The sequence below is a fragment of the Bufo gargarizans genome, chromosome 2 (genome assembly GCF_014858855.1).
Source record: "Bufo gargarizans isolate SCDJY-AF-19 chromosome 2, ASM1485885v1, whole genome shotgun sequence".
Lineage (NCBI taxonomy): Eukaryota > Metazoa > Chordata > Amphibia > Anura > Bufonidae > Bufo > Bufo gargarizans.
In genome coordinates this window covers 673,727,809-673,871,987 of record NC_058081.1, presented here as the reverse complement: position 1 = coordinate 673,871,987, position 144,179 = coordinate 673,727,809, and the positions used below count along the sequence as shown (strand labels likewise).

Here is a 144,179-nt window from a genome sequence, read left to right as displayed (position 1 = left end):
GAGGCTCCTGCCTGATGGTAGTTGTGGTGCACTTGATATCGTAGGTTTGGTGCAGGTACAAAGCAGGAGGTGTAGGGTGCAAAGGCGGGTATGGCATAGGAGTCAGAAAACCAGGCCAGAAGTAGAAGAATAAACTTCTCTCTTTGCTCAAGTGCCAAAATGGGTATTGTAGTACATCCAATTATAGGAGATCACCGTTCCAACTGTACACAGTGCAATTCTCTCCCAGATAGCAATGTATGGATTTAGGCAAGAATGTGTGTTATGGTCCTCTTTCCTCTCTATCTTACTAAAGTCTCCTCTAACAGAACCTATGGTGGGCAACAGTACTTGTGCAATAATGACTGTAATATCCACTGCGGGATACAGGCTTTTAAAGTCAAGGATGTATACAGGTGTAAAGGGTTTCTAAATGATGTCCCTCACAGCAGTAAAGTCTTAGCAGCTTTTGGTGGCAGGTTACCTTACTGACTCTAATATCTAGTCATGAAATTCTAAGTTCTCCACTTATGTTCTTTGTCTCCCTCTTTCTCGCCTTCTCTAGATGATGCAGAGATCGGTGAGTCTCTGTAGCTTTTTGGGCCTGAGAAGAGAGAGCACAAGGCCACAGCTTCCTCGCTCTCTCTCTCTAAACTCTCTCTCTAAACTCTCTACAACTATTCCCTAACTGAGCTGAGGGCAGATCCTACTTTCCCACCCAACCTTCTGCAAGGGCTGATCCAAGATTGTTAACCCTGGCTGTGCCATCCATAAATGGTTATTCTGGGAATAATACATAACAATGCAATACATGGCATAATATTAGGTAACATTAAATAGCAAACCATTTACAGATCCCCCCCTACTCTGTTCCAGATTTCTGAAACTTTTTTATTAAAATTAAATCTTAATTCTCCCTGAATTTCCTTGAAGTTAAAAAGGTTTTCCAAGATCTTCTGGATAGGAAATCAGTATCTGATTGGTAGGGGTCTGACACCTAGGACCCCCGCTGATCAGCAGTATGAGAAAGCACCGCCACTAGCAGTAGCGCTGCCTTCTCAAAGCTTTCCCGTTCACTTCAATGGAGCTGAGCTGGGTCCATGTTATGTGACCAATGAATGTGACGTCACATGACCTAGGCCCAGCTCAGCCCCATTGAAGTGAAAGGGCCTGAGCTGTGATACCAAGCACAGCCGCTATCAAATGGATGGAGCTGTGCTTGGTGAGCAGAGAGAAGGCCGCGGTGCTACTGCATCTGCATGTGCCTTCTCAAACTGCTTAGGGTAATGGTCCTGGACCCAGAGGATAGGTCACGAGTAAAAATATCTCAGAAAATACCTTTAAAAATGATCTTCTTTTATGAAGTAGGTTCTATGATTCAGACTACCCCTTTACAAATGCCGTATATGGATTCTCCACCCCAAAAAATCCAAATGCGGAATATGTGACAGGAGGGGCATACATCGAAATCGCTGGGCTCCATAGCAAGAATCTTGTGAGTGACTGATAGCACCCCTTATACTATGTGCACATCTACTGCAGAGGTTCCAGCAGAAGCATGCGACACAAATTTTGGCAAAAACAAAGGGCAAATTAGTGCTGCATGCTGGATCTTGACTGACCCCATTATTGTGAATGGGATTCAGCAGATGCCATCAGTGTTTGGTATATGCTGGATCCGGCGATTCTGGTATTCTGCTCCTATGCTGGAACAGAATACTGACATATCATTGCAATACCTAGCCTTACCTGGTAAATTGTGCCAGCTCCTGCTACTTTTTATATAGTGTGCCACCCTTCCACTATGAACTGTGCCTGCTGCTGCTTCACCTCCCCCAATGCTGACTTTTTGTGCTGCTGTAGCCAAGAGTCTGGACTGGTGACGCTGCTGAATCAGGCAGGTCCAGAATGGTGGGTCAGGTTACACACCTCAGCTGCTGCAGAACATCATAAAACACACCTCAGCTGCTGCAGAACATGATAATCTAATGCTAGAGAACATATAAGACTTTGATCACATCTGTGTTGGGGCTTCATTTGCAGATTAGGTCATAAACGCTGGATGCAATGTTACAGCCTGCCAGGCTGCCATGATCACCAGATTGTTATTATTGGATATTAGGGGGCAACACCAGAAGGAGTAAATATGGATAGCAGGTTCAGACTGGCATACAGGGGTACAGGTGAATGCCCCGACGGGCCCCTTGTCTCCCACCCCCTGCACAAGTGGCACATAACACAGTAGACTTACTACACTATATACATATATTCAATGTACAGCACCTCAACCAGTCTATGTTCATATAAAAAACTTGATAGATTATTAAAGAAACTCCCCAGTTTATTATTATAGACACGATCAGAGCTGAGATGACTTCTAGGTATAGAGGAAAGCTGCCAGTGTCCTCTTCTCCCCAGGACCTACCTTCTCAACTTTGCTGCAGGGACCCCCATATTCACTCATCTGGTAGCATCTTGCTGCTGTGTGAGCAGATAATATTTCAATGTATACGTATGGTGGGCCCCCAAAATATATTTTACTGGTGGGCCCTGGGCGCCCCAGTTCAACACTGGTGGAGAGAACTACAAATGCTAGCATATCCAGGCTATGTTATTATTGTATACAAGTGGATATTACATAGAGAGAGGATGAGGCTGGGTTCACATCACCATTTATTTTTCCATTCTCCTGATCCGTCAGCAAAATAAAGAAAAAAATGGATCCTATATTTTAAGCATGTTATGCTCAGTTATGCACATTTTGCACCCGCTTTAGCCATTTCCGTCTGAGATCTGTTATTTTAGACAGAAAAAACACTGATGCCAAATGTGCATAACTGAGCATTAGTGATGGACAAACATCGGCCGGGACTTTTCGCGAACACGCGTTTGCGATCAAATGTTCGCGAACCGCGGGTTTGTGGCGGGGCCCATTCACTTTAATGGCAGGAGAACCTGAATAAACTTCAGGTCATATTTGCAGCCACTAAATACTAGAAGTGCACAAATTGTCCCACAACATGGACAGTGACATACCAGAGGAGGATCAATGGCAAAAATTCCCACAAAAAATATGCATTTTAATCAGGGGCCATTTTCATGCGTCTTAAAGGGAAACTCTAAAAAATGTGCCCTGCTGTAGCCTAGAAAAATTGTATTTTAGGCAGCGGGAGTACAGGCCCCAAAAATTAGGCATTCACCTGACAGAAAAGAACAAGTGATTATGTGACTGGAGGCAGGGGCATAGCTAAAGGCTCATGGGCCCTGGTGCAAGGGTTCAACTTGGGCCCCCATTCCCTCAGTGCTTTGTGGCCAGGGCCCGGGAAGCACATAGCCCTCCTGCAGCCTGAGGCAAAAACTGAAACGGCCCACCCCCCATGCCAAATTCTTGACCAAACCCCTTCCCTAAAGCCAGAGGTGGAACTTGAAGATTCTGGGCTCCAGTGCAAAATCTATAACAGAGCCAGCCCATCTTCTATTATACCAGTGTCTTCTTATACAGCACAAGGGTCTTTGGGCCCCCTCAGCCTCCTGGGCCCGGTAGCGACTGCTACCTCTGCACCTCCTATAGCTACGACCCTAGCTGGAGGTATATTAGATAGTCAGTGGATAACAATTTTACTGTAGGCCAGTACAGGCCCCAAAAATTAGGCATTCACCTGACAGAAAAAAACAAGTGATTATGTGGCTGGAGGTACAATAGGCGGTCAGTGGATACAAATTTTACTGTAGGCCACTGGCGTGGAAAAAAATTAGGCATTCACCTGACTACCATTCCTTGTTCTGTGTGGTGGCAGATATGTGTGGGCTGGCATGAGGAAATTCAATTACACGTGGTTGTCACAGGCGTTGAATTCCTCTGAGATCCATGCCTCAATTATTTTTAGAAATGTGAGGTAGTCCACACTGTCGTGAGTTAGGCGAGTTTGGGAGTGATTGCCCCTCATCAGTGCAAAGTTTAAAGCACTGGCTTAACTGGGTGAGAGGCCTAAGTCGGGACTTGGGGGGGTACTATTTATCCTTGGGGAGAGAGCACCTTAATGAGCATGAGGAGGCTTATAGGCCATACATGCTCCTATGGAATCCTGGGAAGCGATGCAAATGATATAATATTGTGGGATTTTGGATAGTAAGGTGGTGATATCTGGACCGGAGAGGTAGATTTGTGTGTCGTCAGCATAAAAGTAATACTGAAGCCATGGGACTCTATGAGCTGTCCCAGGCTGAAAGTGTAGATAGAAAAGAGCAGGGGTCCTAGGACAGAGCCGTGCAGGACACCAACACAGAGGAAATGAGAAGAGGAGGTGGTGTGGGAGTGGGAGATGCTAAATGTCCACTCTGTAAGGTATGATATGATCCAGGAGAGGTCCAGGTCAGTGATGCCAAGATATGAGAGAGTTTTCAACAGAAAGGAGAGGTCGACAGTGTCAAAGGCAGAGGACAGGTCAAGGAGAAGGAGGACAAAGTAATGTGTTTTGGTTTTGGCTGTTAGTAGGTCATTGGTGACTTTGGTAAGGTCAGTCTCACTTGAGTGGTGGGGTCAGAAGCCACATTGTAGCCGGTCAAAAAGGGAGAAGGAGGAGAGGTGAGAGGACAGTTCAGAATGGATATGTTTCTCAAGTAGCTTTGAGGCATATGGAAGAAGTGATATGGGGCGATAACTGGACAATGAAAAGATGGGTCAAGTGAAGTCTTTTTGAGGATGGGTGTAATGGTAGCATTTTTAAAACCAGAGGGAAAGACACCAGAGGTTAGTGATTGGTTGAAGAGATTAGTTAGGGCTAGGATAAACACTGTGGTGAGGTTAGGGATAAGGTGGGATGGGATTGGGTCAAGTGCACAGGTGGTAAGATATGACCTGGAGAGTAGAGTGGAGTGTTTTTCTTCTGTAATGGTGGAGAAGCGGTTTGGGGAGATGAGGACTGAGCAGCTGTGTAGAGGGTCTGTGGAGACTGTGCACTGAAGCTTTCTCTGATGTTGACTATCTTTTGTTTGAAGTATGTGGCAAAGTCCTCAGCTGAGATGAGAGGAGAGGGTGGGGGCGCTGGGGGACGGAGAAGGGAGTTAAAAGTGTTAAAAAGTTGTTTAGGGCTGTGGGACAGGGAAGATATGAGAGAAGAGAAGTAGGCCTGTTTTGCATCAGCGAGTGAGGATTTGAAAATGAAGAGGGATTGCTTGTATGTGGTGATGTGACCCTTAGAATTGGATTTCTTCCACCGCTCAGAAACCCTGGAAGCTTGTCTGAGTTTTTTGGTCAGGTTGGTTTGCCAGGGTTGTATGTTGATTTTTCGGGTTTTGTTGTGTGTGAGGGGAGCAACAATGTCCAGAGCTGTACTTACTGTGGTGTTATACAGGGTGGTGGCAATATCTGTGTCTTGGAAGGAACAAATTGTAGAGAGTGGCAGAAGAGAGTCAGAAAGCAAGCCAAAGATGTTTAAGGTTCCTGCGGGGGTATGTTAGTGTGTGGACCGATGGAGCAGCAGAAGAGACGAGTGAAGAGAAGGTGAGTAGGTTGTGGTCGGATAGGGGGAGAGGAGAATTAGATAGGTTAGATAGGGAGCAGAGGAGGGTAAAGATAAGATCCAGAGTGTGACCATCCCTGCGGGTGGGAGCTGAAGACCATTGTGAGAGGCTGAAGGAGTAAGAGAGTGATAGGAGTTTAGAGGCTGGCTGAGTGTCAGGTGTCAATAAGGATGTTAAAGTCACCCATGATCATAGTGGGGATGTCGGCAGAAAGAAAGTGTAGGAGCCAGGTGTTAAAGTGGTCAAGAAAGATGGTGGCTGGGCCTGGGGGGTGGTAAATGACAGCTACTTGGAGGTTGGAGGGAGAGTAGATGCAAACAGAGTGTACCTCAAATGAAGTTAGTGTAATGGAGGGTGGCAGTGGAGTTGGGCTGTAGGAGCAGGTGTCTGATAGGAGAAGAGCAACTGCATGTTTGCAGCTGTGGTGGGGGGTGTGAGTGAAATGAAATCCGCTAGAGAAAGTGCAGCAGGGGAGGAGATGTCCAAGGGTGTCAGACATGTTTCTATGAGACTCAGAAAGGAAAGTTTTCGAGAGATGAAGAGGTCATGAATGTAGGACAGTTTGTTACAGACAGAGCGTGTATTCCATAATGGTCCTGCAAGAAGAACCAAAGGAGCAGGAGTCAGAGGAATGGTTATTAGGTTTAAGGGGTTGCAAAAATTTGTTGAAGGAGATTTGTAGTAGGAGGTAGAGGTGATAGTGGGGATTTGCTTTGGGGGCCTGGATTTGAAGAGATATTACCAGCAATAAGGAGAAGCAGAGAAAGTGTCAGTAGGTGAGAATAAGAGAGGCCATGAGGTATCTGTGTGTGTTTGGGAAGGAAGTGTTTTATGTTGCCAAACAGGTTTGTGCAAGCGGGCAGATGAGATGGTAAGATGGAGGGAGAGATGAATAGTTCCTTGCTGGGTGAATGGATGTGGGGGTATTTCAGAAAGTTTTGAAAAAGTGGGAAGAGTAAGATGAAAGATTGAAACAGTGTTTGCATTAACTATTTCTGTAATTACCTTTGGTCCCCTTCTGGTTCAATTCTGGTATAATTTGGTATGTGCACTTAAAGAGTTGCACTTGAAAGATGTTGCATTGAAAATACCCAGGTATGAAAGACCTAAGGACTTTGATTTATAACACTCAGTGTTCAATCAGGTGTGAACAAGAGGGGTGGGGGCTACATTTGGCCTAATCAAATGCCTATCTTCCATATCCTCTTTCCCCCCCATCCTGATCAACCCCCCCCCCAACAGACCTATCTATTACGATCAATGGCTGCACACTCTCCCTGGTCAACCAAGTCCACTGACTTGGAGTGACCTTGGATTCTGCCCTCCCCTTCCGACCACACATTCAGGCTCTTTCCACCACCTGCCGCCTCCAACTCAAATACATCTCCCGCATCCTTGCTTTCCTCAACTTTGAGTCTGCGAAATTAATTGTACATGCCATAATCATCTCCCGCCTAGACTACCACAACATTCTCCTTTGTGGCCTTCCATCTAGCACTCTCGCACCCCTCCATTCTATCCTCAACTCTGCTGCACGACTGATCCACCTCTCACCCTGTTACTCCTCTGCCAATCCCTTCACTGGCTCCCCATTGCCCAACAAATTTAGTTCACAATACTGACAAATACATACAAGGCTGTCCACAACCTGTCCCCTCCCTACATCTCTGAGCTACTTTCCCGATACATCCCCACACACAATCTCTGATCCTCATAAAACCTTCTTCTCTCCTATCCTCTTATCACCTCTTCCCACAATCACCTCCAAGATTTCTCCCGTGCATCCCTCACACTCTGAAACTCGCTACCACAACATATCAGACTCTCACCTACAGTTGAATCCGTCAAAAGAAACCTGAAAACCCACCTCTTCAGACAAGCTTACAACCAGTGACCCTGCTGCCTCTATACCGCCTATGACCAACTTAACCCACACCTACTGTGTCCTTCTCCCATACATGTAGATTGTAAGCCCTCACGGGCAGGGCCCTCTCTCCTTCTGTACCAGTTTGTAACTCGTCTTGTTCATGGTTAGTGCAACTGTCTGTATTATGTATGTGCACCCCTTATCATATGTACAGCGCTATGGAATAAATGGCGCTTTAATAATAAATAATAATAATACTAAATCGAGGGAGGACCAGATACAGGGGTGAAATACATAGTAACATAGTAACATAGTACATAAGGCCGAAAAAAGACATTTGTCCATCCAGTTCGGCCTGTTATCCCGCAAGTTGATCCAGAGGAAGGCAAAAAATAAATAAATAAAAAATAAAAAAAACCTGTGAGGTAGAAGCCAATTTTCTCCACTTTAGGGGACTATAAACTTCCTTCCTGACTCCAATCAGGCAATCAGAATAACTCCCTGGATCAACGACCCCTCTCTAGTAGCTATAGCCTGTAATATTATTAGGCTCCAGAAATACGTCCAGGGCCCTCTTGAATTCCTTTATTGTACTCACCATCACCACCTCCTCAGGCAGAGAGTTCCATAGTCTCAATAGTCAATGCAAACAAATACTCAATAAATCCAGCAGGGAAAGAGACATTAAAGTTCAATGCAGACATACCAGGGGATGAGAAGGAAAGATGAGAGGTGTGGACACATACTAATAAATGGAACTAGAGACTCCATGATGCATCAATATATCCTGTAAATAAAGTAATAAATGTACTGTAGTCTTCCCTCAAATGGCCGTTAGCACTGTCACTCTGATACTGGAATGATATGCCCATAGATAAGCAACAATAACAAAACCAGTGATATTAACCCTCCCATTAGAACAATGGGGAATTGTAGATGAATATACCCAACAAATAACATCGTCCAGTCCGATTGTACATCAAACAATAGACTAGAGCCAAAGTCTCAAATTTGCTTTGTTACTCATGCTGCTGTAGTGTGGACACCTCAATTAAAGTATAACTGTCATACTATTATTATTTTTTTGAGTATTGGATTGTGGTGATTATTATCTCCTTGGTGGATCTATTTCAACTTTTCCACTGTGTATTCAATTACCCCTTAATTCCACAGTTGTGTTCCCTGTACTGACTACTTTTACCTGTGCTTAAAATCAGGTTGCTAGGTATGGTCCATCTATGTGTTGAAGGACGGAGGACGCAGAAACACGCAGTGTGCAAGGTCAGATTACAGACAGCCAGGGACTGTAAGTAAATGATTAAAGCCAGGTCCTCCTCAGCAGCTGATAACAGTGCCTGGGCTATGTGCACTTCTCCCTGTCCCTGCGCTTGGCAGACGCTCCCTCACTCAGCAGAGCTGGAGAAGGCAGAGTGGAAGCAGTGCAGACCAGGGAAGGGAGATCTGCCTCTGCTCAGTGTGTAAATGAAAGCAACATGTGGTAGGAGGACCCCTTTGTGCTGCAGGAGATCAACCCTTTAGGGGGGGACTCTGGTTACTGACACTTTTGGGGGGCTATTGTTACTGGCTAGTGAGGGCAGGCGGGATTAGCCTCAGGGTGAGGGCAGTGGCGGCCATCTTAACTGAATAGTGAAATTTGAGTTTTATGCAGACTGGTTGCTAAGGGCTGAATCTTATTAAATATGGGGTAAGTCAGTCTAATAGTAACTGATTCTGGAATATCATGGTATTAGTAACTACATATATGGAAATTTAAATTAGGGTCTAAGTGTGACAGTTATCCTTTACCTTACCAGCGGTCTTCCCCTCTACTCTGGAAGACTGCAAAAACAGAACAAACTGTCCTCCAGAGGAACACAAACTTTAGTCAACAAACATAGTAAGTCTTTCAGGTCTGTGCGTGTTGATCCTTAAAGGGAACCTGTCATCAACTTTATGCTGACCTCACTGAGGACAGCATAAAGTAGTGACAGAAATGCTGATTTCATCGGTGTGTCACTCATGAGCTAAAGGTAAGTGGTTGTCGAGAACCAGCTTTATAATCATTACAGCCCAGGCCTTGATGATGACTGACCGTCTTCTACCTAGTTTTCTCCCTTCCTCTCTAGGAGAGAACGGTCAATCATCAGCAGATGGGTGAGAGAGCAGGAGATTATGAATAACCATGACTCTTCTGAAGTAGATTTGATTATTTTCAAGGCCTGTGCGGTAATGATTATAAAGCTGATTCTTGGCAACCACTTACCTTTAGCTCATGAGTGACACACCGCTGAAATCTGCATTTCTGCCACTACTTTCTGCTGTCCTCAGTGAGGTCAGCATAAAGTTGATGACAGGTTCCCTATAAGCTGGATTTCATTTTGTTCAACACTGCATCGCCAATTCTTAATTTTCAAAGAAATGTGTAGACCCTAGGGCCACCGCTCTCAGCCTAGCTGGAAACATCATGGAGTTGTCACGAGGGTGTCAAGAGCCACGCCTGACTCCGTTATACCCGGGGTCAGGAAGTCGCAGCGGGTGGCTGCGCGCTCTATGTCTAAAGATCACGGTGTTTCTTAGTGTTTGTTTTTCTGTGTTTGCCTTGCTCTCCTTTTTGTCTCACTCAGGGATCCGTAGCTTCTCCTCCTCAGCTGTTTCTTGTCTGCCACTCCCAAACTCCTTATATTCTCCTCTCACACTTCTCTTGTTGCCAGTTATAGAGCTTCCTGCCTGGACATCTATGCTGACCCACTGGAGCTGAGAATCTGGTTGTTGTTCCAGAGTGCTACCCTCCGGATTCCCTGTTGGGCTTTTGTTGTCTCCTGTTGTTGCCCACCTGGGATTATATGTTTAGTTTGTATTGTCTGTCCTCCCCTTGGTGTTTTCCTTTAGAGCTAGTGGTGCGGACTAGTGTTCCCACCGCCCTGTTCACTATCTAGGGCTCATCCTAGGGAAAGCCAGGGTTTTAGGCACGTGATCGGCGTACGGGTGAGGAACCCGTCTAGGGACGACAGGGCAGCCAGGCGCCAGCCGCAAGGTGAGTCAGGGGTCACCACCTTCCCTCTCACTAGGGCAGGGCCTCCCTCTTTTCCTCCCTCCGTGTCACATATGTGACAGTTACGCCGATCGTGATATTATAACTGGCCCTTATTTTTTTTGTGAGAAAAAAAAATAAAATAATATATAATATATATTTTTTTTTCTCTACTTAGAATCCAATATGGATCCTATTGCTGCTTTGGCAAAACAGCTTCAAGGCCTGTCTTTGGAGGTGGCAGGATTGAAGGCGTCTGTCCTCCAATAGCAGCAGCAAATGCAGCAGACCGTAAGCCCAGCGGTTGCTATGGGTAACCAGGTTGTTACAGAACCCAAGGTTGTTCTTCCTGACAGATTCTCTGGGGGAAGGGACAAATTTGTGTTGTTCCGTGAGGCCTGCAAATTATATTTTAAGCTGCGACCTTACTCCTCAGGTAATGAAGAACAGCGGGTGGGGATTGTTATTTCCCTGCTTCAGGGGGACCCGCAATCCTGGGCGTTCTCGTTACCCCCTGGTTCCCAGGCTCTCCGGTCAGTGGAGGGATTTTTTGGGGCTTTGGGTCTCATATATGATGACCCTGACCGTGTCGCCCTGGCTGAGTCGAAGTTACGGAGACTCCTACAGGGAGATCGGCCAGCAGAGGAATATTGCTCAGAGTTCCGCAGGTGGGCTACGGATACTCAGTGGAACGACCCGGCTCTCAGGAGTCAGTTCTGCTCTGGGTTATCTGAAAGGGTTAAGGATGCACTGGCGCTGTATAAGACCCCCCTTTCCCTTGATGCTGTTATGTCCCTCTCTATCAGGATAGATAGACGTCTTAGGGAGAGATCGAAAATTCCTGAGCAATCGGTAACCTCTCCCAAGCAGCAGTTAGTCTGTACTGACTTGGATGAGCCTATGCAGCTAGGAGGAACTTCTCGTCAGGTCCGTCCTCCTGAGGTTCGCCGTAGGTGGGGGGCTTGTTTTTTCTGTGGGGGGGGAAGGGTCATTTCATTAATGTCTGTCCCTCCTTTCCCAAAAACAAAAGACAGTCGGAAAACTACTAACCCCAGGCTGTGCGGAGGATGTCAGCCGGGGGGTATACGTTTCCTCCATACGAACATCTCAATTTGTGTTGCCAGCGGTTATTGTTTTTGGTGTTAAGACGGAGTCTATTTCTTTTTTTCTAGACAGTGGGGCAGGGGTAAATTTGATAGATGCCCATTTTGCCCGCACTATGGGTTTGTCTCTCTGTACGCTGCAGAGACCCATTCCCATATTCGCTATTGACTCTGCTCCTCTGTCTCAGAGAAACCTCACTCACGTTGTCCATAACTTACATCTTCGGGTAGGGGACCACCATAAGGAGCGTCTTTCATGTTACGTTCTGGAGGGCCTTCCCTCTCCTGTGGTATTGGGTCTTCCCTGGTTGGTAGCGCACAATCCAGTGGTGGATTGGCAGGCCAGGGAGATATTGGAGTGGAGTGAGCATTGCAGAGAGAATTGCTTAAATAACAATTGCTTAATCGCCTCCATAGCTTCCCTACCTACTTTTATTTCGGACTTTGAGGACGTTTTTTCTGAAAAGGGTTGTCAGAAGCTACCACCTCATCGTCCTTATGATTGCCCGGTTAACCTGATTCCCGGTGCAAAATTACCCAAGTCCAGGTTGTATAATCTTTCGGGTCCCGAGAGACAAGCCATGAAAGATTATATCTCCGAGAGTCTGGCCAAGGGACACATCAGACCCTCTTCTTCACCCGTGGCTGCAGGGTTTTTCTTTGTTAAAAAGAAAGATGGGGGCCTGCGTCCTTGCCTAGATTTCCGTGAGCTAAACCGGATAACCGTCCGAGACCCATACCCTCTTCCTCTCATTCCTGACCTTTTTAATCAGATTGCGGGTGCTAGGTGGTTCTCCAAACTTGATCTTAGGGGGGCCTACAATCTGATTCGTATCAAGGAAGGGGATGAGTGGAAGACAGCTTTTAACACCCCTGAGGGGCATTACGAAAATTTAGTCATGCCTTTCGGTCTGACCAATGCCCCTGCTGTCTTCCAACATTTCGTTAATGATATTTTTAGTCATCTCATCGGCAGGTTTGTAGTCATATACCTAGATGATATCTTAATTTATTCGGCTGATCTGAAAACACATGAAGTACATGTCAGGCAAGTACTGCAGGTCCTACGGACGAATAAATTATATGCGAAAATTGAAAAATGTGTCTTCGCCGTTCAGGAAATACAATTCCTGGGATATCTATTATCTGCTTCAGGTTTCCGTATGGATCCTGGGAAGGTCCAGGCAATTTTAGATTGGGATCTTCCTGAGAACCTTAAAGCTCTACAACGGTTTTTGGGTTTCGCAAATTTCTACAGAAAGTTTATTAAAAATTATTCAGTGATCGTTAAACCCCTTACTGACATGACTAGGAAGGGGACTGATTTTTCTAAATGGTCTGACGTCGCTAAAATTGCATTTTCCTCTCTAAAAGAGAGATTTACCTCGGCACCTGTCCTAATTCAACCTGATGTCTCCCAGCCTTTTATTGTTGAAGTTGATGCGTCGGAGGTGGGAGTGGGGGCTGTATTGTCTCAGGGTCCGTCTCCTGGCAAATGGCGTCCTTGCGCTTTCTTTTCCAAAAAATTATCTGCAAGCTAACTTGAAAAATATGAGTGGTAAATACAAATGCATGGCCGATAAGAAACGGTCGCCAGGTCCGGACCTAGGAGTGAATGACTATGTGTGGTTGTCTACTAGGAATATTAAGTTGAAGGTTCCCTCTTGGAAACTGGGTCCGAGGTTCATTGGTCCTTATAAAATTGTAGCCGTCATTAACCCTGTGACTTTTCGCCTGGAGCTACCTCAGACTTTTAAGATCCATAACGTCTTCCATAAGTCGTTGCTCAAGAAGTATGTTCCACCTCTAGAACCATCACCGCTGCCACCTCCTCCTGTTGTTGTGGATGGTAATCTGGAGTTTCAAATATCCAGAATTGTTGATTCTCGTCGGGTCCGCCGCTCTCTTCAGTATCTGGTGCATTGGAGGGGTTACGGTCCCGAGGAAAGAATGTGGGTTCCAGCGTCAGAGGTAAACGCCAACAGGTTGATTCAGGCTTTCCATGTCTCTCATCCGGAGAGACCTGGTCCTGAGTGTCCGGAGGCCCCTCGTGAAAGGGGGGGTACTGTCACGAGGGTGTCAAGAGCCACGCCTGACTCCGTTATACCCGGGGTCAGGAAGTCGCAGCGGGTGGCTGCGCGCTCTATGTCTAAAGATCACAGTGTTTCTTAGTGTTTGTTTTTCTGTGTTTGCCTTGCTATCCTTTTTGTCTCACTCAGGGATCCGTAGCTTCTCCTCCTCAGCTGTTTCTTGTCTGCCACTCCCAAACTCCTTATATTCTCCTCTCACACTTCTCTTGTTGCCAGTTATAGAGCTTCCTGCCTGGACATCTATGCTGACCCACTAGAGCTGAGAATCTGGTTGTTGTTCCAGAGTGCTACCCTCCGGATCCCTGTTGGGCTTTTGTTGTCTCCTGTTGTTGCCCACCTGGGATTATATGTTTAGTTTGTATTGTCTGTCCTCCCCTTGGTGTTTTCCTTTAGAGCTAGTGGTGCGGACTAGTGTTCCCACCGCCCTGTTCACTATCTAGGGCTCATCCTAGGGAAAGCCAGGGTTTTAGGCACGTGATCGGCGTACGGGTGAGGAACCCGTCTAGGGACGACAGGGCAGCCAGGCGCCAGCCGCAAGGTGAGTCAGGGGTCACCACCTTCCCTCTCACTAGGGCAGGGCCTCCCTCTTTTCCTCCCTCCGTGTCACGTATGTGACAGTTACGCCGATCGTGATAGGAGTATTGCACCTGTAAATCTCAAAGACGTCTCTTAATATCCAGAAACCGGGCCCTTCTTTTCTGTACCTCAGTCAAGTAGTCCGGGAATATCGTAATTCCATTAACTGTGAGCTCTTCATGGTCTCAGGCTTGTCTTAATATACCATCTCTATCTTTATAATGCAGGATTTGGGCTATCAGTCTCGGGGGGCGACCTAGCAGCAGAGTTTTAGTGGGCACCCGATGCTCTCTTTCAACAGCATATAATGACGATAGACCCTGGTCTTGAAACTTTTGAGCAAGCCATTTTTCAATAAAGACAGTAGTGTTTGTACCTTCCACTTTTTCCGAAATTCCCACAATTCTGAAATTATTTTGGTGAGACCTGTTTTCAAGGTCGTCTGTTGTAGCAGCAGTGCAGCGGTGTTTCACACTGCAACTTTAGCCGCCATCTTGAGAAGCCTAACCTCATCTTCCAGCCCTGATACACTGTGTTCCACCTCTGTGGTGTGTTCTGCCAACTTATGTAGCTCATTACATATCATAGATAGATCGTTCTTCAGGCTACCTACTTGTATATTCAAAATCTTGAGCGTGGAGTAGCAGCTTGCAACGGCCGCCATCACATCCTTCACGGTAGGCTTCTTTTCAGTAGTTCTGGGGAAATGTGCATGGAGCTGCTTGGAACACTGTGGTAGGGAGGGGTGAGACCCGTGGAATCGGATCTTTTTGCTCCTCTTCTGAGGAGATTCTTAGGTCGAGTAGGCAGCATCCGACCCCCCCCCCCCCCATCAGCTCTTAAATTAACATAGAAAATAACAAATACTTATATATTCATTTATATAGCACTAACATATTCTGTACAGATTGTCATTGGTATCTGTCACCATACAGGCTCAACAGTGTATCAGTGTAAAAACATCTTCAAACAAAGGGAGAACATACAAAAACTTTATACTGATGGTTGGATTTGAACTCAGGACCCCAGCGCTGCAACACAGAAGTGCTGTACACTGGGACTTTGTGCTGTCCAGAGATGTCAGGCTTTCCAGGGTTACAGATAAGGGCCCTGACACGAACCCAAAGGTGTTAACTCCAGGATCTACAACCAACAGATGGAATATAATTGACGACAGTCGTTATTGTAGGAATAGACCTAATATTAGAGGACTGTCCGCTTTTTAGAATGCCTTTTTAAAAAGGTTCTGGTTGTCCTACTGCTGGGACTCCCAGAGAAACCTGGAATCAAGTATTCAGTATAGCAGCGTGGATTTGGATCTGGATTCACTTGAACAGATCTGACATGGGGCTACGCCTAAGGACATTATGTAAGTGGCTCCACAGGTCTCAAGCCTTTAACCACTGTACAGAGATCTAGACTTTGCTGCAGGGAAACTACCTGTAACTGCTGACTCATAGGGGTCAATACACACCAGTGTCGAGCACTGAGGAATCAGGCAAAACCATAGTCAGGGACAGGCCGTGGTCAAGGCAGGCAGAGTATGTATAATCCGAAGTCAGGGAGTGCAACTCAGGGTCAGAATGGAGATCAGGCAAGGGTCAGGTCAATAACAGAAATCAGGCAGAAGTCAGTACACAGAACGGGCAATTGAATAAATAGCAAACCTTTGCAGGAAACTAGCGAACTGGAGCCTATCGGTCAAGGTAACCAGCCACTGGCTGGGGAAGATCAAGATGCACACCCTTTAAGAGCCCTTTAGGCAGAGAGAGGAAGGGCCGGCAAGGAGAAGGCCTCAGTCTGAAAAGAAGGTGCATCATTACTCAAGAGAGGAAGACACCAGTGGGGTCAGACCGCTGGAGCCCTGGAGTGAGTGAACAAGATGGTGGTTGTGCCCACTGACACTCCTCTCCTGCTTGTGGGAACGAAGACCGACTTGCTCACTCACTCCATAGCTCCAGCGGTCTGGTCTTCCTCTCTTGGCCTGGCGGTCCTGGCTGCCAGAGTAATGGTGCACCTCCTTCACAGGCTGAGGCCATCATAACCTTCAGTTGACCTACAGCAGCTCTACGGGGAAACTTAAAGGGTTGTGCAGTGTCAGAAGATTGATGATCTACTGTATGCTCAGGATAGGTCATCAATATCAGATAAGAGGAACCCCTACTGATCAGCTGTTTAAAGAGTTTCCTATGCTGAGCATTGCCTCCTCTTCTGTGTTTACTTGCACGCTGTCTATAGCGGCAGAGCAGTGTAATTACAGCTGTTCATCCCAATCATGTGAAGTGGATGAGCTGATGTAATTACACTGCACTGCTGCTACAATTTAGACAGTGTGCTTTAAACAGTGAAGGGGGTCGCACTGCTGGCAGAAGCATCACAACCCCTTCAAACAGCTGATAAGCGGTGTTTCAGGAGCTGGACCCTGGCCAATCTGATATTGATGATCTATCTTGAGGATGTCATCAATAGTACTGGCTAGTGGCGTAGAGAAGTAAGGGCCCCATAACAAGGATCAAACCAGGCCCCCCACACAGGACATGAGGGTTTCTGCCTAAACCCTTTTTAATGATCCTTGGGCTATTTTTACACTGCCTCATTTGCTAAAAGTTGTTCCTTTAGAGGGTAGAGTCCTGCACAAGTTTTCACCTCCAGTAGAAGAGATAATCGCCACTAAGACTGAGCCCATCTTGCCCTGGGCCCATAGCAGTTGCATGATCTGCCGCTATGGTAGCTACGCCCCTGGTACTGGCTGCACAACCCCTTTGGTTGCAGACTTTATGCATTGTCTGTAAGCTCATATCTCGCTGCACCCCCTGCAGTGATGGAGCTGGTACTTTACTGTCTGGTGTAACAGATGTCTCAGCACAAATGCTTCCAGTTGTATGGGTGTCAGCCCCCTCTACCAGTACCCTATAGTGGCCCGCGTACCTTCACTGACCACCTGTCCTGTCTGATCAGTGTCTTAAGAGTGTTTGCCCTGGTAGTCTGCCTTCTCAAGAGTATACAGAATTCCCTCAAGATACAATGGCCTCAGGATACAATGTGTTCAACATAAAATGGTCTTTTCTGACCCATCGTAAGTTGAAACTAGACTCCTCATACAATGTCTCAGACTCAGATCCAACCAATCATGGCCACGTCTCTGGTAAAATAGTTGTATTAGTTGCTAGTTATAAGTTATTCCTGAGTGTTATATGTAAGGACATGTTTTATCTGTCTTAGTTATCTGTTTACTTTTCTTAAATCTTCATTTTCTCATATCTTGGATGACATTTTTGGGGGTTTGGAACTAAAAGATTATTTTAGTCATCTAGTATTTTATCGATTATTTTTTACGATGAATCGAGTATTCTAATAAGAAAAAATGAATTAATAGACTGTTTTCCTTTATAAAATATCATCAGACCCCCTGCTATCAGTCCCCAACACCCTTCGTTCCCCCGGTGTGATCAGCCCAAGTGCTTCAGTTCCCCACAGTGCCATCGGCTCCACTATCCGCCAAGGCCATCAGCTCCGTTCCCCCAGTGCCTTCAGCTCTCCCCCACCCCAGAGCCATCAGCTCTCTCCCTTGTGCCAGCAGCTCTCCCCCCCCCCTTGTGCCAGCAGCTCTTCCCCCCTTGTGCCAGCAGCTCTTCCCCCTTGTGCCAGCAGCTCCCCCCCTTGTGCCAGCAGCTCTTCCCCCCTTGGGCCATCATCTCACCCCTTTGTGCCTTCCTGCTCCTCCTGACACCGGGAGTGCACAGCATCATTGGTTTCTATGACACTGTGCACTCCGGGCGCCCGGCATTAGTCACACCAACTTACCTTTCCAGCCGGGGCGCGGCCGACAGTACATCGTTCCGCGCTGCTCTGCGTCTGATGTCACACAGCGCGTCATGTCACGGCGTGCGTACGTCAGTGCAGTGCAGGACCATGGATGCGCTGTGGAGTGTCCGGAGGCACCCTGCTGGAAAGGTGAGTATTGCGGGCCAGCGGGAGACCACGGAGTGGGAGTAATAGCAAGCGCTTCTCTCCCGCTCCGTGGTCACGTGACACAAACGAATCTTCGATGCTAAAAATTTGCATTAAGGATTTTTTGTGTCGAATTACTCGATTCAATCAAGTAATCATTTCAGACCAATTTGGAACCAATTAGTCAACTTACAACGGTTTCAACACACAATGGTCGTCTCGTCCTGGAACCAATTAATATTGTAACTCGAGGGACCACTGTATAAGGATTGGTCGGACTAATTCTTGTTGGTATCAAAATTGGGGAAAGCTGATTAAAGGGCTTCTGTCACCCCACTAAAGTCATTATATTTTTTGGGGTTACTTAAATTCCTTATACTGCGATATATCAATATATAATTGTCACGGACGGTGTACAGGAAACAAGACAATGCAACATGCATATATGACTGTCACGGACGGTGTACAGGAAACAAGACAATGCAACATGCATATATGACTCACTGGATCCAAAGCTAAGGAACCCTTTCCCTGGCTGCTCAGCCTATGCAAAAATCCCAAAGGTGGATGGTTGCATATCCACGTACCTCAATTATATAACACCTGAACACCCTACAATAGTGAGGGGACACGACCACCGGCTGTCCTGGGACTGAGTATGACAGGAAGGAGATATCTCTCCTCTCTCTCTAAGACGCCTGTCAATACGAACGGCCTGAGACATAGCACAGTCCAAGAAGATAGGCCTCTCATGAAAGGCAAATGCATCTTTCAATCCCTCTGAAAGACCATGGCAAAATTGACTTCGGAGTGCAGCATCATTCCAACCAGTATCAGCTGCCCATCTCCGAAATTCTGAGCAGTATATCTCTGCGGATTGTTTACCCTGGCATAATAGACGTAGTCTAGACTCAGCCAGAGCAATACGATCCGGATCATCATATATCTGACCCCGGGCTAAAAAGAATTCATCCACTGAACGGAGAGGCCGTGCCCCCTCCGGCAGCGAAAAGGCCCAGGACTGAGCGTTACCCCTGAGCAGCGATATAATGATCCCCACCCTCCGTTCCTCATGACCAGAGGAATGGGGAAGAAGGCGAAAATGAAGTTTGCAAGCCTCTCTAAAACGCACAAAATTCTCACTACCCCCGGAGAATGTATCCGGGAGCGAGATCTTAGGCTCAGAACAAACTCCATGAACGCAAGCTGAACCGGTCACTTGAAGCTGAGAAAAAGTCTTACGGAGATCAGCTACCTCCAATGAAAGACCCTGGAAGCGTTCAGCCAAAAGTGAAACCGGATCCATGCTTGAGACGGTTTTGGCGGCTTATAATGTCACAGGACGGTGTACAGGAAACAAGACAATGCAACATGCATATATGACTGTCACGGATGGTGTACAGGAAACAAGACAATGCAACATGCATATACAACTCACTGGATCCAAAGCTAAGGAACCAAAAGGGAGACCCCTGCACAAGACCTGGCACTTTCCCTGGCTGCTCAGCCTATGCAAAAATCCCAAAGTTGGATGGTTGCATATCCACGTACCACGACTATATAACACCTGAACACCCTACAATAGTGAGGGGACACGACCACCGGCTCCCTACACCAGACACGGAGGGAGTCAGGGTCACCTGGGATCCAGCAAACAGAAAATAACAGATAAATGTACAGCACTTAACTTAGTAGCAGACTGGGAAATAGGATCAGCATGCACACACACTCCAAGAAGAAGTATAAGCCGCCCAGTAATGCATTATGGGGAGGAATTTAAAAGGGATGCAATCAGTCCAACTACATGACAGCTGAGAGAGGCTAACGAGATGAGGAACTGAACACACAACAAAGAAAACTCAAGGAGGAGGTTCTGAAAGGCTTCTGTCAGAGCTTCTCAGCTGTCTGGTTGTGACAGTACCCCTCCCTCTACGAGTGGACTCCGGACACTCAGAGCCCACCTTTTCAGGATGGGACCTATGGAAAGCCCTGATGAGACGAGAGGCCTTAATGTCCGTCACTGGGACCCACATCCTCTCCTCAGGACCATAACCCTCCCAATGAACAAGGTACTGGAGAGAACCGCGGACAAGACGAGAATCCACAATCCTAGAGACCTGAAATTCAAGATTCCCATCAACCATAATCAGAGGAGGAGGCAAAGGCGAGGGTACAATGGGTTGAACATAAGGTTTCAATAAGGACTTATGAAAAACATTATGGATCTTCCAAGTCTGAGGAAGATCAAGACGGTAGGCAACAGGATTGATGACAGACAGGATTTTGTAAGGCCCAATAAACCTAGGACCCAACTTCCAGGAGGGAACCTTCAATTTGATATTCTTGGTAGACAACCACACCAGATCACCAACATTCAGGTCCGGACCAAGCACACGTCTCTTATCTGCCACACGCTTGTATCTCTCACTCATGCTTTTTAGATTATCCTGAATCTTTTGCCAAATAGATGACAAAGACGAGGAGAATCTTTCCTCATCAGGTAAACCAGAAGACCCCTCTCCCGAGAAAGTCCCAAACTGCGGATGAAACCCATATGCACCAAAAAATGGTGACTTATCAGAGGACTCCTGACGACGGTTATTTAAAGCAAACTCAGCAAGGGACAAAAAAGAACACCAATCCTCCTGATTCTCCGCCACAAAACAGCGCAGATATGTCTCCAGATTCTGATTGACGCGCTCTGTCTGGCCATTCGACTGTGGGTGGAAAGCAGAAGAGAATGACAACCGAACCCCCAAGCGAGAACAGAAAGCCTTCCAGAATCTGGAAACAAACTGCGTGCCCCTATCAGAGACTATGTCTGAAGGAATACTGTGCAATTTGACAATGTGATCAATAAATGCCTGTGCATTGGGCAATCCAGGAAAAGGGATGAAATGCACCATTTTGCTAAAACAGTCCACCACCACCAGAATCACAGTCTTCCCCGAGGAACGAGGCAGATCCGTTATAAAGTCCATGGACAGATGTGTCCAAGGACGGGAAGGAATGGGTAAGGGAAGGAGAGGACCTGATGGCCGTGAATGAGGGACTTTGGCACGAGCGCAAGTCTCGCAGGCTGCCACAAAACCCTCAACCGACTTACGAAGCGCAGGCCACCCGAATCTCCGAGCGATGAGATCCAGTGTGGCTCTTGCCCCCGGGTGCCTAGCAAGGACCGTATCGTGGTGTTCTTTAAAAATCTTGTGTCTTAAAGCGAGAGGCACAAACAACCTCCCAGGAGGACAAAGATCAGGAGCCTCTGACTGGGCTGCCTGCACCTCTGCCTCCAATTCAGAAAAAAGAGCAGAGACCACCACACCTACAGCCAAAATGGGACCCGGGTCTTAAAAATTCCCGCCTCCCGGAAAACAACGTGACAGGGCATCTGCCTTCACATTCTTAACCCCAGGGCGGAACGTGACAACAAAATTAAACCTAGAAAAGAACAAAGACCATCTGGCCTGTCTCGGGTTCAGACGCTTGGCTGACTCCAAGTAGGCCAGATTTTTATGGTCAGTAAATACGGTAATAGGGTGTCTGGCTCCCTCTAGCCAATGGCGCCATTCCTCAAAAGCCAACTTGATGGCCAACAATTCCCTATCTCCCACATCGTAATTTCTCTCTGCGGAGGAGAGTTTCTTTCGAGAAAAAGGCACACGGTCGCCATTTGGCAGGAGAGGAACCCTGAGACAAGACCGCCCCCACACCCACCTCAGAAGCATCAACCTCAACTATGAAGGGTAAAGAAATATCAGGTTGCACCAAAATGGGAGCGGAAGCAAAACTCTCCTTGATATTAGAAAAAGCCTTACGCGCCTCTACTGACCAAGAAGAAAAATCTACCCCCTTTCTGGTCATATCAGTGAGTGGTTTAACAATAGAGGAATAATTCAAAATAAACTTCCTGTAATAATTGGCAAAGCCCAAAAAACGCATCCGCGCCTTCTGATTCTCAGGAAGCTCCCACTCAAGCACAGCGCGGACCTTCTCGGGGTCCATGCGAAAACCAGAAGCGGAGAGAAGAAACCCCAGAAATTGAATTTCTGGAACCACAAACACACATTTTTCCAGTTTCGCATATAATTTATTCTCCCACAGGATGAGCAAGACCTGACGTAAATGTTCCTTATGAGTTTTGAAATCAGGAGAAAAAATCAAAATGTCATCCAAATACACTAATACAAATTTTCCCATCAAATGATAAAAAATGCTGTTCACGAAATGCTGAAAAACGGCTGGGGCATTCATCAAACCAAAAGGCATAACCAAATTCTCAAAATGGCCCTCAGGGGTATTGAAGGCAGTCTTCCATTCGTCTCCTTCTCTGACCCTGACCAGGTTGTATGCCCCTCTTAGATCTAATTTGCAAAAGACTTTAGCCCCAACAACCTGGTTAAACAGGTCCGGGATCAGAGGAAGCGGATAAGGGTCACGAATAGTGATACTGTTCAGCTCCCTGAAATCCAGACAAGGTCTTAAAGAACCATCTTTTTTCTTAACAAAGAAAAAACCAGCGGCAACAGGTGACTTCGAGGGTCGTATGTGTCCTTTTCTCAGACTCTCAGAGATATAAGCACGCATAGAGATCCTTTCAGGTTGGGAAAGGTTGTATAAACGAGATTTAGGCAGCTTGGCGCCTGGGATGAGATTAATAGGGCAATCGTACTCCCTGTGCGGGGGCAAATCCTGAACTCCACTCTCAGAGAAGACATCCGAAAATTCAGAGAGAAAAGATACAGTCTTAGTAGAAACCTCAGAAACAGATGTCGTAAGGCAATTCTCTCTGCAAAAGTCACTCCAACCATTTATTTGCCTTGCTTTCCAATCAATGGTGGGGTTATGTTTAGTGAGCCAGGGTAACCCCAACACTAGAGGAGTAGGCAAACCGCTAAGGACGAAACATGACACATCCTCAACATGAGCATCACTCACAATTAAACGGATATTGTGAACTATGCCCTTTAATGATTTCTGAGAAAGTGGAGCGGAATCAATAGCAAAAACAGGTATATCCTTTCCCAAAGTGCATACCTGGAAACCATGAGTTATTGCAAATTGATTATCAATGAGATTGACAGCTGCTCCACTATCCACAAAAATCTCACAAAAAATGCTCTTGCTCTCTAGCGCCACCCTGGCAGGCAGGACAAAACGGGAACTACAAGCAAACGGAAAACCTTCAATTTCCGCCTCAACCCTGCCAATAGTAACAGACGGAACATGTTTAAAAGATTTTTTCCTCTTTGTTTCTTTATTACTCCCAGAAAACTGCCTGAATCTCCTAGAGGGACAAACATTTGCCAAATGATTTATACCTCCACAACAAAAACAAACCCTCCCATGCGGGCTGAATCTTCTATTGTCAGAAGCAATCAACCCCAGCTGCATGGGCTCCTGCACAGAAGGGGCTGACAGCGACTGAGACCCCTGCGCACAGAATGGGACCGCTGCACTGTCCTGGGAGTGAGTATGACAGGAAGGAGAGATCTCTCCTCTCTCTCTAAGACGCCTGTCAATACGAACGGCCTGAGACATAGCACAGTCCAAGGAGATAGGCCTCTCATGAAAGGCAAATGCATCTTTCAATCCCTCTGAAAGACCATGGCAAAATTGACTTCGGAGTGCAGCATCATTCCAACCAGTATCAGCTGCCCAGCTCCGAAATTCTGAGCAGTATATCTCTGCGGATTGTTTACCCTGGCATAATAGACGTAGTCTAGACTCAGCCAGAGCAATACGATCCGGATCATCATATATCTGACCCAGGGCTAAAAAGAATTCATCCACTGAACGGAGAGGCCGTGCCCCCTCCGGCAGCGAAAAGGCCCAGGACTGAGCGTTACCCCTGAGCAGCGATATAATGATCCCCACCCTCCGTTCCTCATCACCAGAGGAATGGGGAAGAAGGCGAAAATGGAGTTTGCAAGCCTCTCTAAAACGCACAAAATTCTCACTACCCCCGGAGAACGTACACTTCCTCTGCCAGTCAGGGGAATGCCAGCACCGGTAAGCAGGGGACCAGCAGAGCAGGGCAGGTCAGACAGGTGCTGGTAGTGGGAGACTCAATTATTAGGGGAACAGATAGGGAAATCTGTCACAAAGACCGTGATTGCCGAACAGTGTGCTGTCTTCCTGGCGCTAGAGTTCAACACATCGCGGATCGGGTTAACAGATTACTGGGAGGGGCTGGAGAAGATCCAGCGGTCATGGTCCATATTGGAACCAATGACAAAGTTAGGGGTAGGTGGAAACATAGAAACATAGAAACATAGAATGTGTCGGCAGATAAGAACCATTTGGCCCATCTAGTCTGCCCAATATATCTGAATCCTATGAATAGTCCCTGGCCCTATCTTATATGAAGGATAGCCTTATGTCTATCCCATGCATGCTTAAACTCCTTCACTGTATTTGCCGCTACCACTTCTGCAGGAAGGCTATTCCATGCATCCACTACTCTCTCAGTAAAGTAATACTTCCTTATATTACTTTTAAACCTTTGCCCCTCTAATTTAAAACTGTGTCCTCTTGTGGTAGTTTTTCTTCTTTTAAATATGCTCTCCTCTTTTACCGAGTTGATTCCCTTTATGTATTTAAAAGTTTCTATCATATCCCCTCGGTCTCTTCTTTCTTCCAAGCTATACATATTAAGGTCTTTTAACCTTTCCTGGTAAGTTTTATCCTGCAATCCATGGACCAGTTTAGTAGCTCTTCTCTGAACTCTCTCTAGAGTATCTATAGCCTTCTGGAGATATGGCCTCCAGTACTGCGCACAATACTCCAAGTGAGGTCTCACCAGTGTTCTGTACAGCGGCATAAGCACTTCACTCTTTCTACTGCTTATACCTCTCCCTATACATCCAAGCATTCTGCTGGCATTTCGTGCTGCTTTATTACATTGTCTTCCCACCTTTAAGTCTTCTGAAATAATTACTCCTAAATCCCTTTCCTCAGATACTGAGGTCAGGACTGTGTCAAATATTCTATATTCTGCCCTTGGGTTTTTACGCCCCAGGTGCATTATCTTGCACTTATCCACATTAAATTTCAGTTGCCAGAGTTCTGACCATTCTTCTAGTTTTCCTAAATCCTTTTCCATTTGGCGTTTCCCTCCAGGAACATCAACCCTGTTACATATCTTTGTGTCATCAGCAAAAAGACAAACCTTACCATCGAGGCCTTTTGCAATATCACTTATGAAGATATTAAACAAAATTGGTCCCAGTACAGATCCCTGTGGAATCCCACTGGTAACATGACCTTGTTTTGAATGTTCTCCATTGACTACAACCCTCTGTTGTCTGTCACTCAGCCACTGCCTAATCCACTCAACAATATGGGAGTCCATGCTCAATGACTGCAGTTTATTGATAAGTCTTCTATGTGGGACAGTGTCAAAAGCCTTACTAAAATCTAGATATGCGATGTCTACTGCACCTCCACCGTCTATTATTTTAGTCACCCAGTCAAAAAAATCTATAAGATTTGTTTGACATGATCTCCCTGAAGTAAACCCATGCTGTTTTTCATCTTGCAATCCATGGGATTTTAGATGTTCCACAATCCTATCCTTTAATAGGGTTTCCATTAATTTGCCTACTATTGATGTCAGACTCACTGGTCTATAGTTGCTCGATTCCTCCTTACTACCTTTCTTGTGAATGGGCACGACATTTGCCAATTTCCAATCTTCCGGGACGACTCCTGTTACTAATGATTGGTTAAATAGGTGGAGAGTTACTAATGATTGGTTAAATAGGTGGAGAGTCCTTAAAAATGATTTCAGGGATTTAGGTCAAAAGCTGAGGGCAAGGACCTCAAAGGTAGTATTTTCCGAAATACTACCTGTACCACGGACCACACAAGAGAGGCAGCGGGAGATTAGGGAAATTAACAAGTGGCTCAAGAACTGGTGTAGGAAGGAGGGGTTTGGGTTCCTGGAGAACTGGGCCGACTTCTCTATCGGCTACAGGCTCTATCGTAGGGACGGGCTGCACCTCAATGGGGAAGGGGCAGCTGTGTTGGGGAAGAAGATGGCTAGAAGGTTGGAGGAGTGTTTAAACTAGGGACTGGGGGGGAGGGTAATTATGTTATAGAATGGGAAGATAGTGCAGATAGAGACCGGGTGCAAGGTAGTGAGACTGGGGGAGGAACGGAAGGAGGGACTAGAACAGTTCAGAAGGAAAGGTGTAGAGTAAAAAATATACATAAACCTCTCAAATGTATGTATACTAATGTCAGAAGCCTGACTAATAAAACTGGTGAACTGGAATTAGTGATGTGTGAGGAGGATTATGACACAGTGGGAATAACTGAGACATGGCTGGATGATAGCTATGACTGGGCAGTTAATGTACAGGGTTACAGCCTGTTTAGAAAAGATTGTCAAAACCGGAGAGGGGGAGGGGTCTGCCTTTATGTAAAGTCTGGTCTAAAGCCCACACTCCGGGAAGATATAAGTGAGGGACATGAACATGTGGAGTCACTGTGGGTAGAGATACATGGCGCTAAAAACAATAATAAATTACTAATAGGAGTTTACTATAAACCACCTAATATACCAGAGTCCACAGAAAATCTACTACTAAACGAGATAGACGAGGCGGCAAATCATAATGAGGTGGTTATTATGGGGGACTTAAACTACCCAGATATAGACTGGGAAACTGAAACTTGTATATCTCATAAAGGAAACAGGTTCTTGGCAATAACCAAAGACAATTACCTCTCCCAACTGGTTCAGGACCCGACTAGAGGGACAGCCATACTGGACTTAGTATTAACCAATAGGCCTGACAGAACAACAGACATGCAGGTTGGGGGACACCTGGGAAATAGTGACCACAAAGTAATAACCTTCCAATTATCATTCAAAAGAGCGTTTCTACAGGGAGGAACAAAAAGACCAAACTTCAAAAAAGCTAAATTTAGCCAACTAAGAGAGGCCATAGGCCTAACTAAATGGGATAAAGTCCTCACAAATAAAAATACAGCCACAAAATGGGATATCTTTAAAAGCATCCTAAAATCTAATTGTGAGAGGTACATACCGTATGGGAATAAAAGGTTAAGGAACAAAAAGAAACCAATGTGGATAAACAGAACTGTAAAGAAAGCAATAAATGACAAAAAGAAAGCATATAAAACACTAAAACAGGAAGGTAGCACGGAAGCACTGAAAAACTATAAGGAAAAAAATAGAACATGTAAAAAACAAATAAAAGCGGCCAAACTAGAGACCGAGAGATTAATTGCCAAAGAGAGTAAAACTAACCCTAAAATGTTCTTCAATTATATAAATGTTAAAAAGTATAAATCTGAAGGTGTCGGCCCGTTAAAGAGTAATGAGGGGGGAGTCGCAGAGAGCGACGAGGAGAAAGCAAAGCTGTTAAATATTTTTTTCTCCAATGTATTCACTGAGGAAAATAAACTGTCAGATGACATGCCAAATGTTGAAATAAATTCCCCATTAAAAGTGTCCTGTCTGACCCAGGAAGAAGTACAACAGCGACTTAAAAAGATTAAAATAGACAAATCGCCAGGACCGGATGGCATACACCCCCGTATCCTAAGGGAATTACGTAATGTCATAGCCAGACCCTTATATCTGATATTTGCAGATTCTATATTGACAGGGAATGTCCCACAGGATTGGCGCATTGCAAATGTGGTGCCAATATTCAAAAAGGGTCCAAAAACAGAGCCTGGAAACTATAGGCCGGTAAGTTTAACATCTGTTGTGGGTAAACTGTTTGAAGGTTTTCTGAGAGATGCTATGTTAGAGCATCTTAACGGAAATAAGCAAATAACGCCATATCAGCATGGCTTCGTGAGGGATCGGTCATGCCAAACTAATTCAATCAGTTTCTATGAGGAGGTAAGTTCTAGACTTGACAGCGGCGAATCAATGGATGTCGTGTATCTGGACTTCTCCAAAGCATTTGACACTGTACCACATAAAAGGTTAGTATATAAAATGAGAATGCTCGGACTGGGAGAAAACATCTGTAAGTGGGTAAGTAACTGGCTCAATGATAGAAAACAGAGGGTGGTTATTAATGGTAAATACTCAGATTGGGTCACTGTCACTAGTGGAGTACCTCAGGGGTCAGTATTGGGCCCTATTCTCTTCAATATATGTATTAATGATCTTGTAGAAGGCTTGCATAGCAAAATATCAATTTACGCAGATGACACTAAACTGTGTGAAAGTAATTAACACTGATGAGGACAGTATACTACTACAGAGGGATCTGGATAGATTGGAGGCTTGGGCAGATAAGTGGCAGATGAGGTTTAACACTGACAAATGTAAAGTTATGCACATGGGAAGGAATAATGCAAGTCACCCGTACATACTAAATGGTAAAACACTCGGTAACACTGACATGGAAAAAGATCTAGGAATTTTAATAAACAGCAAACTAAGCTGCAAAAAACTGTGTCAGGCAGCTGCTGCCAAGGCCAATAAGATAATGGGTTGCATCAAAAGGGGCATAGATGCCCGTGATGAGAACATAGTCCAACCACTTTACAAATCATTAGTCAGACCACACATGGAGTACTGTGTACAGTTCTGGGCTCCTGTAAACAAGGCAGACATAGCAGAGCTGGAGAGGGTCCAGAGGAGGGCAACTAAAGTAATAACTGGAATGGGGCAACTACAGTACCCTGAAAGATTATCAAAATTAGGGTTATTCACTTTAGAAAAAAGACGACTGAGAGGAGATCTAATTAATATGTATAAATATATCAGGGGTCAGTACAGAGATCTATCCCATCATCTATTCATTCCCAGGACGGTGACTGTGACAAGGGGACATCCTCTGCATCTGGAGGAAAGAAGGTTTGTACACAAACATAGAAGAGGATTCTTTACGGTAAGAGCAGTGAGACTATGGAACTCTCTGCCTGAGGAGGTGGTGATGGTGAGTACAATAAAGGAATTCAAGAGGGGCCTGGATGTATTTCTGGAGCGTAATAATATTACAGGCTATAGCTACTAGAGAGAGATCGTTGATCCAGGGATTTATTCTGATTGCCTGATTGGAGTCGGGAAGGAATTTTTATTCCCCTAAAGTGAGGAAAATTGGCTTCTACCTCTCAGGGTTTTTTTGCCTTCCTCTGGATCAACTTGCAGGATGACAGGCCGAACTGGATGGACAAATGTCTTTTTTCGGCCTTATGTACTATGTTACTATGTTACAGTAATGCATTATGGGGAGGAATTTAAAAGGGATGCAATCAGTCCAACTACATGACAGCTGAGAGAGGCTAACGAGATGAGGAACTGAACACACAACAAAGAAAACTCAAGGAGGAGGTTCTGAAAGGCATCTGTCAGAGCTTCTCAGCTGTCTGGTTGTGACAATAATGTTCTTACTCATTTTCCTTCAGCAGTTTCTTAAAAAAACTGACTTTTATAATATGAAAATGACCTCTCTACCAGCAAGTAGAGCGGCTACTTGCTGGTAGCAGCTGCATCCTCCTTTCATAAAGACGCCCCCTCCTCCTGTTGATTGACAGGGCCAGCGAACGCACTCGTCTTCTGGCTGGCCCTGTCTGTGTTCAAAATCTAGCGCCTGCGCCGTACCTGTCTTCAGTCGGCGCAGGCGCACTGAGAGGAGGACGCTCGCTCGGCCGCTCCATCCTCAATGCGCCTGCGCCGATGATGTCACATCTACACCCGGCGCAGGCGCACTGAGGAAGGAGCGGCCGAGCGAGCGTCCGCCTCTCAGTGCGCCTGCGCCAACTGAAGACAGGTACGGCGCAGGCGCCAGATTTTGAACGCAGACAGGGCCAGCCAGAAGACAATCGCGTTCGCTGGCCCTGTCAATCAACAGGAGGAGGGGGCGTCTTTATGAAAGGAGGATGCAGCTGCTACCAGCAAGTAGCCGCCCTACTTGCTGGTAGAGAGGTAATTTACATATTATAAAAGTCTGTTTTTTGAAGAAACTGCTGAAGGAAAATGAGTAAGAACATTATATATTGATATATCGCAGTATAAGGAATTTAAGTAGCCCAAAAAAAAAATATGACTTTAGTGGGGTGACAGAAGCCCTTTAAATATCTAAGGCTAGTTTCACACTAGCTTTGGTAATTGAGATCTGCACACCTTCTTGAAGGCGGGTGCTCACAGAGGGTTAAGTAGATATCGGAGAGAAATTCTATGGCGCACCAATTTTGACTAATATTACAGTGTAGTTTTATTAATTCTTTTTGAACACTTGCATGTGATTATGTACAGTCGTCCCAACGTTTCGGTCACTAATGACCTTTATCAGGGGATCTGTGTACACATCCCTTTCCTCCTGGGCGCATGGATTACAGATCCCCTGATAAAGGTCATTAGTGACCGAAACGTTGGGACGACTGTACATAATCACATGCAAGTGTTCAAAAAGAATGAATAAAACTACACTGTAATATCAGTCAAAATTGGTGTGCCATAGAATTTCTCTCAGTTTCACACTAGCGGCAGGGGAGTCCGGCAGGCTGTTCCGGCGGGTGAACAGACTGTCAGATCCGTCCTGCATGCAGTACTTTTAGTCCGGTTGCCTCTAGCCGTGCTCTGCTGTGCTGCCGCTGGAACTCCACCCCCGCCCCCATTATAGTTAAGCAGTCCTGGGGCACACGTGAACTAGCGGCAGGATGGATCCGACAGGCTGTTTACCTGCCGGGACAGCCTGCCGGACTCCCCTGCCGCTAGTGTAAGGCCTCTTTCACACGGGCGTTGCGGGAAAATGTGCGGGTGCGTTGCGGGAACACGCGTGATTTTTCCGCGCGAGTGCAAAACATTGTAATGCATTTTGCACTTGCGTGAGAAAAATTGCGCATGTTTGGTACCCAAACCCGAACTTCTTCACAGAAGTTCGGGCTTGGAATCGGTGTTCTGTAGATTGTATTATTTTCCCTTATAACATGGTTATAAGGGAAAATAATAGCATTCTGAATACAGAATGCATAGTACAATAGTGCTGGAAGGGTTAAAAAAATAATAATAATAATTAAACTCACCTTAGTCCACTTGATCGCGAAGCCGGCATCTCCTTCTGTCTTCATCTTAGCTGTGTGGAGGAACAGGACCTGTGGTGACGTCGCTTCGGTCATCACATGATCCATCACATGATCCATCACATGATCCATCACATGATCTTTTACCATGGTGATGGATCATGTGATGACCGGAGTGACGTCACCACAGGTCCTGTTCCTCCACACAGCACAGAAGACAGACAGAAGAGAAGCCGGGCTGCGCGATCAAGTGAATTAAGGTGAGTTCAATTATTTTTAATTTTTTTTTAACCCCTCCAGCGCTATTTTACTATGCATTCTATATTCAGAATACTATTATTTTCCCTTATAACCATGTTATAAGGGAAAATAATAACGATCAGGTCCCCATCCCGATCGTCTCCTAGCAACTGTGCGTGAAAATCGCACCGCATCCACACTTGCTTGCGGATGCTTGCGATTTTCACGCAACCCCATTAATTTCTATGGGGCCTGCGTTACGTGAAAAACGCACAAAATAGAGCATGCTGCGATTTTCACGCAACGCACAAGTGATGTGTGAAAATCACCGCTCATGTGAACAGCCCCATAGAAATGAATGGGTCAGGATTCAGTGCGGGTGCAATGCGTTCAACTCACGCATCGCATCCGCGCGGAAATCTCGCCCGTGTAAAAGGGGCCTAAAAGTACTCAAAATTATTTTTAGATGTTATTTGCAAAGTTTATGCAAAAACTACTGCATGTTTTTCTACTTTTTTCAGTTTTTGACTGCTGTCTGGACATATATTTGCCTGTCTGGAGATATTGCATGTCTATATCGGGTAAAACGCCAGTAATGCGTATGTCATAAATACATCCTTCGAATATTCATGTGATGCTGATAAATATTTCCATCATTTGGTGGTTACTGTGGGAAACCGGAGCATATGGCCATTAGGTGGAGGAGACGCGGCATAGATAATCAGGTACATGTAATGATGTATTCTTCGTCAGCTCGTTACAAGTGTTACAAAATAAATCTGTTCCACGGAAACAATTTCTCCCCATGAGAAAAGCGATGGAAATACTGTAACTCAGAACGCCATGCACTAAACGTTCCAGGAGACGAGCCCCATTCAGCTTTTCCCTCATTGCATGTTCTTATCCTCCCCCGACAATTCAATATTCAGAAAAGTAATACAAATGGATAACTGAATGGAATATGTGGTTCTGTGATGTTCCGTAGTTTGTGCGCGCTGTTCACATCGCTGTTGTAGAGGTTTGTGTACTGCAGAACTGAAGCAGGTTTAGAAGCCGCTATCCAATCAGATGAAGTCTTGCTGAATTATTGGAAGAGAAGAAGGTGAAACGACCAGTGCTGCCACCATCCAGGACCAGTCACCAGACCCTCTCAGGACAGGTCTCGTATGCTTAGTGTAAAGGACCTGAGCAATGTCTGACCAGAGGTATTACACAAAGAAAAAATATCTGGAGCATTGCAAACCAGCATTTTTAAATTCTGATGTCCGGTTAAATTTTTTAGCTTTTTTTCTCTTTTTTTGCTCACATTTAAAGCTTAGAAAGCAGTCCCTCACACGCAGTACCAGTTCTGGTAAGGCTACTTTCACACTAGCGTTCATGGGTCCGTTCGTGAGCTCCGTTTGAAGGAGCTCACGAGCGGACCCAGACGCCTCCGTCCAGCCCTGATGCAGTCTGAATGGAGCGGATCCGCTCAGACTGCATCAGTCTGGCGGCGTTCAGCCTCCGCTCCGCTCGCCTCCGCACGGACAGGCGGACAGCTGAACGCTGCTTGCAGCGTTCAGCTGTCCGCCTGGCCATGCGGAGGCGAGCGGATCCGTTCAGACTTACAATGTAAGTCAATGGGAACGGATCCGCTTGAAGATGAGCCCATATGGCTCAATCTTCAAGCGGATCCGTCCCCCATTGACTTTACATTGAAAGTCTGAACGGATCCGCTCAGGCTACTTGCGCACTTGCGAAATTTTTCTAAGTTATTAATGCAGACGGATCCGTACTGAACGGAGCCTCCGTCTGCATTAATATGATCGGATCTGTTCAGAACGGATCCGATCAAGCGCAAGTGTGAAAGTAGCCTAATAATGCTTTAAAGACTATGTCCACCTGCGGAGGCAATTTTTTTAATGAATGCATTTTATTGTGCTTTTACCCTAAAAATCTGTAACCTGTAGCCAGGAAGACATGGACAGTGAGCCCTAACTGGATCCCACCCACTTTACCTCCCTACTTGTGCAATGTCCCAGAGTGGCATTACCACCTTTGCACCCCGCTACTGTCTTTACTGGTTAACCTCATGTCATCATGTGTATTTACACTGTGCATTTCCTATTTTGCAACTGTTATGTTCAAGCGTAATGTGCCTGGTTCACCAGCAGGTGGCAGTGTAAATGGCAGTGCTACAGTTAAAGAGAATGGAGCTTTCCATTCCATTCTAACCTGCCCTCTGTGGAGGAGTGGGCGAGTCCCACTTCCTGACGGAAGGGTGGGGACTTGTTACTAGAGCCGTCTAGCTTACCCCCTGCTAGGGGAAGGAATCAAGTGCTGGGCACGTCGCTGCTGGACGTGCCCATGCCCAAGCCACGCCAGCTAGAGCACCTTTAGCTCTGCTGGATATGGAGGCCAAAACTTAGAGCCTCAGGAGCCAGGAGGAAAAGTTCCCTGGTATAATCTAGAGTCAGACTACAGAGAGAAGTTGCAGCACAGAGAAGAAGCAAAGATTCTATTTAAGCCTGTCAGTACAGCAGAGTCAGAGAGCAACCAATGTAGCAGGGACTAGTTTGCCTGCCAGAGTTTTAATGCCAAAGCCTGCTGGAACCAAGATAAAGCCTGTAAACCGTTTGGAGAAACATTTCTGCATAGTAAAGCTGCTTTTCAAATTCATCACAAGGTCTGGACTCAATTTATTCTTCATCCCCAAGTTAACTTTTCCACTTTTTCTGGGTCCAGTCGTATCCGGGTAGGAGCACCGTGATACCACATTACTTAAAGGGACATTGTAGGCCACCCTATACTACTCAGCCATTCCTACACCTGGGTACCAACCACCATTGCCTTGAAAAGAGGGCCCTGGGTCGCGGAGAACGCTGCAACTGGTGTCATGAGACTCTGTACAATCTCAAATAGGGCCCCAGGGTGGCAAGTCCGCAACTGGTCAACGTTCCCTACGCTGCAACTGTGCAAGACAGAGACGTTTTCATATGGGAATGGGTCAGAACCGGGAAAACAAATCAGTACACCATACCAAGACAGGTGGAAGACTCAAAGCCAGGACAAAGTCAGAACCAGACTGGAAACGCAGTAACAAAACACGAGACAGAGAGTGGTCAGAGGCAAGCAGAGGTCAGTAACAATAATAGCAATCCCCATGCACACAGAACCAGGAGCACAGCTAGGGAGTCTGAAACTATCACTGCCAAAGGTGTATTGTCAGCAGGGGATTTAAATAGGGAGCTGCATCCCTGGATCAGAACCTGACAGGTCCATGGACTCGGCACCCCATTGAACTAGAACTCAAGTTGCACATATATAGTATGGCTAAGCTGTCACTCAGCCTGAAGCAGAACCAGGCAGACCTAAACATAATAGCTACTATTTCTCTCCACATACGCAGTGGGGGGTGCGGCCAGACAGCGCTTCACGGGGGGTGCAGCCCGGAAGCACGTCTTACGTGGAGCGGCTGCGCTGATCCTAAGACTGCAGCGCTGGAGCCCGGACAGGTAAGTTGGGGACAAAATCATTTTTTCAATTGGGCTTTATTAAAAATATTGAGCCGTTCTATCATAAAAAGTGAATTGTTTGTCTATCTGTGTGAATACTGCTCTTTAACTTTCACTTTGTGCTGATCATCTAATAAACCTTATCTCTAATTTACTAAGAAACGAAGAGAAACAGCCGACACTCCACTATTCATGCGCAGTGCACGAGTCAGGGTCGGCGTCCCGCAAATACACAAAGGAAAAGACCGGCACTCGCGGCAATAAAAAAGAAAGAAGCATTGCATCTATTTCAGCGAGTGCCGGTCTTTTCCTTTGTGTAATTTACTAAGAAGTCATAAATACTTATTTAGGACACAATCTTATCAGTAAACATTGAGCTATACAGAGTGTTTATAATGTCAGAGAGCAGTGATAAGGAGCCCGTCAGGTGAGCTGGCTGACGGAGCAGAAAGAAAATTTAGACCCTGCTACTAGAGCATGTCTCAGCCCTTTTTTCTTCCAGATTTAGGCCCCTTTCACACGGGTGAGAATTCTGCACGGGTGGAATGCGTGAGGTGAACGCATTGCACCCGCACTAAATCCGAACCCATTCATTTCTATAGGGCTGTGCACATGAGCGGTGATTTTCACACATCACTTTTGCGTTGGGTGAAAATCGCAGCATGCTCTATACTGTGCATTTTTCATGCAACGCAGGCCCCATAGAAGTGAATGAAGCTTAGTGAAAATTGCAAGTATTCGCAAGCAAGTGCAGATGCGGTGCAATTTTCATGCATGGTTGCTAGGTGACGATCGGTATGGGGACCTGATCGTTATTATTTTCCCTTATAACATGGTTATAAGGGAAAATAATAGCATTCTTAATACAGAATGCTAAGTAAATTAGGGATGGAGGGGTTAAAAATTTTTTTTAAATTAAACTCACCTTATCCACTTGTTCGCCAATCCCAGCTCGCCTTCTTTCTTCTTCTTTGAGGATCTGGGAGGAAAAGGACCTTCGGTGATGTCACTGCACTCATCACATGGTCTATCATCATGGTCCATCACCATGTAATGGACCATGTGATGAGAGCAGTGACGTCACCAAAGGTCCTTTTCCTCCCAGATCCTCAAAGAAGAAGAAAGAAGGCGATCTGGGATTGGCGAACAAGTGGATAAGGTGAGTTCAATAAAAAAAAAAAAATGTAACCCCTCCATCCCTAATTTACTTAGCATTCTGTATTCAGAATGCTATTATTTTCCCTTATAACCATGTTATAAGGAAAAATAATAAAATCTACACAACACCGAACCCAAACCTGAACTTCTGTGAAGAAGTTCGGGTCTGGGTACCAAGCATGCAGATTTTTCTCACGCATGTGCAAAACGCATTAAAACGCTTTGCACTCGCGCGGAAAGATTGCACGTTTTCCCAGCCTTAAAGGGTTTCTGCCATGAGAAATTACGTTATGTAGCTGACTGACATTAGCGATGTGCTGATGTCAGCAGTACATAACAGTGGGCTTTATAACTCCCTGCCTGCCGCCGCTCTCTTAAAATAAAGACTTTAAAAGATGCTAATGAGCCTCTAGGTGCTATGAGGCTCGGTCTACTCACCCTTTGGCACGCCCAGGTCCTGTTGATTGACTGTCGAGTTCTCCTCATAATCACGTAAGTCCCGCGTCTGCGCCGTCACGTTTAGAATTCGCGCAGGCGCAGTGAGTGAAGGACGCGCTCTTGCTGCCGGCTTCCTCACTGCGCCTGCAGGACCTTAATAGTCCTGATGGTTTCCAACATTACTGGCATGACAAGCAGATCCCACCTGAGATGTTTTCTAAGCGCCACAGTGGAGCGGGCGCCATAATGGTCTGGGGTGCTTTTTCCTTCAGTGGAACAATGGAGCTTCAGGAAGTGCAGGGGCGTCAAACGGCCGCTGGCTATGTCCAGATGTTGCAGAGAGCATTCCTCATGACTGAGGGCCCTCGTCTGTGTGGTAACGACTGGGTTTTTCAACAGGACAACGCTACAGTACACAATGCCCGCAGGACAAGGGACTTCTTCCAGGAGAATAACATCACTCTTTTGGCCCATCCTGCGTGTTCCCCTGATCTAAATCCAATTGAGAACCTTTGGGAATGTATGGCAAGGGAAGTTTACAAAAATGGACAACAGTTCCAGACAGTAGATGGCCTTCGTGCGGCCGTCTTCACCACTTGGAGAAATGTTCCCACTCACCTCATGGAAAACGCTTGCATCAAGCATGCTGAAACAAATTTTGGAAGTGATCAACAATAACGGCGGAGCTACTCATTACTGAGTTCATGTTTGGAAGTTGGATTTCTGTTTTGGGGGGGTTTAGTTTTTTTTTGGAGGTCCGGTCCTAAACTTTTGATCAGCTGAAAAACAACCTGTTTCAGTTTATTTGTTGTTTTCATTAAATTGATTGCTCAAAAAATGTTTCTCTCACTCCCATTTCTTCTTGTTGCATGTTGAAGCTCTACTTGGAACCTTGTTAAGATCCAGCCATGCTAAATATGATTGTTTGCCATTTTTCAAGTGGTCTAAACTTTTGATCAGGACTGTATATATATATATATATATATATATATATATGTATATATATATATATATATATATATATACAAACCGGATTCCAAAAAAGTTGGGACACTATACAAATCGTGAATAAAAACTGAATGCAATGATGTGGAGGTGCCAACTTCTAATATTTTATTCAGAATAGAACATAAATCACGGAACAAAAGTTTAAACTGAGAAAATGTACCATTTTAAAGGGAAAAATATGTTGAATCAGAATTTCATGGTGTCAACAAATCCCCAAAAAGTTGGGACAAGGCCATTTTCACAACTGTGTGGCATCTCCCCTTCTTCTTACAACACTCAACAGACGTCTGGGGACCGAGGAGACCAGTTTCTCAAGTTTAGAAATAGGAATGCTCTCCCATTCTGGTCTAATACAGGCCTCTAACTGTTCAATCGTCTTGGGCCTTCTTTGTTGCACCTTCCTCTTTATGATGCGCCAAATGTTCTCTATAGGTGAAAGATCTGGACTGCAGACTGGCCATTTCAGTACCCGGATCCTTCTCCTACGCAGCCATGATGTTGTGATTGATGCAGAATGTGGTCTAGCTTTATCTTGTTGAAAAATGCAGGGTCTTCCCTGAAAGAGATGACGTCTGGATGGGAGCATATGTTGTTCTAGAACCTGAATATATTTTTCTGCATTGATGGTGCCTTTCCAGACATGCAAGCTGCCCATGCCACACGCACTCATGCAACCCCATACCATCAGAGATGCAGGCTTCTGAACTGAGCGTTGATAACAACTTGGGTTGTCCTTGTCCTCTTTGGTCCGGATGACATGGCGTCCCAGATTTCCAAAAAGAACTTCGAATCGTGACTCGTCTGACCACAGAACAGTCTTCCATTTTGCCACACTCCATTTTAAATGATCCCTGGCCCAGTGAAAACGCCTGAGCTTGTGGATCTTGCTTAGAAATGGCTTCTTCTTTGCACTGTAGAGTTTCAGCTGGCAACGGCGGATGGCACGGTGGATTGTGTTCACTGACAATGGTTTCTGGAAGTATTCCTGAGCCCATTCTGTGATTTCCTTTACAGTAGCATTCCTGTTTGTGGTGCAGTGTCGTTTAAGGGCCCGGAGATCACGGGCATCCAGTATGGTTTTACGGCCTTGACCCTTACGCACAGAGATTGTTCCAGATTCTCTGAATCTTCGGATGATGTTATGCACAGTTGATGATGATAGATGCAAAGTCTTTGCAATTTTTCGCTGGGTAACACCTTTCTGATATTGCTCCACTATCTTTCTGCGCAACATTGTGGGAATTGGTGATCCTCTACCCATCTTGGCTTCTGAGAGACACTGCCACTCTGAGAAGCTCTTTTTATACCCAATCATGTTGCCAATTGACCTAATTAGTGTTAATTGGTCTTCCAGCTCTTCGTTATGCTCAAATTTACTTTTTCCAGCCTCTTATTGCTACTTGTCCCAACTTTTTGGGTATTTGTTGACACCGTGAAATTTTGAATCAACGTATTTTTCCTTTAAAATGATACATTTACTCGGATTAAACGTTTGATCTGTCATCTACGTTCTATTACAAATAAAATATTGACATTTGCCATCTCCACATCATTGCATTCAGTTTTTATTCACAATTTGTTTAGTGTCCCAACTTTTGGGGAATCCGGTTTGTATATATAAAATGCCTCTGCTTTGCTCAGATGCCCCCTGATCATTGTAGACACTGTACTGGTCCCATGACGCGGTGTTGCGGTGGGCTGGGTCCCTTCTGGTGGGTCTTCTCCTCTAGAGCATCTCAGGTGGTGCGAGGACGTCATCACACCGCCTACGTCAAAGGAAAGCGGCGGAATCTCTGGGCAAGGGAACCATTCTCCTGCTCTTCCGCTGGCGCTGCCGTTGCTGTAGTCACACACAGTTGAGTTCGGGGGTCTCCGGTGCACTGGGGGGCCGGGAGCAGTTGCTCTGTGTGCACCACTGTTTATCCTCTGGCTATAAAGGATTTACAGCGTGATGTGGGCGCCACCAAGCACAAGGGGTCCATGTTTAGCGGCTCCTGGGCCAAGCGGTTCCTGCTGCCCAAGCCGGTGTCTACGAAAATAGGGCAGTGGGCAACACGCAAAGCGACCTCCACGTTGGTTTGTCCTGGGGATTCTGTGTATTGTAAATAGCTGATGGCAGCTAATATTCCCAAATCCACAAAGCACGGACATTTCTATATAGAGTCCTGGAACATGGCCTCTGCCCTTACTAATGTATTGTGATGTTCATATTGCTTCCTTTGCTGGCTGGATTCAGTTTTCTATCCCTTTATATACTGCTCGTATACAGCCACCGCCTCAGCGCAGATGGGAGGAGGCCGGGGACTGCTGGGCATGTGTGTGTATAATGAGGCAGGAAAACTAACCAAACCAGCAAAGGAGACAATCTGGAGAATCACAACACATTAGTAAGTGCCTTTCTCTCCATGATAAATGCCACTTGCTGGAGTGAGACAACCCTGTAACGGCGGCATGCTCGGTGACAGTAGATGTACAGCAATCTCTCTGGACACAGGACACAGCACACACAGGTGACGTCACTTTCAGGAGTTCCCCTCAGGGCAGCTCGCGGCCGGACCTCATGACGTCGCAAATCTATTGGAAGGCGGGGTCGCACGAGCTGGTGGGCGGGGTTCTGTGCCGGGGGCGTGCCTGTCCGGCGAGAGCCCGGGAGATGTCAGTGAAGACGGGGACACGCGGTGTCGCGGGAGTGATAATGACCGGTAATAACGGGACCGCGGAGCGGCAGCCGGACGAGGAAGAGGAGGAAGAAGAAGAGGAGGAAGAGGAAGGGGAGAGCCGCTGTCCTGGCTGCACGGTGAGGGAGGGCAGGGGCCGCGGCCGCACGTGTGACCGGCGCCCTATAACCGCTACAGCGTGTCTGCGGACTACGACTCCCAGCGTGCACTGACTGAGCTGCTGTATGAGTCTAAGCCGGGCCTGGACTATAGTGTGAACATGTGCGCTAGTAACAGTGCGGAGCCGTGCTGTGTGCGGCAGCAACGTACACAATGTATAAACAACCGGCGGCAGCAACGTACACAATGTGTATACAACCAGCTTCAACAACTACACAATCAGCGGCAGCAACGTACACAATGTATAAACAACCGGCGGCAGTAACGTACACAATGTGTATACAACCAGCTTCAACAACGTACACAATTAGCGGCAACAACGTAGCAACCGGCTGCAGCAACGTACACAATGTATACACAACCGGCGGCAGCAACGTACACAACCAGCGGCAGTAACGTACACAATGTGTATACAACCAGCTTCAACAACGTACACAATGTGTATACAACCAGCTTCAACAACGTACACAATGTGTATACAACCAGCGGCAGTAACGTACACAATGTGTATACAACCAGCTTCAACAACTACACAATCAGCGGCAGCAACGTACACAATGTATAAACAACCGGCGGCAGCAACGTACACAACCAGCGGCAGTAACGTACACAATGTGTATACAACCAGCGGCAGTAACGTACACAATGTGTATACAACCAGCGGCAGCAACGTACACAATGTGTATACAACCAGCGGCAGTAACGTACACAATGTGTATACAACCAGCGGCAGTAACGTACACAATGTGTATACAACCAGCGGCAGCAACGTACACAATGTGTATACAACCAGCGGCAGCAACGTACACAATGTGTATACAACCAGCGGCAGTAACGTACACAATGTGTATACAACCAGCGGCAGTAACGTACACAATGTGTATACAACCAGCGGCAGTAACGTACACAATGTGTATACAACCAGCGGCAGTAACGTACACAATGTGTATACAACCAGCGGCAGTAACGTACACAATGTGTATACAACCAGCGGCAGTAACGTACACAATGTGTATACAACCAGCGGCAGTAACGTACACAATGTGTATACAACCAGCGGCAGTAACGTACACAATGTGTATACAACCAGCGGCAGTAACGTACACAATGTGTATACAACCAGCTTCAACAACGTACACAATGTGTATACAACCAGCGGCAGTAACGTACACAATGTGTATACAACCAGCGGCAGTAACGTACACAATGTGTATACAACCAGCGGCAGCAACGTACACAATGTGTATACAACCAGCGGCAGTAACGTACACAATGTGTATACAACCAGCGGCAGTAACGTACACAATGTGTATACAACCAGCGGCAGTAACGTACACAATGTGTATACAACCAGCGGCAGTAACGTACACAATGTGTATACAACCAGCGGCAGTAACGTACACAATGTGTATACAACCAGCGGCAGTAACGTACACAATGTGTATACAACCAGCGGCAGTAACGTACACAATGTGTATACAACCAGCGGCAGTAACGTACACAATGTGTATACAACCAGCGGCAGTATCGTACACAATGTGTATACAACCAGCGGCAGTAACGTAGCAACCGGCTGCAGCGACGTACACAATGTGTATACAACCGGCGGCAGGGACAACGTACACAACCAGCTTCAACAACGTACACAACCGGCGGCAGCAACAACTTACACAATATATATACAACCGGCAGCAACAACGTACACAACCGGCGGCAGCAACAACGTACATAATGTATATACAACCAGCTTCAACAACGTACACAACCGGCGGCAGGAACAACGTACACAATGTGTATACAACCAGCTTCAACAACGTACACAACCGGCGGCAACAACGTACACAATGTGTATACAACCAGCTTCAACAACGTACACAATGTGTATACAACCAGCGGCAACAACGTACACAGTGTGTATACAACCAGCGGTAGCAATGTACACAACCGGCGGTAACAATGTACACAATGTGTATACAACCAGCGGCAACAACGTACACAGTGTGTATACAACCAGCGGTAGCAATGTACACAACCGGCGGTAACAATGTACACAGCCGGTGGTGGGGCAGTAACAGGACACACTCAATGGTAACAATTAGAGAGGAGCGAATTTCAAGTTCTGAAATTCGTTTGGTGGTAGAAGGTGATAGAGAAGTCTATGGGCTGCAGAACCGATCCGTTCGCTTTCCGATATACATTCCGTGATTTCCGTCATAGAATTGCGTTATGGTCCGTGGTAACTGAATCCATAACGCAATTCTGCTTTTACCATCAAACCAAGTGTGAACGAATTTCATAATGAGAAATTTGCTCATCCCTAGTAACAATGTAAAAGCCCGTGGCAACAAAGTACACACAGCGGCAACAATGTAACGCTTTATAGATTTGTTTAGAAAGTTAAAAAAATACTTTGAAAACCCGCAGCCTCCTGCTATTTCCTTTGAGCGGTACACGTGATTGTGAGCCAACCAGGAGCGGAACCTCCACAGAGATGAGGGAGAGATCTGCGCCTGTTCTGTGTTTCTGACCTGCACCTGGTTTCGGCTCACAATCACGGATGGTGAATAAGGCCGGACTCTGACAACCTAGTTTCTACTTGTTAACAGCTGATCGTTGGAGATGCCAGGTGTCAGACCCCCACCAGTCTCCTTGATTACCTGTTCTGTGGGTAGATCATTGATATGTAAGTCCTGGAAGCCCCCTATATGGAGTGTTGGATGTCAGTGCGTCACATATTGTCTTAGTGTACATCTTACACAGTGACAGGTGCTGCGGGTCTGCCATAGAAATGAATGGGGTCACAGTGCGACTCGCGTTTTCTCTGACCGCGACACAGTGTTGGGTTTTTGTGTGTGTGGCGGTTACACTGTGACCCCATTCATTCCTATGGCTGCCCTGCTACAGATGCGCTCAACACGAGTCATGCCCGAAATTGCCTTGTAGACATACCCCTAATGCTCTAACCCAGGTGTCGGCAACCTCCAGCTGTTGTGAAACTACAACTCCCAGCATGCTCCGTACATTTCTATGAGAGTTCCTAGAACAGCGAAGGCATGCATGCTGGGAGTTGTAGTTTCACAACAGCTGGACTGCTGAAGGTTGCTGACCCCTGCTCTAGGTGCTGCCAGAAGAGGAAATATCCAGTAGCACGCTGAACACCTCCGCGCCCCCTGCATCGGGGGTCCACCATCCTCTGCTCAATACACAGTCCTTTAGCAGCCATGTAGGTCCCCGAAATAAAGCTCGGCGGGGATCTAATGGGCAAGGCTTCTCCACAGACAGCGCACGTATCCATTGACTTTAATGTGCTTGTTCACACACCCTTGTTTGTCCTCTAACCATGGGCGAGCGGAAAAACGACGGAGACGTGCACAAGCCCTTTATCTGCCCGTTGACTGGTAATTTGAGTTGATACAGTGAGCTGGTTTCAGTGTTTTTACTTCAGATTTTACACTGAACATTAAAGGGTTATTCTGGGTAAATGAAGTCATCTCCCTATCCACAGGAACTCCCATAGAAATGCATGGCCGACTGGCTGCTCCATTCGTTTCAGGGATCTGCAGGGGTACGGGACCCCAGTTCTTGTGATCAGTGGGGGTCTCAGCATCCCTGTGTGCCATGGTGTGTGGAGCTCGTTCCCAAACAGTCCAAAATAGTTTGATGCCGTTGATTCCCTCTAGCAAAAAAATGTGCTTTAGGCATCCTGCACACGACCGTATGGCCTTTTCAGTGTTTTGCGGTCTGTTTTTCATGGATCCGTTGTTCCGTTTTTTGTTTGTTTTTCCGTTCTGTATTTCCTTATGCCATATACAGTATACAGTAATTACATAGAAAAAATTTGGCTGGGCATAACATTTTCAATAGATGGTTCAGCAAAAACGGAACGGATACGGAAGACATACGGATGTATTTCCGTATGTGTTCCATATTTTTTATTTTCTTTGCTGACCTATTGACTTGAATGGAGCCACGAAACGTGATTTGCGGGCAATAAACAGAACATGTCCTATCTTTCAACGGAACAGAAAAACGGAAATACGGAAACAGAATGCATACGGAGTACATTCCGTTTTTTTGTTTTTTTCTGACCTATTTTATACGGAACGCAAAAAAACTGCCCGTAAATGGGAAAAAGAGGCCTGTGTAAGAGGCCTTACCGTAATTTCCTGACCTATTCCTCGTTCCAGTTTGGAGGGTGCGAGGGATCGCGTGGATCGCCCTTGTGTGCCACACAAATGGATAAGATGCAAACATTATGACCTTGTTGTGGTTTATTATTTATGTGCTATTTGCCGTGTGGACTATTTTATGAATGTCTTTGCTGATCCTTTAAAGGGAGTCAGCCAGTAGTTTTGACCATGCTAAACTGCTGACAGCACTGGGTATGGGCTGGGGAGAACAGTACCAGCATTCTATTTGTGAAGCTTTTTATTATCAGGAGTAGTGTAAATATGAATTTATATTCTGCCAGGTTCTGCTTCAGTCTTTTGCATCACCAAGTAGATGTCTTTTCCAGAAGTGCCGCTGCCTTTTTGGTTTCATTCCTCCGCTGTTTCTTTGTTTACTGCCCTCGTCAAGGATTTTGACCACCATTGTGATCCTGCAGCAGTGGTCACACTTGCGCAGTGTGCTTTGCTTGTTTTGAGCATGTGCAGCAGCTCTCTGCCTGTCTGCCTCTCTGCATTATCATAGTATTCAACGTGCAGTCGCCCTGGAGCTGGTCCATCCAGCGATGCAGAGCACAGGCCGATCCTGCTGATAAGCACTGGAAGCATGCTCGTACAGTCAAGCAGTGCGTTGATGTCATCATAGTGGCCCTTGCCTGTACTGTCAGTCACGTTGGAGAGTCCCTCCCACACAAGAAGTAGAGAGCCCTGGCACTGGAGAGAAGATGAGAAACCAAGTGCCCAGGAGGCAGCGCTTCAATGTGTTGTGTCTTCTCCATCGAGCTGCCAGGGGATCACTACAGCCGTCCCTTAGAGAACAGAGGTGGAGTTGTGAAGCAGCTCAGTGCAGGGAGCACTTCACAGTTAAGCTCCGCCTCCTGGACACTTGACACTTGAGTAGTATTTGGCAGAATAAATATTCATATCCTCACTGCACCTGATAATAATACATATGTTTTGTGTTTGTCCTAGTGCCGTCAACGGTCTAAACTGCTGATAGATTCACTTTAAAGGGGTTGTGTTAAGTTTGAAACGTATACCCTATCTTCGGGGTAGGGAATCAGTATCTGATCAGCGAGGGTCCTACAACTGGGACTCCCTCCTATCAGAACTGGTTCCTATGTCCTACCATCTCCAGCAGTCCCATAGAGACTTCAGTTATATGGGGACTAGAGGGTTGACCAAATACCACTGTGGGATTGTGGCTGGAAGGTTCGGACGTAGGTCTTGTGTTTTTATTAGTACATTTATTAGGTCTCATGCACACGACTATACGTATTTTGCGATCCACATAGGTCACTGGCCGCGTTTTCCTAAGGCTCCATTCACACGACTCTGGGGCCACAGTGCCTGTGTTGTGGACTGCTGCAATCAATGGGTCCGAGATTCGCAAGATGTGTCAAAGAAAGGACCCCTTCTGTCTTTTGCGGCACGGACCCGAAATCCTATGTCCATGCCTCTGTGCTGCAAAAGAAAGAACATGTCCCATCTTTCGCCGTATTTTGCCGATCTCGGACCCATTGAATGCAGCGGTCTGCACCACAATGCGGAGTGCCCACACGGCTGGTGCCTATGATTTGCAGACTCTGGATAGATCATCAGCATCTGATCGGCAGAGGTCCGAGACCCCTGACAATCAGCTGTTTGAGAAGGCAGCGGCGCTCCAGGAGCGCCGCGGCCTTCTCACTGTTTACCGCAGGCCCAGGGACGTCACGACTAGTATCACTGCCCTGGGCGCAGCTAAGCTCCATTTAAGTCAGGCATCCTCAAACTGCGGCCCTCCAGCTGTTGCAAAACTACAACTCCCAGCATGCCCGAGCAGCCTACAGGTATCAGCCTACAGCAGGGCATTGTGGGAGTTGTAGTTTTACAACATCTGGAGGGCCGCAGTTTGAGGATGCCTGATTTAAGTGAACAGAGCTTAGCCGCGCCCAGGCCAGTGATATTGGTCATGACGTCACTGGGCCTGAGAGAAACCGAGAGAAGGCCGCAGCGCTGCTGGAGTGCCGCTGCCTTCTCAAACAGCTGATCGGCAGGGGTCCCGGGTGTCGGATCCCTGCCAATCAGAGGCTGATGATCTATGTAGAGGATAGATCATCAGTTTAAAAGAACTGCAGAACCCCTTTAACGTCATTGTTTTAATGACTTTTCTGTAACTTTACTGAGTATCTACAGCCAAATCACAGTTCTAAAATAGTTGCGCGGCAGCACGTGGCAGACGAGTTGCACATATTATTGTCACGTGGCACTTTCCCATGTATCCGCACCCGAAATGTGAGCCAGGCCTAATTCTGCACCAAACGGCATGTAGTGTGCGGATTTCATTGTGGATTTTGGTGCAGAATTTTTAGGTTGTCATTTTTACCCTTACAGAACAGCTACATGGCGACACAAAAATGTGTGACAGCGGTCGTGTGCATGAGCCCTAATTGTGAGCCAAAATGTGAAAACAAGGAAGGATAAAGTCTGGGACAGATCTGATGTTTCATCTCTTCTTTTAGTCGTCTGTAATCAGGATTTCTATGGCCGCATTCAGACGTTATTCTTTAAAGTGCTTTTTCAAAATGTATACAGTTATTGCGTGTCTTCGAGACAGATCATCAACCCCGACACCCCCAACAGTCCCCCACCTGAGGATAGATCAACAGTATTTTATTCCTGGATCCCACAATACTAATGTATGGTGATTGTCCATATTGCCTCCTTTGCTGGCTGGATTAATTTTTCCATCACATTATACACTGCTTGTTTCCATGGTTACGACCATCCTTCAATCTATCAGCGGTGGCCGTGGTTCCTTACTATAGGAAAAAGCACAAAGCACTAGTCTATGTGCAGTACCACGGTCCCGGCCACCAGAGAGGCCGCTGCTTTTTCCTATAGTGTGCAAGCACGGCCACCGCTGATGGATTGTAGTCTGGTCGTAACCATGGAAACAAGCAGTGTATAATGTGATGGAGACAATATGGACGATCGCAATACATTAGTAACTTTCTCTACATGATAAATGCCATCTGCTGAAGTGAGACAACCCCTTAAGTTTCTTCCTCTGTAAGCCTCCATGTCTTCTCTTAGATTGTGTTTAGATGGTATATTTCATGTTTATATTCTTTCAGGGGGGTTTCTGTATTTTATCGCCTTTTTACATTGGGTTCCCATATTGCACAGTTCCACAAGCCTTCCAGGCCATCTATATAAGAACGAGCAGCAGGGGGGTGCAGCTGTCCACCCGGAAGACGACGGGTGACTTCTGCTCAATATCATTGGTGCGGCCTGGCTGATGAGAGGCTGGCACCTCATTGTGCAGGAGGAATGACAAACGCCAATGGCATGTGTAGCCCACCTCAAAATAGCTCCTCTGCATTCCCTCGCCTCCTTATATGTCCCAGTGCACGTAGCCACCAGATCCTCAAAAGCCATTCTGTCTGCTCAGAGCGCCCTGCTGGGGTGCTTGTCCAATACCAGTGCAATGTCATGCTGTCACCAGTACAAATACAACTCGTATTGTAACGAATGCCCCTCATGTCTTCAAAATAAAAAAATGTGGATCTGTAGATATAGCTAAGAATATAATCTCCTCTTCCTACCGCATCTGCTGGTTTGCAGATTTTATTTTTTATTATATAATGTTGACATTTTGTTTCTGTATACTTGAGCTCGCCGAGCCCTGCGACTACTACACTGACCTGTCGTTCTCCGTCTTCTCCAGGACACTCAGATGCTCATTAACCAACTAAAGGAGATCACAGGGATTCAGGACACAACCTTCCTGGCCGAAGCGCTGAAGGTATGTTTTTTTTATGGTTTTTTTTATGACAAATTCAGCAACATTGTCACTTCTACAGATCTTTTTTTGGTGCCATTTTTTTTTTTTATTATTTAGGACATTTAACACGCATTATTGAAATGCTATGGGAACATGGCTGACCACGGGCCCAGAAACGCAAGAAAACTGCCACAAGCCGAAAAGCATTGTGTGCAGCGCTTTTATATTTTGCTGTTGGCTTTTCTCTGGACCTACAGCAGAAAAAAATAAGTGTCAAAAAGTGTTACTTTTAACCCCGATTTACGTTAATTTAGCAGCCGGATGTACTGTATACAGGGGGTATGCTCGCTCCCTTTCTCTGTCTGTCTCTTGTTCACTCTCTGTCTGTCTCTTGTTCGCTCTCTGTCTGTCTCTTGTTCGCTCTCTGTCTGTCTCTTGTTCGCTCTCTGTCTGTCTCTTGTTCGCTCTCTGTCTGTCTCTTGTTCGCTCTCTGTCTGTCTCTTGTTCGCTCTCTGTCTGTCTCTTGTTCGCTCTCTGTCTGTCTCTTGTTCGCTCTCTGTCTGTCTCTTGTTCGCTCTCTGTCTGTCTCTTGTTCGCTCTCTGTCTGTCTCTTGTTCGCTCTCTGTCTCTTGTTCGCTCTCTGTCTGTCTCTTGTTCGCTCTCTGTCTGTCTCTTGTTCGCTCTCTGTCTGTCTCTTGTTCGCTCTCTGTCTGTCTCTTGTTCGCTCTCTGTCTGTCTCTTGTTTGCTCTCTGTCTGTCTCTTGTTCGCTCTCTGTCTGTCTCTTGTTCGCTCTCTGTCTGTCTCTTGTTCGCTCTCTGTCTGTCTCTTGTTCGCTCTCTGTCTGTCTCTTGTTCGCTCTCTGTCTGTCTCTTGTTCGCTCTCTGTCTGTCTCTTGTTCGCTCTCGGTCTGTCTCTTGTTCGCTCTCGGTCTGTCTCTTGTTCGCTCTCGGTCTGTCTCTTGTTCGCTCTCGGTCTGTCTCTTGTTCGCTCTCGGTCTGTCTCTTGTTCGCTCTCGGTCTGTCTCTTGTTCGCTCTCGGTCTGTCTCTTGTTCGCTTCGCTCTCGGTCTGTCTCTTGTTCGCTCTCGGTCTGTCTCTTGTTCGCTCTCTGTCTGTCTCTTGTTCGCTCTCTGTCTGTCTCTTGTTCGCTCTCTGTCTGTCTCTTGTTCGCTCTCTGTCTGTCTCTTGTTCGCTCTCTGTCTGTCTCTGTCTCTATTCCAGTCTCTATCTAACATTCTATCTCTCTCTGTACTGATCCTTCTTTAATGCAGGTTTACATTGAATATCATGCGACAAATTGCTTCCCTACTAAAACCACATTTTCCCCTTCTGTACGACAGGCCAGTAATAATGACATTACGCAAGCCGTCAGCCTTCTCACCGATGAGTGTGCCAAGGAGACAGACGGCAGCGTGCTAGCTACTGAGCCTTCTTCTTCTGAGGAAAGTGCTGCAGTTCTTCGAGAAACAAATGGTGTGTTCTTATGTTACCTCTGGCTGTATGCAATGTTGTATGAATTGTGGTGGTCACTACGAATCATCTTTCATTCTATGTGAGCGTTCACACATTAGGGAATTTCTGCAGCTGCATTGGGTTAATATATTGTGGAGTTGCTGGATTTTGATGACTTGTCATGGCACCGCAGAGCCACTAGCTATTGTACGTAGTTTTATAATGGCCTATGTCTGCAAGTCCATTGACAGACTATAGGCGGTATACATTCTGAGGCAAGCACGGAAACTTCCTATAGGCCTGCATAAAATAACTGTATTTCCTAATATTTTATTACGACACGCTCTAAAGATGGAGCCGTTGTGTTCTCTTATTTGTGGTTTGTGTTCCTGGAATAGTCTCGGTTTTGTTTTCCAGGTCTGGTTGACTCAATGCATGATAAAGATGACCTTCAGGCAGCCATTGCTCTCAGTTTACAAGAGGCCACAAATCATCAGCGGGAGGCCAGAGACTCCAGGTATGAAGATTCATTTTCTTACAGCAACCGACAAATTGTTTAATGCAAGTTTACTAGTTTTTTGGCTTCACGTAGCAATTTATTGAAAGCTTTTATGTCGTATTTATAAGGAGGGGAACATCTCCTGCTCCTCAGTTGAAAGGCAAAGCTGTAGGCATGTCCCAGTAATGCAAAGTAAACCGAGACTGATATGGCACAAGGTGATACCTGGCATTACATAGGTTCCTCACTGATAGCAGAGGTATGTCAGTCTTGTAGCACAGTGGATGCAATTTGTGTGTAAAGACGGGTTTTCACTGCGCAATGTTACAGCCGATTGTCAGGAAGGAAGCGTTCAGTGAAGGAAACTGCTGCTATTAGATGCAGTGATCTCCTCCACAGTATGAGGACGAGGGATCGTTCATCCCCATACAGCCGCATTGTTTCTGGGCAGTCGAACAGTGTTTATACCGTACAGAAGCGTCCGCCTGCACGAACGACAGGATCACCCGATAAACATTTCGCTCATTCATCGGGTGATCGGCGGCACATTTAGATGGGCAGATTGTTGTTCCCGATAATCTGCCCGATTTATCCGGCAGTGTAAATCCACCTTAACATTAGTCCCTCTGTGGACATTAGACCTTGTAAAGAGTTGCCCTTAGAAACCAATCTGGTCGCTGCTTTTATCTTCTAATCTGCGCTCAGAAATTAAGGCTAGGATGTGATTGGTTGCCGAAGATATCATCTTGTAGCATAAGGAAAGGTGGAATGTATCTAAAAAAAAATGGGGCAATCTAAAGGTCCGTTTACACGGGCCGATATCACAGCAGATTGTCTGCTGATCGCCAGTGGAGGAGACCACTGCATTTACATGCAGCGATCTCCTCCACAGTATGGAGAGGAGTGATCACTAATGCCATTGCTCTTCCCCATACTGGCTCATTGTTTCCCGGCAGTAGATAGTGTTTACACAGCATGATCTGCTGTGGGGGAAACAAGGATTTTTGTGTTCGCACAAATGATCGGATTACCCGAGGTAATCGGGTAATCAACATTACATTTACACTGCCTGATCATCGCTAACAAGCATTACCATGAATGTTTGTTAGCGATAATCTCTGCGATTCTCGGCCCATGTAAAGGGACTTTTAGATTACTGCCAACCTGAATATACATTCCATTTGCCAAACACTGTAGCTCAATATATCAGCATTTGACACCCCAAGCTAGAAGAGCGCTCTTTTGAGTTCATGTATAGACAAGCAGAGCCATAAGGAAGCCAGCGTATCTTTATGCTTGCCAATAAGGAGCAAGTGGACACCTTCAAGGGGTTTTCCAGGGAGAATTTTCCACTGGAAAGATCAGAAGGGATAAAAAAATAAAAATACATTTAAATCAATTCCGACCACTTTCTGATGCTGCTCTTGTCCTGGTTCAACATGCCAGAAATGCTAGGAAGGGACTGCTCAGCTCATCGCAGGCTGAGGCAGACCTAGGCTAAGGCCAGAGATTGACTGAGCTGTCCTTTCCTGGCATGATCAGCTGGAAGCAGAAGGTGAAGAGCAGCGAGGACCGATGCAGCAGTGGGGGATTGGGGGAGATTAGTAATGATTTATTTTTTTAAACCTCCTGACCCATTTTCTTGCAAAAACATTCTCCCTGGAAACCCCTTTAGCGTTGTATGAGCAACCACTTGGGAGATCAAAACAGGAGATTTCCACTTTGTATTTGTCTGTGGAGCTGTGTGAGGGTTTTCTGTTTTGGAGGCTGAGTGATGTTATCCTTGGTACCATTTTGGGATAGATACAGCTTACTGATTGCTTTTTGTTCTGCCTATTGAAAGGATGAATGACAGCAGAAATTCCAGCATTTTTTTCATATATATGACTGTGCAGTACGCAGCCCTGCAAGGTGAGCGATGGTGAGGCCGCAAGGGTAGTTACTAACAGAGGGTGTTTCTGGTACTCAGTTTTTATATACCCTGGGCAGGCGTACAGCAGTGATGGAGAGGCTGGCACATGGGTCCTCTGGGGCACTCTCTATGTATAGGGACCAGGCCAGGTGGTAGGTGAGGTGACCTGGGTGTTGCAGGTTTAATGTGCCAGTGGCAAGATCCCTTTAAGTTCGTGACGCCAGTGCTGGTAACGGTGGCACACCGATTTATTGTAGTAATAATTGAGAAACACAAGTTGCGGTGAACCAGAACTTCCTTTTACTGAACAGTTAAACTATTTACAGTCTTTAGTCAGTTCCTCATGTAAAAGATTGTAACAGGCAGGCTTTATATACACGGCAAGCAAAGTCCTTGCAAGATACTCAGAGGGAATAACACTTAAAGATCAGGCTGTATTTTCCTCAGTTCCTTCCTGGCTTTCTCCAAGGCCCGTATGCCCTATTGCTGGCTTTATCCTTGGGTAGAGAAACCTTCCTCTGGTATATGTCTCCTTGCTGTAAAATATCCTTCTGCGCTTCAGCTCTCTGTTTGGCTGTAATAAACTTGGCTCTGCACTGTACTTCTAAAGAACCTTCAGGAGGCAAACTCTTCCCCTGCATGCAAGCTAGGAACCTGGGCTATCTAGCCGCATGTTGGAACTGATCTTCGGCTCCTCTCTAGCTCAAGTGCTAGCTTCACTCCCTTCTAGACTGACCCTTTCCTGTCCTGAACCTGACAATATATACTAGGGGTTCCCTAGCTCCCTCTACTGTCTAGGAGGAGGAACTACCCCTCACAGGCCTGGTACAGGAGATAACAGGAAAAACACATAAAAACATCATATAAAATACAATGACCCTGTTCCACAAAAGGTGGGGAACAACGTGGCCCAATTGACCCTTGTGTAGTGCCCACATTTACCTAGTGGGGCACTACAACTGCAGGTTAATTTTAGAACCCCAATTCAAAAAAAGTTGGGACCCTGTAAAATGGAAATAAAAACTCAATTCAGTGATTTGCAAATCTCATGGAGCCTGATTTTATCCACTCTAGATCAAGGCTGCGACTCCAGCTGTTGCAAAAGTACAACTCTCAGCATGCTCTAATAGATGTAGGCTGTCCAGGCATACTGGGAGTTGTAGTTTTGCAAGAGCATCCCTGCTCTAGAGCATAGAACACAATTTGCAAACATCTTCATGGCAGCAACACATCTCAAAAAAGTTGGGACAGCGCCATGTCTACCATTGTGTGACGCCCCCTCTTCTTTTACCAGTGTGTAAACATCTGGGAATGGAGGAGACCAATTAATGGAGCTTTGGGAGAGGAATGTTGTATTCTCATCTTGCATTTTTCATTTCATGATGCACCAAATGTTTTCTGTTGGTGAAAGGTCTGGTCCACCGGCAGCCACTTCAGCACCTGGTCTCTTCTTAGAAGCCATGCTGGTGTGATGGATGCAGTATGTGGTTTAGCATTGTCTTGCTGCAATATGCAACGCCTTCCCTGAAAGAGACATTGTTTGTGTTCTTAAACCTCTCTATACTGTTCGGCATCGATAGCGTCTTTCCAGATGTGTAAGCTGCATAGGCACAACCTCATAGCATCAGAGATGCGTGCTTTTACACTGTGCTGTGATAGCAAGCTGGATGGTCCCTCTCCCCTTGAGTCCGCAGAACATGGCGTCTGTGGTTTCCAAAAAGAATTTTGATTCATCTGACCACAGAATAGTTTTCCATTTTGCCTCAATCCATTTGTAATGAGCTTTGGCGGCATTTCTGGATCGTGTTGACATGGTTTATCTTTGCATGATACAACGTTAACTTGCATTTGTGGATTGCACGGGCAAACTAAGATTTCTGGAAGTGTCCCTGAGCCCATGCAGTGATTATCAGTACAGCCTGTTTTTAAAGGGAACCTGTCACTATGAAAATGCAAAATCGTCTGAGCAGGACCTGAGCAGATTATATAGTTTTGTAAAGTTCCTAGTTATCCTATACTTCGAAGCCAATGAGGCGGTCCTATCGGTGATTGACAGCAATCTCTGTATACACAGTCATAGAGGGAAGGCTGTCAATCACTGATGGGACCGCTTCCTGGACTTCAAAGCCCAGAAGAAGCAGGAATTTAAAGGGAGTCTGTCACCTCATTTTCACCTATTACACCATTAGTACTAGCCAGCAGATCCTTGGAAAGGCATTCCAGACATACCTTTGTGTCATTTGGCAATGTTTGGATTGTCCTAAAAAAGCAGTTTTAATCCTGCAGGGGATTAAACGGGGTGAAGTGCTGCATAAGCATGGTGTCGTAAACCTTTTCATCTTAGGGGCGTGACACAGTGTGGGAAAGGACGGCCGGCTCGGGCACTTTCCGTGGGGACTTTGGAGCTGTTATCTGGAGTATTAATGCTAGTTTCACACCTGCGGTGTGAAACTCCAGTGTGGCTGTTCCGCCAGACAAGCGGTTTGTGTCCGGCCGGTTCTCTGCTGGAATGTGTATGGCAGTGACGGATCCAGTGAATTCTGGCAGGCTGCTCTTTGTCGGAATTCACACTGGATGTGCAGAAGTAGCCTAAAATAGCTTTTTCAGGACAATCCAAACATTCATATGACACAAAGGTATGTCTGGAATACATGTGCAGGTTTAATAGCTGACAGAATCCCTTTAGAATACAAGTTTTACAGAATCTTTTCCCACTGTATAATTATTTGCCCAGCTCTATAGCATATTGCCTCATCTCAGACACCATGTTCAACGTTCCCTTGAGGTCCCGTAGATCATGAGCGTCCAATATTGACTCATGCACACGGTTTTATCCAGATTCTATGAATCTTTTGATATTATGTACTGTAGATATTCAGAGTCTTCACAATTTTCCGTTGAGGAACATTTTTCTGAAATTGTTCCAAAATTTTTGGGTGCTGTTTTTTTTTTTTTTTTCCAGATTGTTGAACCTCTGTCAATCTTGGCTTCTGAGAGACTCTGCCTCTTTAAGGTGAAGTACACATCACCGTTCAGCTTCCTGTTCTTCTGATCCATCAGAACAGAAAAGTTAAGAAAAAAGTTATTTTTAGTGCAAACTAAGGCTGGGTTCACACCAGCGTTCAGCCTTTCCATTCTTCTACTCCATTATAGAAACAGAAGAACAGAAAGGACCGATTCTGCACATAACCAAGCTGAACGGAGCCTACGGACCCCATTATAGTCTATGGGGTCATTAGACTCAGTTATGTGTAGAATCCGTCCTTTCCGTTCTTCTGGTCCTGTAATGGAGCAGAAGAACGGAAAGGCTGAACGCTGGTGTGAACTCAGCCTAATGCTAACTGGGCATCACTAATGCTCAAAATAACGGATCCATTTCTTAAAAATGTTTTCTGTTCTTCTGACCAGGAGAGCGGAGAGCTAAATGGTGATGTGAACTCGCCCTAACATGCGCTTTTTATAGCCACTAGTGTAGCAAATAGCTCCCCCATTTGTTATTTATTAGTACCACTTAGGCTAGTTTCACGCATGCGGCACATAGATCCAGCCGCCCAATCCGTCAGACAGTGCCATGCAGCTCTTTGTGTCTGGCTGATTTTCCGCATTTTTGCAGGGAATGCGGCTGGATCTCCGCCGGATACTGTTCTCTGCTGGAACAGCCTGACTGAATTCACGCCGCGGGTGTGACACTAGCTTTACTTATCCAGCTTTTTCTTGGCCCTGTCGCAACTTTTTTGAGATGCATTGCTGCCATCAAGTTCTAAATGAGTTACGGGAATTTTTTTATGAAACTGTTAAATTTCTCACTTTCATCATCTGATATGTCTTCTATTGGGGTTGTATAATTGGGGGTCATTACAATTATTTATATATATATATATATTTTTTTTTTCTTTTTTTATATTTTGACATAAACCATTTGTCTTTTCCCCTTGGAGACAAACTAGTCTTGTGATTCCTGATATAATAGACTAAAATGTTTCTTATTGCATTTTATTATGCCTGTCTCTGGCAGCGCCTATAAGGTGGCAGACTTGGCATAGCAGTCTATCGGCTCCCTACAGTCCTGTTTTGGGATGGGCAGTGAGCTTACAGAGAGAGCCTTCGAACTCCCCTCTTGGGTTCGGTTGTTGACTGTGACAGATAAGGGCTTAAGTGGCCAGGATCAGAGCGAGCTCCAATACCAGCCATTACAGTGGGAGCCTGGCTGTCAGTTCCTCAGTTGTCGCATGGGTTGTAGTTGTGCGATGCAGCATTCTGGGGGAACTACAACCCACTGATGACATACATGTACATCATTTAAAGGGGTATTCCGGTTGGTTAAAGTTAACCCCTATCCACAGATTAGGGGATAACTATCAGATTGGTGGGCTTCCTGCCGCGTGACCTCTCCATTCGTTTGTATGGGAGTTCTGGAGATAGCCGAGTACAGTGCATTGCCCCCGTTCTCATGATCGGTGGCGTTCCCAGCAGTAGGACCTCCCACCATCCTGAAAGTTATCCCGTATTCTCTGGATAGGGGATAACTGTAACCAACCGGTATACCCCTTTAAAGGCGTTCTGAAGTTTTCTTAACTGATGATCTATCCTCTGGATAGATCATCAGCATGTGATCGAGGCTAGATCATCAGTTTAAAAAAACAAACAAACCTGTAGAACCCCTTTAAGGGTACTTTCACACTTGCGGCAGGACGGATCCGACAGGCTGTTCACCATCTCGGATCCGTCCTGCGGCTATTTCGCCGGACCGCTGCTCCGTCCCCATTGACTATAATGGGGACAGGGGCGGAGCTCCGGCGGTGCACGGTGAAAGCCGCCGGACTAAAAAGTCGGATATGCAGTACTTTTTAGTCCGGCGGCTTTTGCTGTGCTGCGCCGGAGCTCCGCCCCGTCCCCATTATAGGCAATGGGAACGGAGCAGCGGCACGGAGAAATAGCCGCAGGACGGATCCGACATGGTGAACAGCCTGTCGGATCCGTCCTGCCGCAAGTGTGAAAGTACCCTAAGGATTAAATGTTTTTTGCAACAACAAAAAAATATTATGATGTGGAAATTAAGCTAGTTTCACACTAGCGCTTAGTATCTCTTCCAGAACTCTCTGCATCAGTTTTGATAAATTTCTCTCATTAGCTTTTTTGTTGGAGAATCACACCAACAAGTTATGGTGGTTGGCAGACTTTGGGAGAGAGATGGAGTGGACTTTGGCTGTATACTTGTCCAGCCTCCCTTCTTTGTAGACTTCTGCTTTATTGTAAATTACAATCAACCGTTATACATACCGTACATACTTTCGTACTGTGACGCAGCACTTTATTGAAGGCCTGTTTAACTTGTGCATTAATTTTAGATCCAGCGACCTCCACATTCAGGAGAGTAAAAGCCGCTCTAAGAGGAAACGCTGTGAGGCTTGGGGAGATGTTCCGAACCCTAACGACCTGAGAAGGAGCGGTGACTGGCCCGTAGGACTGAAAAACATCGGGAACACCTGCTGGTTCAGTGCAGTAATACAGGTGTGACAGCTCTGACCGGGTTCTTTATGTGTTTTTTTTTTTTTTTTACACATATTAAGCATGTATAATCATTCAACTGATTACATATATGGGATTAGGAGTGACAGGAAGCCACTGTTAAAGATGTGTTAGAAAGTAATCCAAGTTAAAGGGCGTCTGTCAGCAGATCAGTACCTATGACACTGGCCGACCTGCTGCATGTGCACTTGGCAGCTGAAGGCATCTGGATGGTTCCATGTTCATATGTGCCCGCATCGCTGAGAAAAATGATTTAATATAGGCCAGTGAGCCTCTAGGAGCAATGGGGGTGTTGCCGTTACACCTAAAGGCTCTGCTCTCTCTGCAACTGCCATGGCCTCTACACTTTGATTGATAAGGCCAGGTAGTGAAAACTTAATCACAACTGGACCTGTCAATCAAAGTGGAGAGGGTGCGGCAGTTGCAGAGAGAGCAGAGCCTTCTGTTGCCTTCAGCTTCCAAGTGCACATGCAACAGGTCAATTTCATAGGTACAAATCGTCCGACAGATGCCCTTTAAACATAATTTTTAAGAATTTTTGGTGACTCATAATTTTCCATGTCATTATATCAAAAATCATAAACCCTGCAGTTTTTACTCTATTCACTGAGCCTCATAATACACCAACACTTCCTGTTCTGCAGAGATCACTTCTCAGCAGTCATCTCATGATTATCGCAGACAGGATTACAATGAAATGTATCGCCTAGTTTTAAACCTTGTGAATCCCTGCAAGTGGAACAGAGTATTTTTTATTTATTTTATATTTCCCCTTTGTTGTTGAGATCAGCTCAGTGTCTACAGTTGTGACTATTAAAGATCCCGTAAAATGTACGCCACTCCTAATTGCTAATTACGTTACTTAGTTGGAGTGGGACATTAACCGAAGGAAGGCAGTGAACATTTAAACTTTAGGTTCAGCACTATTTTTCTAATTCCTCTGAGATTGAATTCTCAACGCTGGCTGTTCAATTGTTGTGTTTCCACTATTTGATTGCTAAACGGAAAAGCGAGGGAGCGCCGCAGTGTGGGGGTGCTGAGTGACTGGGGATTGGCACTGAGCTCTCCAGTTTGCTTCTTAAATTGAAAGACTGTGTTAAGCTGGTTGGTTGGCGTTAGTGGTGCTCAATTAAAAACAGACATTTTACTAGGTTTCCCGGGTGTGCGTGATGAGAATAAGCCATAGTTAGATATACGGTCTGCAACTTGATTGGTTTCTTGCTGTTTATTAGTGTGACTCAAAGATAGAAATAACCCCTTCAGTTTGATTGGTTCCCAGCTGAGTACTCCACCGAGCGCCTTTCAGAGCTGCAATAATGTGGAAACCTAAACTACCAATTAAAACGAACGCTTGTATTCTTTATTTAAAATGGTGAGGTTTACTTAAAGCCTGAGCAACAAGAAAAGGCTGCCCCGTTCAATGCGGCCTGCGCTGCTGCGGTGCTTCAACGGTTAATGTGTACTGAAACTTTCAAATAAACTTTACTACAACTTGTTCTCAATGTAATAAAATGATTTTATTTTTTATTTTTATATTATACTTTTTAATTTATCTTTATATATTTTTTCCCTTGGGAAAGGGGCACCTTAAGTTCAGGTGCCTCTAGTGCTTTGGAATCCGTACGCTATGTCAGTGGTGTACGGATTCTGTTCAAGCAGCACACACATCGTCGCTCCTGCCTGTACCAGCCCTGCTCGATAAGGGCTCGTGCACACAACCGCGCCGTGTTTTGTGGGCCGCAAAACAAGGATGCCGGCCATGTGAGTACCGCAAATTGTGGAACGGACGGCCCATTATAGAAATGCCTATTCTTGTCTGCAAAACATGTTCTATATTTTTATTTTTTAGGGGCCACGCAACGGATGCGGACAGCACACAGGATTGCTGTCCGCATCTTTTGCTGACCCTTTCAAGTGAATGGGTCCACATCTGTGGCTTGGATGCGAACCCAAACAACGGTCATTTACATGACCCCTAAAAGATGTGCTATGGCAGGCTTCAGTGGATCGAGCGCAGGCAGGAGCAGCCATGTGCTATGCAGAGCTCCTGCCCACACTCGCTCCGCTCTGCTAAAAGCCTTCACCAATGCGATATGCGAGGCTTTTAGCGGAGAGAATTGAGCGCAGATAGGAGCTTTGCATAGCACATGGCTGCTCCTTACTAAAGCCTGCCATAGCACATGGCTGCTCCTTACTAAAGCCTGCCATAGCACATGGCTGCTCCTTACTAAAGCCTGCCATAGCACATGGCTGCTCCTTACTAAAGCCTGCCATAGCACATGGCTGCTCCTTACTAAAGCCTGCCATAGCACATGGCTGCTCCTTACTAAAGCCTGCCATAGCACATGGCTGCTCCTTACTAAAGCCTGCCATAGCACATGGCTGCTCCTTACTAAAGCCTGCCATAGCACATGGCTGCTCCTTACTAAAGCCTGCCATAGCACATGGCTGCTCCTTACTAAAGCCTGCCATAGCACATGGCTGCTCCTTACTAAAGCCTGCCATAGCACATGGCTGCTCCTTACTAAAGCCTGCCATAGCACATGGCTGCTCCTTACTAAAGCCTGCCATAGCACATGGCTGCTCCTTACTAAAGCCTGCCATAGCACATGGCTGCTCCTTACTAAAGCCTGCCATAGCACATGGCTGCTCCTTACTAAAGCCTGCCATAGCACATGGCTGCTCCTGCCTGCGCTCGCTGCACTAAAGCCTGCCATAGCACTTAGGATGTGCAGCGCAGGAGCTTTTATTGAGCGGAGCTGGAACAGTCAGGGGGAGAGACGTCTGCTCCTGCCTGTGCATCCCTCACTGCGGCCCCACAATGGAATCCATACACAAGTACGCCGATGACTTTCAGCGGTATACGGATTCCAAAGTGCTATAGGCACCTGAGCATCACGTGCTTATTTTGCAAAGAAAAAAAATATATAAAAATGTGTATTACAAAAATTCATTTAATCACATTTCAAAAAGGTTTAAATAAAATAGTTTATTTGAGAGTTTAGGTCACTTTAAAGACGAGTGCACTAACCTCTTCCTTGCTGAGATCTCACTGATCACTTGATATCTTTTCCTTTGTTGTTTATTATGTGTATTGTAATATAATATCTGTTTTATCAGTCGCTCTTTCACCTGCCCGAATTCCGGAGACTAGTCCACAGCTACAGTATTTCCCAAAGTATGATTGAGAGGTGTCGAAGTCGCAGTGTAAGTATCTTTAAAAAAAAATTAATTAATAAAAGTAAATTTTATACCAAGACACCTTTTAAAGGGAATGTATCATCAGGAAATGACCTATTGTTTATATCACATTTTATGTTAAACATATATTTTTCTTTTTAAATTAAACAAACAAAAAAAGTCCTAGAAGCATGCAGTTTTCACACTGGCCACTAGGCCTAATAATTTTTAGAGACTTTGTTATGTACAAGTACATTTTCAGTAACCATGCCATTATCATCACAGTCAGGATGACAATGAAGGATAACACCTCAGTAATAACCCAGAATCCACCATTCACAATAGGTGATAGCACAGCTCCTCCCTCCTGACCTCTACGCAGGTCACAGAGCATTCCCAGATGCATCTTCCATAGAAGTGGCTGCTCTCAAGGAACATGGAGTCTTGACATATTTTAGGCCTAGTGCCAAGTGTGAAAACTGCAGGATTTTAGGATAAAAAAAATCACCAGAAAGTAAGAAAAATATGGTTAATGTAAAAACTTAGTGGGTCATTTACTATCCAGAAAGACGTCTATATCGGGCATATTTCTGGCACAGATTGTGGTGCAAAGGTTTTTTGCGCCGCAGTCTGCAACTTTTTCCCGCTCACGCCAGGTCTAAAGAAAAGTGGGCATAGGCGGGGAAGGGGGTGGCCGGCAGGCCTGTCTCATCCATCATTTTCTACGCCTACACCGTAGAAAATGGTCTAAATGTACGAACGGCTTCGAAGCTGGCATAGATTAAGACTGGCGCTAGATGTGCCGAAGTTGTGTAGTGCCCGGATCCACTGCCAGCTATGGGGCTTTATTAAGACAGGTGTCTAAAACGCCGATCTTAAAGGGAACCTGTCACCCAAAAATCGCCTATTAAGCTGTTTACAGTACCTTATAGTGCTGTATAGTCGTTTCCTGATGCACTTTTTGTTAGTTTTGCAGCATGTATGCTCAGTCAGAAATCGATGTTATATTCAGCTGCTGCCCCGTGCTTCAAGTCAGGCTTGAAGTCACGGGGGCAGCGGCCTCGGCGTCTTACATGGCCCTCTCCCCGCCCCCTGCCTCTGTGACTGACAGCCGAAATCCGATTCCGGGACCGCGCTCAACGGCCGCATGCGCAGTAAAGGGCGGCAGGAGCGCGGTCCCGGCTGCCGCGCGTACTACGCGCCGTCTTACTTTCGCCGCACTGCGCATGCGCCCGACATCCTGTATCAAACGCGCCCGCGCCCAGATGCCGGGCGCGGGCGCGTTTGATACAGGATGTCGGGCGCATGCGCAGTGCGGCGAAAGTAAGACGGCGCGTAGTACGCGCGGCAGCCGGGACCGCGCTCCTGCCGCCCTTTACTGCGCATGCGGCCGTTGAGCGCGGTCCCGGAATCGGATTTCGGCTGTCAGTCACAGAGGCAGGGGGCGGGGAGAGGGCCATGTAAGACGCCGAGGCCGCTGCCCCCGTGACTTCAAGCCTGACTTGAAGCACGGGGCAGCAGCTGAATATAACATCGATTTCTGACTGAGCATACATGCTGCAAAACTAACAAAAAGTGCATCAGGAAACGACTATACAGCACTATAAGGTACTGTAAACAGCTTAATAGGCGATTTTTGGGTGACAGGTTCCCTTTAAAAAAAAAATGACCCCCTTAGTTTAAACAATAGTCCATTTTCTGATGACACTTTCCCTATTAATGTTTCCGTGTCGGTGTGAACAGCTGTCCGTACGTTTTGCAGCTGTGCTCTGCCCTGACCTGGCAATTCTCTGCAGGGATTAAACGTGATATGCAAGTCAGGGCCTGCAGGGGGCGATCACCTGCTATTTATTTTCCTCAGCTCCAGTAGGGCATAGCTACAGAGCCTACAGAGGGTCTGAGGTAGTCCTACCCCCTCTCTCCTCATTGGTTGGCTGCTCTCTCCCTCGTCCTGCCACGGGACAGAATAGGACATGCTCTATATTTTTTGCGGGGCTGCGGATCAGAACTACGGGTGCGGACAGCTCACAGTGTGCAAACAGAGGCGGACCCGTTCATACGGTTGTGTGAATGAGCCCTTATAGTAAGAGGAATGGCTAGGGTAACTTTCACACAGTCAGTGTTTGGTCAGTGTTTGATCAGTGATTGTGAGCCAAAAGCAGGAGTGTAGCCTGCACATAGATGAGGTATAATGGAAGGATTTGTTCCTGGTCTCTGTTTTTGTCCGGCACCTGGATTTGGCTCGCAATAACTGATGGAAATCACTGATCAATAAGGACTTAGTAAGGGTCCATTCACAAATCCGTAAGTGTTCTGTGGATCCGAAAAATTGCAGATCCGCAAAACACGGACACTGGTAATGTGCATCGCAGGCTCTATAATAAAAAAAAAATGCCTAATCTTCTCCGCAATTGCAGACAAGAATAGGACATGTTCTATTTTTTGGCGGAAACGGAAGTGCGGATGCGGATCCGCAAATGCGGACAGCACTTTCCGGCCCCATTGAAAATGAATGGGTCTGCACCCGTTCCGCAAAATTGCGGAACGGATGCGGACCCATTTTGCGGATGCCTGAATGGACCCCAAGAGGGGAGATGGAAGGCTCACTGTAATAGATGATGACCCCATCTGCCATATTGGGGAAACCTTGCTCATCCTATAGAATTTCTTGAATTCCAGCGGTGTTCCCGAGACCTCCTGGCTGCATCCTGACAGTCGGGTTCGGCTGCGGACTCGTCGTGTACGGCCCCTGTGTACGCAGTGTCTGGTCGCAGGTGATCATTCCAAGTCTTGTATCATTTCAGGAAAAAAGAAACATTGCTTTTATGCAAGAACTCCAGTATCTCTTTGCCCTGATGGTCGGATCCAACAGAAAATTTGTTGACCCTTCTGCTGCCCTGGAGCTGTTGAAGGATGCCTTCATGTCGGAGGAAGCCCAGCAGGTAAGGAAACGCTCAGCGCTGTTCTTGTTACTGAGTGCAGGCTTGAAACTCATTTTATAGGTCACTGGTAAGAAAACAATAAATTCTGCACTACACTATTTAAAGGGATAGTCCCCCTTTATACTATCCATGGCCTATCGTCAGGATAGGCCATCAATATCTGATTGGGGTCATCGGACGCCCTGTATTTCCAGCGCTGGAAGTACACAGCTCTGTACATTAGGTAGTGAACGGAGCTCACTACTGCAGCGCTGAATTGCATTTAGGTTTTTATTCCATCCAAAATTGTTATAATGACAAGGCCAATGTTTCGGTCCCATCCAGTCTGGTGGCAGTGTAGGAGATGGACCGGGTGGGAATAAAAACCTAAATGCAATCCTACCCCTTTCCAAGTGCCGTGGTAATTTATAATATTATTTTGGCAAACTACCCTACCACTGAGCACTGGGACACGTGGTGTGCCAACCATTCCTCTTCTGTATACTGATATTGTGAGACATAAGGGGGCCAATAACTCTGTATAGCAGCTCGCATAAAAGGGTAATCCATATTAACGGGACTCTCTAGGCCAAGATAGGGGATGTGCAGAGAGAAATGGTAAAAGATCAGGGTCTTAATATTTACAAACCTGAAATATAATTGGGGACATCCTCTGCGTCTGGAGGAAAGAAGGTTTGTACACAAACATAGAAGAGGATTCTTTACGGTAAGAGCACTGAGACTATGGAACTCTCTGCCTGAGGAGGTGGTGATGGTGGACTCGCTAAATATATCTGGATGTGATAATATTTCAAGTTATTTCTGGAGATTCCTGGATATTCAGGGAGTAATTCTGATTGTTTCTCTACATAGAGATTGTTTGCTGCCTTATGAAGTTTTTTTTTTCTCGTGCATGGCATTGGGGGACACAGCACCATGGGTATATGTCCAACTACCACTAGGAGGCACTAGACACAAAAAGTGTTGGCTCCTCCCAGGTGGGCTATACCCTCTCCACAGGCACGAGGCTATTCAGTTTTAGTCTAGTGTCCGTAGGAGGCAGACCTGTCCTGCTTTTTTGCAGGTTCTGCTGTTTTTTATTTTTATTCTTTTCTTTTTTCTCTCTTCCGCAGGTCTCGGTGTTCTCCACCGTTATACCTGCTGCAGGCTGGGGCTCCATCGTGTTCCACTTTAGTTGCCCCCCTGCGGGCGCGTACTTCGGTACCATCGCCGGTCACCCAGTCCCCACGGACTGCATCCGCAGTGGCTTGCCGGCATTCCCACGGTTTCCGTGTTGAGTCTGCCGAAGGGGTGACCCTGCTGCGCCCGAAGACATCGGATGGTGAGTATATCTGATGGTGAGTATACTCCCCTGTGTCCCTGCCCCAGGGTTAGGTTCCCTCCTGTGGCCAGGGGGATGGGATCCACCTTAGCTGGGGGTCCTGGGGAGCCTCCATCTTCCCCCTAGCCAACCCCCCCTTTTTTCTGGGGGGGGTTATATTCTTGTTTCCCCTCCCTTCTCTTCCCCCTTGGTTGGTCTTTTCTCTCCTCCCTGGCCACACAGTCTTCTCCCTGGCTTCTCCGCTACTTTAGTCCCCGGCTTCTGCCGGGACTAGGCCTCATCTTCTGTGGCCCGTTCCCGGCTCCCAGGTGCTCCGTTTGCCCTGATCCACCTGTCCCTAGGTGTCGCTTCTCCCCCCCTACCCTCCTCACCTATTTTTATGATTCGGTGGGCCCTCTGTCGGCCGCGGTTCGCCCCGCCCCCCTCGCTCCATTCCCGGCCGCCTTAATAAATCGAGGCCCCGGCTTTTGGGCCTGCTAGGCCGCAATCTTCCCGGCCCCTCCTCCTTGCTTCCCGGGCTTTTCTGAGCCCCGCCCGGCCCTTGGGAGGGGCTATCTCTTCACCCTTTCCTGGGCTAACGTGTTTTTTCTGCTGAAGGGGGTGGTTAACCCCTTCCCTCCCCTCAATTGCTTTATGTCCCCTGCAGCCCTACTGACCACCTCTTTTGGGGGGACAAGCTGCTGCAGCGCCTCTTTGGGGGAACAGGGCGTCCGGGTCAGGATAGACAGCCTCTGCTGGCTGCTTTTTGAGCATCTCCTCTCCCAGCCTCTCCTCGGTCGCCACGTGTTTTCACGTGCGTCCGCTGTCTGCACCTCTCTGGGTCTAACAATGGCTGCCGTGCGGTCAGCCTGTCCCTGCTGGGTGCAGTACCTCTTCCCAGATCCTTTCCCCGAACAATCCCTTTGTGTCGGTCCCCCATGAATGGGCTCCCTCCGTGTCAATGCCATGGGAACCTTGACCGCCTCTCCCTGGCGGTGTCGCTGGCCGCTACCAATCCAAATTGCGGCCACCTCTGCCCTCCCAGGGTCCTCCCTGCAGATGGGGCACGCTCAGTTAGGGGTACCTGCACCCGGGTTCGGCTAGGGGTAGCTCACGGTACTCCCTCGGGTGGTCTCAACGGGGTACCACCCCTCCTCGGCATCCTCGGATCCCCCCCAGGACAGGCCTGAGGCTGGTGACGAATCCTTCCTGTCACCCCATCCGTTGCCTCTGGGGACACCTCTGCGCCGATTCCCTCGGAACAGAGCATCAGGCGGTCTTCCTCCATACAGAAGCCCTCTGGGAGGTCAAGACGAATGTGGACGGAGGAACCTTTCCTACCCAGGGTTGGTATCCCCTCTAGTGGATTTTCGGATGGTGCTCCCCTGACCACACAGGTATTCAACCGCACAGGTAAGGCAGCCGTCCCCGTGTTTAGCATACTGAGTCACCTACGCGGTGTCTCTGATACGTACGCCTTCTCCTTAACAGGGGGATGCCTGCACCACTGCCATAGGCTGTCCCTGACAAGCCTTCCTGGTTCCCCTATACCAGGGGCTATCCTCTACATATTTGAGAGTGTTTCCACAGGGTCCCCATCCTGGTGGTGGTGTTCGCCACTCTACCTCATTACAGGGGGTTCCTGTTCTGGGCAAGCGGTTAGCTCGGCTATCGCCTCCTGTAGGTTGGGGAGTTAAGAGCAATTGTACAGCTGCCTTGCCCCTTTTCATAGGTAGTGTACCTACACCTACTCCAGATGCTGAAGCCATTACTCCTGGCTGGCTCTGGGGTGTTCCATACAGCACTATTTCTCCCTTCCGGGCGAGATGTACAGGCCGCTTCGATTGCCGTTGCAATTGCACCTGTCTGTTCCCAGCCACTTTGCTCCCGTCATAGGTAGAGTATCTACGCCATCTCCTGATGCTGTAGCCAATTCCCCTGGCTGGCGCTATGGTGTTCCGTGCGGCACTATTTCTCCCTTTCTGGCGAGATTTACAGGCCGCCTTTAATTGCCGTTGAAATTGCACCTGTCTATTCCCAGCCATTTTGCTCCCTTCATAGGTAGAGTACCTACGCCATCTCCGGTGCTGTGGTCGATACCCCTGGCGGGCTCTATTGTCTTCCAGGCGGCAACATTTCTCCCTACGGGCGAGATATAGAGGCCACTTTCTATTGCCATAGAGTTGCCCCTGTCCGGTTCAGTTACACCTGTCTGTTCCCTGCCACCTTGATCCCTTAACAGGTAGAGTACCTGCACCATCTCCGGATGTGGTAGCCGTTCCTCCTGTCCGGCTTTATGGTGTACCATGTGGCATTTTCTCTCCCTTACAGGACGAGATTTTGAGGCCTCCTCCAGTTGCCGTGGCCATTGCACCTACCTCATCATAGTGTGCACCAAACAGCCATCTTACTTCCTTCATAGGTAGAGTTCCTGAACCGTCTTTGATGCTGCAGCCGTTACACCTGTCTGGCTTCTATGGTGTACTATGCGGCCCTGTTTCTGTTGCCATTGCACCTACCTGATTGTAGTGTGCACCTGTCTTGTTCTTTGTGGTACCGTGCGGCCCTATGGGTTCCATTGTTAACGCAGTTGCTGTTGCACCTCTCTGGGTCTGGGGTGCACCATGCGGCCACATTGCTTCGATCTTAAATGAAGTTCCTCTTCACAGCCATATTTCTACTTTACAGGTTGTGTACCTGTACCCTTCGAATGCTGTCGCATCCCCAGATGCTGTGGCTATGTTTCCACTCTCCTTGGTCGGCAACATGCAGCCACTTTACCTTTATTTTAGGCGTGTGTTTGTAGTACCCCAAGTGCTGGGCCCTGTGGTGCGATCTGTGGCCCAGACAGTTTCTTTCTTACTAGGTGTTTTCTGCCCACGGGTTCTAATCTGTGCTGCAGATGTTGGTTCCATCCGTTTGGTTCTTCCGTACGTCTGCCACTCCGTTACTGTCGTCCTCATTGGTCTCCTTGTGCCGCTCAAGGCACTGTCAGCACCAGGTCACCCTTGTTCAGCATGTGCATGGTTACCATATCTGGCAGGGGTGGGTCAGCCCATCCCCCACCTTATCGGTCTAGTGCTGCTTCTGGTAGCTCCAGTATATGACTGATCTGTCTGGTCCGGCGGGTGGTCCTCATTCAACCTCCTACTCCATGGCCAGGTGGTTGTTGGCCTTTGTGCTAGAGTTGCTCTTGCTTTCTCTTTAAGGTCCTACGGTATGCTGTGCTCCGCGTTACCCCATGTTATAGGGGAGTACTCACATTGTTTCCTATTGCTGAGCGGGCCATTCCTGGTGTAGTACAAGGATCTCCACTGGATCTTCTACCTTGTTTGGACATGTAGCTGGTGAGCATCGGCCGCGGCAGTGGTTTTCGGTCATCGCTGGATGTCCGCCTCACGGTATCCTTCTGGGTCCACGGCTTTTATCATTGCTGGACGTCCTCCCTGACGGGTCAAGGACAGGACCTCTGAGCGCCACACACACCTGTCTGAATTTTCAGCTGATTGCTCTGGTATCGGACAGGGCCCCGTAGTTCCTTCTGGGTCCAGGTGTTTTCGGTATTCCCTTGTATTTTCTGCTTAGTTGTGCTACATGGCGAAGGGGCAGTCCTCTTGGACCTTGCTGTCGTCTGCACCTGTCTGGTACTTTCTCCCCCCTGGAAGTTTTCTGTATGCCGGTCGCAGCTGGTTTCTACATTTCTATGTAGGCTACCCCGGTTTTTTCATGGCGACTTCTGCATTCCTTATGCATATCGATGTCTGTCGTTTTGTGGTACCTCCGAGCTGCTGTACTTGCCCTCTCTGGGACAATGTTTACGGTTTGCTGGTCAATGTTTTTGGTGCGGCTAGTTGTCCATGGCCAATGTCCCTTCCCCTATGGCGGTTTCTTTTCGCCTTTCCTGGATATGCTGGCTTGCGTTGTCTTCCGGTGGTTCAGCTCCTGGTTCCTTGTGACCCCATCTGGGTACTCCTTTCTGGAGTCCCTGTCCCTGTTCATTTGAGGTCCTCTTGGGATTTGTCTTTTTTTTTTTTTCCATCCTCCCACGTAAAGTACCTGGTATTGAGTGGTTTGGTGCTACGGTTTGCAATTCCACCGTATGGTCTCCTTCGGGAGGGACCTCCTCCTGTTGTAGACCCCTTCCTCCTTAGGCTGTTTGGAGTGCTCTTCTTCTACTCCCATGTCTGTCAGTCCAGTGTGTTCCTGCCAAGGTTGCCTGGGCCTGTCTCTGGTTCCTTTTTTCCATGATACTTCACATGCCCAGAGTTTCCTCTGGTCTTGCGCTTTACAGTGCTATCTTGTTTTCGGAGGCTTGTGCCTCGTTTCCTGTTTTTGGGGACGCAGGAGCGATCGTTCTTTGTTCCTGGCTTTTACCTACAACCCCCTCCTTCTCCAAGGGTTGGCAGTTTCCTCTAGCAGCCTTGGGTTTTCGCCTTTACATGGGGCGCTTGGCTTCTTCACCTGGCCTTGCGGTGAGGGGAGTCCCTCTCCCTTCACATGTGAGCCTTGCTATGGCTTCCCTCACTCGTTTGGTTTCCAGTGCTTCCCTGTTTCTTTTCTCCCCTGGCCTTTCAGGGGATGGCCACAGGTTTATGGGTCTGAGACAATGTAGGGCGTTGGGTCGATCCAACACGCAGTGCTGTCCTAATTTTTTTCTCCAGCCCTTGGCTGCGCTTGGTGTTCCCTTTTGCCACCTTCTTGCATTTGGGATTTTCTTCCAGACATTTGTCCTGGGGTGCTGGCAGTCTTCCCTGCTTCTTCTGAGGTTTCTTCCTTGTTATGAGACCTCTTGCCCATTCCGTGTTTTTTCCTGTTGGGTCACATGGTCACATTCTCCTGCACCTGTATGCCCAGCCGGTGGCACGTCTCTTCTTTTCCCACCCTCAGGGACTGCTTTGGGACGTCCCATGGTGCTGTGTCCCCCAATGCCATGCACGAGAAAATTGGATTTTTTGTACTCACCGTAAAATCCTTTTCTCGTAGTAGGCATTGGGGGACACAGATCCCACCCTATGTTTTTACTTCCGCTTCTCCGGGCTGGTCTCTTGATCTTTCCCGGTACGGGAGTTGTTGGTTCCTTGCTTTTCTTCTCTCTCCTACTGCTTTTGGTACAAACTGAATAGCCTCGTGCCTGTGGAGAGGGTATAGCCCACCTGGGAGGAGCCAACACTTTTTGTGTCTAGTGCCTCCTAGTGGTAGTTGGACATATACCCATGGTGCTGTGTCCCCCAATGCCTACTACGAGAAAAGGATTTTACGGTGAGTACAAAAAATCCAATTTTTTCCTTCCTTTGGATCAACATGGCAGGGTGATAGGTTGGACTGGCCTTTTTTCAGCCGTGCAAACTTTTACTATGTTTAGATGAGGTCACGCATGTTATTTTAGACAGCACTGAGACATCTGTTCTCTCTTACTTCCCATTATAAAGACTCATTCACGCGTCAGTGTTTTGGTCAGGGATTTCCATCAGTGATTGTGAAACAAAACCAGGGCTGGAGCCTCCACAGACATAATGTATACGGGAAAGATCTGCACCTGATTGTTTAGAGCCGCACCTGGTTTTGGCTCTAAATCACTGATGGAAATCACTGACCAAACACTGATGTGTGAATGAGGCATAAAGCTTCGTCCGTGAGATACCGGCCTGGAATCCTGCTGAGTGCAGGAGCACGTGCCATCATTGGTTGCTATGACGCCGTGCACTTTGTGCCACCGCTGCTGTACAGTAATACACTGGTATGATCTATACGAGTGTATTACTGTACAGCAGCGGCGGCACGAAGCGCACAGCGTCATACCAACCAATGACGCCGTGCGCTCCTGCTCTCATCAGGATGCCAGTCCAGTATCTCACAGACGTCTGCATGAGGCTTAACTCTGAGTTGATTGGCGAGACCTGTGATGTTACACACGGTCCCAGTGCTAATCAGTAGGTATAAAACTGTTTACAAATCTCAGCATTGTAATAGATGGCACCAAAGTATGTTTTAACATGATATAAACTAATCACGTGTTTCTGATTGTTAGCAAGATGTCAGCGAGTTTTCCCACAAGTTACTGGACTGGCTAGAAGATGCCTTTCAACTGGCTGTTAATGGCGAGTAAGTTATTCCTACTCCATTTATTTGTGGTCTTTATTTAGCGTGGTCACAATAAGAATTCAAGAGCCTTGGCATGTCGTCTGTTTGAAAAGATGGACGCTCTACTAATAAACTATCATCAGGTTGTGTACACCTTGGATGAGCACACAGAGACCTCTTGTATTGATATCTGATGATGTTTCTACACTTGGCTGGGTTTGGTAGTGCAGCATGCTACCATTCACATGAATAGGATAAATGAGCCAATGTTCCTCTAACCTCATGGAACCTCTTTAGTTTCACCTTAGAGAGGACCTTTCACCGCTCCTGGCAGGCCTGTTTTAATAGCTCCATGCATTCCTCATGTAATAACAATCCTGGAACATCTATTCTTATGGCTCTATGTTGTGCCATTCCTTTATTATTTTTACTAGAAGTTATGAATGAATTGCTATTAGCCTTCAGTAAGGGTACAGAGGGGCGGTAACCAGTTGGGGGTGTGTCCCTGCACAGTCTCACTCTATCCAATCAGTGCTGCCATTTTCAGACTGCAGGTACACCCCCCCCCCCCCAACTGGTTACCTTTCCTCTGTACCCTTACTGCAGACTGTTACCTGTGCTCCAGTTCCAGCGCTGAGCTCCCTTGCTTCATACTTCTGGTCAGTGAAGTAGAAGTGACGTGCCATCAATGGCCTCAGCGGTAACATGCAATGCTGGCACATGTCAGAGTTGAGACTACTGATTGGCCAGTACTGGTGCCATGCGCATAGACTGCATGTCACATTCCAGTACAGCGGGGATTGGAAGAAGCGAAGAAAGGAGCTCAGTGCTGGAACCTTGCCTGCCCATATGAAAAGGGGCTCCATTTCACCGCTCCTGACAGGCCTGTTTTAATAGCTTCATGTATTCCCCACGTAAAAACAATTCCTGAACATCTATTCTTATGGCTCTATGTTGTTCCATTCCTTTATTATTTCTACTAGAAGTTATAGATGAAATGCTAGCAGTCTGTAGTAAGGGTACAGAGGGGAGGTAACCAGTTGGGGGTGTGTCCCTGCACAGTCTCACTCTATCCAATCAGTGCTGCCATTTTCAGACTGCAGGTACACCCCCCCCCCAACTGGTTACCTTTCCTCTGTACCCTTACTGCAGACTGTTACCTGTGCTCCAGTTCCAGCGCTGAGCTCCCTTGCTTCATACTTCTGGTCAGTGAAGTAGAAGTGACGTGCCATCAATGGCCTCAGCGGTAACATGCAATGCTGGCACATGTCAGAGTTGAGACTACTGATTGGCCAGTACTGGTGCCATGCGCATAGACTGCATGTCACATTCCAGTACAGAGGGGATTGGAAGAAGCGAAGAAAGGAGCTCAGTGCTGGAACCTTGCCTGCCCATATGAAAAGGGGCTCCATTTCACCGCTCCTGACAGGCCTGTTTTAATAGCTCCATGCATTCCTCATGTAATAACAATCCTGGAACATCTATTCTTATGGCTCTATGTTGTGCCATTCCTTTATTATTTTTACTAGAAGTTATGAATGAATTGCTATTAGCCTTCAGTAAGGGTACAGAGGGGCGGTAACCAGTTGGGGGTGTGTCCCTGCACAGTCTCACTCTATCCAATCAGTGCTGCCATTTTCAGACTGCAGGTACACCCCCCCCCCAACTGGTTACCTTTCCTCTGTACCCTTACTGCAGACTGTTACCTGTGCTCCAGTTCCAGCGCTGAGCTCCCTTGCTTCATACTTCTGGTCAGTGAAGTAGAAGTGACGTGCCATCAATGGCCTCAGCGGTAACATGCAATGCTGGCACATGTCAGAGTTGAGACTACTGATTGGCCAGTACTGGTGCCATGCGCATAGACTGCATGTCACATTCCAGTACAGAGGGGATTGGAAGAAGCGAAGAAAGGAGCTCAGTGCTGGAACCTTGCCTGCCCATATGAAAAGGGGCTCCATTTCACCGCTCCTGACAGGCCTGTTTTAATAGCTCCATGCATTCCTCATGTAATAACAATCCTGGAACATCTATTCTTATGGCTCTATGTTGTGCCATTCCTTTATTATTTTTACTAGAAGTTATGAATGAATTGCTATTAGCCTTCAGTAAGGGTACAGAGGGGCGGTAACCAGTTGGGGGTGTGTCCCTGCACAGTCTCACTCTATCCAATCAGTGCTGCCATTTTCAGACTGCAGGTACACCCCCCCCCCCCCCCCCAACTGGTTACCTTTCCTCTGTACCCTTACTGCAGACTGTTACCTGTGCTCCAGTTCCAGCGCTGAGCTCCCTTGCTTCATACTTCTGGTCAGTGAAGTAGAAGTGACGTGCCATCAATGGCCTCAGCGGTAACATGCAATGCTGGCACATGTCAGAGTTGAGACTACTGATTGGCCAGTACTGGTGCCATGCGCATAGACTGCATGTCACATTCCAGTACAGAGGGGATTGGAAGAAGCGAAGAAAGGAGCTCAGTGCTGGAACCTTGCCTGCCCATATGAAAAGGGGCTCCATTTCACCGCTCCTGACAGGCCTGTTTTAATAGCTTCATGTATTCCCCACGTAAAAACAATTCCTGAACATCTATTCTTATGGCTCTATGTTGTTCCATTCCTTTATTATTTCTACTAGAAGTTATAGATTACTTGCTAGCAGTCTGTAGTAAGGGTACAGAGGGGAGGTAACCAGTTGGGGGCGTGTCCCGGCACAGCACTGATTGGATAGAGTCAGACTGTGCAGGTACACGCCCCCAACTTGTTACCTCCCCTCTGTACCCTTACTGCAGACTGCTATTAATTCATTCACAACTTCTAGTAGAAATAATAAAGGAATGGCACAACATAGAGCCATAAGAATAGATGCTCCAGAATTGTTAGTATGTGGGGAAAGCATGAAGCTAATAAAACAGGCCTGTCAGGAGTGGTGAAAGGTCCTCTTTAAGTTTCTTTTATTGATTTGTGTAAAATAGCAATTGCAAAACAACATTAGAAAATTACCAATTTGCAAATTACTACCTTTAGCGGGGAACACAATGTAATGATATAGGACAGAGCTTTGAGTGATGACTCCAGATCTTTTATCCACCTCCTAACAATCAGAGAGAAGCAGCAGGAGATGCCAAAATCCATAGTTTCTATTGCTTTCTGATATATTTTTTTCCCCTCGTGCAAAGTTTTGTCTGAGCTCTGAAATGAATTGAATTGTTGCAGTGGCAAGAATCAGTAACTAACAAAGCTCCTTGGTTTTAAGCATTTCATGGTGGATACTGTACCTTCCTTCGGTGATTAGGTCACCACAAGATATGCTGATAGATGTGGGTCTCGCCACTTAGTCCTCTTCCCATCTCCAGGTTGGAGGTCTCCAAACCCTCAACCAGCCACGTCCAGAGAGTAAGTGGCAAATTGTCCACACATGTCCATGTCTCTCGTCATTCCCTTATTTGAGACTCAAGAAAACGGTTCATGCACACTTGCTTGGCTGTTTCGGTAATTCTGTATAATTGGATAGAGCGAGCCATAGAGCCAGCTCTTCATTCATTATTGACCTGGATGCGGCAGTTGATGTCCGCTTTACCAGGCATGTTGAAGAATTCCTGTTTTAGAAGCAGAATGTTGTCTTGCCTCTGGGATCAAGACCTATCGCACATCTATGGCATATACTGTGCATATGCCATAAATGTCTAATACTGATTTGCCTTGTATAAAGTATATGATCGAGAATAATCCGGGAGTATAAGATTTTGTGTGTTCTCCATCATTGTGTACAGGAGTCCCGGAGACAAGAGTGAAAACCCAATGGTGCAGCTCTTTTATGGTACATTTCTAAGTGAGAGATATCTGGAAGGTATGTTTTTCTTCATATGTGGTACACTTTCATTTTCTATAATAACTGTGTTGCTGAGACACCTTCAAGTCCTTGGCTGGTGCCAGATACCTCTAGTGGTGGTTTATCTTCGCAACAATAATGCCTGACCCAAACCATACACATTAGTGCTTCTTCACATCTGCGCTAATCATTTCTCTGAATAACAAAAATTATAGAAATACTGGATTGTCTCATGACGAGCACCAATGGCACCCAACAGAACCTACTGACTATTATGGGGTCCCTTGTGTTTCCATTATGGTGACCATTTTTTTTGGTCAACATAGAGAATCATGCTGCACTATTTTGTACAGCATTTATGATGAAGGCTTCTAATGGGGCATCCATCTCAAATGTGAGCACACCATAAAATGGTCTACTGGTCCCACCATAATTGTCAGGTACGGCCAACATTCAGCTATTATGTATTGCCAGGTTTGAGAACAGACATTGTTAGAGAACCCAGATGAATTAAAAAAATAAGGATATTAGAATTTGTTTTCATCCATTTTACCTGGTTTTACTGGTCCTAAGCCTACAGTACACCCAACAGACGCGTGATTTATTTGTGACATTTGTATCATAACAGATAAAACGTTCTCCAATGTTGAAACCTTTGGGCAATATCCTCTTCAAGTAAATGGGTTCAGCAACTTAAATGAATGCCTGGAAGGAGCTATGTCAGAGGGAGAGATTGAGCACACTCAGAACGGCAAAACCATGCAGTACAGACAAGAGGTGGGTACGGTTATGTTGTGCCTTGGTGGTTCATGTTCATTATTTAGTAATAGAATTATCCACATCCATGTTTTCTCATGCTGATATTTCATGGCATAAACATCAGGTGACCACACTCAGCAGTAATAGACACCAAGCAGCCATAACATTGAAGTATTTGAGATCCTCTGACTAACCCTTCCCCATAACCCCAAAACTTTGATCCTTGTGAGGTGAGAAGTCAATGGATCGGATTCGGTCTTCTAGCACATCCCAAAGATCCTCAATTGGATTAAGATGTGGAAAATTTCAACACTTGGAACTAGGCGTGGGCGATATAGGCGATATGCAATATAAATTTGTGCCACGATATGGATTTTGTGCATATCGCCGGACTGCGATATGACCACGGAGCGGTAGTGAAGATCTGTTACCATGGCAGCCAGGAGTCACGCTACTGAAGTCCTGGCTGCCATGGTATGTTAGTGAGCAGCATTATACTCACGTGCGCCGTGGCCGCCGGTCGCTCCTTCGTCTGTCTGTGCGGCGCATTGCTAATGCTTGCAGCATTAGCAATGCGCCGCACAGACCTATGAGAAGGAGCGCCAGGCGGCCACGGCGCACGTGAGTATAATGCTGCTCACTAACATACCATGGCAGCCAAGACTTCAGTAGCGTCCTGGCTGCCATGGTAACCGATCGGAGCCCCAGCATTACACTGCTGGGAATCCGATCGGAACTGCCCATTGCCACCAATGATTATTACTGGGGAGGAAGGGGGGGTGGGTTTGAGTTACCAGAGGGGGCTGATAAGAGGGAGAGGCTGGGGGGGGGGGGCGTGGCACATGAGAGGCTGGGGGGCGGATCAGGGGCAGGCTGCCATGGTCAGCTCCCTGCTGTTGTGTGCACAGAGCAGCAGGGAGAGTGTAAAGTCCTATTCACCGTAATAGAGCTCTATTAGGGTGAATATGACAAGGGTTCTAGCCCTTAAGGAGGCTAATAGTTATTAAATAAAAAGTTTAAACCCCCCCCCCAAAAAAAAATAGAAGACAATATATCGCGATATATATTGCATATCGCACATGCTTAAAATTATATTGCAATATAGATTTTAGGCCATATCGCCCACCCCTACTTTGAACTCTTTGCCATGTTCCTCAAACCATTCCTGAATAATACACTCGCGCACCCAGATAGAAATGTCAGATTGCTGCAAAACTTTGTATGCATCCAGGTGAATGTCGATACCCAAGGTTTCCCAGCAGAACGTTGTCATCACACTGCCTCTGCCAGCTTGTCGTCTTCCTATAGTGCATCCTGGTGCTATCTTTACCCTAGGTAAGCACGGCGCACACACCCAGCCATCCACATGATATTAAAGGAGACGGGGTTAATCAGAGCAGGCCACCTTCTTCCATTTTTCCATGGTCCACTTCTGATTACATGCCCACTGTAGATGCTCTGGTGATGACATGGGTCAGCAGGGACACTTTGACTAGTCTGGGCTATTCAGTCCCTGTACAGCAAGCTGCATTGCACTGTGTGATCTCACACCTCTCTATCGTAGTCGGCTTAGGCAGGGTACCAGCTCTTTCTCATTAAAAACTCAACCAGACAGAATCCTACTCCATACTGAAGAGGGGGGAAAAACCTCAAAACAGCTATTTTGCCATGTCATGTCCCAAACCTTGTTAAAAAGTCTGACTTTGGACTCAAAACATGACATGGCATATCATAGTCAGCAGTAACCTTTTCAAAAGTTTGTGGTAATAACTTTGCAGCTCTTTTACATCTCCAAGATTCTGAGATGGGTTTTTTGTCACACATTAAGGGACCGGTCCAGATCTCATCATTAGTGTTCGGCTGCTTCTCCGAATTCCACAAAGAAATTCGCTTTGTGCCGAATTACTTCATTTCTTTGTAAGTAGTGGGCTCAACGATAAGGAACGGCGTTTGCACTGCCCCCTGTCATTGAACCCCTCATCGCTGCTTATGGCATCTGAGAATAATAGTGAGGGCTTTCAGGTGTTAATCCGGTAAAAAAAAAAAGTTAGACGCCCCCGAGGTCTTCTTGATTGAAGACACTGTGCTGACACCGGCCTCTTTGTGCTCTCATGGATGGGGTACTGCGAAGCACAAGGAAATTTGGATTCCCGACGAATCACCTTTTTCCTGACATTCAGATTGAAGCCCACTTCGGATACTTCGATTTGCTCAACCCTACTCCTCATGTCTGTGCTCCTATACCCAGATTCTTATGACTGAAGGTTCTGTGATACGAGTAGTACTGCACGCAGTGTGATTAACTTGTGTGGGCCTGACAAAATGATGTCCAGGAATAAAATCATGCTGTAAGGCAGAATATAAAGCACGCCCTGGCAAGTGTGGCTTCGGCCTTCCGTGGTCACCGAAGTCTACCTACACGGAGTGCAGGTGTCAGCTCCCTCTTTGTGGCCTTTACTAAGGTGTTTATGCCACTATTTCGACCTTTGAGCCTCCCGCCGCTTTGTAAAAGGGGTGTGGCTTGGTGGGAGAGGCGGGTCTTAGCGCGGCCCGCTGGATTTACTATAACTAAAGCCAGTTTCGGGTGCATGGACTACCTGGGATGCTACTCCTTTATTAAGAGGTATCTGCCTTTTTATAAATTAGGCACACAATGATGCAGACTGACATATGGGGGTTAGGGAAGCGGCATAGCCTGCTGTGCTACGCTGTTTCTCTAGCTCCCATGCACGACGTGCTCCGCTGTTTCTGGACTGGATGGTGGTCATCCCGCCTTAGTAACTGTCAGATGAAGCAACCCCCTTCAAGTCCAGATTGTGAGTGGGTAAAATATGAAACAAATATATTGGGATGTCGCGTGACCACAGCAGCCCCACGGGCGTGACCCCTATTGTGCCACATTATTATAGAACATGGTATATTACAATTTTTTTTTATCTTCACGTAAAATAGAACAGAACACGAGGCACAGATGATGGCCACACGTGATTATTTGCTTTAATGTGACGTAACCACTTTACCGGTTTGTGTCTCCTCCTCTTTGCAGCGCTGGTTTACTAAACTACCCCCGGTGTTGACCTTTGAACTGTCGCGGTTTGAATATAATCAATCCTTGGGGCAGCCAGAAAAGATTCACAATAAGCTTGAATTACCGGAGATTATTTATATGGACAGGTACGTGCTTACCGCTGGATACTGTGGTCCTGCATCTCCAGAAATGCAGGTGTCACATACAGGCTATGCATGTTGGGCACTGGATACTGAAGAGAGGCATCAGAATTGTAAAACAGTCTCGCTTAGTTGTACGTAGCGCATACAATGTATACTGCTGGCCATACACATTGGGGGACGTTTATTACGTTCATCAGCTGCACACAACATATCGGCGCCTGGACTTACCCTCTACGAGCGCCGCTTGAATTCAGTGCGCCTGGTGTGAACTTAGGCACTGGAGACGAGCGCAGGGCCGAACTACGGCTGCGCCTACACTGAAGAGAAGCAGATGATGGAGGCTAAGTGTAGGCGCAGCCGTAGTTCGGCCCTGCGCTCGTCTCCAGTCTAAGTTCACACCAGGCGCACTGAATTCAAGCGGCGCTCGTAGAGGGTAAGTCCAGGCACCAATATTTTGTGCGCAGCTGATCACTAGAACACTCCCTTTTGTGGATGACGATGGGGACCATCACTGCTATTTAGTGAATTTTTATAGGTAACTCCGTTTAGTTGCGTTCATTCTTTGGTGGTATTGACTCTCCCCTCTGCACACAAGGGGGTGGGAGCCTTTATAAACTTTGCTTCAGCGTCCAGCATTCAAGGCTGCCCGATGCCCCTGATGAAGCCAGATTAGCTGGCCAAACATGTTGTTAGGTTTTAGACTCTGAACTCTACAGACAGTGCTAGTAGTAGTGCGCCATTTGCAGTACAGTACTCGAGGTCATATGTGCTCAGTGAGGACAGTGATCGCCTCATAGAAACCCTTCACAACCGGCTGTTTGAATACAGTGGGGTACTGAAAAGACATCAGCTAGTAGAGCAAGTGGTTCCAAGGAAAGGCCCCCACGGGGTAGGGTACCGCCGCCTGCACTCCTGTGGTTATACCATGGAGATATAGCACCTACAGGGTTTCAGATAGTTTAAATCTTTTCAGTTTTCTCACTTTTTCTGGTGCACTCCGTTCCCTTCAGTTCAGTTTTGTCCCCATTGACAATGGGGACAAAACTGAAGCGTTTTCCTCCTACTATTGAGATCCTATGAGCCTAAGATTGACATGTGAAACACTTAGTGAATGACCCCCCATTATGTTATTGTCAGGTAAACCTGGCTGACCATCTAATGTGTATGGGGTATTCTGCCTTTCCCCTGAAGGCAGATATAAGGGAGAAGAAGTATTGGATTTCGGTATATAAGGGTTCTGTAAACACAACTTCTCCTCTTTTTGTGTTCACACTGGTGAGGTTCGGAGATTGAGCCCCAATTTTTTTTATTTCAGGTTTCTTTACAGAAATAAAGAGCTTATTAGGAAGAAGCGGGAGCAGATCAAGAGACTGAATAAAGACATTGACGTTCTCCATCAGAAGCTGGAAAGGTAAACTAAGGTCAATAACTATTTCATGGACTAAACTTTGTGAAAGTGTATAATATATCGGAATATGGGTTTTACCTGTAAAAGAAGCAGTTCCTCACAGGAATAGGTCATACGTTGCCTTTGCTAGTTACTATGAGGGTAAACTTTTGGTCCATGGCCAACTCCCCTGCAGAAATGTCCATATCGGTGGGTATGTTAGTGGGTAGGTTCAAAACCAACTGTCCTATAGCCATTTCCATTAATAGCAGAGTTGTCCTTATAGGTATGAGATGTTGGCTGACATCACTGGAAAGACAAACCATTGTGACATGCCAAATACACTTCATCCCCTCTATCCAAATCTGGAGCAGTGCTTTTGGCAGCTATTGGCAATGCACCCATATCACCCCTCATATTGGACTGTTGTAGTAATCAACAATTTATGGTAAGTGTCTGATCTTCAGTGATCCGACTACTGGAGCTCCAGCCGATCATGAGAACGTCGGCTGGTGTTGCTCTGTTTGACTATAGCGGCGGACACACCTGCAAGCTGCTGCTTTGTTCAAATTGGACAACACGGTCCCTGTTCTCTTGATCGGCAGGGTCTCAGTGGTTGGACTTCTAAGGATCTGACACTTAGCGGGTCATTTATTAAACAGGACTACACCTAAATTAGGCATATTTCTGGCACACATTGTGGCGCAAAGGTCCTTTGTACCGCAGTCTGCAACTTCTCCCCGCTCATGCCAGGGCTAAACAAAAGTTGACGTAGTGGGGAATTGGATAGGCCAGGAGGCCCGGCTCATTTAACCATTTTCTACACCTGTTTTAGGCATAGAAAATAGTCTAAATGTAAGACCGCTTGGAAGCTATCTTACATTTAGAGGTAACAGTGGATCAAGTTACGTAAGAGGCCGGTTCCTCTTTATAACTTTGGTGGATCCACCGCCAGCACAGGGGCTTATCAAGACCGACACCTAAAATGCTGGTCTTAATAAATGTGCCCCTTATTCCCTATCCTATGAATAGGCGATAAGTTGTAATGGGACAAGCCTTTTAATAATACATTACGTGGTCAGCTTCTTAAATATTCACTTCAGTTATTTCTTAGTGCTATCTGTGTATGGAAAATAGTCCCCTATTGATAAGCTGTCACCACTAAGTATCATTCACGTTCATAGAGTGCAGCTGGCATCACTTATAACCGCGGCATGAGTACCATGTGCTGAGACCTATAGCACTGCAATACCACTGGTGCCTTGTAAACCTAGAAAGCAATCAATGGTCTCTATGGAACCCGAACTACCTAAACAACATACCAAACTGATTCTCTAATTATAGAGAAGTTTCAAAACTAATGTTAACATTAATTACCTGTTCTATCTATACTATAAAAAATATAATAAATAATCCTTCTATATACAAAAAACATGTGTATATGGGATATACGTGTATATATACAAATCTTTTTCAAAAGAGAAGATGCATATTGTATTTGTATATATATGTATGGTGTTGCAAATGTATGTATGTGTATAGTATATATGCGTGTGTGTATATACATTTGATATGGAAATATATGTATGATCACGATGACATCATGTGTATATAGGCATGAACTCATACGCATATATATAAATATATTTATATAGTTTATATAATTATATAGATGTTTAAAAATTATATAGATGCATGTGTGAGTAGATGTAGACACACACATACTCAAAATGCTACATAGTGATGATAATTAATGTTTAAGTACATGTTTAGTGTGTGTGTGTGTATATATCATTTATTTTAAAAAATTTTAAGTGACTTTCAAGGTGGCCGCCCCTTTAAAAACGGTGACCTCCAAGGTGGCCGCCCCTTTAAAAACGGTGACCTCCACGGTGGCCGCCCCTTTAAAACCGGTGACCTCCACGGTGGCCGCCCCTTTATGCAGTAAAGAAAAATGGCTAAGTTGTTATGGAAACCTGGAGTAAAACTGTGTGTATGGCATTTGGAATTTGAAGAGAAAGACTTGCAGGCTTTTATTGGCTAATGTGGGTTATTTTTTGGGAAGATCTCAGGAACGGTATGTGCTAGAGAGCTGAGACCTGGTCTAAAACCTTCCCGGACACCTGATGTACCTGTGTGCCAAATTTTGGTGAAGATCTGTCCAGTCGTTTGGTCGCGCATAAAGAATGTCCAGACAGACAGAAACTAATTTTTATATACAGGTGAAACTCGCAAAATTAGAATATTGTGCAAAGTTCATTAATTTCAATAATGCAACCTAAAAGGTGAAACTAACATATGAGATAGGCTCCTTACATGCAAAGCGAGATATTTCAAGCCTTTATTTGTTATAATTTGGATGATTATGGCTTACAGCTTTTGAAACCCCAAAGTCACAATTTTGAGGTATCTTTGCTCAGGGGGTATGGATTAATTAGCTGACTAGAGGGTGACACTTTGAGCCTAGAATATTGAACCTTTTTACAAAATTCAAATTTGAAGCTGCATTAATGCAATTCCTTTTAGTTTGCATTACTGAAATAAATGGACTTTTGCACGATATTCTAATTTTTCGAGTTTCACCTGTATGTAAGAGATTTTTTTCACATGAAATGTATCAAAAACCAATAAAAATTACTGTTGGGGAAAAAAAAAAAAAAGAAAGCAATCAATGTGAAGAGAAGTGACGACACTCCATGAATAGAAGTCTTTATCGGCTCCAAAACAGGTAAAAACACAGGATTAAAGAGATGCGTAAAGTCGCCAATGGCCATTTTGTGTACACAGGTGCTTTCTAAAGGCCTCGAGAAATTGTCTGTGTACGGGAAATGGCCGTTGGCTGCTTTTATGTGTGTCTGTAATCCCGTGTTTGTACCTGTTTTGGACTCTATAAAGACCGCGTTTCGAACTCGGACCTCTGAGAATCCAAAACTCGGACATGGCTGTGTGAATAACACCTACGACTGATGTATGGATCTCCAGCCTTACTACATATCCCCCGTGCGTTTGATTTCTCTGTGTAATTTCAAGCTTCTAGGCTTGTTTTCACTTACTATTTCACAGCAACAACAAAAATGAACAGTAAAGGTTTAGAACTTGTATTCATCATATAATGGTGGGAGCGGAGTTTATTGAAAACGGTTGTCCTCTTCATCATCCAGTAGATGACTTTAGCCTGTAATTTTCATTGTATCATTGATCTGATCAGGTACCTAAAGTACGGTTCTGGTGCCAACCGATGTCCCCTTCCTGACATGCTTCAGTATGTGCTGGAGTTTGCGAACACAAAGTGTGCAGCAGGAAGCCATGCTGTGGATGTGACAGATATTTCGGTGCTTTCAGCAGATGACTCCGGTTCCTCCAGTACGCAACCACAGGAAAATGGGTAATTTCATTTATGGTAAAATGCAAACCTATAAAATAGATGTTCTAGCTAACCTTGTAAATGAAGTGCTGCACAGCCAAAAGCAATTTGCTGGATGTTATTTGATGCGGATTACAAAGCCTTATCTTTGTTTGTTCTCTATTTTTGTTTTATGTGTTTTTTTTTTTTTTTTTTTCTTGTGTTACTTTAATAGGCCAAGATAGTAGTTACATTCTCTGAAATGCTTCTCCAGTCGTAAAACCTGCCCTGCTCGTGTATGACAGTGGGATATGCCATGTGTGATAGGCGCATCCATGTTTTTTCACTGCATTAACTTTCACAGATACATTGTATTACCTTTTAATCTGGAAATCACTGAGTAAAATACCTACTCTAAAATATACCATATTTTTTACCCTTTAAGACATATCAGCCCATAAGACGCACCTAGGTTTTAGAGGAGGACAATAAGAAAAAAGGTTTCATTAGACCTCAGGTCAGACCCCAATGTGAATGTGTGAATGACCCCCAATCAGACCTCAGATAAGAGCCCCATATGCCTCTCATCAGCCCCCATTGCCTCATATCGGCCCCCATGCCTCTCATTAACCCACATTGCCTCTTTTTGATCAGCCTCCAAGCCTCAGATGACATAAAATAAAATAAACACTTACCTCTCCTGCTCCGGACACGGCCGCTCCTCACCTCCAATGTGATCTTCTTTCTCCTGCTGTCGGCTGTGCTGTGACCTGACGGGCCGAGGACCAGGAAACAGTGAGTACAGAGCTTCCCTGTCCTCCGGTACTAATAATGGAAGCGCTCATTAGTATTCACCACATAAGACATAGGGAACACACACACACACACACTTTTGGGGGGGAAAAAATGCGTCTTATGGGGGCGAAAAATATGGTAACTTTTATTTGAATATATTAAATCTGGCACTGGATGCTCCAAAAACTGTGACATCTGGCACCAAAGACATTCTCATGCCAGATTACTGGGTGTAGATGGTTTGACACTGGATCTGAAGTGATCTTCTGGGCAACTGCAGGTCATGTTCCGTAATATGTTTTAATAATTTGATATCTGACCCCATGCATCTGCTGGGGATTTTTGATCTCCTGACTTGTACTTTGTAGCTAATTTGATTCTTTAAAGTGGAGGAACCTGATCATTTTGGTTCTGTTTTGTCCAGTTTTGTGGCTAATGGATGCAATGAACTTTTGGAGGGTGATGAACCAACACTTTCTAGCCAGTCCCTAGAAAGCTTCTCCTCAACGCCTTCTCCGCAAAGCCACTTAATGGTTTCTGACGCTCCATCTCCCCGAACTGTTACTCAGGAAGAACTCCGCTCTGTGGAGGCCTGTTTACTGAGGTGGAGAGCCGAGGTGGAGCAGGACATTCAAGGTGAGCCGGGGTTTCCTTTAGCCATTTAGGGTCTACTCACACTACATCTGAGATGTATGTTTACCATATGCACCAGGAAAGCGCTTGGCACATACCTTTCACCGACACACAGCACAATCGTATATAGATTTCCAATAAAAAAGCAAAAAATAAATAAATATATCTATTTATGGGCCTCTTTCACACGAGCGTGACTAATTAGGTCCGGATGCGTTCAGGGTGCGTTCTGTGAAACTCGCACCATTTTTCAAGCAAATTCAGTCAGTTTTGTCTGCGATTGCGTTCAGTTGTTAAGTTTTTTCCGCGCAGGTGCAATGCGTTTTGGTGCGTTTTTCACGCACGTGATTAAAAACGGAAGGTTTACAAATAACATCTCCTAGCAACAATCAGTGAAAAGCGCATCGCCCCTGCACCTGTTTGCGGATGCAATGTGTTATTCACAGTCCCAATCATTTGTATTGCGCCAGGGCTGCCTGAAAAAACGCAGAATATAGAACATGCTGCAACGCAGAACTGAGGCATGAAAAACTTCGCTCCTGTACACAGACCTATTGAAATGAATGGGTCAGGATTCAGTGCAAGTGCTATGCGTTCACGTCATGCGTTGCATTGCACCTGCGTGAAAAAACTTGCTCGTGTGAAAGGGGCCTAACAAATCCGTTAAATGCATGTCCCCCAGATTTTCTTTTGGGGAATCCTGCCGACTGAAATCTATCTACTAGGGAAAGTTCACCCAGCCAAATGTTCTGCCTGTGTTTTGCATCCATAAGTATAAAAAAACTTGTTTAACAAGATAAAATCTTAAGGCCATTGTCCAAACCCACAGATTTTGGCAGGATGGTTTTTGTGGGTGTTCTGACATGATGCTGTCGGGCTGTTGAATTTCAGTGCCCAGTCTTTTTGTCCTTAGGTTCTTCTACCATCAGCCTACTCCCTCCCCTCACCCCACACAGCCAAACAGAGCAGCTTGTGTATGAGGGAGTCGGGAGGAATAGCTGTTGGCTGAGTGGGTGTTCGGCACACAGTTTTTCAGGGTGTAGGGGCTAGGGATCGAACGATATAGATTTTTTTTTCATTTATAATTAATATTTTGGTGTGTTTTTTTTTTTTTTTTTTTTGTTTTTTTTTATTACTTTACTAACTATTAACCCCCTTTAGGGACTAGAACCCTTGTCCTATTCATCCTGATAGATCTCTATCAGGATGAATAGGACCTCACACTCTCCCTGCTGCTCTGTGCTCACAGCAGCATGGAGCCGACTATGGCAGCCAGGACTTCAGTAGTGTTCTGGCTGCCATGGTAACCGATCAGAGCCCCAGCATTACACTGCTAGGCCTCCGATGGGAACTGCCACGGAGGGGAGAGGGGACCCTGTGGCCACTGCCACCAATGGTTAATACTGGGGGGCTTGGGGGGGGGGGGGGGCACTGCGCCACCAGTGACTTAATACTGGGTTTGGGTGGGGGGGCGCACTGCGCCACCAATGATTAATACTGGGGTTGGGGGCGCACTGTGCCACCAATGAAGACACCTCTCTCATTCATATACAGGAGGTGGGAGCTGGCTGCAGATTCACATAGCCGGCTTCCGACCTCTATGAGCGGTAGCTGCGATCCACAGCACCTGAGGGGTTAACTACCGCAGATCGCAGCTACCGCTTATAGAGGTCGGGAGCCGGCTATGTGAAGAGACCCGGGGTGGGCTTTTGTAGTCCTAAATATACAGTCAACTGATAGCGGAGAAAGTCTCAAACTATGGCGTCAGTAGCCAGCTAACCCTGAAGCCTATTAAAATGTGAATATTTAAAACATCAGGACCTGACTCGACAAAGAGGAGTATAATGTGTCAATTTAAAATATTAAAATGACATACAATGTAAACGTCATAATTGCATACAATAACAAACTATTGTATGAAAAAGCAGCATAAGTGATGCAATTGTGCCACTTCATTATATTATGGAACTGCACTAAAATGCCAAATACATTAAACATAAGTCCATACAGTCTTAAAGGCTATGTACACCTTTGTGGACATTTGATTTTTAATTATTGCATTATATTTATTTTGAGCTAAAAATCATTTATTAACAATATGGAATCCTTTATATCTGTACAGAGCTGACCTGCTCTACAAGCTGCCTAGTCCTGTCCTTTCCGTCATCTGAGGAGCAGATGGACTTCTTATCTCTGCTCTCACATCATAAACACTCATTAAAGCCACATTCTTATCAGTAAGATAAGTGTTTCTGACCTCTGAGTAGTTTAGAAATAAGGGTAATTAGGCACAAAGTGAAAGTACCAGTCACACAGAAAAACTGTTAAAGGGGTTGTCTAATCATGGACAATGGGGGCAGATCGCTAGGATATGCCCCCATTGTCTTATAGGTGCAGGTCCCACCGCTGGGAGCCCCGCAAGGTGGTGCCTGGAGGACTCCGGTCCGGCCACCACCAAGCCGGCTCCCCATAGAAGTGAATGGGAGCGTACCGCGCATGTGCAGCCCCCTCTCCCATTCATTTCTATTGGGCCGACGGAAATAGCCGAGCCAGCGCTCAATATTTTTAATAGAGCCCAATATAAAGAAGACCCCTAGTCAGACCTCAGATGAGACCCCCATGCTTCATATCAGTCCTTCATGCATCATATCAGCCCCCAGCCATATATAATGCAGCCCCCAGCCTCAGATCACAAAATAAATAAAGCACTTGCCTCTCCTGCGCTTGGACGCCGCCGCTCCTCACCGCCCGCGATCTTCCTTCTCCTCCGTTGGCTGTGTTGTGAACTGGCGCGCACAGCCAAGGACCAGGAGGCGGTGAGTACAGAGCCTTCACCGCTTCCCGATCCTCCGGTACTAATGAGCGCTTCCATAATGGTATATAAATATATAGCTTTAATTATTAAGACACAGGTGTATCATATTTTATAAATGCACATATTTTATAAATGTTTTAAATATTTAGTTTCCCTGGGGTGTTTTTTTTTTTTTTTTCTACATTGTACCATTCTGTGTGTTGGAATGGAGTCATCAGATTTTCTATTTTGTGAGTTTGCAAGTACGTCTCAATAAAAGATTTCCATTTTTTTAAGAAATTATGTTTTTTGTTTTTTGTTATTTAATGTGTTCATCCTCTCCATACACCATGTATTTCATTTGGGATATCTCTTCTGCAGTTGTGGGGGTTGTCTGGTGTATCCAGGATTTCATGATGCATCTTTTAGCTACTAATAGTACGGCATGGGTTGTTTGTGGAGTTGTGATGTTTGATTTTACCCGTCTTGTGGGTCTAGTGGTAGTGTTATCGTCCAGTGTGCCTCTATGCATTGTTGGATGTTCTTACACGTCCATAGGGCTGTGTTTGAGGAGTTACATTCACGACAGTTTGTTATTATTTTTAATTTTTATTATTTTTTGTGATGTTAAATCCTAGATATGCTTTATGTATTATTTTGAAGAATGTTTCTTTCCATCTTTTGCTGTATGTAATTTTTTTTACTTTTGACCATCCTTTTAATATATTTTTATTGACGCAATTAAACCCGCCCATTATACTCTTTATCGAGTTAGTTTCTGGTGTTTTATTTAACGGGTGGGCTGTTGACCACCTTCTGGCTCCCATTACACCGTGCGGCTCTGCCACAGTCAGTGATCAGAGTTGTGACCTAGTGAAGAAAAGGGAAAAATCTGGTAAAAAAGAAAAAGCTGAAAAGATGATTATTGGGCGGGTCTGAGTGACCTCCTGGATGTCTGCTCGTATAAGGATGCTGATGATTGCTACTGTTTTCTTCCTTCAGACTTGAAGAATTCAACTGCCCACATCAGGAAAACAGTTGGCGATATATACAATGATCCGCATCTATTGCAGGTAAACATTTTAATTTAGATTTTTCTTTTAAGAAAAAACCCAAAATGAAGGACTCCTATAAAAGGCAGGTCATGAAGGCCAGTATTGTACTAACACACAAGCTGTCTCTGTAGCTGCAATATTTGACTATTAGTATATAACCTGATATTACAGTAATTGTTATAGTTTAGATTCAGTGGTAGAACTGATTTAGAGAGGTGTAGGACCTTTTGAGGAACAGTGGACCCCATATACATTTGCACTGTGGTCTGTTATCTGAGACTAAAAAATGCTCCCCTATATGCCGGGCCCCTCACACTGGATCTACTTACCTGGCTCCCCGCTCCCTGTGCCGCTCCTGGTCCTCACACCGCCGCAGCTGCCTCTCCTTGTGTGCAGTTGAAAACATCCGGTGGGGGGATGGGAGCAGCCAATGGCCGGCGGTGACTGGGACTGCTCCCACCTGACACCGGGGCATTTTTCTCGCCCAGTTTCCTTGGGGGACACAGAAGACCTTGGGTATAGCTCATCTCCCTAGGAGGCGTGACACTAAGAAAAAACTGTTAAGCCCCTCCTCCACAGCTATACCCTCAGCCTGGAGAGAAAGGCTGCCAGTTTTTGCTTAGTGTCCAAGGAGGCAAGACACTCCCTGCTACTGCAGGGCTGTTTTCTCCTTGTTTAAATTTAGATTTTTACTTTTTCTTTTCTTTTTGTTCCAGACAATCAGGGACAACAGAGTCGCACTAGACCTCTCTGTTTCTCCCGGGGTCGAGCTGCGCCAGTGCCGGTCATCCGCACTGCTGCCTCCCCCACAGAAGGCAAGGTGGACCAGGGCAGCCCAGCTCCCCTGCATCCCGCCAGCGCAAGGGTCGCCCGCACGCCAAGCCCCTCTTCCAGCGTCCTGCCACTACGGTGCCAGTAGCTGAAGGGGCGACCCTGCTGGAACGGACCGAGGGTGAAGACTGCTATGGTGAGAGAGTGGCTTCTCCAGCGAATTCTTCCCGCCTGGAGGTTCCCCCGCCCCCAGATGCCTGTTAACCCTTTGGGTACTGGCCGGCTCCTGATGGGCCCGTACGGCCTGTGCCCCTGTATGGTTGCCCCCCTTTCTGCCTCAGGGGGCTGTAATATTAATAAATAATATAATAAAAAAAATAAAAAATAAAATATTAATTATAATTTTGTTTTAAATAACTGGTCTTGTGGGCTGCGCAGGACGCGGCAGCCTCATCATTCGGTATGCTGTCTGTAGGCATGCCCCCCTCTCTTAGGCGGTATGTCGCGCTCCCCGGCTGCGGCGCTGGCCAGGGCATGTTCCCCCTCCCAGGCGTTTTCTTGCCCTCTCCCGGGATACGGCGCTGGCCAAGTGCATGCATAAAATTTTTCTGGCCAGTATGCGTCACCCAGTTCTGGTGGCTGCAGGTGCATGGCCCTCCTTCCTAGGCAGAATACTGCACTCTCTTTGGCTGCGGCCTGGCCTTGTGCATGACCCCCCCTTTTTTCTAGGCGGACTGCTGCACTCTCACCGGATGCGGTGCTGGCCATGTGCACGACCCCCTTCCACAGGCGGGACGTTGCACTCACTGGATTCGCTGCCGGCCATGTGCATGAACCCCTTCATAGGCGGAATACTGCACTCTCACCGGTTACGGTGCTGGCCATGTGCATGAACCCCTTCCATAGGAGGTATACTGCACTCTCCCCGGATACGGTGCCGGCCATGTGCACGTTCCCCTTCCATAGGCGGAACACTGGACTCTCACTGGATTCGTTACCGGCCATGTGCATGAACCCTTCCATAGGCGGAATGCTGCACTCTCACCGGATACGGTGCCGGCCATGTGCGTGTACCCCTCCCATAAGAGGTACACTGCACTCTCCACGGATACGGTGCCGGCCATGTGCACGTTCCCCTTCCATAGGCGGAACACTGAACCTCACTGGATCCGTTGCCGGCCATGTGCATGACCCCCCCTTCCGTGGGCGGTGTGCCGCACTCTCACTGGATTCGCTGCTGGCCTTGGACATGTCTCCTTTCCTCAGGCGACATACGTACACTCTCACTGACTGTGTTTGTTCTCTCGCCAGTGCGTTGCTGGCCATGTGCATGGCCCCATCCATGGCGGGGTGCTCGCACTCTCACTGGATGTGATGCTGGCCATGTGCATGACCCCCATTTCTGGGCATGAGCATGCCCTCTAACTTGGGTGGAATGCTTGCACTCCCATGGAATCTGTGCTGGTCTTGTGCATGGCCACCCCTTATTCCATGGGCGGCATTTTGCACGCTCACGCGATCCACGGCTGTCCGTGTTTATGCGGTGCTGAACTGGTACGCGTCCCCCTTCATTGGCGGAGTGGTGCACTCTCACGAAATTCGGTGTTGGGTGGATTTTTGCACAATCACTTAATGATAGAATAACCCTGTGCATGCCCCCTTTCCCTAAGTGTACCTTCCTGCGTTCTGCTGGACATGTGCGGCCATGGGCATGGCCCCCTTCTGGGCGGAATATGGTATGTCCTACTTTTCCAAAGTAGGTACTGGCCTTGGTATCCCCCCCTTTTGGGGCGGGCTTCTGCACTCTTGCCGACTGCTGTGTTGGCCAGGTACATTTCCCCCCTTTTCTGGGCGGACTGCTTGCGTTCCATTGCATGCCGTGCTGGTCTTGTGCATGACTGCCTTTCAGGTTGCACTTGCACTTCCGTTGGTACGGTTGGACTCTGGCTGATCCTTCGCTGAGTGACTATTTTTTTGCAGTGAGCGGACTTTCTTGTGCGCTCTGTCCGTTGTTTGGGCCGGGTATGCCTTCTCCTCCCATGGGTGGGTTGGTCTTCTCACTGCTTACGGGGCTACTCGTACGTATGCCTCCCTTTCTCCTGCAACATACCTTTTTTCTCTTGAGATACGATGCTTGCAGCTAGCCTTGCGCTATCTCTCTAAAGAGCTCGTTCTGTCCACCTGTGTGAGCCTACGGTGGTGTTCAACAAACAGCTAATGAATGCCCAATGTGTTCAAAGGTATATATATATACCTTATATATAAGTAGACGAGCTCTACTTGTTCGCTACTGCACCGAGCTGGGTGGTACTCATTCCTTTCGTCCCTTCCGCCCGGGGTGTGTTCGTGGTCCCTAGATGCGTACCCGTTCGTCCTCCCGCGGCATTGTTTCCCTGCGTTGGTGGTCACATAGTCGAGAGTGCTGTCTGCAGCGTCCCTCGAATTCTGCGTTTTCTCTGGCGGGACTACGGTTCCCTCGCCTACTACCATTCCTCCTCTTCAGATGCGGTGTGGTGTGAGTCCTTCCGGTTGGTGCCCTCTGCGCTTCAGTCTGATCTGTTACCAGGTTCGGGCCGCTCTTCTCGGGAAGGTCACCCAACTTCTCTTGGGTGCTCGCGTACCCAGGTCCGGAGGACCTCCATCTTGGGTTCTTCAGGGTATTCGCCTTCTGCGGGCGGTGAACCGGGCGTCTCGGTGTAGCGGGGTTCTGCTCTTGAGCTGTCCTATGGCTTCCCTGTTGCCCACCCCTCCTTTCGGTTGGAGGGTGTTATGCCGGCCTCTGTCTCGACTGCCTTTTCTCGCCGGCTCTGTTTGGCTCCCGCTCGGTACAGTTCACTCCGATGTGGCTTCTGTCCCGGCCATGCTTCAGAGGCTTTCCTTCGCTGCCCTCCCCTCTGGGGAGAGCATGGTTGTTCATGTGGATGGTTCCGGTGTTCCTTTTGGCCTCGTACTGTTTCCCTTGTTCACACTGGCTGTACTAGCTGTGTGCCTATTTACCGGGTCTGCCGCGTTCTGTCCTCCAGCTGGGTGCAGATTGAGTTTTTTTTCCATTCTCGGCAATGGTTCTGCCATGGACTTACCTTCTCGGTAACTTGGGAGGACTACCATTCGGTCAGGGTTGCCCCTGGATCTCCCACACTGGGACAGTAGAACGGCTTCCGTTCTGGCCGTGTTACTGGTCTGCGCATGATCTCGTTGGGTTTTCACCCGCTTGCCCAGGCGACTCTAGCGGGCTCGTTAGTGTTCGCTCCTGGCCGTGTTTCGTCCAGGTTCTGTTGTAGGACTTAGGGTTTTTACCTGGGGTTCTGTGGGAAGCTGGGCGTTTTCCCCTCTCTGCCTTTCTTTCTCCATGGTTCTGTCTTTCTCCAGTCCGGCCTGGACCTGGGACTGGGACCCTGTTGCTTCAAGTGTCGGCGCTGTCCCTCCTCTTTCAGCGTTCCACGGCCCTCTGGGCCTGTCAAGACCTTCTTCCATGGAGCGGCTCTTGGGTTCCCTTTGTACTGCCCTCCGGTACCGCCCTGGGATCTACATACTGGGTTCTTGGCGCTCCTATCTTTCCTTTGGAGCCGTTACAGTAGTTCTCTCTACTCCTTCTGTCCTGTGCGGTTGTGTTTCCGTAGCCGTCGGGTCTCTGACGGGTGCCTGAGTGGCGGTCCTTCTTGTTCCGAGCCTTCTGTCTTTCCATAGGACAGGGCTGTTCTCCATCCCGTCTCTTCCTTCCTTCTGAAGGTGGTGTTTGTCTTTCAGTTCCGTGAGGCATTCGTCCTCCCCTTCCCGCCCCCGGGTACGGACACTTCACCGTTTGGACGTTGTTTGGGCCTTGCGTTTTTGCTTGGAGATCTCCGGCTCTTGTCGACGTTTGGTCTCTTGTGTTTCTAGGAGGTCCGTGCAAGGGTTGCGGCCTCCAGGGTGGCTTCCTCCGCTTTCTCAGAGTGGCTATTGTTGTGGTTACCGCACCAAGGGCAGGGTTCTGCCTTTGGTGTCACTGTCCATTTCACCAGAGCGGTCGGTGTCCCCTGGGCCGGAGGCATTGGGCTTCGGCCATGCATTTGTGCAAGGCGGTCACTGGTCTTCCTTGCACACCTTACCGAGTTCTACAGGGTGCATACTCGGGCTTCAGCGGATGCTGTCTTGGGCTGCCTGGTCTGCAGGCGGCGGTTTCTTGATGCCTTCGGGTGCTTCGCCTTGGTGCTGTAGTCCCTCCCCTCTTGGACTGCTATTGAACGTCCCAAGGTCTTCTGTGTCCCCCAAGGAAACTGGGCGAGAAAACGAGATTTTTGTATAACTTACCAGTAAAATCTCTTTCTCGCTCTTTCCTTGGGGGACACAGCACCCACCCATTCTTTGTTTTTATCTACGCGAGTTTCCGAGTTTGTTTTACCCGTTGGGTAGTTGGCTTGTTGGTTCCACTTCTTGGGCTTTGCCTTTTCTCACTACTTGGACACGCAACTGGCAGCCTTTCTCTCCAGGCTGAGGGTATAGCTGTGGAGGAGGGGCTTAACAGTTCTCACTTAGTGTCACGCCTCCTATGGAGATGAGCTATACCCAAGGTCTTCTGTGTCCCCCAAGGAAAGAGCGAGAAAGAGATTTTACTGGTAAGTTATACAAAAATCTCGTTTTTTCTCTCGGATAACCCCTTTAACTGAGTAATCATTTGGTCAGTGTTGCAGTAGAGATGCAGTTTGACAAGACGCCTTATACACCAGTTGGAATGAGTTTCTGATCAGTGCATGTGTTTGCAGTAGGATTTCCTAAAATAGCGAGGCCTGAGTGAGCACTAGGGGAGCGGATTTAACCCTTGTGACCATGTGCGAGTGTACTGTGTCATGGTTCAGGAGTTTGGACATGCGGCCAATGACTGTAGCACAGGAGGACGTGTTGGCTTCAGGAAAACGTGAATGAAGTCTGGCCTGGTGTCAACAGCTGAGAATTCTGTCTGCGTAAGACGGGGACGTGCGTCGGTGAGGAGAGGGCTAAATCTGAGGCACTATTTTTATATATATATATATCTGGAAAATATACCGCATATGCAGCTCAGTGCGCACAAGCATGACTAACCGTTCCGAGGACCCCGTTACGTGAAGGCTTCTAATTACATGCCATCATCTTACCCTGCTGTGTCACTGATGTCATGACCTGTCATTCAGATCCTTTCTGTCCCAAAATAATATCCTAGTCACATCTCCATCGCCCGGGGGAAACATAGGGCAGCTGCATATGTCAATTCCTTAATACATTTCTAGTTCCGTAATAGATTGGGACTTCCAGTGCCTTGCAAATCTATGAGCAGACGGAGAGGAAGCTGTTTATGGCAGTCTGTGTGACACCCTCAGTACGGCAGGCACGGGGAACAGCAGGCGTCTGGCTGCAGGAAATTTCATTGTCTTGATTGTAAAAAATGGATATAATACATGATGATGCCTTTCTAACAAAGCTAAAGCCAGCCCTGTACCTCACATGGATCCAGAGATCTCCCCATTCATTGCTCTAATTCCTCTGCTACATTATCTTCAGCCTGGCAGCTCAGGGGGCGCGTCCTTTCTGCTGCTTTCTCTCTAGAACTGCCTCAGCTTATAACAGAACATGGGGCTGGTGGGAGTTGAAGATTTAAACTGAGCATGTGCGACCAGCTCAAATGAGACGGACAAAAAAATAAACAAACCGCAGGTGGCGCTATACAATGACATTTTGCTGAATAGCTCCATAGCTATTTTACCTGTTTAATTACATGCAATTACAAAGTAATGCTGGTTTGAAAAATGTAGATTATTATTCATGGAACTACTCCCTAATGGATCACTCTCAGATGTGCAAGTAATTGTTGTACATCCCTAATAATTACCAGCAGGTTCACCTCTGCAAATGGCATCCAGAGTCCCAACCTGCGTCCATACAGCCATTTCAGTGCAACTGCTCCCAGCAGGCTGTGCAGGCTGGAAGTTACAATGGGGAGGGGGGACTGTTTTATAGAAAGGGATTTCTTGTGTGCTTTTGTAGAAATAGTAAATTAGAAGTGTTAAATTCCTACAGATCCCTTGTATTTCTGGCTGAAAGGTGTGGGCTCCTGTAACAGACAAGGCAGTGGAGGAGGGCTCGTGCTGCCAGCTGCCTTCCAGCCAGATGGAGGTCTTGTCTGATCTCCTGCCACATCATTGTAATTCTGCGTATATATTTCACCGTCTTGTGTATTTTCTACATCTTTTATGAATTATTGGGGAAAGCACGTGTCAGTGCCACTGCTTTTGCCCTTCTCATAGCCACCTCAGTACATACAAATGTAAGTTGTTATTTTTTAGTTTTTTTCCCGGTTGATAGACTAATGCAGAGATAACACATTAATGCATAATCCTTTGTTAGGTTCCGTACAGGCTTCATGCAGTGCTGGTTCACGAAGGCCAGGCTAATGCCGGCCACTACTGGGCGTATATATACAGCCACACCAGACAGTGCTGGATGAAGTACAATGATGTATCCGTGACAGAAGCCACATGGGAAGAGCTGGAAAGAGACTCCTATGGAGGTGTGAGAAATGCCAGCGCGTACTGCCTCATGTACATAAATAACAAGCTGCCGTCTCTTATTCAGGGTAAGAAGTGATGAGTAGTTATTTTTTTTTAAATCTTTATTTATTTTTATTTTTTCATGCATTGCTTTTAAGCTACTTTAGATATATTGGCTTCTAAACATGAGGCTGTCCAAACAACTTAGGCTATATTCACGCGGATCCGTCATGGATCTGCACAAATGCATCCGTTCAGATAATACAACCGCATGCATCCGTTCAGAACAGATCTGTTTGTATTATCTTTAACATAGCCAAAACGGATCCGTCTTGAACACCATTGAAAGTCAATGGAGGACGGATCCGTTTTCTATTGTGCCAGATTGTGTCAGTGAAAACGGATCCGTTTGGCTCAGTTTCGTCAGACTGACACCAAAACACTGCAAGCAGCGTTTTGGTGTCTGCCTCTAAATCGGAACAGAGCCAAACTGATGCATTCTGAGCGTATGCTTTTCTATTCAGAATGCATTAAGAGAAAAACTGATCCGTTTTGGACCACTTGTGAGATCCCTGAACGGATCTCACAAACGGAAACGCCAGTGTGAAAGTAGCCTTAGCTAATTTATTTCACAGATTTTCTCCCAAAAACAGGCATGCTCGGCTCAGCTTAGGCTAGTTTCACACCTAGAGTGTTAATTTCGGCAGAAAACACCCTGTCAGAATTCACCGCATCCGGCACTGTCGAACACAGACAGAGTGTCCACCAGCCTCATTAAGTACAATGGGGTCCGGAAGAGATCTGGCCGCATTCCGGTAGACAGTGCGGAAAACCTGGCCGCATTCGGGTAGACAGTGCGGAAAACCGTCTGGACAGAAACCGCTGCTGTTTGCCGCCATTGTCTGCTGTAACAATCTGCCGGAATACACACCACAGGTGTAAAACTAGCCTTAGCCTTAGTAGGCAGTTGTGGAAAAAAATGCTTCAAAGTAAGAATACTTTACTTTTAAAAATAGAAGTGTTAATAGTTTGTGTATCAATTACCAAAATGCAAAGTGAAAGAACAAGAGAAAAATCTAAATTATATCAATATTTGGTGTGACCACCCTTTGCCCTCAAAACATCAATTCTTCTAGGTACACTTACACACAGTTTTTGAAGGAACTCAGCAGGGAGGTTGTTCCAAACATCTAGGAGAACTTCTGTGGAGGTAGGCTTTCTCAAATCCTTCTGTCTCTTCATGTAATCCCAGACAGACTCGATGATGGTGAGATCAGGACTCTGTGGGACCATTTCATCACTTCCAGGACTTCACTACATTGGCTGTATGCTTGGGGTCGTTGTCCTGCTGCAGAATAAATCTGCAGCCAATCGGACGCCCCCCTGTTGCTATTGCCTTTATTTCGCAGCACTCAGGACCCCATTAATCCTGACCAAATCCCCAACTCCTTTTGCTGAAAACTTAGTGCAGCAGCTGGGAGACACTTCATGCTTACTTATCTTTGAAATTGGAAGATATCCAGCAGTGCCATCAGCTCATACCTGGCAGAAATTAGTGGGACCCAGTTACACCACATTACTGGCCAATGAAGTCTGGCTAGAAGTGGTCTTCATGGAAGAATTGCAGCCAAAAAGCTATACATGGAAACAAGGCTAAGTGAAGAGCAGTACAATAATGAGTGTCTGCAGGCAACAGTGAAGCATGGTGGAGTGTTGCATCTTTAGGGCTGCATTTCAGCAAATAGAGTTGGAGATTTGGTCAGGATTAATGGTGTCCTAAATGCAAACAAATACAGGCAGATAATTAGCCATCATGCAGTATTATCTGGGAGGTGTCTGATTGGCTCCAAATGTATTCTGCAGCAGGACAATGATCCCAAGCATACAGTCAATGTCATTAAGAACCATCTTCAGCGTAAAGAAGAACAAGGAGTCCTGGAAGTGATGACATTGGCCCCACAGAGCTCTGATCCCACAATCCTTGAGTCTGGGATTACATGAAGAGACAGATGGATTTGAGCAAGCCTACATCCACAGAAGATCTGTGGTTAGTTCTCCAAGATGTTTGGAATAAACTCCCTGCTGAGTACCTTCAAAAACTGTCCAAGTGGATCTAGAAGAATTGATGTTGTTTTAAAGGCAAGGCGTGGTCACACCAAATAACGACTTGATTTAGATTTTTCTTTTGTTTGTTCACTTTGCATTTTGTTAATTGATAAAAAATAAACTATCAACACTTCAGCTTTTATGCAGAGAGCCATCTCACTAGGGCCTCCTTGTGGACGTGGCTCCCTGAGAGTCAAAATCTGAGTTTTTAGCAAGCCTTGGAATATGACCAGGGAAATCGCCAAGCCAGATATCAAAACACTTCTATTTCTGAAGGCTACTTTCACATCTGCATATTTGTTGGATCCGTCATGGATCAGTAAAAACGCTTCCGTCATGATAATACAACCATCTGCATCCGTTATGAACAGATCCAGTTGTATTATCTCTAAAATAGCCATGACGGATCCGTCTTTAACGCCATTGTAAGTCAGTGGGCGCGGGATCAGTTTTCTTTTGTGTCCGAGATAACGGATCGCTCACCATTGACTTGCAGCGCTTTTGTGTGCATCATGGGAATGCAACCAAACGGAACGGAATGCATTCTGGTGACTCCGTTCCCTTCAGTTCAGTTTTGTCTCCATTGACAATGGGGACAAAACTGAAGCATTTTCCTCCGGTATTGAGATCCTATGACGGATCTCAGTAGCGCGAAAGGGAAAGCGCAGGTGTGAAAGTTACCTTACTTTGCAACATTTTTCCACATGTAAACTAAAACTTTTGTACAGTACTGTATGTCAATGGGAAGAGGGAAATGCGCTGCTTCCAGGCACCATGGGTAATGCCTTTTGGCGTGATGGATTTATTTCTCCCAACATTTGCTGTCTGAGTCAGGACACACCTATACACATTAGATAGCTGGCCAATCTTGGGAAAATTGTCAAGTTCAGCTACTTTTTATCTAATGTATCTGGGCAGCTTAACAGGGAATATTTGTAATTCTATATATATAATTTTTTTTTTTTTCTCAAAAATAATTCTTTAGACCATGAAACGGGACAACTGGAAGATAAAATCGGCAGTCTTCCACCAGGTTTTGTACAGTGTATTAGAGAGAACAACCAAAGGTTTGAACAAGACGTGGAAGAATGGGAGGAGGCTCATTCATGCAAGATCCCACAAATGGAGCCTGTGGTCACTTCAGAAGAGGAGGTCTTGCCTAATGGTAAATAGTGGCTTTCTTGGACTCTCCAAGTATAATGGCAGTAGACCTGATCTTTGAAGGTTTGCTCTGTATTTCATTAGTACCTTCATTTTATAACACAATTTTAGATACATATAAAGTTATTTGCTTGTTGCTGGTGCGATTATCATTTCATAGAACATGGTAGAGCGGTGTGAACTGTGGATTTAGATTATTGGGCACAAATAACGTCATGACTGGTTATTTCCTCAGATCCTCTTCATCCCTAAAAATCTATGCACATCTTTAGATCCCTAATCCACCGGTCTCTTAAATGTTGTCAGTCTTATCTTGGAACATGGTCTGTTTTCACCACCCTTGCAGGCACCGCTCTGTGTTGTGGGGACTTCAATAGATCCTTGTCATCAGAACATGCTATGATCACCAAAGAACAGACCGCCCTTGCTATAACCAAAACTGCAGAGTCCTATGCAAAAAACGGAGTGGAAGCCGCACTAGAAGAGGTACATGTTGGAATTTTTTTTTATTTAGAACTTCCAATTGATCATGTGCTGCCTGCTGCATATCTTCTACAGTATTGCATCACTCCACCAACTGTGGGCAGTAGGGAAGGAAATGATGACATCCGTTGGTAATTTAGAAGCTGGTTAGTTAGTGGCGGTGTTCATGAAACTTTGTACTGTACATTTTGACTGTCCTAGGGCCCCTGTTTGATTGAATAGAGCCGCAACCACTATTCCAAAGTCTATGGAATGACGGAGATGGCCAAGTACTGAGAGTGACAGCTCTCATACATGACACTCGACGGGAACTTATTACCAAGAGTTGTGATCCTGGAACAACTCCTATAAAGGTTTTCCTTTGGGTTTTATATTAATGGCCTATCCTTAGGATCATAAATATCTGACTGGTTGGGGTCCAATTCCTGCCACCTGTGCTCATAATCATGGGAACTACCATGTGTGAAGCTGGGGGTCAATGGAAGCAGCTCTGCAAGAATTCGCGCTGTCTACTGCCCAAGCACAGAGCTGTGTGGTGTCGGTGCCTGTTTCCAGCACCTAAGCTACTGAAAAACAGGTGATTGTTAGATGTTCCAGGAAGCATACCCCCACCGACTAGATAATGATGACCTATCCTAAGGATTGGCTATCAGTATAAAAACCATGGAAAACCCCTGCATGGGTTAATTAAGGTCCTCGGATGCATTGTGTCCAATTATGGATTCTTCAAGTTTTCTCCTAAGTGTGTATTATGTGTTCTTCTAAGTGTGTATGATGTGGTGGAGATATGGGGGACCGGCTGTTAGCGATGGCTCAATGATGTTCACCTTCACCTGTTCTCTTCTTGTATCTCTGTACTGAGCTATATTCTTAACCATCTTTCCTGCTTGTTCTTTTTATACTTTTCTTCGCTGCTGTCACAGCCAACAAATCCTGAGCCAGAGGAGGCCAGTCAACCCGAACCCATCCTCTCTAATCAGCCAGGGGAGAAGGAGCAGCAGCCCAGCTCCCAGCTTTCCGAAGTGGAGATTCCCACTGTGGGAAAGATACTTGTTAGATCCGATGCTGATGGCTATAATGAGGAGGTACAGAGCATGAGAGCTCAGACTCCAATCATCTGTCACACAGTAGGGTCAGCTTTTTAACACGTGATTGCTTGCCACATACGTTCTGTAATGGATAATGATGATACTTATTTCATTCACCGTCCTGTCTTTAGTGCAGTGTTGCCTGAGAGCAAAATACATCTTTAATTTAGTGACATAAGCTGCTGGTTTGGGAAACTAACCCTGCACTAACTCGTTCTGCTTTCTCTGATGGCTTTCTTTCTACTTTTTCTTTCTCTCTGTGATATCTTATTTTATCTTCTTCTTTTATTCATCTGCGGTGCTAGACAATGCTGTGCCCTGCCATGCAAGGCGTCATCCTGGCCATACTGAAAGCCCGCCAGGTCTTTGATCGTGATGGACCTGAAGCAGGGCTTGTTAAGGTATTCCAAGGTTTGCTGTGTGCTAACAACCTGGAAGTTAAAATTTTTGATGCAATAAGGTTTTGGTCACATCATGTTTGTGATATGTTTAGAATATACAGTCATGAAAAAAACTAAGCCCTAAACCCTCTTTGAATTCTATGGTTTTATATTTCAGGACTGTTTTTTAGAAGGTCATAGAATTAAGCAAGTACACCGTCAGATGTACACCACCACACAGCAGATTTCCCGGTGTCGTTATTTATTCAACAAAAATGAAGCCAAAATGGAAAAGCCGTGTTTGAAACACCAAGTACACCCCATGAATCAGTAGCTTGTAGAACCATCTTTAGCAGCAATAACTTGAAGTACCGTATTTTTGTCCTATAACACGTACCTGCCCATAAGACACATCTAGGTTTTTTCAGGAGAAAAATATTTTTCAGCAGACCTCAGATCAGGCCCCCAATGTTAGACCTCAGCTCAGACTTCCTACGTTAATTAGACCTCAGATCAGACACCCATTGTTAATCAGACCCCCAAGCATACCTCAGATCAGACCCCAGCTCAGAACACTAATCAGACCTTGGATCATACCCTCAATTTTAATTACACCCCAGCTCAGACCTCCAATCCAATTGGACCTTAGATCAGACCCCCCAACGTTAATCAGACCTCAGAGCAGACAAAAATAAATAAAACCACTCGCTCTCCTGTCCCAGATGCTGCCACTGCTCCTGAAATCCAGTGCTCTTCCTGGCCCGCTGTGCTGTGAACCATCGTTGGACAGAGTACAGCTTGAAATGATTACTCGATTGAATAGAGTAGTTCAACACAAAAAATCCTCGAGGATACGTTTGTGTCATGTGACCACGGAATGGGAGTGGTCACCTTCCGGCCCGCACCACGCTGCACTGTCCTCCTGACACATCGTCAGGACATAGTGCATGTAAGTATGGAAGAGCTCATTAGTGTTCGCCCCATAAGATGCACTGACATTTTCCCCTCACTTTTGTGGGGAAAAAAGTCCTCCTTATGGAGCAAAAAATACGGTGATTGTTTTCTGTATGACTATCGGTCTCTCACATCATTCTGGAGGAATTTTGACCCACACTTTACAATGTTGCATCAGTTAATTGAAGTTTGTAAGCATTAGTTTCCACACAAATCTCAAGGTCCCACCACACCATTTCAATTGGGTTGATGTCGGGACTCAACCAAGTGGGTATTTTATTCACATATAAAAGCTGGCTAGGCCATTGCAACACCTTGACTTTCTTTTTCAGCCTCTCTGTTGGTCTGCTTGGGATCATTGTCCTGTAGAATGACAGTTTTGGCCAGTCCTTAGCTGTTGAATAGATGGCCTTGTGTTTGACTCTAGAATACTTTGGTATACAGAAGAGTTCACGGTTATCTCAAGGACTACAAGATGCCCAGGTTCTTCAGCTGAAAAACAAACCCGAATCATCACCCCTCCACCATTGTGTTTGACAGCTGGTATGAGATGTTTGTGCTGACATGTTACGTTTGCACAGCGCCACTTCTGGCAAAAACCATTATGGCCAAACATCTTCACTTTGGTCTTCTCTGTCCAAAGAACATTGTTCCAGAAGTCTTGTGGTTTGTTCAGATGGAACTTGTTCAGAGGCTTTCTCCTGACAACGCTTCCAAACGAGCCATACTTATTCAGTCTCTTTCCAATTGTACTGTCATGAACTTGAACATTTAACTTGCTGAGGCCTGTAGTCTTGGGCCAGACACCCACGAGTAAATTGAATGCAGCTTGTCAGTGACAGGTCCTGGTCTGGTCTCTGCTCCTCTAACAGGATCGCACAGCATTATTCTGATTTATAATGCTATGTAACCCTAAGAGTCCTGGAATCTATTGAATTACACTGACTTAATGCTGTCAATATAATACAATAGATTCCAGGACTCTCAGGGTTACCCAGCACTGCAAATCAGTATAATGCTGCGTGATCCTGTCAGAGGAGTGGAGGCCAGAACAGGACCCGTCGCTGTCTCTGCCAGTTCCTTGCATTCAGTTTGCTTGTGTGTGTCTGGCCTTAGTTGTAGCTCTCGTTTTTTTGCAATTTCTCTGTGCATTGTACGGTCTGATGATGAATTTGCTATGATAACCTCTCCTAGGACGTTTGTCAGCCGTCTTGAAAGTTTACTACTCATGAAAAATCTTTCTCAGTGTAGAATGATGGACCTCAGATTGTTTGGAAGTGACCTTCTATCCCTTTCTGATTGGCCACATTAATTGCATTTCTAAGGCTACTTTCACACTTGAGGTACCATGGTTCGGCGAGGGAACAGCCTGCCGGATCATTGCTAACTCTAGCCCATCGTGCCGCTGGAAGTCCGCTCCGGCCCTATTCACTATAATGGGTGCGGGCCAGAGGTCTGGCCACAGCACGGCGAACAAGCCGAGAGGCGGCAGGACAAAAAAACACAACATGCTGTAGTTTTTGTCCGGCCGCTTCCGCATTTGATTAGCAGCACCTGGCTGCTACTTACCGTTTTAATTCATATGGAAGCAGTGAGGGTTCGGTTGTGTGACACTTGTGACGGGGCTCTGCTGGCTTTGGGTGCAGGGCACTAGCTAAAAGACCACACTGTTTAATCGGCCTGTATTGTTAATGTCTGTGCAGCCCCTTCAATACCCAACCATGAACAGTGTGGTCTTCATTAGCCCACTGTGGCCCATATGGCTGCACGGTATAGTGCCGCACAACTGAGGCCGTAACTTAATTTTTCACACGCAGCTTCTGCCTTTTTTTTTTTTTCCTTCAATTTTTTTTTATTTTATTTTTTTGTTTGTTAACTCTATAATGACTGATGTAATCTGTTATGGGTGGTTGTTGTTCATCTGAAGTTGAATTTACCAAATTCCTAAGGACCACAATTTTTTATATATTTTTTTATATTGTGACGGCCCTGATAAGTCAAACCATACAATTCAAAGAGGGTGTTGTTTGTTTTTCTCATGGCTACGGTATATGCTGGGAGAGATCCCAATGTAGATGCTAAACATGTCCATAGAGATGCATTAGTCCGACAAAGGTCTAAAAGCCTTTTTGTTTGTTTTTTGTCCTCTGTATGGGTGGCATGGGCAATGTCAGTGCTATTATATGTAATGGTATCCAGTAAAAAGTTATACCATATGGTATACGTTTGATTACATTGGAGCCTGTGGCTGATGGATTACAACTGTATGGGCATGTATTACAGGTATCTGTTTAAAATATAGGTTATGGCCATTATGTTAAATGCAGGCCGTAAAACGCGATGTGAACAGATCCTAACACGTTGCGGTGAATACTAATGTGTCCTGTCCTCAGTATGTTACTGCTATCTAACCACGACTGACTTTTGGCTTGGACAAGTGTGTGTGTGTGTGTGTATACGGTATATATATTTTTTATTAGTATTGTGATGGTTAGGAATCTAATAGGGAAGATTTGCTAAAACTAGTGCATGTGAAACTGGAGCCGTTTCCTATGCAGCCAATCTGAAGGGTAAAATCTATTGGGTGCTAGTGGCAGCTTCCTCACCTGTGAACCCTGCACCCATTTTGATGAATCTCCCCCAATGTGTAAAGCCCAATTTGTCTCTTATCTACATTTATAGTTCACATATTCTCGATTTGCTCAGCTTCTGTTATGTGCCCTAATGGGGTCTAAACATTTGAGGATCTGAATGGCATTTACGGAAACAGCCTTAATCTGTTATGTTTGGTGTCCAGTGTGGTCAGGTGGACATCCTTGGATGCTTCAGATCATCAATCTACCAATCTCCAGTTATATATAAAGCTACATATGAGCTGGCATAGTTTAATGTGTTGGCCGTGTTTAGGACACCGAGGGTCCTCCCATTCTCCAGCATGGTGGTAGCCCCAGTCTCTTTTTTTCGAAGCTGCAGGACATTTGGTTCATTGCATTTGCATACTTGGCCATTCATGTTATGGTTGAGCCAGCTGAAAAACGAGACAGACTAAAAAGGATAACTTACAAAAGCCACAATACTAAGTTCTAGTGAATAACGTTGGGGCACCGCAGGTTTCGGCCTTCACAGGTCACTAATCTACAGGGGCAGTGTTTAGTAGTTAACACTTTATTCTATGCAATTGCACACAGCGATAGTCTCTGACGATGAGTGCGAGTGTGATCTTGGATCTACAGTACCTACACACTACTTCAGTACCCGACCCCACCGCAGGCTTAGTGGCCTGTACTGACAGCCTCATAGATCCCTACAATGCTGTCAGTTTGGGTCATTACACCTGCCGGTGAGCAGGGAGACTTGGCTGTACTTCGGACGTAAAAAATAATGTGTGAAAATGATCTAAGGTGTAGATCCAGAGAAAAAGGAAAATGTGCTTATTCGGGTTGTCCAGGATTATTATTTTTATGTTTAAGTGTCAGAGCAGAGGGCTATATGGAGAAAAAAAAAGCTCACATATCATTTATGTGACCCCTGCAGCCAGTCACTGGCCTTAGCAGTCAAAGGCCATTCATGTGATCACCGCAGCCAACCAGTGGCCTCAGCAGTCACATGCCTTTCCAGCAGATGTAACTGCTGAGACCAATGGTTGGCTGCAGCGGTCACATGAACAATGATCACTTGACTACTGCAGACAAAGCAGTATGGGTTCTTTCTTCATTTCATACAGCTTCCTGTTCTCTAACAAATCTTAAAATATCTCGGACCACCCCTTTATGTTACCTCTTAGGAGGTGAACATCTGAGCAGATGCGGTGATAAATGCATCCTGACGTGTATGCTGAATGTAGATGAATGGTGCTTCTAAGCATGATCGGCACGACCGCTTCCACCGCACCGTTATAAGGCGGGATCAAGTGGTGTAAAATACTCTGGCGTTGACCATGCTTGGCGAGAACCAGGTTATGAAATGCTGAGCATTATAGGTCAGTGGCGGAAAGGTGTATAGACCCTTCAGAAAGACCGCCAGCAATAAATGTTCCTGCTCGAGTCTCCACTCAGATGACTGTAAATAACTAGGGGTGCAATAATAAAAGTTAGGGAGTCATTTAGTAAAGTACAGAGCAGTTGCTGATAGAAGTAATGGGGTACAATCATACAAATTAGTAAGACATTTATTAAAGTAATTTTTTTTTACTTTATTGGTTGAGTAATTAACTGCTTACAGATGCCAACCAGCGTCTAAGGCTAGGGCAACACGACATGTGTCACGCAACATTTTGTCGCACAACAATTTTTATGATGGTCTATGGTGTCGCGCTGCAACTGCTACACAACGGTAGAAAAAGATGGATTTTTCTGCGACTGTCGCGTTGCAGTGCGACACCATAGACTATCATTATAAAAATTGTCGCGCGACACATGTTGCAGTGTAGTTGTGCCCCATGTCGTGTAGCCCTAGCCTAATAGCTTTGCTCCAACCGAGCCGAAATCGAGCTTTGCCTAGATGACAGGAGGGGGGCACCCAGTGTGCAAGTTTTCCAGCTTCCGTAGGGTGGTAGAAGAGTACGGTTTTGCAGACTGGCACATGTGTGGGCTTTATGCCACTTTTAAGCGATTACATTTGCTAGGCATTTTTAGCTGCTCTTGTTCTGTGAAAAGCACTGTCAGCGCCACTATTGTTCCATCTGCAAAAACATGCAAATTTGTTTTGGAGCTTGTGGAACATCTATTTTTGTCACCACATGCATATGCAGAGAGCCGCTTGGGTTCCAACAAGATAATTTTAGGCTGTACCATGCAGAATCATCCTGCGCTTGACGTAAATTGGTTTTCAGTGCTGAAAAGGTAGCAGATGATGTCTGTAGCTTTTTCAAAGAAGCTATCACTTTGAGGTTCAAAATCGGTTTTCAAACAGACATATTCATTCCCGGCTCGTGGTAATTAAGTAGCTACACCTCGAAGCTAAAGACGCTGAAGTGCACAGCGCTTGGATCGTGTGCTTCCTGCCGCACGTCTTCTATTAATGCGTCACTCAGGCATGTGTGGACAGCAGGGAAGGACAATGATGGCATCCGTTGGTAGATTAGAGGCTGGTTAGTTACTGGCATTGTTCGTGCTGTCCATTCTGACTGTCCGAGGTGGTCCTGGAATCAGTGAGAGTTAATAGCTATAAAATAAATGCTAAATAAAAGACTTTCAATTATATTTCTCTATTGGGTTATAAAGGGAGCTTGTCATGTTGCAAATGCAGTCCTGCCGTCAGCTGAGCAGACTGATATATTTTAGCGGTAAAAGAGTCAGTAGAACGTGTAATTTATTCACTTAGGTTGTTCTCAGGGTGTTAAAAGGGTTTTCTGTGATATTTAGGCTACATGCACACAACCGTAGGTGTTTTGCGGTCCGCAAATTGCGGATACGCAAAACCGATGACATCCGTATGCCATCCGTATGCCATCCGTTTTTTGTTTTTGCGGATCCATTGTAACAATGCCTAAAGCGGACAAGAATAGGACATGTTCTATTTTTTTTGCGGGGCTACAGAATGGACATACAGATGCGTACAGCACACAGTGTTCTGTATGCATTTTTTGCGGACCCATTTAAATGAATGGGTCTGCATCCTTTCCGCAAAAAAAAAAACTGAACGGACACTGAAACAAAATTCCTTTTGTGTGCATGAGGGCTAATACTGATGACCTATCCTATGGATGGGATCCCACTCAGCCCCAGTCACTTGAATGGGGCTGAGCTGCACCTAGCCCACATGACCGATGAACATGTGGTCACTGGCTTAGAGAGAGCTGCGAGAAGTGTCTAATTAAACAGCTGATCAGCGGGGGTCCCATGTGTCGGAACCCCACCATTCAGATGCTGATGACCTATCCATAGGATAGGTTAGGAATATAAAGATCACAGAAAATCCCTCAAGATAGCTCTTTAATATCCGATCCTTGGAGGTCCGACTCCCACTAGTTGGATGGGAGAGAGCGCTACATGCTCTTCCTCGACCTGTGACATCACACCCATAGGTTACATGGTCTTTGTGCAGCTCCAGATTTGCCTGCACCTTTGGCTTTGGTACGAAATGCAGCGGTAATGTACTTCTCAGCCTAGCAGTGCACGTGGAAAACGGAATGAACATAGACACTTTCCGTTGTACAAAGCCTTCAGGAATGTTGATATAGATATGTGCATAAGGTCTAAGACCACCCGCTAAGCCCAGAATTAGCAGTAAAAATTTTAAAGGGGTTTTTCCAAGAGTTCAGTATTGACGACCTATCTTCAGTATAGGTAATTATTATCTGATCGGTGGAGTCTGACTCCTGGCACCCCCACGATTAGCTGTTTGAAGCGGCCACGGCACTCCGAGTGCCACAGGCTCTTCCTAAGTCTGTTAGATCACGTTCATTGGTCATGTGGTTTATCAGTCCCATCCAGTAACTGCACTGCAATACCATGCATCAGCATTATACAATGTATGGTTCGCTAAATGGGACTAAGATGCAAGTGGGTCATGTGACCAACGAAGATGACGTCAAAGACCTAGGGAAAGGCTGTGGCCTCTTCATACAGCATCGTCATGGGGTGTGGGAGCTGGTCCCCCACAAGTGAGATATTAATGACCTATCCTGAGGATAAGCCATAAGTATTGAGCTCCTGGAAAATCCCTTTAAGTGAATATATGGCTAGCCTTTTCCTGCAAAACTACACTCCTCAATATTGAAGGACGAGCTGTAAGGTTATGGAAGGGGAGGAAGCAGCACTAAGATCTGCAGATGATCAGAGTTTTAAACATCTAACTCCAATATGTGACATGGGAGAGGCATAACAGCCAGATTGAAAGAAAAGTTTTTTAGCCACATGAAACCTGAAAAATCAGATCAAGTCATCGCCACTTGTCACAAACTGAGGGGGACAGAATCCTTGAACTGAGAGACCTTGGTTTATCCCTCTGGCAGATCATTATGCGCCTAGGCCGAGATGTCAGCGCTGTCAGATGACATCGAATAAGGTCGTTGTGATATCCGGAACACTGATATACCGTCGTGTATATACCGGCTTTTGGACGGACATCATATATAACGCGCAGAATTTTTTGTCCAGCCAATATATGGCAGAAAGTGGCTAGATCCCATTATAGTGACGTATTTATATATTTACAAAGGACATATCCAACTTTATATGATCTATCAACCAAATTTCTTACTTCAATCTTCACCTGTTGCTCCCCCTGCAGTATACCACGACCGGATTCGGAACCTCGGGCTCCACAGTTATAGCCACAGAATCCACGCCTATCAGTCTTATTCAAGAGGTTATTCGTCAGGTGTAAAATAATACTCGCCCTTTTGAAGCTTTGCTTGTTTTTTTCAGTCCTTTTAGGCCTCATGCACACGGCCGTTGTGTGTTTTGTGGTCCGCAAATTGCGGATTTGCAAAACACGGGTGGCGTCCGTGTGCATTCCGTGATTTGCGGAACGGCGCGCACAACCATTAATATAACTGCCTATTCTTGTCCGCAAAACGAGGACAAGAATAGGACAGGTTATATATTTTTTGCGGACCATGGAGCAGATGCACAGAGTGCTGTCCGCATCTTTTGCGCCCCATTGAAGTGAAATGGTCCGCATGGCGGCTCAGATGCGGACCAAAACAACGGCCGTGTGCATGAGGCCTTATTCATATAAATAAATCGCTATAATGTATAGTAATCCAGAGAGCGCTGAACTGATTGCTACCCCATGCCGCGTGACGTTTCGGGGGTCGCGCTGCCTGTAAGTTGTAACCATGCTCCATGCGCTTTACATACAATCTCTTTTCATCCTCATCATTTCACATTTACATATATTCATTAATAACTTCAGTTTTCACAGATGGACATAAAATATTTATGTTGCATTTAAAACCAGTTACTGAAATGCTGATCATAGAAATACCTTAAAATTGCAAATTAAATTTAACCCTTTAGTCTCCACAGTGTCTCCATTTTCAGTATCTATTTAGTCTCATATTGTAGCAATCTGTTTGTTTTCTGCCAGAGCAGTACCTTCATTACTGCAATCCAGCACTGTCCATTTTAAATCGTGCCATTTATGTTTCATTTCATAACCGTGTTGCAACCATGTCGTTTCGCTATGCTGGTTTTCCTTTGTTTCACCTCCTGCATTTCCATATATTGTCCAATATTAGATTTATGTTCGTTTATTTGTACCTTTTTATTTCTTTTTGTCTGTCCGATAATCTACATGGACATCGAATGCCGTAAACGCCATTTTTTGTCATACATGTAGAAGAATGGCGCATTGGGGTTTTATATCCCTGTCTTGGGTGATATATATCAAATCTCCTTTCAAAATGGAATTGCAGTTAGTACGGGATAAACGTGGGAAGGTTCCTTTCTTCTTGCAGCTAAAAAGTCTGTTTGTTTGTGTTTTTTGTTCTGATGTCACCTCTGATCAGTTCTACCTCTCCGGTATGAAAAACTAGGTTTTTCTTTAAATAAATTGCCATTTTTTTTAATCGTATTTTAATAATCCCCAATATTTATTTATAGCATTTTTTGAGTCGCGTGTCTATCATAAGTCCCTATATACAAGCAGCGATTATCCTTGGCCTTTTTTTTTTTTTTCTGACTAATTAGTGATGCGTTTTTCTCTAATAAATTGCCCTTTTGGTATATTTCTGAATACGTGTGGGGCGTGATGGCTGGAATATAGCAATATATTATTTCGGTCAGTTGGCTTGGCATATAGTGTAGTATTAAATCTCCCATTGTCTCCAGGGACTGTATAGTGTTAGGGGGAAATGTTATAGTTTCATGGCAGGAATCCCATCAGTGACTGTTCCGTACCCTTCCACAGTAGAAATATATCATCCACATAGCGTAGCCATGTGGACGATGTTTCTAATTTTCCATTATTGAAAATATGCGCATTCTCAAATGCCGCCATGAAAATATTTGCAAAACTTGGCGCAGTGGAGGACCCCATTGAAGTCCCCCGCGGCTGCAAGTAGCGATCTTCATTAAATCTAAAATAATTTTTTGTAAGAATGAACTCCAATAATGTCATCAGGAAGGCGATCGTGCAGTCCTGCATCAATATCTCCCTAACGCATTAATGAAGCTACTACTCTGGCAGAAAATAAATAGCGATTGCTACAATATGAGACTAGATGGATACTGAAAATGGAGACACTGTGGCGACTAAAGGGTTAAATAAAATTTGCCATTTTAAGGTATTTCTGTGATCAGTATCTCAGTAACTGGTATTAAATGCAACATAAATATTTTATGTACATCTGTGAAAACTGAAGTTATTAATGAATACATGTAAATGTGAAATGATGAGGATGGAAGGAGCATGGTTACAACCCACAGGATTAAGGGGGCGTGACCCCGAAATGTCACGCGGCATGGGGTAGTAATCAGTTCAGCGCTCTCAGGATGGCTATGCATTATAGCGATTTATTTATATGAATAAAAAGACTGAAAAATACAAGCAAAGCTTCAAAAGAGTGAGTGAGTATTATTTACAGCTCACGAATAAGACTAATAGGACGGAGTGAACCAAATGTCTTACACCATTAAAAGCTGCCTGTTAATTAGGTGTTGCAGTGACATCCCATCCCGGATTTGTGGCATCTAGTGACTGTCGGCAGCAAGGATTTAAAGGCGATGTGCCCTCAGAGGCAGCCCCTTCTGGAATGCTGCTCTGGTGGCGGTCGGCTGTTCGCCATGTGTAGCCTACCCTAGGCTATCGCTATCTTGATCAACTCCTTTAAGGAGGACTTGGTTGTGCAATTTGTCCTATCCCCTCTTGTACTTTTCCAGTTCTTATGATGAACCTTCGTTAACAGTTTGTCTTCCCTGTAGGCTTTCCGAGAGGAGTACTCCCGACTCTACCAGCTTTCTAAGGAGCAACCGTCTCCATCCAACGACCCCCGCCTGCAGCATGTGTTGATCTACTTCTTTCAGAACAGAGCCCCCGAACGTATAATAGAAAGAACGTTATTGGAGCAGTTTGCGGATAGAAATCTCAGCTATGATGAACGGTGAGGTACAAGGGTTAATTGTTACTCTTACAGGGTCACACTTGTTTCATCTATTTCTGCATAAATGAATAGTACAGGTTGAACGTGAGAAATGCTGTCAGTGCCTCTAGCCGCTCATTCTCCCCCTCCCTCCATGGACGTCTCTGGGCAGCATGTGTGTCTGTTTCTTTAAATAAGCTCTTTTTTACCTCTGTCTCTCTTACTGCAGCTCACTCCTCACCCTCCCCGTGCCATAGTCTTCTATGGGCAGCCTGTAATCTGATCCTTCAGTGAGCTGACAGCAATCTATCCGATAGTTTAGGAAGGAGGAACTTATTGTACTCTGATGAGATTTATTACAAAGTTATATTCATGTGTACTATTGATTTATGCAAAGTTTATTGAAACCACAGTGACCATTTCAAGAGAACCTGTCACCACAAGGTAGCAGAAGAACATGAGCGGATGAATATACAGTTGTTCTGAGAAAAGATTACTAGCATTCCCTGTATGTGTGTATACAGAGAGACCCACACTTGTCATACAGACTCTGTACAACTGAGCTCAGAAAGAGCAGAGATGTAAGGGTCCATTCACACATCCGCAAAATGGGTCTGCATTTGTTCCACAATTTTGCAGAACAGGTGCGGAACCATTAATTTTCAATGGGGCTGGAATGTGCTGTCCACATCCGCACTTCCGTTCCGCAAAAAAATATTGCGGACAAGAAAAGGCATTTTATATGAGAGTGCCGGCGATGTGCGGTCCGCAGAATGCACATTGCCTGTGTCCGTGTTTTGCGGATCTGCAAAACACAAACGGACGTGTGAATAGACCCTAAAGGAATAACAAGTTTTACTGAATCTTCTCCCAATCACTATATATCAATCTGCTCTATAACATACTTCCTGCTGATTACACTGCATTTTATGGGGATTTACACAGAATATGTATGAGCTGCCATCTGTTAGAGATGAACTGCCTAATGGCCAGTATTTCAAAGCTGAGCTAGATCTACAGGCAGTGTCTTAAGATGGCCATACGCAGCAGGTGGCTGTCTGGAGAGCAGCCATTTCTTCCAGCCCCCATACACATGCACCCTTGGCCCACCTGAGTGTGTGTATTCTCAGTGCTGCCAGACACCTCTCGCTGTGGGTCATCTTTCTGGAGAATAAAAAGATTGGGTGTTGAAATCCATCTGCTTCTGACAACTGCTGGTAAGGTTGGAAGGCCCCTACACATTAGGCAGTGTTCACATCACCGCTAGCGATTTCCGTCTTTCTGCTCCATTATAGGAGCAGAACAGCTAAAATAACAGAAGTTCTGGCCATTGACTATAATGGGGTCTGTCTGGTTTCTGTTCGGGGGGTTCCTCATTATTCTGGACAAAATTTCCCTGCATGCAGGACTTTTTGGTTCTATATGTTTTAAGAGAATGTGCTATGAAGGCCCAATTGCAGAAGAGAACATAGCCTTAGATGTTTGGCTGGCAGTCCTCTTTTGTGTATGAGCATCTTTACTGGGGGAATGTATAGGCATCCAGGGTTAGGGGAGGAACACCATTACAGATGCATGATGGAATCAACCTCACTGGGCATTAATGTTCCTGGTGTTAACGTAACTGATGCCAAACGATGGGTACAGAAATGTGTCAGATGTCCTTTTCATTTTTGGGCCTTGCGTCATAAGCCCTAATCTACATATTCTGCATCTTATGGTTACTATTCTGTGTGACTCTTCCAGCTCGATAAGCATTATGAAGGTGGCTCGAGCCAAACTGAGAGAGATTGGGCCCAACGACATGGATATGAAAGAATATCAGGTTAGGTTTCTTCATCTCATCTAAAATAGTAGAACTATACTTTAAAGGGGTATAGAATAGGGGATAACTATCAGTTTTGTTGGGGTCCTACCGCTGGGACCCCCACGCTGGACGGAAATGCACACCGCCTCTTCATTAGTTTTTTGGGGAGTGCCGGAGATAGCGGAGTACAAGTCTTGGCTATCTCCGGTGCTCCCATAGAAATTAATGGAGTGGTGGCGCGCTTTTCCAACCAGCTGATCCAAAGCAGTGGGGACGGGGGACCCTGTTCTCGTAATCAGTGGGGGTGCTACTGCTGGGACATAGGGAATAACTTGTTATAACTGGAATACCCCTTTAATGGAAAGTGTGCTGCCTCATATAGGGTTACATTTCTGTGTGTATGTATGTTGTACATGTACAGTATGCTTTATGTCCATTCTGTCGCCTCCACTTCTTTTTAACTGGTTTTTACTGGTAACAGCCCCTGTGGTTAGGCAGAGAGGTCGGGTTAGATCAGACGCTCACAACCTCCATCGTTTTTACATAAGATCTAAAATAAATGAGGTTTTATTTTTCTTCCTCCTACAGAAGTGGCACGAAGATTACAGCCAGTTTCGCAAGGTGTCTGTTTACCTTCTGAGTGGGCTCGAGTTGTACCAGAATGGAAAGTAAGTGCCCCCTTGTTGGCCGTGCACCTTGTGTAATAACTCCTGTTTTTATTGCTATCCTCATTTGGCTACCACATAAGACATGGTGCAGTGATTGCGCTGACCGGGTGCTGTTCCCTACCCCGTCACCTGACATGACTCCCACTCTGCCTGGCTGATTTACACAGCATCTTTACACTGTACTGGAGATCCGACTGTCTGTGTATTCCTAGTCCGTCCCATAGCAATGAACAGAAAGCAGGACTTCCAGTCCATACTAAAGATGATGTGTAAATCGGCCAATCAGGTCAGAGGTCTCATGGGAAAACGCCGGCCAGGAGCAGTTTGTGCTGTTGGGATCCTGCTTGGTGATTCTCGTTTGCTTCTTGATTCCTGAGCTTACCAGATGCTCCTCTGAACTCAAGCACAGTTTTCTGATAAATTCTGTATTTTAACCCCTTCAAGGCCGGTGCTGTACATGACTTAAGTGTTGTCAGGAGTTCAGAGATGAGGGCTACACATACAACCATCAGAGCAGTTGCCTGACGGAGTCTCTGCAAAAGTAGTCTACAGTCACTGAAAGGGAAGGCCGTGGAACAGGAACTGTTGAACATTTTAATAAAGACCAATTGAAAAACATGATTTTTAGCCCTCAATGAGTAAAATGCAATGATAAAAGAAGAATTGTTTTTGAAGGTGATCACAGCCTTTAAGAGTCCATGCATGCTTTTATATAAAAAGACATAGTAAAAAGCACTGACGTAAAAATCTATGAAATGTGTTATAAGGGAAATTGTGAGAAACAGTTACAGTACTATACAGTCTGATTACGGTACATGTACTAAGTTATCCCATGTCTACATGTCCTGATTGGCCGTATGGACTTTATAGAACTGGTCCCACTCTTGGGACCTCCATTTGTAGGCCAGAGAAGAAAGCCTCTCCAATACCGGCCTCTACCCTGCACTGGATTTCTTTCAGAGCACTTTTTCTGTTGATAATGGTCCATCACCAGGGCCTCTAAAGCCGGACCAGCGGAGGTCACTCGGCTCTAATTAGTAAATGAACTCCACTATTTAATTACTAGATTACGTTCTTGAGTTAAGCTGGCCTTACACGTTACATAAATGCCGGCTGACCTGCTGTGTATGGGGCTCTTCCGACCCTCCCCTGATGACAGATATTGGAGAGATAAGGATTCGGCAGTTGGATTTGAACTGCCCAATCGCTTTGTTCTCGTAGGAGATAAGCCACCGCCAGAAGTGTATGATGTTCTCCCCCTCTCCCCACTCAGGACACATGCACACTCGGCCCTATGAGCAGGTGTATGAGAGAGGGGTCAGGAGACATAGGCAGCTTTCTAATGTTCATGGACACTTTTACTCTCAGCAGATAGCAGTCGTCTACTGAAGAGGTGTGAACACACAACGCAGCAAGTAGACTGGTATTATGGTGCTGTCTGGATGGCGGCCTCTGATTTCCAGTTGTATGTAGTTGTTTTTCATGCTGCACTGCACAATCACACTTTTCCAGGATTCTTGCCACTTTTCATTTTGAAATCAGTTGCTAAATTTAAGTTCTGTGAATGGAGTTATTTAACCTTCTCTGTAATGTTGTTTTTACACGTCTATTAAAGTTATGTTTCCAAGTTTTAACAATAAAGAGGACCTTTCACTGCTCCTGACATATCTGTTTTAATAGCTTTCTGCATTCCCCATGTAATAATAATTCTGGAGCATCTATTCTTATGGCTCTATGTTCTGCCATTCCTTTATTATTTCTACTAGAAGTTGTGAATGAATTAATAGCAGTCTTCAGTAAGGGTACAGAGGGGAGGTAACAAGTTGGGGGCGTGTACCTGCACAGTCTGACTCTATCCAATCAGTGCTGTGCAGCTACACCCCCCCCCCCAACTGGTTACCTCCCCTCTGTACCCTTACTACAGACTGCTAGCATTTCATCTATAACTTTTAGTAGAAATAATAAAGGAATGGAACAACATAGAGCCATAAGAATAGATGTTCAGGAATTGTTTTTACATGGGGAATGCATGAAGCTATTAAAACAGGCCTGTCAGGAGCAGTGAAATGGAGCCCCTTTTCATATGGGCAGGCAAGGTTCCAGCACTGAGCTCCTTTCTTCTCTTCTTCCAATCCCCGCTGTACTGGAATGTGACATGCAGTCTATGCGCATGGCACCAGTACTGGCCAATCGGTAGTCTCAACTGACATGTGCCAGCATTGCATGTTACTGCTGAGGCCATTGATGGCACGTCACTTCTACTTCACTGACCAGAAGTATGAAGCAAGGGAGCTCAGCGCTGGAACTGGAGCACAGGTAACAGGTGAGTCTTTTTGTTTAACCCCTGGCTGCACAAATGGAAAGGGGTTCACAGACTCCCTTTGAAGGTCACCTGTACCTGCAAAGTCTCCTGACTAGTTGTCCCAGGTTGCAGGTAGGAGACATTTACATACCACATAGTCTCATAAACCAAGGCTAGGAATCTGTGATAAATATATACTGGTCAGATCAGAGCTGCAGTAACAATCTCTTATTTTTGTCAGATGTCAGGAAGCCCTCACGTACCTGGTATATGCCTATCAAAGTAATAGCGCCCTTCTCAGCATAGGAGCCAAACGCGGGGTGGAAGAAAAACTGCTTGAGCTGTACAGACGGAAGTGCCTACTGGTATGTATTAGGGTATTCCTTACATAATTTTGTCTTGCACTCCTGAAATGAGCTAAGAAACTTAGAGGTTATCTCATCGGAGACCTCTGCAGCGTTCAGATGTATGTCCATCCATGTATTACAGAGCAGCTCTCCATTCCGGCTCATACAGTGTTGTCCTGAGCAGGCTTCTCTCATCTATGATGTCCACATGGCTTATGGGCAGGTGTTATGTTTGTATGACAAGCCTTTTAAGGGTTTCTCTACGTTTCCATTCACATGGCCAAAAGGTCTACCATGTACATGTATAAATGCAGTACCTGGAATGTCCCGACCTGTAAGTTACCCATTATCTGTTCAGTATCGGATGACCTGCTTGTCATCATTCACATCAGTTTATTCATCTGTTGATCTTCAATGCATTAAACATAAATTAGAAGGGATTCATTTATAGTAGAGTTGTCACGATGCCAAAATTTTTATTTGATTTCGCTAGCATAAAAAAGTATTGCAATACTCGATACCACACTGCGCCACCAACCTTTTAATACAAATACAGCTGAGGGATAACTGCCGCGGATCTCAGCGCCTTGTCATAGAGGTCGGGTGCCGGCAGCAGAATCGCATAGCCACCTGTATTTGTATTCAACATTAGTTATCCTCATTGATGGCTCAGTGGCCAAAGTCCCTCCCCTCCTCCGCCCCTCTCTCCGCTCATTGGTGGCAGTGGCACAGTGGGGCGAGACTCCCTCCTTCTCCACTGTGCTGCTGAGGAGAACATGGAGCCTGCTGAGAGCAGCGCGCGCCATGTTCTCTGATACTAGGCTGCGCAGTAGCGGTAAAAGGCAAATCCCGGTATCGAAACGATCCGGGTACAAAAGTATCGATTTGGGTATCGATAATTCGATACCCAGTGCAACCCTAATTTGAAGACACATTTTAAATCCAAAAAACAAGTATGAATAGAGTCTTAAAGTGGACCTTTCATGTCTTCATAGTTTAACTGGACTCGTAGCTTTTCTAGCTTCCCCCATTCAGCCAAGTACAAAGAACCTCATAGAAAGATATTTTATATCTCCTGGTAAGTTGCAGTATCTAGGATTTGGTTTTAGCCCTAGGATAGTGTCAGCCATGCTTTTATTTAATACTGTAACATCTGCTGTCGCTGGATGGTGACCCCTGCTCTCTCATTCTAGGAGAGAATACAATTTCCCCCATAGGCAGATTGAAAGGGTTGTTATTTTTAACAATGAGGGATGGGCGTCATTTGGGAAGAGGGCTTTTGTGGTCAGACGAGATTTAGGATACTCTCCCTTGGCCTAAGGAAATGGAAATTAAAAGGCATCCCTGAAACTGCTTTGCTCAAGTTTTGTGCATGTGCCTACAATGGTGTGTGCATACTGTCATGTACAAACCCAGCAGAACATAGGATCTACAGGTCCGAATTTTCCCCATCCCGTCTATTTTGTATCAGATCGCCCTCTCCGTCTGCTTGTGTGTCATCTTAATGGCATAAATTGTTAATAACTGAGAATAGTAAGGGTGAGCTCACATCACTGCTATATATTTTCGTTGTTCTGCTCCATTAGTGCTGAATACAGTGCAGTCCGTTAAGTTTCCTTTCGGAATATATCTTTTATTTTTATTTTTTTATAAGCAGATGAGAGGTAATCTACAACAGAAGCCCCAAACAGAGCTTCCAACACAGATCTGAAAAAGCCATTACTTGTAATATGCAATGATTCTACAGGATGAGACAGGCAGCATTTCTCCAGCTTACCTTTGCCGCCCCAGGCACATGCCTCTGTAGCTTGCATTCTTTTTTACGATACTTGTCTTTGGTTAACAAGCTCTCTTGCCACATTTTTTTCCCTTCTTTATAAAAGGACTTAAATGATATGGCTGCCAGGATGTTTGAGAGTCGTGTAGAAGAGCAGATCTCTGAAGGAATCTGCATCATGAATGACCTGATCATCCCTTGCATGCATCTCATCTTCAACAACAAGATCTCAGAGGAAGACCTGGGCGCTATCGAGGAAATGCGGAGTCGTTGGTGCTCATACCTTGGCCAAGATATAGATGGTGAGTCCCGAGTGCTCTTATATGTGACCATCAGAGAAATATTTACATTTAAAGGGCAACCGTCAGCAGATTTGTACATATGAAACGGACTGACCTGTTACATGTGCACTTGGCAGCTAAAAGCATCTGTGTTAGTCCCATATTCATATGTGTCCACATTGCTGAGAAAATGAAGCTTTAATATATGCAAATGTGCCTCTAGGGCAACGGGGGCATTGCCATTACACCAAGAGGCTCAGCTCTCTCTGCAACTGCTGCGTCCTCTGCACTTTGACAGGGCCAGACAGTGAAAACATGAACTCACCTGCTTGACCCAGTCAATCAAAGTGCAGAGGGCATGTCAATTGCAAAGAGAGAGGAGCTTCTAGGTGTAACAGCAACGTCCCCGTTGCTCCTAGAGGCTCATTTGCATATAATAAAACATAATTTTTCTCAGCAATACGGACACATATGAACATGGAACCAACACAGATGCCTTCAGCTGCCAAGCGCACATGTAACAGGTCAGCCAGTGTCATAGGTACAAATCTGCTGACAGATGCCATTTGAGTTTATAAAGTGGGTCTAAAGTTCACATGCATTAAAGGGGTTGTCCGGGTGCAGAGATGAACCCGGACATATGCCTTCTTCCCCCACTCAGCCCCTCTGACATGGGACATGTGCAGGGCAAGGGCTGTTTGTTCACATTTTTACACTGCTAGGCGGAGGCTTCCGCCTAGCAGTGTTGCTGGTGATGTCACCGGCTCTGATGGGCGTGCTTTAGCGATCCCCCAAACCATTTTACAGGCTAGCGCCCGCTAAAGCCCTCCCATTGATGCCGGTGATGTCACCGGGCTCACTGCTAGGTGGAAGCCTCCACCTAGCTTACCCATGGAGAGGACGGTACGCCAGGGGAAAAAGGGGATATGTCCGGGTTCACCTCTGAACCCGATAACCCCTTTTAAAGGGGTTGTCTCACATGTAGAGGAAGTTAATACAAGCCACTTACTAATGTATTGTTATTGTGCATATTGCTTGCTTTGCTGACTGGATTCATTTTTCCTTCACATTATACACTGCTCGTTTCCATGGTTACAGACCACCCTGTAATCCATCAGCGGTGGCCGTGCTTGCACACTATAGGAAAAAGCGTCAGCCTCTCTGGTGGCCGGGACCATGGGAGCGCACATAGGCTAGTTCTTTTTCCTATATTGTGCAAGCACGACCACCACTGATGGCTTGCAGGGTGGTCTGTAACCATGGAAACAATCAGTGTATGGTGAAAAAATTATATGGTTGTCACTCCCCATCCTTTTAGAATTAAACATTTACACTTTACTGGTCTGAGCATGCAGGTTTATGGTGGAGTCGTGTGAATCACCGGCTATATGGTGTGTCTGACCAGTATAACACATTATCCAGTGCAGGTATAAATGGCCGCCCCTTGCCATTTGACAGCTCAGGATTCTGCTCCCTCCAATTTGCTTGTCACTCTGAATGCTCCAGGCTGATATTAATGCAGAGACCCTCGTCACGTCCCCCGCCACCTACTCATTAGTATTCCCTCAGTGCTCTAAGGTCACTTAAGGTTTTGAACGACTGATCCAAGAACCACTTGGTGAGTGAAACCCTGGAAGGTTGTAAGACTGTCAGTCATTCCGACCGGCATAACCAGGAGATGTGTGTTCATCATCCCCTAATGGGCTTTTTTTGGCTTCTTTAGTTTGCTATGTGATTATTACAATCAATTTGTCTGGTTTTGTCCTTAACATTTGAAGAATGTATGTATATACTAAGAATATAATTGTGGCCATTAGCAATTAGCAAGAATATTGTATGGACATATGCTTCAAATTGTCCAAAACAGGATGATGACTATCTCTGCCCGAGCCAATACTAAGGTAGTAGAAGATGTGACCCACACACAGCGGTGCAGTCACATTAGGAAAGCCCCCTGTGACAGCTGGATCCTATTAGTCACATCACCGCTGTATTTAGGGTATTGTGTGACTGTGATCTTTGCAGGACATCTACTTTGTGAGAGGATCCCGGAGTCAGATATGACGCCATCCTCCCACACTTGGCCTATCCCATTGTATGAGCTTTGTCCCTATTCCATAACCCAGCGTGCTAACTCTGAAGTAAGGCTACTTTCACACTCGCGTCTGGTGCGGATCCGTCATGGATCTGCACAGACGGATCCGTTCAGATAATACAACCGTCTGTATCCGCTCAGAACGGATCCGTTTGGATTATCTTTAACATAGCCAAGACGGATCCGTCTTGAACACCATTGAAAGTCAATGGGGGGCGGATCAGTTTTCTATTGTGCCAGATTGTGTCCTAGAAAACTGTTCCGACCCAATTGACTTACATTGTGCGTCAGGAAGGATCCGTTTGGCTCCGTTTCGTCAAGCAGTGTTTTTGTGTCCACCTCCAAAGCGGAATGGAGGCAGAACGGAGGCAAACTGATGCATTCTGAGCGGATCCTTTTCTATTCAGAATGCATTAGGGCAAAACTGAACCGCTTGTGGGAGCCCTGAACAGATCTCACAAATGGAAACCAAAACGCCAGTGTGAAAGTAGCCTTACCCATACACCTTCAATAGCTCGTATCTGATTGGTCAATCAGCTCCCCATACACACTTCGTGCAATCGATCCTCAATCGTGTACGTGTTTTGAGTGGGGAGAGAAGACAGACGCCATCAGACACCTGGCAGTGACTTGTCTTCTTCTCCCCCTGACATGTGAAGCTCCTCAAACACATCTGGTTATGGGCCAGTCCTGTCGAAAAATGACGATGGTCATAATTAAGAAACAAGTCGACCCTTTGCCGGCGTCACTCGTGGATCTGTCATTTTAATGGATGCTAATAAATAGCCCTTTCGGCAGCTATACCGGCGCTGGACATTTTTCTCTCCGTGTTCAGCAGTTAAAACTGGACAGACTTTAATTCATGAATATTTTAATACAGACACAAAGGACTATCCTCCTTGTATCTTAGAGCTAAATCTTGAAGTGACTGTCCAGGAGATAACCTGGTAATAGACGGTCTCCTGTATGATCACTTGTTAAAATCTAAGAAACCAGCGTACAAAAAAGGAGCGAGCCGGCGGAGACAAAACTTTGACCTTTGCTTGTTTGACTTTCACGCGGCTTTACCCCCTCTCCACCATTCGCCCCCTTTTTGGAGCTGCACGAGCAGTTGACGCAGTAATAACCCGTGTCACTTTTAACATCCCTGCATATTTATTGACTGACGGCCCCCACTCCTCTCTTCCTAAGGAAGATTAAAGCATAACGATTTCAGTTTATGGCACATTAGAATACACATTGTCCCTCCAAGCCCGTGCGAAGCGAGATTAATGGGCTGTCAGAAATCTGTCTCTGCCGGCAATGAATTCCAGACATAAGAGTCTCAGGCACGCCGGGTAGGATACAAATTAGCACTGAGCAGTACTTATTAGACAGTGAAGAATTCGTATGTATTATTTTATTGTCGCACTATGCCAGCCACATCCTCGGCACCCGCGCACAATCCACCCGGGTACACCTGCATGTTTATGGACCAGCACCGCAGCTAAATCATTTTTTAAGTGGAAATTTGTTTTGTTAGAACAAACTGCATCTCACAATTGCCATGTGGACCCAGAGCGAAGACAAACTAGTCATTCCTTCCTGTCCAAGGTCCAATTTGGCTCTATGTAGAATATGACCGGTGGCGCTGTAGTCCAGGTACCTGCACATTTCATGCAGTGAGGCTGCTGGCTTTACTATGTCCAATCAACATCAGAACTTGAGGTCATTTTTAAGATGAAATAAACCCAAACTGGACCTGTCCATTTTGGACTGTGACCTTAAAGGGATAATCCACTATTTCTTTGGTTTTTACTCAGCTCCCTTAACATGTTTGACCTTGTACAATACTCCCCCAGTCCCTGCCAATGACTGGCCTCAGTAGTGACGTATCCCCAAGCGGCATGTCGCATGCGTCGCCATTGTAGACAATGTTATCAGCCCCCTGTTAGTGAAGTGGGAAGAAGGGGGTCTACAGCAAAAGCAGCTGAGCTTGGAATGGGATGACATCCCACACGGGCTGCACACGAGGACTGTGACGTTTTTTATTTTTTTCCTAGAAGTGGTTTGATCCTTTAGCTCTTGTCAACCTCTTTATTTGAGGGTGTGCACCTTAAAGGGTACTTGTCTCTAGAAAGTGTCGCTATAGGATGTCTGAATGGACGAAGAGTTGATTGGTACAGTTGTACCCTACTACTCATCCCAAAATGCCTGCCATAAGGGGATCAGGTGCTGCCTTCCTGCAGTGAATGAGTCACCATAATAGAGTAAAGCCTCCTGCACCCGACCAAATCTCGGATCCGCAAGATACGGATGCGGTCTGTGTGCATCCTGCACTTTTCGTGGGCCCCATTGTAGAAATGTCTACTCTTGTCTACAATGGACAAGAATAGGACATGTTCTAGAATTTGCGTCACGACGTCACATATGTGGACAGCGCACGGATGACATCTGTGTGGTGTCCACATTTTGTGCGGATCCGTTCATTAAAAATATGGTCCCGTGCATGAGGCCTAAATGTGTGTAATGTTAATGACGCTCGTTTTGGAATCCTCTGTCGTGGTCATGACTATAACTATGTCCATTTCTCTTCTGATGTGACAGATAATCTACAGCAGAAGCTCGGGCAGTTTCTTCCGCGGCTTCTGGACTGTTCCAGCGACGTCATCGTGTTAAAGGAGCCGCCGAAAATCCGACCTCACTCCCCATATGACCTGTGCAATCGCTTTGCAGCCATCATGGAGGCCATACACGGGGCGTCCACAGTTAGGGTGACCTAGGAACCGCAACATCATCAAACAGACCACCTCTACAAGCTGACAGACATGGTCACCTCTACCACAGCGCCCTGTCCCTGTGTTATACACAGAGCGGCCATAGGAAGAAACCACTGACTCTTTATGCGGGTTCCTCGCCGGTGGCCGAGGAAGAGTTGGGAATAAATGATTTCTGGACTGTACGAGAAGCCTGTATGTATTGTCACCTCTGCCTGGAAGACGCGAATGCTCCACAGCCTGCGAGTAAGAATTAACCCAGGGATGCTCAAACTACAACTCCCACCATGCGCTGCTGTAGGCTGTCAGGGCATCCTGGGAGTTGTAGTTTTGCAACATCTGGAGGGCTGCAGGTTGGGGTCCTTCAATTAACCTGTTTAGTGCCACACTGGACTTGTAGGCGTTAGTGTTCATATTGTCTGCTGTCTGTAGGAGCTCCAGCAGAAATTAGATGGCATTCTGCACTTTTTAGTATTATTTTTCTCTCTAATTGTCCATTTGTTGCCTTATAATGTCCATAACGACGGGCACCGTTATTGAGAAGCAGGTCAGTAAACATGATAGGAGATTCGAGGGACGATGCCGTGTGCCTATATAGGGGGTCTCTATAGACGTCTGTGTACGGACAAGGATACGTCTCCCCCCAGCTCCTGATATCAAGTCTGCTCACATTATTTGTGGACTTGATGTACGGACGTGAGTTGATGCCGCGAAGCCATAGCTCCACTGGAGGGCATTACCGAGGAGTCCTGGCTTTTGACAGATAAAGAAGAGCTCACAGGCGAGTGCACCTTTCAGATTGCTTTGCTTTAAATAAATCCAACATCCATATCTCTTGCCAAGTAGCTGACAGAAGCTGACTGGGTAATCGAGAATTTTTAGCCTGTGGGTGTGGGTTCTTCTCAACAATCACACAAGCAGCTGCACAATTCCATTTCAGCAGGATCGAGCGGGTGGAAGGAAAGACTAGTGTAAGGCGCCAAACCCCATTGGGATCTGGCAAGTAAGGGCTCTTGGCTCTCTTATCCTGGAAACTGAAAGAACAAGAGAATATCAGGGAAATTTTAAACTGGCATCTGAACAATGTTCACCCATTACCGGGGGCAAAAAATAAAACCGGGACTTTTTCTGTGCCTTTAATTGCTCCTTCCATTTCTGTTTTTAGAGACGTGGCTTCCTTTTCCATTAAATATGTAAACCAGTATTGATGTGCCTGGAAAAAAAAGAGCTCATGTGTCATTGCCAATGTTGCTGCCAGCTGTGCCAAAACCCATTGTGAAATGCGCACGTGTGAGCTGCATGCCACTCTTCCTCTGTTACTCCAGATACGGGTGACTTTTTCTCCTGACTTTTGTGTGACATTTTTACATTTAGCAATAAGTGCAGTCCTTTATTGTGTTTTTTATGTGCAATAAAATATTAGTTTTTATGTTAGTGTTTGGTATGTGCCGCAAAATCTGTCTCTTATATCGGTTTATATCTCTCTCCTATCTGTATCTCACGTATTGATCTCTCTCCCTGTACTCTTCTCTCTCTGTCTCCACTTCTCTCTCTCCCCCTTCTCTGTCTCATTCTCTGCCCCCCCCTTCTCTGTCTCATTCTCTGCCCCCCCCCCCCCTTCTCTGTCTCATTCTCTGCCCCCCCCCCCTTCTCTGTCTCATTCTCTGCCCCCCCTTCTCTGTCTCATTCTCTGCCCCCCACTCTCTCCCCCCCCCCCCCCACTCTCCCCCCTCCTCCCTGGCAATTCTTCCCAGGAAAGTGGTATCTAGTGCCATCTATTTGGGGTAGCTTCCCTATATGTTATTGCCCAACCCATAGTCATGTTGAAAGGCCTGATAAAGGAAATCCATCAAACCAGAATCTTCTACATGAGGATAAGAGATCCATCCGCAGACAGCTTTTTTTTTTTTTTTTTTTGGGGGGGGGGGGGTTGTCCTGTCTCTCCTCAGTGCAGAAGAAGGTATTTGGTTGGATAGGTGAGAGGACTTTGGGGACATAATGGTTCTGCTTGTGGAGACTGTGAAGATGGTCTATAGAGTTTTATAGGATAGGCAATGCTTCCTGGGAAAGAACATTATACAAGAGTAGCTCTTCTCCAGGGATAAAGAAGGCTATCCTGTCGCAGGTTCAGACGTAGTGTCGCTACCCCCCAGTGAGACAGGTTTAGCTATCCATTTACAGATGTAGCAGGGGTAACGCCCAAATTCTTAACTCAAATTTCTTAACTCGTCGCGTTATCTTGAAACAAAAGCCATTGAAAAGCAACTGAAGGTGTTTGCGTAACGCATTTGGTTTAGAGAACACGTCTCATAAAGCATGAGTGTTAACTCTACTACATCTGTATTTGAGGCCCTAAGTATATTGGGACATTCCATTCCATGTTTTTTTATATTACAGCCACTTCATCACAGTTATGGGAAATTTTCTATTTGATCTAATATATGTAAGTTGTAGAGATTTTAAGTATGGACTTAGGAGCTGCATTTACATAGAGGCGGTGGATGCCACCGATAATTAGAGCTCATCCTACAAATCTTCTGACATACTGCGCCGTTCTTCGCATTATTTTATACATGGCATTAATGCCGGTCTGCAGTTCGTTCAGAATTTGACCACGGCAGGAAAAAGGTTTTTTTTTTTTTTCTCTTCTGTTTCTTTTTATCCTAATAAATATTTGACAGAAAAATAATACGGCTGTGTGTATACCCCTGTAAAACTGCAAGGAATTGATGCATATGCCCCACAGCTGCCTCCATTATCGACTGATGGACCAAAAAGCGTATGTGTAGTCCTTCTGCCTGGCCAAACACTGGCTGTTTTATGCTGCTTTTAGCTGGCTTTGTGTGTGCCGCTCCACAGGTAAAATACAGCAGTCTGTATTCTGTACACGCCACATACAATTCATCCTTCTGTTGGAATGTCTACCTGGAAAGAATATGATCTGTTTTGTATGTACGTCTCTAACAGGCGGGTGTGGGGAAAATGCTGCAAAGTAAAAATGTTTAATGATGACCTTTCCTCAGGAAAGGATGGAGATGGCTGGGTGGGGGTGTGCCAGCAGAGAAAACTGGGTGCAACAGTAATGGCCTTGTTGCACCAAGAGGGTAATTTGCATAACATAAAAACACTTATTGAGAAACTACAAACATCATTAGAAACTGGTGACTAGCACAGATTTAGGAAGACAGATGGCGATTGCGGACAAGAATAGGACATGCTCTATATTTTTTGCGGGGCAGCGGATACCGACAGTACACGCATCTTTTGCGACCCATTGAAATGAATGGGTCCGCCTCCAAGGCACAAAATTGCGGAACAGATGCTGACTCATTCATACAGTCATGTGAATGAGCCCTAAGTATGCAATGCTGGGAGTTGTAGTTTTACAGCAGCTGGAGTGCTGAAGGTTGCTGCAATAGGTAATGGTCAAAGCTTTACCTACTCCTGACCTCGGCCCAGGGCATGTCTAGTAAACTCACCCATAGAAGTCAATGGGGTCCCCTCCTGTCCAGGGTAGCTGCTGTAAAGCGTGTCTCTAAATGCTGTTAAGAACCGTTCAAGCAAGATGGGTGCCCCCATAATCATGTTCAGGACATAGAATAAAAAAAAAATCTATGATCAGAAAATAAGAACAGATTAGATAATTTTTTTTAAAAAGGATATGTGCCGCTACATGGATTTAATTAGGCAACGCATTCCCTTAATATACTGTACTAACATGACTGGTACCTTTTAACATAGCGGAATCTGAATGGATCCCATGGTCCTCTGCTCCTATCAGGTCAGTGTTGCCATGGTAAATAATAGTAAAATGATGCATTTGGGTGGGGTTGACTTTTAACATTGAGATAAAGTCATATTTGGGTAATTTCAGCTTACGACCTGAATCCGTTAATTGTGTCCTGTTATGCTCAGTGATGACACTCAACATTTTTAATCAAACATGATTTTCTGGTAATCGCTTTGAAACTACAATTTTTACAGTTCCATTGTGATCTAAGATAATTTGGTTGATCTTATGAGGCCACCTAGTGGTGACAAATATACACAAGGCAGGGGAGCCAGGCCGGAGATGCCACCCAGCACCTTCAGGAGGAGTAAAATAATAATGACTTATGATGGTGGGTTCACACGTGGGTTTTTAATGGCGTTTTTCTGTAATTATATTTTTTTTGCTCCTGCAGTTTTTGATTTATTTATTTTTTTGCCAGCTCCAGATGTTGGCTGAGAATCTATGGGAAATACAGGACACATGATTTTTTTTTTATTTATTTTTTTTGCTGCTGGTGTTTTGTTTTATATATTTAATTTTTTCTGGCATTAGTTTAGAAATGCAGAATTCTGGAGTTTTTGCCGTCGTTGTATCTGCCCCTTTGCCAGCCAGAAATTGCACTCTGTACAAACTACTGCTGGATGTACTACAACTCTTAGGGTGCATTCACACGACCGTATAAATGGATCCGCATCTGTTCCGCAAATTTGCGGAACGGGTGCGGACCCATTCATTTTAATGGGGCTGCAAAAGATGCGGACAGCACACTGCGAGCTGTCCGCATCCGTTGTTCCATTCCATGTCCCCGCAAAAAAGATAGAGCATGTCCTATTCTTGTCTGCAATCGCGGACAAGCTCAGACATTCCCTATATAGTGCTGGCCATGTGCGGTCCGCAAATTGCGGAACGCACACGGCAGGTGTGTGAATGCACCCTTATTTTGCACTTGGTAAAAGAGCCTTTTATATTTCTGGCCTGATTCCGTCTAACCACCTTTTCACAGCACCAGGCCAAGGTCTGCGGGAGTACACCGTGACACACATCAGATCACGGCCACTACCACTCCCATCCTCAGGACCTCGGTATACCACGGATTTCACCCTTTGTAAAGCACAGGGCAAAATCTGCTGCAAAATGTGGACGTGGCTTTTTCTGCCACCAATTACGTCCCCCATGGAAGACATGACAAGTATAGCTTGGACTACTTAGACCTTCTGCGTATATGAGGCACTCTCCACTTGTTTTCCTCCCATAAGATGTCTCCACTGAAAATCGCTTTCATTCATGTGCACAGGGCTTGCAGAAATCCATGTGCTTGCCGCCAAAGCATCCACATTCAGATGTCACAAAATCTGCCGCTGCAGACACCTAGCTCACATTCCTATTTAATGTGTTTTTCATTGCCACCCTATGATGAAAATGTACATCGTGGGTGAAATCTGCTGCCACATCACAACATACATTTTTACCATGGAGATCCCATGCTTTTGGTTACTTAAAGGGGTATTCCAGTTTGCAACAGCAGCCATTAATAATTTCAGATGGTAGCAGTAGTTTTGTAATGTATTTTATTTAATTTCTTTACCTTTATTGCTTCTCTCTCCCATTCTGGACTGGTCCATGCAGCTCTTTCTTATTTCCTGTGATGTCCTGTCCATGGGTGGGGCAGTGATAGGGGAGTGTCTATATAACTAGTGGGGTGGGAGGAGCTATAAACTAGCTGAGTGATAGGGGAGTGTCTATAACTGGGTGGGAGGAGCTATAAACTAGCTGCGTGATAGGGGAGTGTCTATAACTGGGTGGGAGGAGCTATAAACTAGCTGCGTGATAGGGGAGTGTCTATAACTAACTGGGTGGGAGGAGCTATAAACTAGCTGAGTGTCTATAACTAGTGGGGTGGGAGGAGCTATAAACTAGCTGAGTGATAGGGGAGTGTCTATAACTAACTGGGTGGGAGGAGCTATTAACTGGGTGTTAGGGGCAGATATATGGGAGTGTATGTAACTAGTGGGGTAAGAGGAGCTATAAACTAGCTGGGCGTTGTTAGGCGGAGTGTCTATGTAAATAGCTAGATGGGAGGAGCTATAAACTAGTTAGGGCCAGTGATAGGGGAGAGTCTATGTAAATAGCTAGGTGGGAGGAGCTGTAACCTACCTGAGAATTGTTGGGGGGCGGTGCTGGAGCTGTGAGAGAGAAAGGAGAAGTGCATCATGGGTTTGGATGGATATAGCAACAGGAACATACAGGATTGTAACAAACCAGAGAGATTGGGTTTACATGGTTAATAGGGGTCAGGAGAGTCCAAATTGAAAAAGTATGTGGAAGATGTACATGAGGTAAGTACATGAGTATTCCTATTAAAAACCACAGTAATCCTGGAAAACCCCTTTAATATAAAGATATTATTATAGTCACATTGACCATTTTAGTAGCAGAATTGTACCCAGAGCTCAGTAAAAGCAGTTTTTCCGCGTTAAGTTATCTCCGTTTTTTTACCATTTATGACAAACTATAGAACCCCTTTAATTTCATACTTCGTGACCCTACCATGGTAAGGCAGCGCCTCCAACCACCGCAGTCATAAAGAGCCTTTAATATCCGTTCACACGAGTAGTGACTCAGTCCCGGCTTCTTCTACTTATAGACAGTCACAGCCAGAAGGAATTAACCAATCCTGCCAGTCAGAAGAAGACGTGTTTAATGGGAATGTTTATGTCCCTGCGCGGAGTTAAATCACTCGTGACAGCCGTATATTATAAAAATAATAATAGCTTTTTAGTTATCAAGCACCTTATGAGTAAAGAACCCCCAGGGAATAAAAGAAACCAAATTCAGCTATAAAAAAAGCAAAATGTGCTATTAAAGCCCAGCCTGTTAACGTATGCAAATTGAAACAATGCTCGGAGATTTATTTTGCTGTTATTTGAAATGAAATTGTGTGTATGTGCGAGGAGGCGACGTCTGCTGGAATCACGTTCCTAGGTTACTAAACAACTTGCCGCTAATACAGTCCCAATTCTTTTTCTCCATTCTTTCCAGTAATACAATTCAGCAGATAGGACGATGAGGTAGTAGTCTTGTGTATGGCTACCAGCCTCATCATGCCCTGTAATATCCTTTTACTCAGCCCTGGGGTCTATGCACACACCGGAGCCAGGCGCACAGACCTCAGTGTGGAAATCGGTTTGTTTGTTTTATGTTTTGATTTTTGGTATAGTGTAACTTAAAGGGGTTGTCCCATGAAACATACTCTACAGGTTTCAAACCAACACCTGGATCTGAATACTTTTGTAATTGCAAGGAATTAAAAATTTAGCATAGCCACCGAGTTATTCAATAAAAACACACACAGGGACAGAGACACACAGACAGACAGACACACAGGGACAGACACACACACACACACACACACACAGGGACGGACAGACAGACACACACACAGGGACAGACAGATGGACAGACAGACACACACACACACAAGGACAGACAGATGGACAGACAGACACACACACACACAGGGACAGACAGACACACACACACAAGGACAGACACACACAGGGACAGAGACACACAGACAGACAGACACACACACACACACACACAGGGACAGACACACACACACACACACACACAGGGACAGACACACACACAGGGACAGACGGACAGACAGACACACACACACACAGGGACGGACAGACAGACACACACACACACACACACAAGGACAGACACACACACACACAGGGACAGACACACACACACACACACACAGGGACAGACACACACACAGGGACAGACACACACACAGGGACAGACACACACACAGGGACAGACACACACACACACAGGGACAGACACACACACACACAGGGACAGACACACACACAGGGACAGACAGACACACACACACACACAAGGACAGACACACACACAGGGACAGACACACACACAGGGACAGAGACACACACACACAGGGACAGAGACACACACAGGGACAGACACACACAGGGACAGAGACACACACACACAGGGACAGAGACACACATAGAATAAATATAATCACATCACACATCACTGCTCCTGCCAGGCTTTAGCAGAGCGGGCACAGGACAGTGGATACAGGGCACGATATGTATGCGAGCACAGCTGAACGAGTGCAGGGCAGGAGCCGCATACACATCGCTCCTCCTGCCTGTGTCATACCCCTCCCCTAGGCATTTTGGGGGGCATTAAAGGTTGGATAACCCCTTCAACTCCTTGCTGCTGATGCTGGGTGTGCACATAGCCACCAATCATATTCCCCCCCCCCCCCCAGCACATCAGTCACCTCTAGGGGGTGAGATATGATTGGTGGCTATGTGCACACAGCATCAAGGAGTTGAAGGGGTTATCCATGCCCCCCAAAATGCCTAGGGGAGGGGTATGACACAGGCAGGAGGAGATGTGTATGCGGGCTTCTGCCCTGCACTCGTTCAGCTGTGCTCACATACATATTGTGCCCTGTATCCACTGTCCTGTGCCCGCTCTGCTAAAGCCTGACACAGCCCATCTATGCCCAGCTTTACCAAAGCAGACTGGCAGGAGCAGTGATGTGTGATGTGATCATATTTATTCTATGTATGTGTGTCTGTCCCTGTGTTACCATCACCATGCCCACAGTGTTCCTATGTCTTGACGCAGCTGCATCAGGATGTTCTGTGCGGGTGGAAGAAGAAGGAAGAGGAGGCAGCACTGCCAGCATGGAGTCCTGTGGGAGAGTGGGGGGTTTGGGGGCCCAATTCATATTCTTGCTATGGGGCCCAGTGATTTCTATGTACGCCCCTGGAAGGAAACATCGGTCTTGTGGCCAGACTTTGACTGAAGCAGCAAACAGGACTCCGTCCATTCCAGAGGTTTACATGTGGGGACTAGCGCGGGAAGGGCCAACCTGCTGCTCTCCAGCTGTTACAAAATTAGAACTCCCAGCATGCCCAGACTGCTTACAGCTATCAGCCTACAGCAGGGCATGGTGGGAATTGTAGTTTTACAACAGCTGGAGGGCCACAGGTTGGCGAGCCCTGCTGTAGCTCAATGAAGAAAGTGGTGGATCCAGGGAGACTGAACCGAGTGGCAGGTAGTGGGTCAGTATGCAGTGTACGGATAGACGGGAGATGGAAGGAATCCTGGACAAACCCCGGTCAATATCTACAGCAGTATATACTGCACATGCTGACTCCTAGAATGATTGTCGTCAGGAGTAAATAGTGAAGTACTGGAGAGCCAATAAAGTTCCCACACTGCGGAAAATCATTAAAGGAGATCTCTGACCCCGCACCTGCCTATCAGTCAAGATGAACCTATAAATGGGCACTGGTCTCCTGAGTAAAACGCTCTTTCGCCTATCCCAATTATTTCCCTCATTCCAGAGAAATTCTTGTTTTTCTGATACACAAATGAACTGCTCGGTGCAAAGAGGGTGTCACTGTTGCACCAAAAGCCACGTTTGTTATTACTTCCCATCCCTCACCTTTGAGTGACAAGGATAAAGAAATACAGCACCCCTTTGAAAATCCAGAAAGGGAAATGGGTGCACGCCCCAGTAGGAGCAATGTCCACTATAGCTCCTTATATACAGGTAGGTCCAAAAAATGAAAAAGTAGAGACAGCGCTGCGTTCTTTTAATCCATATAATGGCAATTCAAGTACATGCAACGTTTCGCTTACGCCTTAGGCTGAGTTCACACGGGGCGAGATTTCCGCGCGGGTGCAATGCGGGAGGTGAACGCATTGCACCCGCACTGAATCTGGACCCATTCATTTCTATGGGGCTGTGCACATGAGCAGTGATTTTCACGCATCACATCTGCAATGCTTGAAAATGGTAGCATGCTCTATATTGTGCGTTTTTAACGCAGGACAGGCCCCATAGAAGTGAATGGGGCTGAGTGAAAATCGCAAGCAAGTGCGGATGCGGTGCGATTTTCACGCATGGTTGCTAGGTGACAGTCTATTCACTGTATTATTTTCCCTTATAACATGGTTATAAGGGAAAATAATAGCATTCTGAATACAGAATGCTTAGTAGGTGGTCAATTGAGGGTTAAAAAATAAAATAAATTAACTCACCTTCTCCTCTTGATCGCGTAGTTCCCGGTCTCTTCTTTACTTCTTTAATGATGAACTACCGGCTAGGACCTGTGGTGACGTCAGATCACATGCTCTAATCTCAAGAGGAGAAGGCGAGTTAATTTTTTTATTTTTTTTAACCCTCAATTGATCACCTACTAAGCATTCTGTATTCAGAATGCTATTATTTTCCCGTATAACCATGTTATAAGGGAAATTAATAACATCTACACAACACCGAACCCAAACCTGAACTTCTGTGAAGACGTTCGGGTCTGGGTACCACAGTCAGATTTTTATCACGCGTGTGCAAAACACATTGCACCCGCGCAATAAAAATTGAACATCGGAACGCAATCGCTGTCAAAACTGACTGCAATTGCATACCTAATCGCGCGGGTTTGCGGCAATACACCGGGACGCATCCGGACCTAATCCGGACACGCCCGTGTGAACCCAGCCTTAGCCTTCATCAGTGATACACGAACCTCTATACCCACGTGGAGTGATGTCACAATCATGACACCGGAAGTGCATCCGGGTGTGTGGCGTGCCAGAACCGCAGGGGCTACACGGGAGGTGGCCGATGAGGGACCAATAATAATACAGTTCATACGTTTACTCACGGTTAGCAGAAAGCCTCCCTGGGCCGGCAGCACAGTGATGAGGAAGACAGCACGAAACCTTCCGGGGCACGCTCTGTGATAGAGGAGCACCAGCCTAGATGGAGATTGAGGTGCCCTTGATGGCAGTGGTGTTTAGGGTGCTTGTGGCGGCTGGGTCCCTTGGTGGTATTTGTCGTGACGCCAGTACCGTTAATGGTGGTACAACCAGTTGTAATTAAATTGAAGAATGAAGTAGACAGTGGTAGGATACAACTCATATGCGACATATACATCCAGACAGAATACAGTCTATTGTTCTTCAGAGGAGTCCTGTTGATCCACTGTTAATAGGTTTGGCTGGGTTTTAACTTAGCTTCAAGGTCCCTTTTAAACCAGTGTAATTTGGTGAGGTTGCCTGTAATACTTACTGGTATGCTTAGTCCTATGGTTTCTGTATCTTCCAAGCCCTTGAACAGGTAGCTGGTCTGTATTCTTCCATGTATGGTGAGGCTGCCTGTAGCTAGATTGTCCTCCACCATGTGCAAAGGTGCCCATTTAGCCTTAGGTAGTGGCTGTTATCACCGATGTCTCTCTTTAGCTTGGTCTTCTTCCAGGGACGCAAACACTATCCTCTGGTTGTAGGATCTAAGAGGATCACAGGAGGAAAACGCTCTCCTGCCCCTCATACCTTGGCTCTACCTCATTACTGCATCAGACTTCACCGGCTACTCTGTGGTGTGTGGTCTCAGCTTAACAACTGACTCTACTCCTCTCCTCCTTCCTTTTCAACCTAGGCCTGACCTAAGTATTTATATGGACTAAGTGCTATCCCCATCTAGTGGTGGGATGTATAAAATGCACCTAACCAGCCTATGAACAGGGATACAACAGATGATGTACTGCAGAATGACATGCAACGTGGTCACATTAATGTGGCAGTCTCCACGTGTTCTGAGTGGGACGCTGCAGGTTCACTAGGTGAGTATCAATAAATAGGGTTGAGAGAATCGGGTTCGGATACTTTTAAAAACCTTTGTTAATAACATGGGCTCCATCCTACTGTAAAATGTATGGTCTCCGCGGTGGTCTTTCCGAAGTTTCAGCAAATGTTACGAGACTTACTTCGTCTCGCCTCTATCACGTGTCACTTTGTTTATTCGCATCAATTACTGTACTAAATTATTATCTCGGACTCCTGTCGTTCGTGCAGATACCCAAAATATCGTTTCTGGGCAGCAGATCGCAGTATAGACAGGGCGATTGATTTAATGTGCTGCACAAAAAGTAATTTCCCAAGATAAACGAGCGCTCTGCTGGTTCATCGCGTAATCGGCGGCACATTTGCAGATTATCGGGAACGAGTGTTCATTGGCGATAATCTGCCCAACAATTGCGCTGTGTAAGTCCGCCATAACCATCAACCTCTATGAAGTGATACAGACTCCAAGCCAAGAAAGATTCCAGGACAACTGTCTAGTATGGCCTCCACCGTAATAACCATTGCTTGTTATTAGGCCTCATTTCCAAAGTATCCGTATCAGTATTTTATGTATCTAACCAAAAATCGCTTGTACATTTTTCCTATGGACAATATATATACTGACAAGGAATCAGGCCGCACAGCAATTCTTCTGTTTCACAGAACAGAATATCCGAGACAGAAAATGAAATGCATTTTCTGTCCGAATGACTGATTTATCAAGAACTGCTCCATAGTCCATCATAAAGAAAGTTTCTGCTAGACTGGTCTCTAATGCATCATCTATGGAAACTGATAGAATGCTGCCATCTGGTGGCCAAAGTGTGAAAAGCCGGTCACTGGTATTATTGTCCATTACTGTTTTTAAAGAATTGTCTGTTTTATTTTTTAATTATTTTAGTTTCTCATAAGTCAGAAAATGATTTCTCTACTTATATATAAGATGAACTAAAGATGTGAGTACAGACTTTATACATTTATATAGGGAGTCCCTATGGATCTGTTTTATGAACACGCTGTATGGTGGCACTACATTAGCACTATATTTTATGCCAGTTTGAGGTTGTGCAAGGTCATGCCCATCCCACTAAGCTCCATCTACTCTATCCAAAAATGATATAAAATGTTAAAAAACGTATTGCAAAAAATGGCACTCGTGTAAAAATGTGCAGATCTAGAAGAAAGTACTTTCTTGAGGTAGAGATTAATACCTCTATAATACGGCACGTGGTGTTGCATGCCACCTATTATTTCTCATCAGTTTAAATAAAAATCTGTAAGAAAACTCACGTGTGATGTAAAATCATGCATGTTTGGGCACCCCTGGTCAAAATTACCGTATTTTCCGCCCTATAAGACGCCCCTAGGTTTTTGAGGAGGAAAATAAGAAAAAAAATATTTTGAACCAAAAGGTGTGCTTTTAGTGGGTTTTGAACTAATGGTGTTATGGGGCATCTGTGGGTGACACTGTTATGGGGATCTGTGGATGACAGTGTTATGGGGATCTCTGGATGGCTCTTATTGGGGTCTCTGGATGGCACTGTTATGGGGATCTGTGGATGACACTGTTATGGGGGGATCTGTGGATGACACATATATAGCATCTTATGCTATGTGTCATCCACAGATCCCCTCCATGACAATGTCCCTGTAGTGTGAATGACACCCAATACAGGGGGCGGGGGTCGCATCTGGTTTTATAATGACAACGGGGCCCGTGCAGTGACTGTATTCTACTACACGGGCCCCGCTCACTGTATATACCGTAATCGTAATTGTAGGCATTGTTAATGTATACAAATTCTGGGTAATCAGCGCCTGTATTACGGTACTTACACTTGGTAGCAGAGAGGAGGGAGGAGGCAGGCCGGGAGGATGGGTGCTGGCAGCGTGAGTCACTACGTCATGCGCCCACGCCGCCTGCTTCATTCATAAAGTGGGTGGCACAGGCACGTGACGTAGTGACTCACGCTGCCAGAGCCCGACCTCCCGGCCTGCCTCCTCCCTCCTCCCAGAATTACCCAGAATTTGTATACATTAACAATTCCTACAATTACAGATACAATTACGGTATATACAGTGAGCGGGGCCCGTGTTGTAGAATACAGTCACTGCACGGGCCCCGCTGTCATTATAAAACCAGACGCCGGCCCCCAGCCCCTCCTCCCTCTCATTCCCTATCATTGAAAATTTGGCAAAATGCAGCATTCGCCCCATAAAACACACTGCTATTTTTTCCCCCACTTTTGGGGGGGGAGAAGTGCGTCTTATAGGGCGAAAAATATGGTACTGTTATTGTTAACAGTCAAGCAAGTTAAATATGAAATGGTCTCCAAAAGTCAAAAAGTTATAGATGACACTATCCCTTTGTATTTTAAGCAAAAAGCAATTTTTTATTTTCATCTTTTACATTTTCAAAACAACAAAAAAGGAAAAGGGTTTGATGCAAAACTTTGGGCACCCTGCATGGTTAGTACCAAGTAGCACCCCCTATGATAAATATCAGCTTGTAAGCGATTTTTGTAGTCTTTCAATTCTTGTTTGAGGGATTTTCATCCATTTTTCCTTGCGAAAATCTCCTAGTTCTGTGAGATTCTTGGGTTGTCTTGCATGCACTGCTCTTTTGAGGTTCAGATCAGGGGACTGTGAGGGCTAGTGTCAGACTGGGGTACCTAGGGCCCACCAGTAAAATTTATTTTGGGGCTCCACCGTACGGATACATTGAAATATAATAAATAATCTATCAAGTTTTTTATATAAACATAGGCTGATTGAGGTCCTGTACATTGAATGTAGTGCAGTGAGTCTACTGTGTTATGTGCCACTTGTGCAGGGGATGGGAGACTAGGGGCCCGCTGGGGGAGTCACCTGTACCCCTGTATGCCAGTCCGAGCCTGGTGAGGGCCATGATAAAACCTTCAGTTTTCCCCTTTTGAGGGAGTCTATTGTGGACTTTGAGGTGTGTTTAGGATCACTAACCATTTGTAGAAGTCATTCTCTTATCAACTTCAGCTTTTTCATAACATCAACAGGTGTTATGTTTGCTTCTGGAATTTGGTGGAATTTCATTGAATTAATTCTTCCCTCTACCCGTAAAATGTTCTCCATGCCATTGGCTGAAACAAAACGCCAAAGCATGATTGATCCACCCCTATGCTTAATGGTTGGAGAGGTGTTCTTTTTATGTAATTCTTTGCCCTTTTTTCTCCAAGCTTGTTGTGGCCTAAGAGATCTACTTTAACCTCATCAGTTTACAGGACTTGTTTCCAAAATACACGGGCTTGTTTAGATGTTCTTTTGCAAACTTCTGACACTAAATTTTGGAATGACCATTCCATAAAGCCATATTTGTGCACATGTTGCTGAAGAGAAGAACAATGTACCAATGCTCCAGAATCTGATAATTCTACCTGAAGGTCTATTGCAGTCAAGTGGGGGTTCCGATTTTCATTTCTATCTATCCTATGAGCTGCTGTCTATTATGTTTTTCTTGGCCTTCTAGACCTTCTTTTGACCTCCACTGTTCCTGTTAGCTGCCACTTCTTAAAGTGGTTATCCTGTGAATAATGTGAAAAATGAAAAGCCTTGCTTAACTATTCACGGTAACAGTAATTTTGACCAGGGGTGCCCAAACTTCATGCCACTGTATGTGAAGGTACAATATTGTATTAGGAATCCACAAGTGGATCCATACCTACTGTGTGCATGATTCTGTAACACCCCAGAGTGGTGTTACCACTTCTGCAGCTTGCTACTATCTTTATTGGTCTAACCTCATGTCATCTTGTGTATTTATTCCAGGTCCTATACACTGTGCATTCCTAATCTGTTTGCAACTGTTATGTTCATATAATGTGCCTGGTTCACCAGCAGGTGGCAGCAAATATGGCAGAGCTATCTTAGATAGAATGGAACCTTTCATTCCATTTTAACCCCCCTCTGGAGAGATATGGGCGAGTCCTACTTCCTGCAGGAAGGGTGGGGCAGTAGTTCCAGTTAGGTCCTGTCTAGCTTATCCCGTGCTAGGGGACAGGTGTGCAGGGTCACATCTCTGCTGGATGTGCCCAAGCCAGCCAGAGCACCCTCAGCTCTGCTGGCCATGGAGGCCAAAGCTTAGAGCCTTAGGAGCCAGGAGGAAAGTTCCCTGGCCTAATCTAGAGACAGACCATACAAAGAGTAGTGCAGCATACAAGAAGAAGAAAAGTTATACAGCCAGCCTGTCAGTACAGCAGAGCCAGAGAGAAACAGATGTAGCAGAGTCGAGTTTGCTTGCCAGTTTTAATGCTAAAGTCTGCTGGGACCAAGACAAAGCTTGAAGATTGTTTTGAGAACATTTATGCAAAGTAAAGCTGCTATTCAACTACAAACAAGGTCTGGACTCAAGTTATTCTATTATGCCTCAATTATTCCCCCTATTTTTTGCTTTGGAGCCAAGGTCTGGGGTCCGGCGGTATCCATGTGGAAGCACTGTGACATACATAAAGAGACATTTTAGGCCGCACTATACCACTCGGCATTCCTACATCTGGGACGCGCGTTCTATATATAGAAGGCCCTAGGGGAGGCGGCCGCTGCAATTCCCGTCCTGTGTGAACTAACCAGTTATAAGATAACTTACAGGGGGTCATTTACTAACCGTCGTTAGCATAGAATTGTAACACATCCCATTTTTGGGACTTTTTAAACATCTGTGCGACAATATTTGTGGCATGGGCCACAGTCAACACACACAGGAGTGTCTAGGGAGTGGTGGGCAAATTTATTAATTTTACATGGGAAAAAAGGCGCAAAAATTGCTGAAAAACGACGCTGGACAGGGGCTTGTGTAGATTTTCTGGCAGGCACAAGGACTACAACAAAGATGCGCCTAATTTATGATGAGGTGCAAGTCCCGTCATATCCGAGGCGCATCTTGCGGCAGCAACAACGGTGTATAAGAGACAAAAAAGACATGACAGTCTTAATAAATGACCCCCAGAATTCTTCAGTTTTTTGCAGCAATTCAGAGTAACAGGCGGGGGAGGGGAGGTGACGGATGAGAGTAGTAGTAGCAGGACTCAAGTTCTGTGCTGTACAATAGTGGAGCTAGGCGCCTCCTAGGGCTGAGGAAAAGAGTAACATTTGCCACAATATTTCTTTGTGGCCGCCTCTCGCATGTTTGCCGCGCTGCTGCCGGCATTGGCACGCCTGCGCTAGCAACAGCACGGATCCGGCAGGCCGGTCACCCTCCGGAGAAGGCTGCCGCTAGTGTGAAAGTAGCCATAGATGTATCAGAAAAATACAGATCCCATTCCATCCATCAACCAGGGCTCTCTGTCTTACCACTCGGCATCATGGGAAATGTAGTCCCCGAGCTGCCAAAAGTCCCTCGCATCGCTTTATCTTTTCACCTTAAAATGTGACTTGCCCCTTTGTATGATGAGAGAGGATCTGGCCGCCATTCGTGCAGGATGGCTTGTGTGGCAGATTTCCCATCTGTCTGCTCAGAAACACAAAGGCGGTATAAATGGGAGCTCTCGGAAATTCATCTTTATAGGGGATTAGCGCTGTAAGCCTCCACTCATCCATCCTCATTGTTAGGCAGGAGGATATTAGGAATGCAGGAAACATTGCCAGTTATAAATCGATTGCTATTCTGCGCCACTCGCCTCCTGCATGTGAGGGGATGCAGGCGGTGGGTTTGATGGGGGCACATAAGAGACAATACAGGCGATCATATAAAATGTCCCTGCCACGGGTAGAATCCAGGGAGTAGCATTTAGTAAATTGAAGTATCCGGAGTGGACTTCGATCCGAATTTCAGGGAAAATTTGATTTGCCCCGAGGCTGAATTTCCTCGTGCTTCGAGGTAACAAATCAATTTTCCCTGAAATGGCAGTAAAAAAAAATACATACTGATTGATTGAAGATCCCAAACGCGGTGACGTATGATGTCACTAGGCCGGCCAGCGTGATGACATCATCACACATCTCGCAAGATGTTCAATCAAGATGGCTGCAGAAGCCTCTTCATGCTCAAACGGATGAGGTGAGTATTATTTTATTTTTTTTAACCCCTAAAAGCCTCTCACCGCCTATTAGGCCTCATGCACACAAACGTATTTTGTTTCCGTGTCCATTCTGTTTTTTTTGTTGGATAGGATGCAGACCCATTCATTTCAATGGGTCCGCAAAAAATGCAGACAGCACACCGTGTGCTATCCGCATCTGTATGTCCGTTCCGTTGCCTCGCAAAAAAATATATAACATGTCCTATTCTTGTCTGTTTTAGGCATTGCTACAATGGATCCGCAAAAAAACGGATGGCATACGGATGCACGGACACCACCTGCACTCTCGGCATGTACAGGGGGAGAGCGCCCGGTGCGTAGAGCTGTCCGGAAATAAAGGGCCACATAACTTGGGGGGTGGGGGCTGTGTGTGCTGCACTGTCAGGGATCCCCCAGTACCCAGCTCTGGAGCTAATGATCTCTCCTGCTCGCTGCAGTCTCTTTGTGAGTGGCGGTGAGAGGTGAGAGGCCACATCCACCCCTCTGTCATCCCGAGCTGGGGAAACAATAGTGCAAATTCCCTGCCCCCCCATTACTCTGACTATATCTGTACACTCCGGCCATGACATTAGAGAGAGCTAGGGAGGGGGGTACAGGGGATGTATTATAGAGATGGAGGGGGATACAGGCAATGTATGATCATAACATAGAGAGGTAGGGGGTATGCGATATACTGTAGACAGGGATATATGGTATATTATAGAGAGGGAGAGAGATACAGGAATATATTATAGAGAGGGAGGGTTATACAGGGATATATTATAGACAGGGAGGGGGATACACGGATATATGATATATTATAGAAAGGGAGGGGGGATCAAGTTATATATTATAGAGAGGGAGTGGATACAGGGATATATGATATACTGTAGAGAAGGAGGGGGTACAGGGATATATGATATACTGTAGAGAAGGAGGGGGTATATAACAGAAAGTATATATAATATACTATGGGAAAGGAGGGAGGTATATAATATAGAAGCTCTGTGAGAGTGCTCAGGGCTGTGTGTCCGTGCCGTTAATTGAACTGTGCATGCGCAGCGTCCAATCAACACACGGCGCCTGACACGCCGACTGCGCCGCCCACACCAGCACGCCGATCAATCATCACATGGCGCACCATGCACCACTCACATCGGCGCGTCGGTCAATCACCACCGCCGCTTGCAGGTTATGGTGTGCTCTCTACGTCGGGGCGCCGTCTGTTCACTCTCAGCCACAGACAGATGCCGCTGCCAGCAGTCTCAGCCACCAGTTGCTGCCAGCAGTCTCAGCACCACCCAGTCAGTGCCAGCCATCTCAGCCATCAGTCAGTGCCACCAGTCACAGTGCCAGCAGTCTCAGTCATCAGTAAGTGCCACCAGCCACAGGTCACAGTGCGAGCAGTCTCAGCCACCAGTCAGTGCCAGCAGTCTCAGCCATCAATCAGTGCCACCAGTTACAGTGCCAGCAGTCTCAGCCACAGCCACCATAATGTTTATGCACTACTGTTCTAGCGCCCGGGCTTAATGTGTAGTTTTATATATATATTTATATACAGACATGGACAAAATTGTTGGTACCCTTTGGTCAATGAAAGAAAAAGTCACAATGGTCACAGAAATAACTTTAATCTGACAAAAGTAATAATAAATTAAAATTCTATAAATGTTAACCAATGAAAGTCAGACATTGTTTTTCAACCATGCTTCAACAGAATTATGTAAAAAAATAAACTCATGAAACAGGCATGGACAAAAATGATGGTACCCCTAACTTAATATTTTGTTGCGCAACCTTTTGAGGCAATCACTGCAATCAAACGCTTCCTGTAACTGTCAATGAGACATCTGCACCTCTCAGCAGGTATTTTGGCCCACTCCTCATGAGCAAACTGCTCCAGTTGTGTCCGGTTTGAAGGGTGCCTTTTCCAGACTGCATGTTTCAGCTCCTTCCAAAGATGCTCAATAGGATTGAGGTCAGGGCTCATAGAAGGCCACTTTAGAATAGTCCAATTTTTTCCTCTTAGCCATTCTTGGGTGTTTTTAGCGGTGTGTTTTGGGTCATTGTCCTGTTGCAAGACCCATGACCTGCGACTGAGACCAAGCTTTCTGACACTGGCTAGTACATTTCTCTCTAGAATTCCTTGATAGTCTTGAGATTTCATTGTACCCTGCACAGATTCAAGACACCCTGTGCCAGACGCAGCAAAGCAGCCCCAGAACATAACAGAGCCTCCTCCATGTTTCACAGTAGGGACAGTGTTCTTTTCTTGATATGCTTCATTTTTTC

The 144,179-nt window shown here is 45.9% G+C and overlaps 1 protein-coding gene across 3 annotated transcripts; it reads left to right on the top strand.

Moving 5' to 3' along the window:
* Positions 1-40,101: 40,101 nt before the first annotated feature.
* USP28 (ubiquitin specific peptidase 28) lies at positions 40,102-125,826 on the top strand. Of its 3 annotated transcripts, XM_044282280.1 has the most exons (26): positions 40,102-40,272; positions 48,188-48,265; positions 49,584-49,716; positions 50,113-50,212; positions 57,455-57,617; positions 60,756-60,842; positions 63,620-63,757; positions 71,086-71,159; positions 74,902-74,978; positions 75,589-75,737; positions 78,766-78,893; positions 80,206-80,301; positions 83,486-83,662; positions 84,840-85,051; positions 88,845-88,915; positions 96,026-96,254; positions 99,260-99,439; positions 99,782-99,921; positions 100,842-101,003; positions 101,312-101,407; positions 112,210-112,388; positions 114,111-114,189; positions 114,760-114,839; positions 117,383-117,506; positions 119,372-119,567; positions 124,228-125,826. In XM_044282280.1, exons 1-26 carry the CDS (start codon positions 40,129-40,131, stop codon positions 124,401-124,403), a joined length of 3,468 nt encoding a protein of 1,155 aa, XP_044138215.1. In that variant the 5' UTR covers positions 40,102-40,128; the 3' UTR covers positions 124,404-125,826. The 3 variants fall into 3 exon arrangements, with proteins under 3 accessions (XP_044138215.1, XP_044138216.1, XP_044138217.1); XM_044282281.1 differs by lacking the exon at positions 101,312-101,407; XM_044282282.1 differs by lacking the exons at positions 100,842-101,003; positions 101,312-101,407.
* Positions 125,827-144,179: the final 18,353 nt, after the last annotated feature.

Excerpts from the sequence above, each read along its gene's own strand:
- USP28 (XM_044282280.1), top strand. The coding sequence starts at position 40,129 with ATGTCAGTGAAGACGGGGACACGCGGTGTCGCGGGAGTGATAATGACC. Across the intron at positions 57,618-60,755 it reads GGTTCAGTGCAGTAATACAG|TCGCTCTTTCACCTGCCCGA; the intron begins GTGTGACAGCTC and ends CTGTTTTATCAG. Across the intron at positions 60,843-63,619 it reads AGAGGTGTCGAAGTCGCAGT|GAAAAAAGAAACATTGCTTT; the intron begins GTAAGTATCTTT and ends GTATCATTTCAG.